This window comes from Phragmites australis, chromosome 1, assembly GCF_958298935.1.
Source record: "Phragmites australis chromosome 1, lpPhrAust1.1, whole genome shotgun sequence".
Lineage (NCBI taxonomy): Eukaryota > Viridiplantae > Streptophyta > Magnoliopsida > Poales > Poaceae > Phragmites > Phragmites australis.
In genome coordinates, this window is record NC_084921.1 from 33684069 (window position 1) to 33828247 (window position 144179).

The 144179-nt window shown below is 44.6% G+C and overlaps 5 protein-coding genes and 1 pseudogene across 13 annotated transcripts; 4 read left to right on the forward strand and 2 right to left on the reverse strand.

The window, feature by feature from the left end:
• Positions 1–12893: 12893 nt before the first annotated feature.
• On the reverse strand, positions 12894–17502 carry LOC133916035 (jasmonoyl--L-amino acid synthetase GH3.5-like). 3 transcript variants are annotated; one of them, XM_062359531.1, is made up of 6 exons: positions 17266–17502; positions 16789–16848; positions 15213–15545; positions 15014–15115; positions 14033–14850; positions 12894–13740 (listed from the first exon to the last, which is right to left on the reverse strand). In XM_062359531.1, exons 3-6 carry the CDS (start codon positions 15491–15493, stop codon positions 13193–13195), a joined length of 1749 nt encoding a protein of 582 aa, XP_062215515.1. In that variant the 5' UTR covers positions 15494–15545; positions 16789–16848; positions 17266–17502; the 3' UTR covers positions 12894–13192. The 3 variants fall into 3 exon arrangements, with proteins under 3 accessions (XP_062215515.1, XP_062215508.1, XP_062215500.1); XM_062359524.1 differs by lacking the exon at positions 16789–16848; XM_062359516.1 differs by lacking the exon at positions 17266–17502 and having other exon boundaries at positions 15213–17242.
• Positions 17503–53968: 36466 nt separating this feature from the next.
• Positions 53969–99184, reverse strand: LOC133884257 (uncharacterized; annotated as a pseudogene).
• Positions 99185–102693: 3509 nt separating this feature from the next.
• LOC133884268 (uncharacterized mitochondrial protein AtMg00820-like) lies at positions 102694–103050 on the forward strand. Its single transcript, XM_062323621.1, has one exon. The coding sequence runs from the start codon at positions 102694–102696 to the stop codon at positions 103048–103050; it is 357 nt and encodes a 118-aa protein (XP_062179605.1).
• On the forward strand, positions 103047–104114 carry LOC133884276 (uncharacterized mitochondrial protein AtMg00810-like). The gene has a single exon (XM_062323633.1). It carries the CDS (start codon positions 103047–103049, stop codon positions 104112–104114), a length of 1068 nt encoding a protein of 355 aa, XP_062179617.1.
• Positions 104115–117511: 13397 nt separating this feature from the next.
• On the forward strand, positions 117512–120178 carry LOC133916052 (uncharacterized). The gene is made up of 4 exons (XM_062359542.1): positions 117512–117819; positions 118493–118811; positions 119528–119586; positions 119899–120178. The coding sequence occupies exons 1-4, from the start codon at positions 117585–117587 to the stop codon at positions 119937–119939; spliced, it is 654 nt and encodes a 217-aa protein (XP_062215526.1). The 5' UTR covers positions 117512–117584; the 3' UTR covers positions 119940–120178.
• A 10575-nt stretch (positions 120179–130753) lies between these two features.
• Positions 130754–136139, forward strand: LOC133916061 (probable WRKY transcription factor 19). 7 transcript variants are annotated; one of them, XM_062359578.1, is made up of 4 exons: positions 130754–130968; positions 131829–131941; positions 132780–132850; positions 133709–136139. In XM_062359578.1, exon 4 carries the CDS (start codon positions 133977–133979, stop codon positions 135930–135932), a length of 1956 nt encoding a protein of 651 aa, XP_062215562.1. In that variant the 5' UTR covers positions 130754–130968; positions 131829–131941; positions 132780–132850; positions 133709–133976; the 3' UTR covers positions 135933–136139. The 7 variants fall into 7 exon arrangements, with proteins under 7 accessions (XP_062215562.1, XP_062215579.1, XP_062215555.1 ...); XM_062359595.1 differs by lacking the exon at positions 132780–132850 and having other exon boundaries at positions 133709–133892; positions 133985–136139; XM_062359602.1 differs by lacking the exon at positions 132780–132850 and having other exon boundaries at positions 130756–130968; positions 133709–134169; positions 134767–136139.
• Positions 136140–144179: the final 8040 nt, after the last annotated feature.

The following is a 144179-nucleotide window of genomic DNA, read 5'->3' on the forward strand; positions in this document are numbered from 1 at the left end:
ACTCTTGATGTTTGCTAGCACCTAGACGTTTGCGATGGCATTGTGATCTGGTGATCTTCTAAGAAAGCTTGTGAGAAGGCCTGATGTGATTGTGAGAGACTTTGTGCATGCTTTGCCGGAGTGGTAATGTGTAACTCTAGTGTAATCGAGATAGTAAGTGGTTCATTGGATTAATTCTACTCAAGATCAAGTTTCTTATGGTGAGCCTCTTCTCATGGTGAAATTGCATACTTGATAGATGAGCGGTTGAAGGCTTGAACCCACCTTAATGTGGATTAGGAGAGACCGGCAAGTCTCCGAGACCACGGTAAAAAAATCCGGTGTCTCCTTTGTTGTTGCCTACTAAGCTTATTTACTTTGAGCAATTTACATTCTTAGAATTATAATTGCTTACATGTCACCCTAGGTTGCAAACCTTGACATAGACATAGAATCGATTGCTTTCATTGAGACATATATTTTGGGGGTTTCATATGTGTTGTAGCCAATTGTTTTAAATCCGCATCTTTATCGGTTATATCTTGCTAGAATTTTTAGAACTTCCTATTCACCCCTCTCTAGTCGGCCTCCTTGATCCTACATGTGGTATTAGAGCCTGATCTCTCCTTTTAGTGGACTTAACCATCCTAAGAGAAAAATGATGACGACTTGTTATATAGAACAACTCGGTGAGACACCTTTATTTGATGGCACAAATTATACTCACTGGAGAACACATATAATTTCTTATTTTAAAGCCATGAGTCCGAAAATATGGTGGATTTTAGATGTGGGCTTTTCTCATGCTTTGGATGACCATGCTCCAACAAAAGGGCGAGACAAATGCCTATATCTCAATGCTATAGTACTAATGCTTTATTTAGTGTTTTGAGTGTAGATGTGTTATATGAGATATGCAATTTAAAGAGTGCTCATGACACATGGGTCAAATTGCAAGAAAAATATGATGGATCCAACATGACAAATGATAATTGCATTGATGAGGAGATGATTGTGGATGATTCTTCTATCTCAAGATCTAACAATGAAGATGATTATTCTCTTTATGGCAATTTAAAGAGTGCTTATGTTGATGAATCTACAACTACATCACATCACCACATTATTTTATAGCAAAAGGTAACAAGAAGGTAAAAAGTGTTGATGATGATGATAATGATAATGAATATTCTTATGATGATCTTATAGAAATGTTAGAAGGCATGGACGAATATATTGGCAAAGAGAAATCTAAAATGAGAAATTTAAAGAAGAAAAATGTTTCTTTGAAAGACTTATGTGAGGAGCTAAAGAGATCTCATGAGGATCTCAAGGAATCTCATGAGAAGCTAAAAATATCTCATGAGATTTTTAGTGAATCTCATGAGATTCCTTGAGATCCTCATTAAAAATATCTCATGAGATTTTTAGTGAAACTCATGAGATTATTAGTGAAACTTATGAGAAGCTCAAAGAAGCTTATGATTCTCTTGTTGTCAATGTATCTGAAAATGTCAAAGTAGACATAGGCATTACATGAGTATCTAGGTCATGCATTGCATAACATGCGATTTAATTGATAACATGCCATGTGTATCTAGGTCATGCATTGCATCTAAGGATGACATGTTCACTTCTTGTGATGAATTACTAGATATACCTTGTAGCTCAAATTTGGATGCTAATTCTTCCTCTATGCTTGTTGAGACTAACCTTGTAGAGGAGAACAAAGAGCTAAAAGATGAGATCAAGAAATTAAAGAAGAAACTAGAAGGATGCTACAACTTGAAGACCGCTCTTGATGATTCTTGAGTTATCAAAGAATCATAGACGATAAGAGTAAACTTGGTTTCCACACCAAGAAAAAGTAGTACAATCGAAAAAGACATAATAGAAGACATCAAAGAAATACCAAGATACAAAGAAGATGAACAAGAAAGAAGAAAAAACTCCCGCTCACATTTTGTGCTTCAATTGCAAGGAAATGGGATACTTTGCCTCAAGTTGTCCTAGCAAGCTTGATGAGAAGCCAAAGACATCAAAGAGGCAAATTGGCATGAAGCAAGACAATGTGACTAGAAGTAAAAATATAACTTGTTATAATTGCCAAGGGAAAATGGCATATTGGTAAGAACTTTCCAAATGGTAACACTCCTAAGACTATTCTTTTCAATAATCATTATTTGCTTAGGAAGACTAGAAATGGTACCATAATTGCTAAAGTTGTTAGTTCACATAAACTTCATGCAAAGGCTATTTTTGTGCCTAAATCTCTTGTGACTAACATTCAAGGACCTAACATGGTTTGGGTACCAAGGTGCTTGAATTATTTGATAGGTACTTGAAGAGGCATTAAAAGCTTGACTCATTTGTGAAGAAGTAATTTCACACTTTATGCCAAAATAGAGTCAAGTATAAGGACGGACTTTCTACATTATGAACCAATGCCATCTCGGTAACAAGTATTTACACTGAAGTATCTAATCTCTATCCTTGAGTAGGTTACATTGTTTAGTCGGGCATAATATTATTGTTTGTTGCTTTCTTATGCATCATGTTATGATTTAGCTTTTGAAGTATATTTGTTTTGGTTCAAAACACTCAAAAGTGTTCCTAGTTGAATCCTATAGTTCTTTATCCAATCTTTATGTGAATCTTAAGATTAAACATGTTTCTTTAATTGACAAATTAGATGTCATACCTCTAGTGGATTTAGATATGTTATGTCCTAATTTCATTTCTATATATATGGACAAATCTACTAATTATTATATTGATGATGCTTGTGTTTCTAACTCTATTTCTTATATAGCATCTTTGGAAGAAAGAAAATGTTGAGCTAAGGGCTCAACTTGAGAAGCCAACTAGCAAGTATGTGAAACTACAAGAAAATCATAATGAGCTTTCGTACGCTCATGGAAGTCTTGTAGCTCCTCATATCGAGTTAGAAATAGTTTATGAGGTAATTCTCACAATGGTAAAATCATATAAACCTCGTATGGACAATAACACACTTTCTTTGCATAACGTAGATTTAAAATGTGCTTGTCCTAGAATTTCAATTGATGCAAAATTTATATCCAATGATGAATTGCCTATTATTCCATGTTGTTCTAACAAAAATATCTCCTCTAGTTCTCCTTGTAAAATTAACCTTATAGAGAAAATTAAGGAGCTTAATGATGATGTCAAGAACATATATGACAAGAGGTTAATCAAATGATCTATAGGCGAAAAGGAGGGCATTGGAGATTTGGCTAATTATTTGAAGATTTATCATATTGCTAAAAGTACCAAGTCATGCGGAAAACATTAATCATCTATCCAATGTCACTCTATGGGTAACACTCTATCACAATATCTTTAAAGATATAAGTGTTCTCAAAATTCATATTTCCATATTTGTGATAGATACATAGTCCAATAGGATTTTTGAAACTTTTCACATATTGAAACTTCCAATTGAAAAATTGGAATATCCGATGGTCCAAGAAACCATTGAAGGTTTTTAACCTTTTGCATGTGTAGGTTTTATATCTATGCATGAATAAGAGTTTATGCTTTTTTGCTTATCTAGCATCACATCATTATTTACATGCTCATATTTCTATATGCTATTCATTCTCATAATCATGGCAAGTTGATGCAAAATTTCGAATTGAGGCACTCCATCTATGATTATGTTTGATTTGAGTTGCTAGTGGAGTTGTCAAGAATCATCTCATTAGAATTGTTTCTAAAATCAAAATCTTAACTCAAATTCTCTAAAAGATTTCTAGAATTTCTGCTTCTAGCGATCTGACCGCCATGATACCGGTCTGACCACAGAGTTATACAGAGAGGTTTCTGAGTCCTCTGCTTCCAGTAGTCTAACAGCACCTTTCCCCGGTCTGACCACCATAGCCTGATTTGATATTACTTGTCTTTATATTTTAATTCTATTTAGCTCTTTCAAGAAATTAATAGATTATCACATCATGGGGGAGTATTACACTTTGTGCATATTACTTACTCATGAATTGTGAATAATTGAGGAATACCACTTAGAATTGATATTATTGCTTATCTAGTATCTATGTGGTATGCCAATCTCATTTAAGACTCAATGTCTCAAAATATCCATTAATTGATCCACATTTATTTTTAATTGAAACTTGAGATTTTCATTGTGTTTATGCTTCTGTTTCAATCTCAAGATTTTAATTGGAATTCTTTTCTCATTTAGATCAAATCAAGTAATAGCATTATGAAAATTTACTTATGCTAATTGATCTTGTGAAGAATGTGACATGAAGTATGGTGCTTAATTCTAAACTTTCATCACATGCTTCATTGAAATAAAGTTGATCTATGTTATCTTGTAATTACTATTTTGAGATATCTCGATATACCAATGTATTTACTTACAATTAGTAATTATAAAAGTGGTAATATTTGTTGATCATCTTTCTTTCAACCTTTGCTTCTAATGATTGATTTATTTTGTGAAATTTGTTTAAAGAAGCTAAGGTTAATATATTGTATTGCTTGTATCATTTTTTAATATACTAGGTTGAGATAAGCTTTTGAGCATGAATGTAATTCTTTCATTTTAATTATATGCTCAATTCTATTGCTTAGTTTATTTGTTAAACTTTGTGAATGATTATTTGTTGATTTTGTGCCTTAGATGTATTTTAGACGAGCTTTCATGATTTATATGCCATTTTGCCCCAATTATGTCTTTATTAGATCTTGGAAGTGATGAGCATGCTTGCTTAATTTAATTTTTAATATCTATAGCATGTTTTAGCTTTATTTGATCCAACATATAGAGTAAGTCTCTCTCAAAAGCTCTTAATGGCTAAACAATGCATATAGACTTCAATTGATATTCAATTCATATATGATATGCACCGTTTATGATAGAATTTACTCTATATGTTGAGGTTTTTGCTAACCTTTGTAGACTCAATGAGTTTATGGACCAAATTGTATTTGAATGAGTTTTAGGTATAATGAAGATACAATGGATGATCGTGTCAAAGTAAGCGAAACAAGGATGAGTAAAAATCTACTAAATATCAATCCAATGCTTTTAGGTAACTTATTCTTAACTCATTCATTAAATGTCGAAGATTCAACCTCGTGTAGGTTGCATCTGAAAGTAACTTGCAAAAAATTGTTTTTCTTGCAAGTGTCTAAAAACTTTTTTATTGTAAATATGAGTAATTTGAAGTAGTATATTTTTGTGAGAAGTCTATAATCATGTTTATGATTCATCCAATCTTCAATATGCAAAAGAATTCATATAAAATTCTTTAGTTGCTCTTATATACAATATTGATAAAGATTGCAAAGTTTATACTTTTTCTTGAAGTTTATTGGTTTTGGTTAGAAACATCTCAACTTTTGCTTTTTAAGTTGGGTTATGTTGAACTCTTTCATCTTGATCCATTTTGAATGGTTGCATTGAACACTTAGGTTTATGAAAATGTTGGCATCTTGTGATAATCAAAATTTCATTATAAAGTCAACAACTTTTCTATGTTAAAACTTGAGCCCAATCCATTGCACTTGTGTTTTCGATATTGATTTTGAACTCATGCTTGACTTGCTTTGAATTGAATTTCTTTCAATTGCTATGTGTTGGATTTTCAATTGGCATCTCTTTACACCCCTTGAGTCTATTGAATAGTGTGATCACTTTAAATTATTCGAATTGGATAAGTGCATTTGATTTCACTCAATCTATGAGAAATGCACATTTTTTAGGGGAGCTCATTATATAAGTGCTAGTGCATTAGCTTTTGATGATTCCTTTGTGGGATATGGCTAATGAGATTTGGGAAGAATTTCTTTTTGGGCAAGTTCTCTCTATTTGATAAGTTCTCCAAAATTCTTACATTTTCGTATTGATATCAACCGGAGGAGAATTCGTAGATGTTATATTTGCAAGAGGGTTTTGCTTTGCATTGTATATTTATTTTTGATATATACATTGTTATGCTTGCTTCATATGTATAAATAAAACTCCATCTAAAATTTGAGATAGACAATAGCAATGATATTCCATATTCATTCACACATGTATAGATTGTGGGGGAGTTTGCTATATACATATGTTTAGTTCTACTAACATCAAAACCTTAGTGATGTTTGATGCTAGTAAAGTGGATTTTGGTAATCGCAAATAACTTAGTGGTGTTTGATGCTAAAAAACATGATCTTAATATACATTATATCTTTGGATTAGATGTATACCTAGAACTTCATCTTTCAAATATAACCATCAAAAGAGATTGTCATCAATTACCAAAATAGGGGAGATTGAAGGTGCATCTAGCCTCTAAGTGTAGTTTTATTAATTAATAATAATACATATGGACTAACAATTGTATTGAGAATTGTTAGTAGGTTATTCTATAGGTTATGCATGGAAGATTGAGCATGGATTCATTAAGTAAGGTCATGTGATCAAGAGAAATGCATCAAGATGAATGATCTATAGGTGATGCTAGGGTAAGTGATGATAATATCTATGGACTAAAATTATATTGAAAATTGTTAATAGGTTATTCAATAGGAGATGCATAAGTGATAAAGCATGGATTCATTGAGAAATACCATAAGATCAAAGAGATGCATCGAAGTCATTGAGCGCTATATTATGCTCATGAGATGAAGGAAGAAACTCAAGAAGATTGACAATAAGTGTGAAGGCTAAATCACTTGTAGAGATTAAGTGACTAAAGGTATAGAATTGTTAATTAAGATTTATGGACTAACCCAAGTGTTATATGCTTGAGAGCAAGTTGGGGTTAAGTTCCATATAAAGGCAAATATTCAATTGAGATATTAAATGTGCCGAATTGGAAGAGCAAGATTGAGACAAAGTTAGTGAATAACTTGTGTGCTTGATTCTTGCGGTTCATGCCTTGGTGGTGAACCGGATGAAGATGATATGAAAAGATAAATCTTTCATGCTTGGTGTATGGAAGCAATCAAGTGAACTTTATCGAGCTTGGTTAAGAGAGGATCAAGATGGTAAGCGAGGATTAACATCATCATCAATCTCAAGTGAAGAGTTGATGACAAGCCTAGAAGAAGCATCGAGACTCTGATGATGTGTTCACCAAGTCCGACAGGATGGCTAGCTCAAGGTAAATATATAAAATATAGGGCATTTTATTTTGCCGATCAATGGTGATTAGATAAGAGAAATGACCGGATTGATAGGATAAATGCCATACTATTGAGAGGGGTCTTGACGATTGCTTGAGTTTTACTATATGTTGATCAACTCAATCTTTCATGTGCATACTCTCTTTGGTAGGATGCTATAATTAGCAAATGGGTTTTGCAAATAACTCAAGTTCATGTTCCTACTCTGTATGGCATGCCACTAAGTTTGCAAAGGTGTTTTGTAATTTGTCATAGTGAATGCTTTAACCCTTGGTTGCATGCCTTTAGGTTGCAAATTTATTTTGCGAAAGTTTAAGGTTCATGTAGTTTTTATTGTTGTGGTTCTTTAGACTATGTTTTAGGTTTGATCCAATGTGTTTGAGATCAAGCAATTAGTTTGGATGTGTAGTCCTTTGAATAAGCTATCCACATAGTCTAAGATCATCTAAATTGGACATCGGGTTCAAAAGTTATCACCATTTCTCTGAGTGACGTTAGTGCTGTTTTGGGAGTGGCAGTTCGACTACCAAGAATTCTTGTCTGACCGTTAGGTTGGCTGTCTAACCGCCAAGATGGATGGTTTGACTCCTGAAATTAACAAAGAACTCGCATCTCTCTGGATTGGGTGGCGGTCCGACCACCAACAGGGCCAATCTAACCACCAGAGCTTGCAGAGAACCTCTATTTTCTTGGAGAGGATGACGGTCCAACCGCCAAGAGGGTTGGTCTCACCACTGGAAAGGTGAAAAGGCTTTAACGGCTAGTTTTAGAGTCATTGGTCCAGTGGCGGTTCGACCACCAGTGAACTGCGGTCTGACCGTCGGATGCGCAAAGAAGTCAGACTTTGGGCAACAACTATATTTTGAGTTGTGGCCTATAAATACCCCGTGTCTAGTGGCTTAGGCAAGTACCCCTTCGTCCATTGAGCATACTTAAGCAAAGTGATGTCATCCCCACACATTTGTGCATGAGTTCCACATAGAGAAGGCTATTGAGGCAAGAATCATATGCATTTGCATTAGTGATTGAGTTTTAGGCATTTGGTGAGAGTCGAGTTTGTCTTGGTTTATTACTCTTGGTGTTTGCTAACACCTAGATGGTGCGGTGGCGTTGTGATTTGGTGATATTCTCAAGGAAGCTTGTGAGAAGGTCCAAGGTGATTGTGAGAGGCTTTGTGCATATCTTTTCGGAGTGATAAAGTGTAACTCTAGGGTAATCGAGGTAGTGAGTGGTTCATTGGATTAATCCAGCTTAAGATCAAGTTGCTCACGGTGAGCCTCTTCTCGTGGTGAGAATTGCATACTTGATAGTGGAGTGGTTAAAGGTTTGAACCCACCTCAACGTGGATTAGGGGAGACCGACAAGTCTCCGAGATCATAGTAAGAAAATCAAGTGTCTCCTTTGTTGTTTTTATACTTAATCTTATTTACTTTGAGCAATTTACATTTCTAGAATTATAACTGTTTACATATTACCTTAGGTTGCAAACCTTGACATAGACATAGAATCGATCACTTTCATTGAGACAGATTTTTGGGGTTTCATATGTGTATTAACCGGTAATTTTTAATTTCGCATCTTTATCGGTTATATCTTGCTAGAATTTTTAGAACTACCTATTCACCCCCCTCTAGTCGGCCTCCTTGATCCTGCTACGTGTAGGTAGGGTTGCGCGAGGCAGGGATGCGGGGGCGGGGGCCTGCGAGATATGTGGCTGGAGCGGAGGGGTGGGGTCGGGGTGGGTATAGAATATCGTCCCCGTATGCATGTATGTATGTATGTATGTGTGTATATCTTGTAAGTCGCACAAAAAGAGTATACAACTCATTGTAATTCCCCTGTGTTTATACATAATTCCTCATACAGTGAAGATTGCGGATCGGCACTCATGGTTTTTTCTCGCGAGAGTTTTTCACGTAAAAGCCATCTGTCGTGCAATAATTATAACAAGTGGCTTCAGAGCCAGATTCAACATGAGGAACGAGAAAAAAATTTCAACATATCGATTTTGGTTTGGTACTATTCATCTATTGTTCACATGATCCCATCTTCAGCGTCATTCCCGATCCATTGTCAGCCGTCGCTACCTCTACACATGCTGGCCGCCGCCATCTGTATGCTCGCCAGGGTCACCAGCCAGATCTCACTACTCTCCGTGCACTCATCGGTCGCCATTCTTCACCTCAACGCCCGCCGCCTCGTCTCGATCGGCAGCCGTCTCACAGAAACCACCACTTGACCCATACATCGTCGTCGGGATCTAGCAGCCGCACCGTCGTGGTGCTCATCGCTTTGGGCCCCACCGTCGCAACCCTTCTCATGCGCCGCTCGGTACACTCGCCTCATCACTGGCGGTCATCTCCACTTCATCGGTCGCCATCCTCCACACTGGCCATCGCCTTCGTCACCGGTAACAGCCGCTCGCTTGTCGCTAGGACCCGACGCGATGTTCCCATCCATGAGATCTGAGCCAAGGCAACATAATCTATCGTGTCACAAAAGATCCCGACTTGCCACAGCAAATCTGACACGTGTCCTAGCTTGCTGACATCGTCCCTGACATCAATTGAACTAAATTGCTATGCATAACCAGAGATTACACACATGAAATTGTTTTCAGCTGACTTTTGTTACGCGCACCCAGCTAGCGTACTAGGAATTTTGTGTTTTGCATTTTTTGGACTGATTTTCCTCCATGCACCCAAGGATTTATTTGACATGGCTTGTTTGAAGTATGATATTTTGCTGCTATATCGTGACATAAGATTTTCTCTATGGCAAGTTAAGATGCGGACAATTTTGGTGCATACTGATCTGGATGATACGCTTGATAGCTCATATATAAAATAATATTTTGCATAAGGTTTTGTAGGAGGTAATTGTTGCTATTTTATGGCTAAAGCTAGAATCGATATGCATGTTCAAGGATCTGACCAGCATAATGCACTTGAAGATGAAGTTGTTCACGCACAAATTACAAGAGGATAGTTCGGTGTTGAATCATCTTTTGGTCTTCAAAGAGATCGTTGCTAACCTACAATCCATAGAGGTAAAATATGATGATGAGGACTTAAGTTTTTTTCTTTTGTACTTATTGCCTAGTTACTTTGCAACCATCAGAGATACCATATTATATAGTCAAGATACTTTAACCCTGAAAGAAGTTTATGGGGCTTTGCATGCTAAGGAAAAGATGAAACAGATAGTGTCTATTGAAAGCTTGATTTCCAATGGAGAAGTTCTAATTGTGCGTGGCAGGACAACGGAAATGAAATCACATAATGGCTATAGAAGCAAAAGTTCGAATGGTTACAGGGGTTGTTCGAAGCCCAGAGGCAAAGAAAAATTCTACAGGTATTGCAAGAAAGACAATCATGATATATCTGAATGTTACAAGTTGAAGAACAAACAAAAGAGGAAAGGTAAATTTGATGAAGGAGGTAAAATTTCTATTACTTCTGCCGATGGTAGTTCTGATGGTGAAACTCTTGTTGCTTTTGCTAGATGTGCAAGTAATGGTGATGAACAGATTATTGATTCTGCTACTTCTTTTCATATATGCATCCATAGAGATTGGTTTACCACTTATAATCTATTCAAGGTGTTGATTCGGTTAGAATGGGTGATGACAGACCATGTTCAATTGTTAGAATTGGATATATTATTATAAAGATGCATGATGACATTGTTAGAACCTTGATAGATGTGAGACACTCTCTAGGTATGAAAAGAAACTTTATTTCTTTGAGTAATCTTGATAATAAAAGGTATAAATGGTCCTGTGGAGATGGTGTTTTGAAGGTGAAAAAAGATTCCTTTATTGTAATGAAATGTGATTTGAGATCTGCCAATCTATATTATCTACAAGACACTACAATTATAGGTGATGCAACTGTAAGTTCACATATATTATCAAATTCTAATGCTACTAATCTTTGGTATATGTGTCTTGGGCATATGAGTGAATTTGGTTTGGCAGAATTGAGCAAAAGAGGACTTCTTGATAGATATAGCATTGGCAAGCTGAAATTTTGTGAGCATTGTGTCTTTGGCAAGCATAAGAGGGTGAGATTCAACATTTCGATTCATACAATAGAAGGTATTCTTATTATGTGCATTCTGATTTATAGGGACCATCTCGCAAGCATTCACTAGGTGATTCTCGTTATATGTTAACTATTATTGATGATTACTAGAGGAGAGTTTGACCTTATTTCTTGAAGCATAAATTAGAAGTATTTTCAATATTTAAAGAGTGGAAGGTTATGGTTGAAAAGCAAACTAAAAATAAGATAAAGATGCTTTGCACTGATAGTGTGATGGAATTCTGTTATGATGAATTTAATTCATATTGAAAGTCTGAAGGCATTGTGAGATACTACACTTGTCGATGCAATAGGTAAGAGGGTACCCTGCTAGGCGGGCGCTACGTTGCTGAATGTCAGCCGGCGGATAGATGTCCTCAAGACCACAACATCACCTTGCGACCAGGACATGGCTCCATCGACCAGCCCCTTGGTCAAGGATAAAACCCTACGGCTGGTCTCTGTTGGCCATAGGGCAGGTACCCATCTAACCAGTCAAATCACATTCGGTGAGCAAGGTCGAGGGTGGACGTGGAGATGTAGTGAAATGCTACAGGATGGCCTCACCGGCGAGCGTAACAATGTTCATCGAACAAGACAAGACCTGCAGGATGACCAGAGCAGGTTGGGCATGCCTACCCTTGTCATGATGAGCTAAGAGCAAGTCTATTATCGTCACGAATAGGCCGGCTACATGGCTTAGCCCTGTCTGTTTGTACATTCTCCTTTTCCCCTGCTATATAAAGGTGGGAGGGGAGACCGAGACAGGGATGTCTGTAACAAGTTGATCCAATTCATAAGAAAATACACAGGATGTAGTGCTATTATCTCATGGGAGGCTTGAACCTGGATAATCTCCCATATTCTGACGTTCTTTCGATCCAACCATAAGAAAAGCCGATCAACACGCCCGTCGTCTGGTACACCCTGGATTCATTGTTAGGGATATCCTACGACAATAATGTTCCTCATACTTCATAACAAAACAGTGTAGTTGAGTGTATTAACAAAACTATTTTCTCGAGGGTCCGTTGCATCTAATGCTTATTTGTTACAAGATTGAATTCATTTTAAGGTGGAGTTTGTTCAAATATGATTCAAATTCCTAATTAGGTCTCGCTTGGGATGGATGTTTGGCCCTGTTCCGAATCGTTCCGTATTAGCGTGGAGTCCCTTTTTTCTACCATATATAAAAAACATCTTGTAAGCCGCACGGGAACAGTTTGCTTATTGTAATTCCCTTATATTTGTACATAACTCCTCGTATAGTAAAGATCGTCAATTAGTGCCTGTAGTTTTTTCCCACAAGAATTTTTTACATAAAAATAATATCTCGTGTTCCATCTGTGGTGCAATATTCATATCAGCGGGAACTCTTCAGGGCGGTGGCCTCGTGGGCGATCAGGCCTGCGTTGATGTAGCTCACAGTAGTGTGGTTGAGCCAGTTGTCTCGTCACATGGCAAAGTTTGATCCGTTCTCCGAACATGTTCTTGATGTTTTTCTTTTGTTGGCCGTTGCAGTTTAAGTGTGATCGATGTATAATTGTCATACAGTTGTTCATGGAGCAACCAAATCTGGAGAAAGTGTGAGCAGGGTTTGTCTATGGATCTTTGTGTGTAGGTGCATACAAAACGTGAAGATTTTCACATGAAAAGGTTGTTGGATTGACTTGCGTGAGAACACTGGCAATATTTCTGAATTTTCTTCAGTGACAACCCTGTGGACATGTTTGCTGAATGCAATGCTAGGAATGCAGTAATAACCTTACAACACAGCTACATACATTATCACTCTGTCAAACAGCTATACTTACATAGGCAACTGACAATGTCAGTTGGGCTACCCCGAGCATAATGGACCATGCATGAAGTACTTTCACTAGACAAGATGAAGCGATCAAAGTAAAAGGAACTAAGGTAATAAGACGATTATCACATTTCAGCTACCAGTACTGGTGTAAGTATCAGAGCCCATATGCAGTGCTGAAGTAGCTCTGGGTGACATTCCTGCTCAGAATCTGCAGCACCTTGCTGTTTGATTGGCTCACGAACCGCGGTGTCTTGAACTGGCTCACCGCGCCACCAAGGCTCAGGTAGTGATCCATGACCTGCCCAAAGGTCCCCTTCCGGAGGACACGGAGCTCGAGCGCGCCAATGGTCTTGATTTTCCTCGAACCAACATACCCTGCGTCCACAAAGGAGAGGTCCATGCTGTTCGCGCAGCTGCTCAGGACTTCATCGCTGGCGTCATCAGAGCTCACCTCCCAGAAGATCACGTAGTGCCCAGGGTCGCTTGATCTGTCAACAAGGCTTGTGAAGTCCACCACCTCGAGCTTCTCCGCGGCCAAGAGCTTCTCTGCCTCTTCAACGGCTAGCTGCAGGTCTTTCTCTGTGTTCTTGTCAATATTGATGCTCAGGACTAGACTTCTGCGACAAATGAACTGGAGCTCTGGCGTCGAGTTGTGAAAGCCTGCTATCTTCACGATGTCCCCCAGTCTGTATCGATATAAACCTATGGTCCAAAAACCAAAAGGGAAAGCAAGAACATCAAACATGTATCATCTCACTGGAAAATAATTAAGTTATTGAGGGATATGACAAGGCAATATATATCAAGTCTTAAAAGAGAAACAACTCTGATGGACAAAGATAAGAAACATTACTGATGAATTTGAATCATCGAATGAAAAAAAATTGATGGATCAAACATAGTCAAAATTTAAAGACGGTCATATACTATATTTCCAATGCACAATCAAGAACTAGAACATTAGCATTTGACCACTGCTAGAGAAAGAGTGTACCTGCAAAGTTAGTTATTACAACTTCGTATATTTTCCCAATCTCAACATCAGTTAAGCCAACAGGCTCTGACTCTATATAATGAATAGAGGAACTGTTCTCCATTTCCTCCCCTTTTGGTTTCTCCAGAGGAATGAACTCAAAATAAGCAATATGCGGAAGAACAGCATATGTCACCTCCTCTGGCGGCATGGTTGGATTTATGTTAGAACCAACCCATCCTTCAGATGCACCGTAGTCAGCACTCATCAGCGGCAAGGGTCCAGCATAATGTCTTAATTTCTTTAGGTATGGCTCCATGGACCCAGTCATGATGCCATAGATGTACTTTGCATTTGGCCACAGCGTTGGGATTACCCCATACCAATTACTCAAATTCAGGCACTTATCGTAAATCGAGCTAGCGAGCTCAGGGTTGGGCCTCAAGATCTTCGAAACAGCTTGACGGATCGATGGCGTGGTGACTCGCTTCGAGAGAACACCATCTCTTATATCAGCACATAGATCTTCCCAGACCTCCTCAAGGGTATGAAATGCATGGACAAGGCTGTGCGCAAATGACGAGAAAACAAATTGAACTTCATCCGAGTAGATTAACCCGCATAGTAGGTGACAGTATAAAGACTGATGGAAGTCCGGACCAAAGATGACTTCATTGGGACTGCAGCACTGAGAAAAGATATCCTTCATTGCTTCCTTGAAATGCCAACTCCTGTACAAGTTTGTTGTAGCAGTTGTAGCAAGAATGCCCCCTTGGGTAAAAACTTGCTTGCTTCCATAAACAAACTGCAAGGTTTTTCCACTGCCAATAGGATATTCACTGCAAGTACACCGAAAGATTATTTTAAAAAACTGGATCATAACATTGAAGTGTTCTATGAACATTTTGCACACCCAAAATTACTGTATATACTAAAATCACTGTTGAACATATAAAGTGTAAAAGAAGCAGCATATCATAAATAGAAAATGAAGTTCCTTACCGGTTCCTAAATGCATGTGAGGTTCGGAATATTTGAATTGTTGTCTCAATCAATTCATCATTGAATGGTAAAAACTTGGGTTTTCCCTGCGTTGTACCAGAACTGAAGCAAGAAGACAGAAGCAATGAGGTTCAGACTTCTACTTTCACACAAGTAGATGCAACAAGAGTAAAAAAAAAAAGAAGGGTTCAACTAGAACCTAACGGAGAGGGAAGTGATGGGCTTCCCAGTTAGCACTAGTGCGTTGTCACCATCGGCTATCCTTTGGATGTAGGACTCAATGTCACTATGCACACATAAGGGAATGCAGGATTTGAAGCTCTCGGAGTCGGTTCTCTTTCCAAGATGGAAGCGCTTCAGATACTCAGCATCAGCATTCAATTCAAGTATCTTTCTCAGTGTATCCTGCTGCACGCGTCCAGAATCACGCGTTAGCATCTCAAACTCATCAATGATCTCCTCACAGCTGCAGATTGTCATTGAGACTTGTAGCGTCCAAACCTTATCACCTGCTTGTATGGAAGACAAAGCACTGCAAATATCCAAACATAAAGAAAACAACCACGTAAACCACTTGGAGAAACATTGCTCCAACGCAAATCTAAATCAAATATCAGAAAGTTAAAAAAAAACTGTCCATAGAGGATATCTAGAATTTCTTTTTACTCATTTGCATCGTTCTACATGTCTAACCAAGAGCTCAACTGGATCTAGCAGTAGAGTTGGGCTTGCTACTAGAATGGAGAGGAAGTATGTGCAACTTCATAACTGACAAAACAGGCTACATATCATGAACTTTTCCATCAAATGAGTGGAGGGGAAACAAATATGTGGATACCTAACAAAGCCAACAAAGAAAAGAAGCTAAGACACAAAAGTGGCGAGTCTTCTGTCATTCAAAACTAAAGGGAGAAAATGGATGCTGACTTTACTAAAGGGTGAGAAAGTTTTCATGTCATGATGTGCTCCTATTCAAGAAATTGATCCCAAATTTTAAAGCAGCGATGACTACATGAGAGGCTCATACTACAATAGTTTCAGTTAGGTCTGTCTTAGTGGTTATCTTAACTACCTTAACACTGAGTGCAACCCTTCGCATGATCTATAACGATATCGTTTACTTCTGGCCACCAATTTTACAAACACAAGCGACAAAAGCAAAGACAGAAACACATTTTGGGAACTGTCTAGGAAGTATTCATAAAAAATAATGAGCTACTTCTGCAAGATGCAAATTTACTGAAGCGACCATGACATGCTCATCCCAAGATAACCCACCCAAGCGTGAAACTTTTTTTCTTTGTTTCTGCCTATCTGGCAAAGTAACCACAATCATAAAACAGTGCCACTGATGGACACACAGCCACACGCTTTGACTGGATTACTCAAGAAAATGCATGCAAGGAATCATTCAAATACAAAGACTGCTACCTGGTACAGAATACTTCATGCTATGGTGCGAGTAAAATGCCAACAAAGGTACAGAGTAAGGGGGGGGGGGGGGGTGGGAACATGGTTTCTGTTTAAGGAAATGTGTCGACCTACTATTGGCCAAAAAAAAGAGGCAAATCATGGTTTCTATCTGGAAGTGAGGTTCTTGCAAGCGAGTAAATACAGAAATTTGAGCTCACTCACTAGTCACTAAGAGAATTAAATCATAAAACAATTAGTGGCTGAGAACAGGCCAACTAATGGTCAGCTTGGTTCTGATACCTTGATAGAAGTGAGCTAAAACTGCAATAATACTAATGGTCAGCTTGGTTCTGATACCTTACCTTGATAGAAGCGAGCTAAAACTGCAATAATACTAAAGGAAGCGAGACAGATAAACAACCCTGCCATACATGAGGAAACATCAGAATCCTTGCTCGGATCCAAAAGGGGAAAAAAGCTGCTTTACCAGGTATTCGTAAATTATTATCCGCACCATATTGACTAATCACTACTGTTTCGCCCAAAAAGTTGGGACAAAGGGCTAATAGACGAAACAAAATTTGCATCTTTATGCGGTATATTCCCACTAGATAGTACAGTATCACCCAAAATCAAACGCTTGTTTACCAAGTACAAATCGTCTCTGAATAGCAGATACTCCTGCAAGCTAATACTAACAGTTAGGAAGTTAAGAAGCCAAGTCCAAGAACCGTACGTTTCTCCCCCCAAATCTTTCAGGGATTAAAATTGATCCCTGAAATAGCCAGCAATCCCAACTTTTTTTTCTCACAGGGAACGACCAGTACAAACGCACTCACCGCTGGATCAACGAGCTGAGGCGGATTCCTGTTGGGGGGGGGGGGGGGCGCGGAGGGGTGACCAAGCCTCGATGTCCGGGAGTGGAGGGGACTGCAGGGAAGAAAGCCACGAGGAGCGTGTGCTTAGTTAGCAGTAGCAGTAAGCCAGTGAGCCGCCATATTAGTGGGGATTAATCCAAGAAAGATTTCGGATTTAGCAGACGCTGACGCGTGCGTGCTTGCTGCGTGGTGACCAGGAGACTGCGTTGCCGCCGCTTTTATAGCCGCTCAGCGGCAGCTGCGTTGCTCCGGATAAGTGGTGTGATTAATGTGGCTATGCTGGAGTTCTGCGCTCGGCGCCTTGCCACATGGTTTTTTTATTACATTAAAGTAGAGTAACTCATATTTTAGTTATATTATATATATTGACGTGACTTATAACACCATGTTGTGAGTTAACCATATACTTTGGTCTGATAAAAAATATTAGTTTTTGAAATTTAGTATTCCACTTGTTATTTTTAAAATATTAGTTTTGAAACGGGCGTTCAGCGCGGGCGTGTGCAGCCAGGGATTTTGTCAGGTCTAATGCTGTCTGAAAATGACGTAGCTATAAGCAAAAAGCCAAAAACGATCATTTTCTTATTGTAGAAAATAGAAATGTCTCTATGAGGGTATGACCCACGATGTATAACGGCATCCTAATTTTTTCTTCCATGATTGATGGCACCAGTGGTGGAGCAGAATTTGCTAAAAATATAGTATAAATATATTAAAAGTTTTGAACATCGTAAATTTAGTAAATAAATTTGAAATTTATAAAAACTATAATATAAATAGTCTAAATATGAAATAAAGTCTTACATAGATTAAAGGTTCAGTGTATCACCAAATCACAAGTAAAATTAAATCAAACAGTGATTCACAGTTTGACATGTTCCACATGTCATGCTTGTAAAACTTAAAAAATAAACTGTGGTAACGACAATCTGGAGTATTCCATGCGTGTTATCTCAGAAACTGTGGTTTTCAGATGCATCCAAACATGCCTAGTCATTTCTGTTATGCTCACTGTACAAAGTAATCACTAATTTAGCATAGTTCAATAACCAGATCGCTGCAATAACGCAACCATTCACTCATGTCTCACTTCCATTGGTTAAGCCTGGTGCCATGTTTGATAAATCTAATAGGTTTGTACCTTTGCATATTTGATCAGGAGAAGTTCAATAACTGAGAACTTTTTTGAAAGACCCAACAACTAAGAACTGAATACGTTAACGGAAAATATGCACGTATAATGGAAAATTTTGAGGACAAGTTCTAACGGTCACTTTCCCAACAAATATAGCTTCTGATTTGTGAAGCTCCTGTTCCACGAGGACCGATTTATCAACAGGGCCAGGGTCAATGTCCTACTCCATGTACAGTAAGTAGAGAATAGTTAGCTGTGATTAATTGATTATATATGTATGTCCAACCAAAGTGACCGCAAGTCCGCAATGACCAACAGAGGATAACTTCTCAGTTCATATTTGTAGTATTATAATTCTCTATGAGAAATATTTCTGCTGACAGATAGCTACAGGAAGGAAAACAATAGGGACTACATGCACATGAAATGGAAGAACATAATGCATGTTACTAATTACAAGAGCATCATCAGTTGATCTGTGTCCCCCGCTTTAGCTAAAAGCTCCATTTAGAAGCTAACCTGTTTCAATTTTGATGCCCCCTCCCCTAGGTGGGGATCCCGTCCGATCGCCGGTAGGTGCCCCGCCGTGACCCGCGGGTGCGTTTCTCAGAGAGATCAGTGAGCGGCAAGCACCGAACGCCGAGCACAGGTTGGCGTCTAGCGGCATCCCAGGAGGCTGGAATGTGGATGGCTGGATGGGGATTTGCTGATTTGGGGATGAGGATTTGGGACGGTCGTCCGATCGAGACTGAATTGTTGTGCGTATGAGGTGTGACCGTGTGGCGTATGACCAAACCAGGGTTAGGCTGCATGAGGGAGATGTGGGCCTTTCTTTCTTTGTTGGCTTTGGAATGTGAACTACTAAAAAGCCAAAATCACAGGTAGTCCTGGGCCTATCTGGACTACTATGTAGCTCTGCATATGGATGACACATAGCTAGAAACCATGTAACGTGATGTTTTTGGGGCACATTGGTACCCCATCCCATTTCCATTAACAAGTTAATGGAATTCACCAGTACAACCAAAGAGTTTAATAACTTTAGATTTGAAGATAAACATAACACCCTACCTAGCACCAGAATCATCTAAAGATGCGAAAGATTAACAAAGTTCATCAACCCAGAACATTACATACAACAGTTTCAAAGCCCTAATAAAACCATCCAAAAGGGCTATATCTAAAACGACTAGAGAACAAAGGGCAATCAAGGGGTTGTCAGCTTCATTAGGATCATTCTGCTTAACCTCTAGCTGCTCATCTCCAGGAAACAGCATCAACTGGCCGCCGGGTGGTGCCTGTGGAGGTTGATGTTGTGCCAGAACCTGAGAAACCAACTGCAATAGGCACCACAAATAAGATCTTCCTTGCTCATCTCCTTTAAAAGCTCCTCCCATAAATACAATGAAGAACATGCATGAAATATAATTTCACTTTGGTGACGAATCAATTTCTTTTCAAAGCAAGCTCAATTAAAAACTTTCCAAATAGCCCAACAGATCAAGGTCATTCCTATAGTATAAAAAGAATTACCACCTCTCACATGAGATTCAATCCAACCATAGTACCGAGTTATAAAAATAGGAATAGTAGCAGCCTCAATCCACATAGCCACCATACCCCATACTACTTTGGCTATGCGGCAGAGGAAGAACAAGAACAGATGCCTACAACTTTCATGTTGGGTACAAAATAGCATGAGATATCCCCAACCCATCTTCTTCTAATCATGTTATCCTTAGAGAGCATCATTTTCTAAGAGCCAGAGATAAATCTTAATTTTTTAGGAATTTTTGCTTTCCATACATGTTTGTATGAGTGGTTAGGAGAGTCTCTCACAACCAATTATACATCGATTTAACAGTGAAATTTCCTTTAGAATTGAAATTCCATACCCCTATCTTCAGAGTCTGATATATTACAGTTCAAAACCCAACTTTTAATCAACTCCCACTGATCTTGGATTTCCCCAGCTAGTCATCTTTTAAAAGCTATATGCCATTGGTTCATATAAACTTCATAGACAATAGTATTTTTGTTCAAGAAAATATTATAAAGAGTAGGATAAAGAACATCAAAAGGTTTATTTTGAACTCATGTGTCCTCCTAAAATCTGGTATTCCTACTATTCCCACATTCATTTCCTACCTTGAAGATATAGGTATATTACCTTCAATAGGTATGCCCAACAAGGAGAATCATCAAACTTATGTTGAATCAAAGTCATAGAAGTATTAGTAAGATATTTCCTCTTGACAATTTTCTACCACATCCCTACATTTTTCTCAAGTCTCCACCACCATTTACACATGAGAGTACAATTCATTCTTCTAATCTCTTTGATAGCAAGACCACCTTTTTTCTTTGGTCTATATATTATTTCCCAAGCAAATAAATGGTTTTTTTTTCTTTGTCCCTCCACCTTGCTAGAGGAATTTCCTTCTAGACATGTCAATTCTTTCTAACACCGTATTGGGTATCATGCACATAGACATGTGGTAGATAGGGATATTGGAGAGACTAGCATTGATCAAGGTAACCCTCCCTATAATTGACAATAGACCACCTTTTCGCATAACAAGTTCTTTAAAGATCTTCTCTTCAACATAGATCCAGTCCAAGACATGTAATCTGCTAGGGCTCACTGGCACCACTAAATATTTAATTGGAAAATGACATATTTGACAATGAACGAGTTTGCATATTCAGCAACAATAGAATCATCCCTACCCAAACAAATAACCTCACTTTTCTGAAAAATTGATCTTTTAAGCCTAATACCATCTCATACATATATAATAACAACTTGAGGTTATTGGCTTTACCTATGTCATGATGAATACACAATATAGTATCATCATTATATTGGAGAATAGCAATTCCACCCTAAAAAAATGGGAAGCCAGTCCAATAATATCCCCTTTAGCCTGGGCTAAGTGTTGTATCATTTTAGCTAAACAATCAGTGGCCAAATTGAACAAGAAGGGGGGATAAAAGGGTCTCCTTGTCTCACACCCTTATGACTAGTGAAGTATGCTCATGTTTGGTTATTTAGTTTAACATTTAAAGTACCACCACTGACCACAATTTTTATCCACCTTTTTCATTTATCATTAAAACCCCTCATTGACAGACATTTGAATAAGAAATCCCAACTTACTTTATCATAAGCCTTCTTAAAATCTAGCTTCAACACAATGACAGTCTGATGACATATTTTAGTCTCATGAAGTAATTCATGCAGAAACATCACTCCATCCATGATATTTCTATTTTTAATGAGAGCATTTTGGCACTTGTTTATAAGTTTCTTCATGAAAGGTTCAATTCTCAATGTCAACACCTTTGTGATCCATTTCTAAGAACTATTAAGAAGACAAATTGACATGTACTACTAGATTCTCGCATCATTAGACAGCTTGTGCAAAAGGGTAATTACACCGTAGTTCAAATGACTTATGTCTATTGCCCCCTCATAAAACTTTTGGAACAAAGTAATAAAATCATCCTTGACAATGTTCCAACAGTATTGTAAAAATTTAGCAGGAAAATCATCAGGATAAGTTGCTTTATTAGGTTCCATTTCAAACAAAATATGTTTAATTTATGCTTCCAAAAAGGGTTTATCCAGCAACTCATAACAATATCATTCAACTTTTCATGATTAGTCCACACTAGATGGTCAAACAACATGCTATTATCCACCTCTAGACCAAAAAGCCCCTTATAATAGGTTGTGGCATGTTTAAGTAACTCTTTGTCACCACAAATTTTAACCCCCTCATGTGTTAAAAAAATAGTATTCTCCCTTCTTCTACCATTAGCAAAATTGTGGAAGAATTTTGTATTATTGTCACCTTTTAAAAGCCAATTGATATGAGATCTCTTGAATCAATGAAGCTCTTTATCCAGTGCATTTTTGTAATTCTGCATTGATTAGTAGTTTTCCTAACTGCTTTATCCTCATCAAGGGAGCCTTCTTCTTATAAAGTTCAAGTTGGGTCAGCTCTTCTCTTAGAATGTTCTTTTTCTTCTTATTATGTCCATACAAATGACCACCTTAACCTTTAAGGTGGCTCCTTACCTTCTTTAACATGATAATCACCACATCTAAGATATTTTTACCATACACATTGGTTTCCCAAAATCTCCTCTCTAAACTGCTCATGTCCTAACCAAGAGTGCTCAAACTGAAATTGGGGTTTGCTTAATTTTTTGACCATGTTAGATGAAATGAGAAGTAAAATGTGATCAGGCATTCTCTACCAATTTTTTGAACTGTGACAAAAGGATATAAAGCTTCGCAATCATTGTTTATCAAAACTCTATCCAACTTCTCCAAAGTAGATGCATCTCTACTATTAGTCCAAGTATACTTCCCTTCATTCATATACAACTCTTTTAGTTCATGAATAACCTCATTAAACAAGGATGAAATCTTTGAAAGATAAGTAGGCCTATTTTCTGATTAGTGTATCTCAAAATATTAAAATCCCCACCAATCAACAAAGGCAATTGAGTATATGAGCAGAAATTGGAGAATTCACTCAAAAACTCTAACTTGTGTTCCTCCTGAGCAGGACCATATACATTAAGGAGCATCCAATCCTTCTTAAGATTTTTATCAAATATTTGTATCAAATATATTTCCAAGGTCCACTTGTTTAACATCAAAGACATCATGATTAACCCCACTCAATATCCCCCGAGACTTTCCTGAAGCAGGGATCCACTGCCAAACAAATCTATCACCAGGATCACATTTTCTAATATCAACTAAAGAAAAGTCTTTTTTTCATAGTTTCTTGGAGACAAATAAAATTCAAGTGATGAGAACTCATAAGATCTTTCAAGCAAAAGTTCATCCCTCTCTTGTTGATTCCTCTACAATTCCAAATACCCCATTTCATGAATATCTTTTAGGTTTCTTTCTTGCTTCCCTCACATGTCTCTATGATATGAGAATAGTTTCTTTTAGAGTTGCTGGACTCAGGATTCTTTTCTTCTTATTACATAAGGAAGCAATTTTTAATATGCTGTAGAATTGCTTTTCTTTTTTGAAGCTTCTCCCTTTATTTTTGCATAAACTCCTCGACTTTCATTCAAACCCAATAATTTAGGAAAATACAGCTGCTCTATTAACACAACAAATTCAACTGGGATATGATGAGGTTGAGTTTTAGTAGCTAATGCACATCTAGCATCTTCTAAGTTTTTAATCAGATTAAAAATTTCAAAATCAGAAGGTTCGATTATAACCCCATTCCATAAGCCTTAGAAACTATATCATCAGTAGAAAGAGCAACAAATGAGTTATTGCTATGATTATTGAGAGAGATATTAGAATTACCTTCTAGGTTTCTCTTTTTAGCACGTTGGAAAGCAACTTCTTCTATTATTAGACCCACCAGGTGGGCACATCTTTCAATGGTTCTTGTTGGGGCAAGAGCCTTCTATAGTTGAGCTTCTAGAATGCCTTCCTAAATTTCCTTGGATCATCCTTCCCCATATGTTCATCTTCAACTTGCTGCCTAGAATGAGAACCAGTATTCTTGCTATCCACTTTATCAGCCAGAATATAAGGCAAATCAATCTCAGTTTGTTTCTGAATATTACAATGAGAGCACCTAACCATCCCAAGGTGTTGGTACTCTTCATGATTCTGAGGCCCTTGTTTCAACATGTCAGTGGTATCCATCTCATCAGAAACTAGGTCATCTTCATCATCTGATGACTCGATATCTTGTAGAGCATCAATTTTCTCCTGTCAGTTTCAGAAGACCCACCAGTGTGTCCTTTAGGTAGAGGGATCAATTCACATGGATCTCTCCTAGATTCTGATCCACATGTTCTAAAGGATTTAACATTAGCCACTGATCTTTGCATAACAAAAAAGATATTTCGAGAAGCAAATATAGGGCTATGAGATACCAAGCTCAAAGAAGAAACACTTTTTAGATAAGTCTATCCCCCACTCTTGAACATAGAAGATGAGGAATCCCCTTTGGTGGTATCTGTCGGTGTATCAGGAACCAGGGGTCCCTGAGTCCCGAGGCCAGGCCAGCCGTCCGCCACATGTCACCATCCCACGAGGTCCCTCCTGCGGGGTGAGGAAAGTCCAAGTTCCAGGAGAAGGTGCTCGGGGCCACAGTCTCTGGTCCCCGAGCACCCCAGTTCCCCAATGACCCGCATAGTCTAAGTACCAGGAAGAAAGTGCTCAGGGGGGTGCCCGGTCACCCCCGAGCACCCTAGTCCCCCGATGATCAGAAGGGCTAAGTTCCGGGAGAGAGTGCTCGGGGACTGCGCGCAGCAGTCCCCGAGCGCACGGTTCCCCGAGGGCCAGTGCGAAAGTGTTTGGGAGAGAGTGCTCGGGGCTGCACGTGGCAGCCCCCAGGCTCTCGGTTCCCCGAAAGATCTATGCGAAAGTGCTCGGGAGAGAGTGCTCGGGGCTGCCTGTGGCAGCCCCCGGGTTCTCAGTTCCCCGAAGGTTCGTACAAGGATAAGCATTCTCGGGAGAGAGTGCTCGGGGAGGTGAACAGTACCCCCGAGCACCCGGTACCCCGAAGACAAAGATAGGCATTCCCGGGAGAGAGTGCTCGGGGAGGTGAACAGTACCCCTGAGGGGCCCCCGAGGGGCCCACCGATGAGGTGTCCACCCGTCAGAGGTCCAAGGCCGCATTAAATGAGCGCGCGTGGCCTGACATATCCAACTGCTCCCGCCGCAGCGTCAGTTCCTGCCATGCTTTGGCAGAGGGGCGTGGGGCTATTAATTGCACGGGTCCCGTCCCGTATTATCCGGTGCGTCTCGGGATAACATCGCCAGAATCAAGGCATTCCGCCTGCCGCCCTGCCGTGGCAGAGGAACAAGACAGGGCGGGCACACCGGGTGACTCTATGGCTGCCCGGTGGGCCCTCTCAACGGCACCCGTTGCCAGGGCGTTATGGTGACAAGTGACCGGACGCGCGCCGCGTTTTTCACCTCCTCGGTCACTTCGCCCAAAGGAAATGATGACGCCTTTCTCAGTCGTGGCATCTTGGAACTTGTGCCCCCTCCTTCCCGTTCGGGGCATGTCGCAGCCGGTGAGTGCATAAAAGAGTCGGCACACAGAAGAGAAGAGGCAATCAAAATCAAAAATAAAAATTAGAATCAGAAAAAAGCCCAAGCAGTCAACCGTGCCGCGACCAACGAAGAAGCGACCATAAGCTTCGAGCACAGAAGCACCAAGAACAAAAAACCGTAGTCCCTGCCCAAGAACAAGGGGTCTCCAGCTCTTGGTTAGACACAATATTCCTGTAACCAGCTATATCCTTGAGGGATCTCCCCCAGGACAGTTATTGCAACCATACAGGAGTAGGGTATTACGCCCCCCTACGGCCCGAACCTGTCTAAACTCCGGTGCATTTACTTCCCTTCGCGTTAGGTCGATCATCCCCCACCACCGGCCGTTGTGTTTACATCCACTTCCATTTATTTCTCCGATGAACTTATTCAGGATCATCCCCTCGGCCGAATCTCTAAAAAGGGGTCTCTCGGGATCCCTGCGACAGGAGTTCATCCTCCGACAGCTGGCGCGCCAGGTAGGGGGGAACATCCCTGAATCTGTTCGTTTGTTTTCTTCCGCAGGAAAAAATGGCCGGTGGACACCGCCTCCAGCGTTCCGGCTCCACTTCCAGTGAGGAAATGCTGCCTGTCGTCCAAGAGGCCCCAGTCGCTGCTGCGTCCTAGCAGCAGCCACTATCTGCACGCGCGGCTTTCCCCTCCCAAGGGGACCAGGGCGCTGGGCCCAGCAGGGCCACCGCCGCTGCCGCCGGTGCACCGTCCGACCCCGAGCAGGTGGTCGAAACCCCGGCCGCCAGGTCCGCCTCTGGACAGCACCGGGTGCCTCTGCGGCGTAGGCTCGCCTTCGGTGAGGCCGGCCCCGGAAGTGCGCTACTTGCGGCGCACGCTCTCCTCAGGCATCCGCCTGTCCAGGCAACGCCGAACACTCCAGAAGGCCGCTGGATCCAAGACGTCGCTGCCCTGGTCGGCACTGCTCGCCGCCAGGTGCTGGCCGGGAGTTCTCGCGCCACCACCTAGCGTGGCGCTGCCAGAACCGGCTCATCAACGGGCAACGTTCGCACGGGTCGGGGGGCCTCCAGGCGGAGCGCCACCCCCTTGGCGTCCGAAGCCCAGGACCTCCGCTTGCATCTCAACGAGCGGAGGGGCCATGAAGATGCGCGTGTCACCCTCGAGCGCCAGCAGGAAACCCGGCAGGAGGCCGAGACTGAGGACCAGGCTTCCTCTTTTTCGGCCCGCGATTGCCAGGAATCCCCGGCTCGCCGGCATTCACCGCCAAGGAATGCCACCCGTGCCATGGGGTACGGCACCGGCTGCCGTGCCTTCTCTAGTGAACTCCGACGGGTCAAATGGCCCTCCAAGTTCCGCCCTGAGCTACCGGAGAAGTACGACGGGTCCATCGACCCCGTCGGGTTCCTCCAAATATACACTACGGCCGTCCAAGCGGCCGGGGGCAGTGAAAAGGTGATGGAAAATTATTTCCATGTTGACTTGAGGGGCTCTGCCCGTTCTTGGCTCATGAACTTATCCCCAGGATCTATTAGCTCCTGGGATGACCTCTGCCACCAGTTTGTGGCTAACTTTCAGGGCACGTTCACGCGCCCCGGCTTAGAGTGTGACCTCCACGCCGTCAAGCAACAAGAGGGGGAGACGCTGTGACGCTTCATCCAGCGTTTCAGCCAGGTCCGCAACACCATCCCGCGGATAGCCCCCCACGCTGTCATCATCGCCTTCCGGCAGGGCATCCGCGACGAGCGGATGCTCGAAAAGCTAGGTATGCACGAAATTGAAACCACTGCGGAACTCGCCGACAAGTGCGCCAAGGCGGCAGAGCCCCACCGCCGACCAGCCAAGTTCTTCCCGCTCCGACAGGCGGGAAAAGAAGAAGAGAAGAAAGCGCGAAGCCGCTCCTGTCGAACCGGCCCAAGGCCCCGCCCATAGGCCGGCCCAAGAGCTCGACCGCCGGCAAGAGCACCGGACGGCCGCCGACAGACGGCCCACGCCCGCGAGGGCCCCTCCTCGGGCCTCGGCTCCCGCTAGGGCCCCGGCACCTGCAAGGGCACCAGCTCCCGCAAAGAGCCCCGGCTCCTGCCCAGGCTCCTGCTCCAGCGAGGGCCCCCGCTCCCGGGGGCCCGAGCCAAGCAAATGGTGCCCCATCCACCAGACCAGATGGCACGACCTCACGGAGTGTCGTACGGTCAAAGGTCTCGTCGAGCAGCGCCAAAGGGAGCGCGACGAGTTCCGCGGGGAAGGCGATGCTGAGACCGCCCCCGGCAACGCCGAGCTCGGCTTCCAGGAACCCGAGCACACCGTCGCCTTCATCGACAGAGGCGCTTACACGCCTTCCTCGCGGCGTGGCATCAAGACCATGCGGCGCGAGGTGTGCTCGGCAACCCCGAGCGAAGAGGCCGCCAGGCCCCTGAGCTAGTCGGACGCCCCGATCAAGTTCAGCATGGCCGATCACCCCGCGAGTACTGCGGCCGTGGGGCGACTACCCCTGGTGGTGTCCCCCACCGTCTGCAATGTCAAGGTCAGCAGAGTGCTAATCGATGGGGGTGCAGGCCTCAACCTCCTATCAAAGGAGGCCTTCGAGAAGTTGCAGGTGCCCTCCAGGCGCCTAAAGCCGTCGCTTCCATTCTGCGGAGTGACACCCGGGCACTCCCTGCCTCTTGGGCAGGCCGAGCTACCCGTGACCTTCGGGAGTCGGGACAACTTACGCACGGAGAACGTCCTCTTCGACGTCGCGGAGCTCCCCCTCCCCTACAACGCCATCCTCGGGCGCCCGGCGCTCGCCAAATTCATGATGGCCGCGCATTATGCGTATCTCACGGTTACGATGCCGGGCCCAGCAGGCCCCATCTCCATGACGGCCGACTCCGGCGGCGCCGTTTCCTGCGCTGAGCAGTCGTACATGGCTTTGGTCTCAGCCCAGGCCGAGGTCGAAGGCTGCACAGGGGGCCCGAGACCCTCTTCATCCAAACCCCGACTCACTGCCGACGCCTCTGTTCCCACGAAGGAGGTCGTGGTGGGTGAAGGCGCTTCCCAGGTCGTCCGAATCGGCGGTGACCTGGGCAGCAAATAGGAAAGCGCGCTTGTCACCTTCCTCCGGGCTAACGCCGACGTGTTTGCATGGCAACCGTCCGACATGCCCGGGATCCCTAGGGAGGTGATTGAGCACCACCTGGCTGTGCGTCCGGACGCCCACCCGGTGAAGCAGAAAGTCCGACGGCAGGCGCCCGAGCGCCAAGAATTCATCCGGGAGCAGGTCAGCAAGCTCCTCGACGCCGGATTTATTCGAGAAGTCCACCACCCCGACTGGCTGGCAAATCCAGTCATCGTCCCGAAGGCCAACGGCAAGTTCCGCATGTCTGTGGACTACACCGACCTAAATGAGGCTTGCCCTAAAGATCCTTTTCCCTTGCCCCGCATAGATCAAATTGTAGATGCAACCACGGGATGCGATCTTTTATGTTTTTTAGATGCAAACTCTGGGTATCACCAGATCCGCATGGCCGTAGAGGATGAAGAAAAAACTGCCTTTACCACCTCGGTGGGGACTTATTGTTATATTTCAATGCCTTTTGGTTTGCGCAATGCTGGGTCTTCTTTCCAGTGCGCCATTCGCATTACCCTTGATTCGCAGGTTGGCCGCAATGTCGAGGCCTACATCGATGATCTCGTGGTCAAGTCCCGAGACCGCGCCACCCTGCTCGTGGACCTTGTCGATACTTTCAACAGTCTCCGCACCACCCGCCTCAAGCTCAACCCCGAGAAGTGTGTCTTCGGGGTGTTGGCGGGCAAGCTCCTCGGTTTCTTGGTTTCCGACCGAGGAATCGAGGCCAATCCAGAGAAGATCCGGGCCATCGAGCCGATGCGACCCCCGGCTCGACTCAAAGAGGTCCAGCGTCTCACCGGCTGCATGGCAGCCCTCGTGCACTTCATCTCCAAACTTGGAGAGCGGGGGCTCCCCCTCTTCAAACTCCTGAAAAAGACCGGTCGTTTCGACTGGACACCAGAGGCCGAGCAGGCCTTCCGCGATCTGAAGAAGTACCTCACCTCACCGCCCGTGCTGGTGGCTCCCTCCGAAGACGAGCCCCTACTACTCTACGTATCGGCCACTCCTCAGGTTGTAAGCATGGTGCTGGTGGTGGAGCGCGACGAGTGCGTGGGGCCAGGTGCTGGGTCCCAGCTCCCGGCCACCCCCGGGCACTCCCCCGTCCTCGCGGCTCCCCCTGAGCAGGGGGTCGAGTCCGAGCACTCTGCTCCTCCCGACCAGGGAGTCGAGCCCGAGCACCCGGCCAGCCCCGACCACGCCGCCGAGCCTGGGGGCTGTATCAGCCCCTCGCGTGAAGCCACCGTCCGGGCCCGCCGGGTACAGCGACCGGTGTACTTCGTCAGTGAAGTCCTCCGGGAGGCCAAAACAAGGTACCCCCAGGCTCAGAAGCTGCTCTATGTCGTGCTCATCGCTTCTCGGAAGCTGCGCCATTACTTTCAAGCGCACAAGGTCTCGATGGTTACCACATATCTGCTGGGACCCATCCTCCGGAACCGAGAAGGCACCGGGCGAGTTGTCAAGTGGGCGGTGGAGCTGGCGGAATTCGACCTGCACTTTGTCAGTCGCCAGGCGATCAAAAGCTAGGCGCTCTCTAACTTCGTGGCAGAGTGGACACCCGTCCCCGAGGTCATCCTAGAAGAGATTTCTGCGTATCCCGGGCACGACGCGCCCGGGTACTGGGTCATGCACTTCGACGGTTCCCTCACGCTGAAAGGCGCGGGGGCCGGAGTGGTTCTCACCTCCCCAACGGGTGAAGAACTCCGGTACGTCGTGCAGCTGCAGTTCCGCGCATCCAACAACATGGCGGAATATGAAGGTCTCGTCGCTGGCCTCCGGGCCACGGTGGGTCTCGGGATTCGTCGCCTACTGGTCAAAGGGGACTCCCAGCTGGTGATCAACCAGGTGTCCAAAGAGTACCAGTGCGCGGATCCTCAAATAGCGGCGTACGTGGCAGCAGTCAGGAAGCTGGAGAGGCGCTTCGATGGCCTGGAGTTGCGGTACATCCCTTGCCGTGACAACGCTCTGGCCGACGAGCTCTCCCGCCTGGCCTCCTCCCGTGCGCGCGTCCCTGCCAGAGTCTTTGAAGAAAGACTCACACGGCCTTCCGTCCTGCCTGCCAAACAGGACGAATGGGAAACCTCAAACTCAATTCAGGGGACCCCGGCGGTGCCCTCAATGGGAAGCCCCGTCAGGGTGCCGCCATCCAGTGAGTGCGCTGCACTTGCTGAATGTTCTCAAGATGCCTCGTGGATGGACGACATCCGAGGGTACTTGAAGGAAAAGTTCCTTCCTGGGGATGAGGCGTCTGCCGAAAGAGTTGCTCGGCAGTCCAAGCGCTATGCCATAGTAGACGGAGATCTCTACCGGCGTAGCGCAGGAGGTGTCCTCCTGAAATGCATCTCCCGGGCAGAAGGCGGCGAGCTCCTCGCTGAGATCCACGAGGGCGAGTGCGGTGGCCATTCATCGTTCCGCACGGTGGTCGGGAAGGCCTTCCGGCAAGGTTTCTACTGGCCTACAGCCCTCCAGGATGCTTCCGAGCTGGTTCGCTGCTGCAGGGCGTGCCAGTTCCACGCAAAGCAGATTCACCAGCCAGCTCAGGCTCTTCACACCATCCCCCTGTCATGGCCTTTCACGGTCTGGGGGTTGGACATTCTGGGTCCATTCCCCCGAGCAATCGGGGGCTATGAGTACCTCTACGTCGCCATCGATAAGTTCACCAAGTGGCTGGAGGTGGTCCCAGTTATCAAGGTAACCAAGAACACGGTGCTCCAGTTTATCCGCAGCATCACCAGTCGCTTCGGTGTCCCGAACCGGATCATCACCGACAACGGCACCCAGTTCACGAGTGCCCTGTTCAGGGACTACTACGAAGACCTCGACATCAAGCTCTGATTCGCGTCCGTCGCGTATCCTCGGAGTAACGGGCAAGTTGAGCGCGCCAACACAGAGATACTGAAGGGCCTCAAAACCCGGACCTATGACGTGCTCGCAAAGCACGGGAAGGGATGGGTGGACGAGCTGCCTGCCATGCTATGGGCTAATTGGACCACGCCAAGCCGCACCACCGGGGAGACTCCATTCTTCCTCGTGTACGGCGCTGAGGCGGTCCTCCCCTCCGAGCTCACTCTAGGCTCCCCTTGGGTGCATGCATACTCTGAGGGTGAGCAAGAGCAGTAGAGGCGCGACGACGTCGACTACTTGGAAGAGCGCCGGTGGCGTGCCGCCGTCCAGGCGGCTCGGTACCAGCAAAGTTTGCGGCGCTATCACCAGCGCCATGTCCGGGCACGGTCCTTTGAGGTGGGGGATCTAGTTCTCCGACGCGTCCAGTCACGCGAAGGAAAGAATAAGCTTTCCCCTATGTGAGAGGGTCCCTTCACCGTGATCGGGGTCCCGTGAGAAGGTTCTTTCAGGTTGGCGGCAGAGGATGGGCAACCGCTTCCCAACCCATAGAACAATGAGCACCTGTGCAGGTTCTACCCGTAGATGGCCATGCTCGCGACTCAGGTCAACCAGGCCGGGGGCTTCACCCCCGCCCAAGTTGACCGGGGGCTACCACTAGACGGGTAAGTCACCCAACCTTGTAAATTTTGTCAATCCAGTGTGAATGTTAATATGCAATCGTATGTCAATTTTGCTTTTCTGGGTTTCATATGTTTAATCTGTCTGGTGACGTGCTCGGTTGTGCGAGAAAAGTTCGCTCTCTCATTTTCCCCGCTGATAAAAGAATCCCGATCGGTATGCGCGCGGGCAGCTGCCGCTGACTTACGTCCGATGTGGTAGGCTGTGGTGTTCGGTGTCGTGGCTGATCTCCGGGCACTACCGAGTCCCTGGGTGCTCTGGGTAATCCTATCGCTCGAGCCGCTCAAGTAGTCCGGAGCTCAGGCCCCAGGGGTGGGCTGTCGGTGCTCGGTCTGGTCTGTCATACCTGGGCGCCACCAAACCATAGGACCTCTCGGTTATGCCTCTGCCTGCTCTTGTCCGCCGGTCTGGGTATTCGAGAGGTCTCGGGTCAAAAACAAGAGCAGTCTATAACAAGTACCGCACTAACAGAGCGCACCAAGCAAAGAAATTCCCTATTTTCTCTTAAGTCACAGGTCGACAATCAAAGCAAAAGCAGCTCGACTGCGAGGGCCTTGATGCCTAGGTCGCTGCTCGGCCCTAAGGGACCGCGGGTGGTCCTACCGCTTAAGCATGAGCGGTCAAGATCACCCGACCCCGGGCTCCTCGCGTACCCCCTGATGCTCGGGCGCCCCGGCTACGGGAACCAAGTCCCCGGCCACCCCGAGCTCGGAGCGCACGCCCCTCCAGGATCAGTTGGCCGGAAGGCCGACAGCTGACCGGTGAGTGGTTAAATTTAGACAAATTTACATTCAAAAGTATTTTGTTCCCGAGTCGTCCTCGGGGGCCCTCGCATTCTAATCTGCCCGGCGAGATGGTCTCCTCGCGCACAAAACCCTACCGTGTGTCCGCTTTTTCCTAGAATGATAGAATGTTCCACAGAAAGGTGCACCGTGTGTGCGGTAATGTCTGATCGAAGTCTTTCATGGTGGTCGTGGTGTTCGGTCCACTTTTAAGGCCCCGAGCACTACCGAGTCCCTGGGTTCCCTGGGTAATCCTATCGCTCGAGCCACTCGAGTAGTCCGGAGCCTAGGCCTCAGGGGCGGGCTGTCGGTGCTCGGTTCGGTCCATCTTAAGCCCGGGCACCACCGAACCATGGGGACTCTTGGTCGCATCCCGCCCACACGTGTCTCCGGTCTGCTGACTGAGTGGTCGCAAGGTGAAAAAGTGTTCACCGGTCATGGCGTGTTCCGTGCTGGATCGATCCATCTCCCAAGCAAGGAAGTTCGTGTCTTTGTCTCTTGACTTAGTCGATGCAGACTCGCGAGGGCTCGGGAGCTGAACGCGCCAAGAAAGACGATCGGGATGACTTCGTTCTCAGGGACGGAAAGGTCGGGAACGGTCCGATTGAGTACTCCCCGGGGATTCAAGGCAAAACATCAGAAGAAACGCTAAGTACTCAAGAACACCGGAGTTGCGAGCCCAAAGAAAAGCTTCCATTATATTCACAAGGGGAATACAAGCATTTCTAAGGGATCACTCCCATATTTACATCCAGCCAAGACAAAAATAAAAGAAGAGGAAACTACTACAAAAGCCTAATCGGAGGCAGAGTCGGCGTCGGAGTCGTCTTGGCCATCCCCGGGGGTTGGCGGCGGCAGCAGTTCCCACCTGAAGCCAGCCGCCACCTCGGCAGCGGTGCTCCGAACCGCTTCTCGGGCGGCCTCTCCCTCGGCTTCGACTACTCCTTCCCGCGCTAGCTCCAGCGGGAAGTTCGAGTGTCTACTCCGGTAGCAGGCTAGGACGTGCTCAGCCACAGCTTGGGCCAAGCCGCGTCCTTCCCGGGCGGCAAGTTCCTGGACAGCCCAGGGCAGCGCCTCGAGGCGCTCGCAGACTTGCTGAAGTCCCAGGACATGTCATCCGAGGGCATCGCTCTTCTCGTCCGCGACGAGTCGCCCAAGGCTGGCCCTCTCCACGGCCCGCCGCATCCGCCGGAGTACGTCCTCCAACATCTGCTGCAGGTTGACCCGCGAGACAAAGGCAGCCTCGAGCTTCTCCTTCGCGGCCCGTAGCTGCTTCTCGAGACCCTGGCCCCCAGCCGCACCAGAAGCGCCGGCGCCGGGTGCGAGGCCGGCGGCTTGCTTCGCCTGCGCCACCAGTTCGGACAAAGCCCGCTCGCAGGCGGTTAGATCTGCCTCGTGTTTAGCGTTCTCCTCCTCCCTGGTGGCAACGGCCGCCGCCGCCGCGGCAGTCTCCCCCTCCCGGTGGGTCAGCGAGTCTTCCCGGGCGCCCAGATTCGCCGCAGTGATCTCATTGTCGACCTCCCGGATGGAGACGTCCTCCTTCCACCGTCGGATATCTCCTTCAATTTTCTAGAGCTCACCTTTCCAACGTTGGAGGCTCGCGCGCGTCCAATCGGCCTCACCCTCTCGACGGGTCAGCTCTGCCCGGAGGTCCTCCGCCGCCTTCTCGCGGCCCGCGACCGCCTCCTCCCGTTCCTGCGCCTGCCCCTCCCTGGCAAGGGCCTCGGCAGCTTGCTGCCGCGACGCCTAAACCAGGCGGGCGACGTCTTCTCGCTCCCGCGCGACCTCTGCGCGGGTATCCTCCAAAAGCTTTTGCTCTCGTGCAGCCGCCGCGCGGACCTCTTCCCTGGCGTTCGCAAGCTACGCCCTCTCCGAGTCCAGCCTGGCACGCTCCGCTTCAAGCTGCCCCTCCTTAGCATCCACCGCCGCGCCCAGCCGCCCGAACGCCACCTGGACGCCCTCGATCGCGGCCAGGAAGGGATCGGCAGGCCGGCCGGGCACCGGTGGAGTGCTGGCTTCCCTGCGATCCGCCTCGGGGGGGTTCGGGGTTCCCGAGGGTTGCATCACCATCATCCGCCCCGGGCTCAGCACGCCCGGGGTAGGTTCAACCGATGTCGGGCGCTTGGTCGACGGCTGCGTGGCCGCCTCGACCACCGCGTCCATTGGCTCCGTCAAGGCCACTGCTTCCGCCATCATCCGCCCCGGGCTCTGCACGCCCGGGGTAGGTTCCACTGGCGCCGAAGGTTCGGGCGACGGCTACGTCCCCGCCTCGGTCGCCGCTTCCACCGTCCTCGCCTCGGCCGCCGCGTCCGCTGGCCCCCCCACCATCGCCGCGTCTGCCTGCCTCGGCTCCGCCGGCCGGCTTGGCTCGGGCGCTGGAGCCAGCACCGACGCTCCTTCGACCTCGACGGCGCCCGTGGGTGGCCTGCAGGAGACAGACGGAGGTCAAAACTGAAGCTTAGTTCGGGCGGAGAGCGCCCAAGAAAGAGCGAAGAATGAAACTTACGCAGTCGTAGTCCCCCGGTACTGCCATTTGGCCGCCGAGAGCTTGAACTCCGGGCCCGGCAGCGTCGGCCCGGAATCCTCCCGTCTCCTCTTCCCGCCGGGGGCTCGGCGGTACCGCCGCGTGGTCTCCGGGCGCCGGGTCAGGCCCCATCCTCATGAGGCGCGGCTCCAAGACAGGGAACGCCGCCGCTGCCGATGGCGACGGCGGGGACTCCGGGGATGTAGACTCGGGGGTGCTTCCCCCGGTCTCCCGGCGCCGTCGCCACTGCACTGTCGGTGGTGCCCTCTTCTCCGGTGCGACGGCTGCTGCCCCCAGCGGCTCCACCACTGGCCTGCGGCTCGCTGCACGCGGCGCCCGGGCCACCGGCCCGCACCGGGCTTCTCGCGGCCTCCTCGCTGGCCACCTCATCCAACCCAGGGAGCTCGGGGGCCACGGGGCTCCGGCTCCTCGGCCGTTCAACGAGCCCCTGGGCGTCGAACTCCGGCAGCTTCGCCAAGATCACCGCGCGCTCGGGGTTAGCGCAGAGCGCCATTTCCGGCCACAGGAGCTCCGCGCGGCTCGTGTCCTCCATGCCAGTCACCACTCGGGTCATGCCCCTCAGCTCCGCTAGGCCCAGATCCCAGCTTGCACCGATTTGGGTCCGGGTGATATCTTCGGGCCCGGTGTAGAGCCAGCACGGCCGGGCCCGCTCCCGCAGGGGCACCAGGCGGCGGCGCAAGAAGTCAGCCACCACCATTACCGAGGTCAGCTCGGAGTCACGCAGGAATCTGATGCGCTCGAACACCGGCTCCAACCTCGCATCCTCCGGCGGTGGCACCTCCCACGTCGACTTCTGGGGCTCCACCGCCACTTCCGGTAGGGCGAGACGATCATGGGGGTCGATGTCGACGAAGAACCAGTCCCGCCGCCACTCCTCCCATTTGCTGCACAGCACCTGGGGGATGTACTGCTCCCCCAGGCCGTCTCGCAGCCGAAGATTGCAGCACCCCGCGACGTCCGCCGTGGAGTACCCCGTCTTCTTCCCGGCCGACCGCAGGACGAAGAAATGTCGAAGAAGCATCACCGAAGGCGCCACTCCCACGAACATCTCGCACAGATGCGCGAACAGCGCCAGCACTACGACGGAGTTAGGGCTCAGGTGCACCAACTGGATGCCGTAGGTGTCAAGGACTTGGAGGAAGAACGTTGAGAATGGCGGCACCAGTCCCGCCACCACGAAAGACGTGAACAAGACGATGCACCCGGGAATGGTCGTCGCCGACGGGAAGTTCGCCGGCGTCACCACCGAGGCTCCCTGCTGGCCCTTAGGGACCAGCAGCTTCCTGACTTTATCCGCCGCCTCCTCATTCTTCAAGCGAGACTCCGGCAGCACGCTGTTCGGAGTCCTGTCACGGTGGCTTCCTCCGGGTCTCAGCATCTCGACGGGAGGGGAGGTTGTCTGGTGGTGGAGAGGAAGGAAGAGAAGCGCTCTGGTCGCCTAAAGAAGTTCTAAGGGCTCCAGAGCATGAAGGAAACGAGAGCAAGATTGCAAGATAGCGTAAAGAGGGGGGCGGATCGATCCCCTCCCCCTTTTATATCTTAGAGGATTCAAACGTCTCCTGCCAACGGTGCACTCAGCGGGACAGTTTCCTCGGTCGACGCAACTGCTAGGTGAATCTCCCGCTGGTCGTGCGGCGTCAGCGGCTGCCAGGCGTATTTTCCTCGATCTGCGCGGCAGCCGCGCGTGCCGCCCGTGCCATGTCATGCCCTTCGGGAGTTGTGTGGACGCGCGTCCGCCTGTCTCCCCGCTGGGCCGTACCAGAGGCCCGGGTCTAAAGGGCCACCTCTTGAAAGCTTGCCATGTGGCGTCCACGCCAGCCTCGGCCTCGTTCGCGACGAAGGGCCCATCCGCAGTCTCCATGCCATCGCCTGCCAATGGGCCCGGGGGCTACTGTTGGTGTATCAGGAACCGGGGGTCCCTGAGTCCTGAGGCCAGGCCAGTCGTCCGCCACGTGTCACCATCCCGCGAGGTCCCTCCTGCGGGGTGAGGAAAGTCCAAGTTCCGAGAGAAGGTGCTCGGGGCCACAGTCTCTGGTCCCCGAGCACCCCAGTTCCCCGATGACCCACAGAGTCTAAGTACTGGGAAGAAAGTGCTCAGGGGGGTGCCCGGTCACCCCCGAGCACCCTAGTCCCCCGATGATCAGAAAGGCTAAGTTCTGGGAGAGAGTGCTCGGGGACTGCGCGTAGCAGTCCCCGAGTGCACGGTTCCCCGAGGGCCAGTGCGAAAGTGCTCGGGAGAGAGTGCTCGGGGCTGCACGTGGCAGCCCCCGGGCTTTCGGTTCCCCGAAAGATCTATGCGAAAGTGCTCAGGAGAGAGTGCACAGGGCTGCCTATGGCAGCCCCCGGGCTCTCGGTTCCCCGAAGGTTCGTACAAGGATAAGCATTCTCGGGAGAGAGTGCTCGGGGAGGTGAACAGTACCCTCGAGCACCCGGTACCCCGAAGACAAAGATAGGCATTCCCGGGAGAGAGTGATCGGGGAGGTGAACAGTACCCCCGAGTACTCGGTTCCCCGACGACCTAGAGAGGCCCCCGAGGGGCCCACCGATGAGGTGTCCACCCGTCAGAGGTCCAAGGTCGCATTAAATGAGCTCTCGTGGCCTGACATATCCAACTGCTCCCGCCGCAGCGTCAGTTCCTGCCATGCTTTGGCAGAGGGGCGTGGGGCTATTAATTGCACAGGTCCCGTCCCGTATTATCCGGTGCGTCTCGGGATAACATCGCCAGAATCAAGGCATTCCTCCTGCCGCCCTGCCGTGGCAGAGGAACAAGACAGGGCGGGCACGCCGGGTGGCTCTGTGGCTGCCTGGTGGGCCCTCTCAACGGCGCCCATTGCCAGGGCGTTATGGTGACAAGTGACCGGACGCGTGCCACGTTTTCCACCTCCCCGGTCACTTCGCCCAGAGGAAATGATGACGCCTTTCTCAGTCGTGGTGTCTTGGAACTTGTGCCCCCTCCTTCCCGTTTGGGGCATGTCGCAGCCGGCGAGTGCATAAAAGAGTCGGCACACAGAAGAGAAGAGGCAATCAAAATCAAAAATAAAAAATTAGAATCAGAAAAAAGCCCAAGCAGTCAACCGTGCCGCGACCAACGAAGAAGAGACCATAAGCTTCGAGCACAGAAGCACCAAGAACAAAAAACCGTAGTACCTGCCCAAGAACAAGGGGTCTCCAGCTCTTGGTTAGACACAATATTCTTGTAACCAGCTACATCCTTGAGGGATCTCCCCCAGGACAGTTATTGCAACCATACAGGAGTAGGGTATTATGCCCCCGTGCGGCCCGAACCTGTCTAAACTCCGGTGCATTTACTTCCCTTCGCGTTAGGTCGATCATCCCCCACCACCGGCCGTTGTGTTTACATCCACTTCCATTTCTTTCTCCGACGAACTTATTCAGGATCATCCCCCCGACCGAATCTCTAAAAAGGGGTCTCTCGGGATCCCTGCGACAGGAGTTCATCCTCCGACAGTATCCATTATTGCTTTCTTAGGAGATCTCTTACTAAGATCAGCTGCAGCACTATGCTTAGATTTGTCCTCACTCACAACAACAGAAAGAGGGGTTGGAATCTAAACATCAGGAATAGGTAGTTCCCTCTCAAAAAGAAAATCATAAAAGAAATAGCCATCCTGCATAGGAAGGCAGCCTTTAGCTGAAGCAGGCACCTTAGACACATCTCTACACCCAATTTTCATCCTTACAAGCTCTTGTTTATACATGCTACTCTTATCTATCTCCAGAGTTAGGCCCACCAAGGATCCCACATAAGCAAGAACGTGTCCAAAACGACTCTCATGAGGAATACAATCTTACCCTAAACCAAGCAGATTGAAAAGATCCCTTGGCTCCCATAGCCGGGTCCCATTGTGACACTCTAATCTTAGCTTTAGCTCTATGCATCCCTATAGTAGTAAAATGAGCACATTCTTCAATCTTGAGAGAATTGGGAAATCTCATACTAAATTGAGTCTCAGATCACTACTCTACATGACATCTCCAAACAAAGCCAAATAGGTCCTAAAACTCCTACTCAATCTGTTGCACAGTGGCTGCTCCTTTTACTATTGTTATCATTGCTAAACTAGCTCTCTCTTTCACAGGGACATTTTCAATGAAGAAAAAAGAATGACCTTCACTCTGAGCACCACACATTAGGGCAACAAACTCCCAAATTTTGTTCTCCAGACATAAGCGAGAACCATGACCTTCTCAGCCAAACTTAACATATATAACCACAACCACAGAAGGATAATCCCCAACATGATGATCGAAAGATCCGCACCCATAGCAAGCACCCACATCAAAATTCCCATCAGCATCACACCCAATAGAAGAGGGAGGACAATTGACCATATTCAAATCCACCCCTAGGAGTAGTTGAACCAGTAAAATTTTATTCTCCAGACATAAGCGAGAACCATGACCTTCTCAGCCAAACTTAACATATATAACCACAACCACAGAAGGACAATCCCCAACATGATGATCGAAAGATCCGCACCCATAGCAAGCACCCACATCAAAATTCCCATCAGCATCACACCCAATAGAAGAGGGAGGACAATTGACCGTATTCAAATCCACCCCTAGGAGTAGTTGAACCAGTAAAATTTTGTTCTCCAGACATAAGCAAGAGCCATGACCTTCTCAGCCAAACTTAACATATATAACCACAACCACAGAAGGACAATCCCCAATATGATGATCGAAAGATCCGCACCCATAGCAAGCACCCACATCAAAATTCCCATCAGCATCACACCCAATAGAAGAGGGAGGACAATTGACCATATTCAAATCCACTCCTAGGAGTAGTTGAACCAGTAAGCGCAAGCAGTTGGAATCGACGGAGAAGAGGCCAGAGAAGGTGGTCTCTCCCTCCATGACTCCTCTTCACCTTACCCTATGTTGGAATGATGTTCCTGTCTCATCTCATCTCTATGATCTAGACGACTCCTACTAGATTTAGTCGCCGCTACAACTGTCCATGGATCGAGGGATTGCACTTGAGGATTTTGTTGATCTTGAGAAGGCAGATCAGATCTAGTGCCTCCCACACCAATCTCTTGCTAGGACCTTTGCGGGCCTCCCATACCCTGCCCGAAACCACTTCTCACCGGAGTTCGACCACTCCACCGACCAAAGCGACCAGATCCAAACCTAGGGCGATGAGGACCTCCCCATCCATTACGCCCAACTATGAAGTTAGGAGCACTCCTACTACCAGAAGGATTTTGCGAGGAAATCATTGGCGCGAACAATCTCGTATTGCCTTGAACGGTTCCTTTCCACTCTGGATTCAAAGAAGAAGAGGTGGTTTTGGTAAACCAGAGATGGTGGAGGACTTTGTGAAGAGAAGAACAAGGAGCCACTGGCACAACTGGAGGTCCATTTCTAGGGTTATATATCAAGTGGCCTGAAGAGATAACATGGTGAAAGTTTTGAACTGCCCTCCCTGAAACTGCCCACGGCTCTATCTGCCATGTCGGAACCCCCCCCCCTCAGATCATGCATCGTCTCTCTCCTCTCAATCCCCCTCAAAATATGCCCGAGAATACCAGGGAATGTGCGTGCATTGACCCACACAACCTCCCATGCCTGGCGATCACGCAAGAACAAGCGCGCGAATGGAAGAAAGGAGCGCACCTCAGGTGGAATGTTAGGAAGACGAGCAAAGTTTTCTCTCATCGTCGCCGTCATGGGAATCACCATCATCGGAGGGGATCTGGTGGAGGGATGCGCTCTCGTCATCCCATACCGTTATTGAGTTCGGCCAAACCAAAACCGATCCCATGCAACGTGATGTGATGCCGCATAACCTAACCTCGCATGGATGAAATCGGATAGCGACCTTATTTTTGTGAGAAGCTACTGTTCTTCAGAGAAAATAGATCATCTTGTGTGCCTCCCCCTCCCCCCATATATCGGTTGAAACAGACTTAGATTATCTTTTGAAATAACAAAAAGGGTGGAAGAAAGTCTGTGCCAGTCTTCTCGTGCGGATAAAAAAAAAGATAATTTCTTGGATGCTTCTGCATTTTGTGAATACTCTATGTATATGCGACTAAAGTGGTGAGTAAGGCCTACTAATCACTAGTCATTAAGACAATGGATAGAGAGATAAGGAAAAATTTGTAGTGGTATACGAAAAGTTGTCCAAAAAAGGTAACTTTTCTAGATTAGAAAAAAAAAAATCATATTTTGTTGAGATGACCGGCTAGCACCATATACATGACAAAATTCTAAAAAAAGCAAAATTCACTTTGGACCAAGTTTTGTGTTGGTCGGCACAATTTGAATTAGGTTTACAAAGAAGTGGCACTTAATTTGAACCAGCTATTTGCATAATCTTTCATTTTGCATGATGTTTAAGCCTTTGACCATACATTTTTGGGAAGGTGTGAATATATTCATATGGAGAATGGAGCAGTCCAACGCGATACAAACGATGGAGGCGGATACACTTCCGAGTTTTTTTTTTCCTCATAAACCTCCAGCAAAGGTAGAGCAAGATGCGGCCTTGACTTGAGGTGACAGCGTCAAGGAAGGCTTGGCCGAGAAGGAAGAAGACGTCAGTAGAGGAGCTCGTCTAGCCTGAAGCGGACTTGTTCTAACTACATTAGGCTCTAAGTTACTGGAGCATCACACAAGAGCAAACACAACGGCTTAAAGATGGTGCGAAGTATAAATTTTTGTGCAAACTATATCAAACAGTTTAAAATTTCTCGGTTAAATCTGATTCAAACCGCACCGTCATAATACTTAATCCTAAGTGAAATTTTCTCTTTCGACACAAAATGGTTGATGAAATGGATTTGAGAGGTTCACTTGTGAGATTCAACAAAACCAGTAAAATTACTTTTGCAAATAACCAACATCTATATAGCCTGTTGGGTACATGCATGATCCCGACTTCTACCTTATTTTGGAGCATGTCCAGACCGAGGCTTTCTATGTCAAATGTTCGAGAATGTCACATAAGGCCACTAACGTACATTTCAGGACATGAATATGCGGTTCAAAATCACCCATGTTTTCTTTTCCGAAAAGGCAACCCTGAGTGCAGTCTTTCGTGTTAGAGAAAAAGCGTGGCTTGGCAGTTGAAATCGAAACGGCAAGGCCAAACCTAAGAATTGTCAGTGCCTTCCCGGTGCAAATCCGAATCATTCTGAACTTTGCCAGTGGACAACAGCTAAGGGCATGCAAACGGGGCGTCTGATTGGTGCCATAGGCTCCTGATGTTTCATGTTTCACTTAATGCTTCTCCTGTACTGTCTTTGTTGTTTACATGCGCCTACTGAAACTTTATGCCCAATAGTCCTCAAAGAACTTTATGCAAAATTACTATGTGCACAAACTACTTTTTGCCAAGTTTTACCAGATGTTGCCGACAGAGTGTGTCGATTCATATTCGACTATCCTATTGATTTCCTCAATGGACAAATTTTAAAATGGATTCCCTCAAGGCCATAGACAAACATAGTGAGATGAATGGATGTAACAGCTGGTCTTATGATTTCCAAAGAAAATAAATAATAAGCTGGTTCATTGTTAAAATTTCCAAAGAAAATAAATAATAAGCTGGCCTTATGAGCTTGATGTCCCTTTAATATAGTCTTTCAAATAATTAATTTGTTGTGCAGAAGGCTATTAGAAAAGAAGATAAATGAAGCATAATAGAAAAGAATAGGAAATATAGAATAAAACTCTCTTCGGGCCAAAATTCCCCCTCTCCTCTCTCTAGACCCATCTCCCCTTCCTGCCACGGGCCAACTCTTCTCCCGACCCTTTTCTTTTTCTCTTTCCGCCGGACTGACTTACTGGACCGAAACCCAACATCGCAGCCCATCTCCATCTGTCCTCGCATGTGCCCCGTCTCCCTTCGTGTTGGGCTGACACCGTCACTAAGTCAGTGGCTTGCCCGCCCGCACCGCCTCCCTCTTTCTGTTTGCTCGTTGCTGCCTCAAGCCCATGTGTCACACCTCCCATCTACTTCCTGATCCCCTTCCTTCACCACCGGCACCTTCCCAAATCCCATCGACTCTGCCCCCTCATTTAAGAAATTAAATTGCAAGGTAAAAGTCATATGGAAACTGACGAGCCAAGCAATCATATCCTGACCGATTTCGCATCGATTATGGGCGAGAGACATGGAAACCATTGAGAAGACGCGCACCGTCGTAAATCCTAGTTGGCCTCAACCCCACCCGCAACCCTATATGATGAAGCCACCCCAAGACCTCCTTGAGCATCCCCGCACCTCACCACTGCCTTGGAGATTGCCATCCAGGAGCCTTTACATCGAGCTTGCATTGCCGCCGGAGAACTTTGTCACTACCGAGCCTCTACAAGCCACCTCATCAACTTTTGACTCTTTAAACGAGTTTAACATCACCTAGGAACCAAGTTCCGCCGAACACCAGAGATCCCTAATCATCGTGACAACGGTTTCATCTTCTCTGGACGTACCCCACCACGAGCTGCAAGTTGTTGCTACCTTCTCTAACCGGAGCTAGACCAAGTAAGCCTTGACTGTCCGATCGTGTAGTAGCGGCTAGGATTAGATCACCGTACCCCTTCAGTTCAATTATATCTCGGCCATTAGATTCTGGATGAACGAGCTAGATTTAATGAACTGATCCAGTCAACTCAGTCACATGTCAGCTGCAACCTCATCACCTAGTCAGGGCCACCTTAGCCCTTTGTCTGACGTGTTAGCCCAGTCAGAGCCTAGTCAGCGCGTTCTTTTCAGCTGATGACATCAGCGGATGCAATAAACATCTTTTTCAGTGAAAAAGCAATTCAAATAATTTGGTTAACGTTAGAATAAGGTTTTCCTTAATAGTGATAATTCTAGAAATTGTTAGATAATTCTGTTAGTGCAGTAAATAGGTTTTCTTCAGTATTATTAAAATATGCGAATAAGTGTTTAATTCTTTTGATGCTCTTTTAATTACTTTTAATTCTTAATAAATGCCAGTAATTCTAGGAAAATCCTAGAACCCTCTGAAAAAATCTAGAACATTTCCCATCCTTTGTAATCACATGCCTTTGATTCTTTTACCATGTTTCATCTAGACCATGATTGCGTGAAATCTGTTGGGCAAGAAGGCAAGTTGTCCATGATGCATTTTGTACTTGTTTTTGCAAATGATTTGTTTTCAAAACTGCATACGAATAATCTTGCTGGGAATTCCAAGATAGGCTCTATCCTTAACTTTTCATATTTCCTTGTCGCCTTGGTTTTGATGGGATTATGGAAAGTGTAGAACTACTTAGCCTCGCCTTGAGAGTTTTTGGGAAAATATAATCATCTAACGAAATGTGATAATGGTACTATACAACTAAGATAAAAATTGGTGATAATATTTTAGCATCATGAACTAGAAATTGAGCAAGAGGATGGTTGAGACCAGTGCACGTTGCATGGATCTGGATGGTGGTAGTCTTGCTCAATTCTAAGGATCAATTCGTGGAGCAATCATTCCGAATTTACAGTATAACCACAGGCCAAGTTATGGGTGTGGCCTAGCCGATTAATTTGTTTCTTTCCAATATAGTGTAGGCCAGATGATGGTAAAGGGATGTAAGTGTGTACTTCTCAAAACTATCTGGCGCAAGCGGGGGCCTCTGGCATGGAGGGTGTACTCCCATATGAGTGAAACCTTAGCAGGCATGCATATGTTGGGAGGTATTTGTAAAGACATTATAGTGTATTCCTAGATGTACACTCAGAAGTGTGTAAGTGTTGGCAAACACGAGCAAAACGGAAATGCATGAAGTACGTTATGTACTCACACTTGTTATAAAACACATGTTGTTCAGTTGGGAATGAGTTTGATGAGTTTTCGAGAGATGAAACAATTTAGGTGGAGCTCTCTATCGACCGCCTCTGGAGTCACCCGAAATAATTGAAAACTACGCTAGCTGGAAGTTTTTTTTTTACCCTCAAAGGTTCCTTCTTATAACAATGAATTTATGTTAAGTTAATGACATTATTTTTGTTATCATCAATGAAGTCTCCTTATATTGGGAATGTTTACTAGCTCAATATGTGGTAAGAGATCAAGCTTTACTTAGTTCGGTCTTGACAATGGAGCGTATGTTTTGCTAGCACTACTACAGAATAGGCATTCACTGCTGGTTTCAAACAGGTTTTCACTGTCGGTTTTTGAATCGGCAGTACGCGATGGGTAGTGATAGTCGTATTGATAGCATTGTAGGCTGTTGTCCACCACTAGTGAAGCCTTTTTCTAGAAAACAAAAAAAAAAGAAAAAGAAAAGAAAAAGGTAGTACCCAGGGCCTCTTCGTGCTCGCTGTTGTGGATCCCACCACCACATGCCCTACACACAGAAATGCGGTGGCATGAAGGCCACCACCACAGCACAGCAACACCCACCCGTCGCCGCAGCCAACCCACCCAAGCACGGAGATCCCCGAGCCCTCCTCCGCCATGCCCTACACCGCCGCTCCGATGCACCCGTGTCGTCGCTGTTGACCCACCCACGTGTGGAGCACCTCGAGCCCTCCTCTTTCAAGCCCTCCTCCGTCGTGCCATGCACTTCCGCTCTGCTGTGCCCCGTGCCGTCGCTGCTGACCCACCCACGTGCGGATCTCCTCAAGCCCTCCTCTGCCGTGCTCCACACGCGCCACTCCGCCGTTATATCCCAGGCACCGCTGATTTCTCAACTATTCATGGCCGACAAGAGCTTGTGGACGATGAACATGCCGAGCGCGAACCCGGTTTTGGCTACGGTGACCATCTGCCCTTTGCCACCGACCGCCTCCATCGTCTTGAACCCGGCCTCCTCTCGCACTGCCACGAAGTCTTCCATAGCCTTTGCCTTGACCATCGTCGCTACCACCATATCTGACCCGGTAACCAGCACCTTGGGCACGGTGAGGGACAGCACGCTGCCATCGAATTGGCCAGTGACTCGAGCACGGTGAAGCAGGGCATGGGGCGTGGTAGAGGTCAGGCAGAGATCCAGCGGCATGATAGGATAAGGAAGGGAGAGAGAGGGGACGATGGGAGAGAGAAAGGATAAGGGAGACGAGTGGACGTGAGGCTTTGATCGGATTGGACTTAGATTTTTTAGGCCGGGACGGGCGAGCAGACGTGAGGCTTTGATCGGATTGGACTTAGATTTTTTAGGCCGGGACAGGCGAGCAGACGTGAACGACGATGACTAAACTGGGTTCAATGTCAAATTCGGGTCCGGCTCTTGGTTCACTGCCAGTTCATAACAAAACTGATAGTAATAGTCATGATACTATCACTGCAGGTTTTTGTTATGAACCAGCAGTGATAATACCATATCGCTGCCAGTTGTTTTCTAAAACCGACAGTGATACTTTTTTTTCTTACGAACCGGCAGCGAAAAACATATCACTATTGGTTTTAATTGATCCGACAGTGATGAGGCGGCAAAAAAGATCATTTTTTAGTAGTGTAGTTACATGATTTCGTATATAGATGATTATATTGTATATACTCTGTATATTATTCTACATGGTAGAACCTTGTTTTATCAGGTTGTTATCCACTTGGCAGCTAGCTAGATTGTCATGCCACCGTGCTGGTGCGTGCTTTCGCTTTCGCCACGTGTTATTGGTGCTCAAGAGCTTGAAGATGGGGGTGCAAGTTCGGCCGGTTGTTGGTATTGCCTACTTGATTTTTTTTAGACTACGGCCCACTTGATTTGTATCATCATACATAACACGCTTGGTTTTCTTTTTTATAGTAGGTTCAGATCAATTGTCATTGTATTGCCAAGCAGATATTGCCGTGTCTATACTTTGTGTGGTCTCCAAAACACAGGTGTGACTAGGGCTGCAAAAAAGCTCGCGGCTCACGAGCTAGCTCGGGTTCGTGGAGGCTCAGCTCAGCTCGGCTCAATTCGTTACCCAAATGCGCCGAGCTCGAGCCACACCGCTGGCTCGTTTTGTGAATTGAGCCGAGCCGAGCTAGCTCGCGAGCCACTCGTGAGCCAAATCGAGCCATGGAACCTTGGCATGCCCGGCCCAGTAGTTCAGCACTCCAGCATGAGTCCGTTTATTTGTAGACAATGCGTGTGTGCATATTTTTTCTCCATTGATTTGCTACCCTGCTTATTCATAGCTAGGTCTCGTGATGGATGCAGTGCAGAGCTATATAGGCATATAGCTAAGCGTGGTGATGAAGACTGCAAAGCCGCAGCAACTCTGAGGCTATCTTGTGTGAGCTTGAGCTGTGTTTTATGACTCATGCATGAATGTATATAAATAAATCTAGTAGTTGTTGTTGTTGTGTGCTCATTGTTTGCGTGTGAGGTGTTTTCGAGCTTCTGGTCTGCACTGATGCCTGATGGTCTGGTAGGCTCGTGAGCCAGCTCGAGCTGGCTCATGCCAGCAACCGAGTCGAGCCGAGCCATTATTTTAGCTCGGTTCGCAAACCAAGCCGAACTGAACCGAGCCTACACTTCACCGAGCTTCTACGAGCCGACTCGAGCGAAACTCTGCTCGGCTCGTTTCTAGCCCTAGGTGTGGCCATTCCTAGTGATGAGTTAAGCTCTAAATATTCATACTATGAGATATAAACTTTAAAATGGAAGATCATTAATTAAGAAAATAGCTGGATTTCGTAAATTTACATTACCTTCTTCTGAATTTGTTTTTCCATTATATTCTCTTTCCCAACAAAAAAAGGATGAAGGATATGGTTAACTATCTTTAAAAGAATCTTTCTATAGTACTTTGCATTGGTATGTAACACTGCAAGTAAGTGAAAATCACAAAAATTTGTAGGACCTGGCGCCCGCAATTTTGTGTCATTGCTTGAAAGAAAACGAAGAATTGAGGTAGCCAGAGATAGGAGGAGATGAAACGGATCCTGTTTAGTATTAGGTCAAAGATATAAAGGTGTGAAAAAGGGTTAAAACATTACATAAAGATAGCTTTGCTATTTTTCCATTCACCTAAAAATAAGGCAAATTAGGTGAATACCATTGCAAAAGTGCCCGTAATGAAAACAACAGTGATAATAGGTTATTATTGTTGGTTTAAGCTACGAACTGGCAATACTATCACTGCTGGTTTGAGCCACGAACCGGCATTGTTGCCTCCACTATCATTGCCGGTTTGTGGCTCAAATCGGTAATGAAAGTAGTGATATCACTGCTGGTTCTTGGCTCAAATCGATCGTGATAATTTAAAAAAAAACAGTGCATATGATTCACATATAGTTTATCATCACATATGGTTCAATACAAGTAGTCATCACTTATCACATATGGTTGATATGCAGTCTATCATTCGCATATGGTTTTATCGTTTATTTATATAGAAATTAAAAACTAGGCATTAATATATAAAATTACATACCTTAGCATCATTTAGGAGGACTTCGTCTTTGTCATCATAGAATACGTGCTAGTAGGTAAAAAGTAGCAAGCCCTGAAATCTGTCCTGCTATGATCTCTCATAATTTGGTGGCTAATCCTAGCAGAGGAAGAAGAGAGGTGGCACCAAACCTAATGCATCTTCCTCTCCCTTGCCTAGATGTAATATGTCCGGATATGATCTCTCAACAGTGGCTATCAAATCAACTTCAAAACATCATTAGTAAAACCCTGCATAATATAAAAGCAGCATAAGATACGACATCTCAATGTTAAGTATCATCATTGGCAACTGTTGCCATCATTGACTCGCGTAAAAAAGGCCTCAGCTCAGGGGCAACAGTTATAAAAGCAGCAACATATGGACTGTAATAATTACACACCTTCTTGTTTCACACCTCGTAGAATATGAGAGAGATTGAATAAAAAGATGTGTAATTGTGATAGTCAAGCTACTGACCCTTAACCATATAAGTGAATAATCACCATATGCCCATATAAGCTATTGTGTACTTTAGTCATAAAAAATAAGAACAAGCTATTGCGCCAAGGAATGACAGCAAAAATTATTCATTTGTCTCTCAGTTGTGTGACTCAAAATTAGAATGTGACGTTATGGGTAGCAGTGTTTAGTTAATTTGCCCGACCTAAATCCTGATACAACACAACATTATATTCAAACTTAATTCGACACGGTATTATCATTGACAAATTGTATCAAGTCTCATATCATTATCCTGTTTCATCATTGAGAGGATAAACATAGCTAAAATTCAAATAATTTTATATAAAAGAAAACTAATCCATTGAAAACATAATATACACCTAAAATTATTCTATAATTAACCTAAAATTATCTAAAATATAACTAAAATTACCTTATTATGGGGGAGGAGGCCAACGTTTGTATCATAGAGATCAACCAAATATCTTGGTGTGTGGCATTTTTTTTGTTGTATGGCTGAAACAACCACACTTATGACAAATGTCATATTTGTCTTTGTTATTCCTAAAAATGTCCTTCCTCTTATTGTGTATATGGAATTTCTGCTTCTTGTTGCAATTCTTCTAGCCTTTTTAGTTCTTTGGGCGACATTTGTTGCTGTTGCACTTCTTGGTATTCTGAATATTAGAATTAACTTCAGGTGAAGGAGCAGTGCCTGTAGGGCGTTGGTGATGATTCTTAAAAAAAAGTTCATCGTGTTTTTAGGCCTGAAGTAAAGTGTGAATTAATTCAGAATAGTGCTGATAATTCCTAGCGCAGTTTTGTTGTTGCAAGACCCTATGGGCAGGAAGCATTGTAGACAAAGTTTTTTAATTTCTCCGCATCTGTGGGAGCTTTGTCATAAAATAGAAACCAAATGCAGATCTTGTAAACAACATGATTGTATTCTTCAATGGACTTAAAGTCCTGGATGTGAATGTTGGACCACTCGCGTTGTGCTTCAGGCTGTATGACTGCCTTTTGCTGTTCATATCGCTCTTTGAGCGAGTTCTATAGATCATATGAATTTTTATCCATCAAATATTCAGATTTTAAATCTAGATGAAGATGTTACCTTATATAGTATAAAGCCCCATACATAATTTGATCTTCATGTGGTAGATCTCTCTCTTGAGGAGGATTAATCACCGTTATGAGTCTGAGGGACGATAGACTTATCTTTATATCTATTGCCTAAGTTAGATAGTTATTGCCATCAAACTCGAGTCTGTCGAACTCGACGTTGGACATTTTTTCCTACAAAATGACCAATGATTGAATGAATTTACACCATGGATAAATTGAAGAATCATGGTATTGTTGTAATTAATGCAAAATTTATAAAGTCAAGTTGAAACTTTAATTACATAGTGTAGACCTCAAATTATATTGCAAACACGTTGAAGGTATAAATAGTGTAGACCTCTCAGTAGTGGGGGCACAATTTGTGGGGGCACAATTTGTAACTATGCAGTAGATGCCATGAATCTCACTGCCTTGTGTTATTCAAATTTGTGTTAACACTTTGAAGGTAATTATTAAAATGGTGTAGACCTTGTTTAATTCATAATCAAATTGGGTACGCATATTGAAGATAGTCACTATGTAGTAAACATAGTGTAGATCTAGCAGTAGTACTTGGGGTACTAACTTGTGTATGGCCAATATGAGAAATGGATTAAGGTAATCATCTGAAAAGGTGTAGACCTTTGTTCCAAATTTGACATTAGGTATGCACATTGAGGATAGTGATTATGTGTTGGACATAGTATAGACCCCGCAGTAGTATTAGGGTACTAACTTGTGTATGTCCAATATGCAAATATTTGAAACATTGTGTTATATCAAGTTGATGAGGTTATCACTTATTTTGCATTATTTAATTCTACTTGAATTAATAAGTAAATTTTTTTTGCAAGAAATAGAATTTCAATTGCAAAAACAAAGTTGTCAACATAATGGTATATTAGAGGGAATGCACTAGGGCGAACACATGAGATATTACAAATTTCCAGATAAAACAGGGTCTGGAACATTAATTTACAATATGAAACAACACTGAACACAATTATAGTTAAAGACAAAGGCTCAAACATAAATTGATAGTACTAGAAAACATTTAATATTGGATGTGGCTATAATTATGAAGAAATCCATGGGTTTTTTGGTAAAAGAGCCATTTTATTGGAGATCTTAGCCTTTGGACTGAAACAACTTAGGCTCCAGCCTGTAGGCCTTTTGGCCCAAGGCCCAGGCGGGCTCCCCCCTCCCCGCTCCATATAAGAAGGAGAGAGGGCGACGGTTAGGGTTGCCCCATTATAGCCGTTGCTGCCGTTGTTTATGGGCCGGAGCTGAGCTGACCATGTGTGTGGTGGTCTTTGTGGACCACCATGGTGTCGATGCCGCCTCCTACTAGGGTGGAGGCCACGCCACCAGAGAGCCGGCGAGGCAGACCGTGCCTTTAGGTGTTATCGTGTCGTGCGCTGGGTGCCATCGCATCGTCATGCCGCGGGTGGGTCGTCGACATTGGGTGTGCGCCACCCCCATCCCCCCTCACACGCGCGCATCAAGGGGCCTGAAAACTCCTTCCCCAAGCATGTGTGCGCGCCCAGGCATGCTTAGGCACCTTCGGAGGGGAAGTCGAGGGCCACGGAGGCCCACGACCCCGGGCGAAGACCCAAGCGGCGGTTAGCCACCGCTGTCGCGAAGCGGCGAAGGATGCAGCGGGCTAGAGCACTAGCGACGGCCTCTGTGTTGCCGTGAGCAGATCCGACGGTCAAGGTTGGAGAACCACGTCGTGTTGCCGACTAAGGTGGATGGCGCGGCGTCGATGGAGGTTGAGGTAGAGGACTCGTCGGAGAGCACCTCCTCGACATCGAGGCTAGAGTCAATGAAGGCCGACGCGAATGAAGATGACCTGGCTGGCATGTTGAGTTCAATGTCGCGAGAAGAAGAAGCAGGGCCGTAGTCCGCCATGGTTCTAGGGAGTCTCCTGCTGTGACAGATCCTGAAGATCCAGTTGCGGCGGGTGATCATTGCATCGGAGGGCACCGGAACCAGTGCTACAATCTCAGAGGAGGGAGGAGTGGGTGTTGGTGAAGGCTAGATAGTATCCACTGGAGTGGTGCGTGCGACATCCTCTAGATCCTCCTCCTCCTCCGAGGACACCATCGCCGATGGAGCATTGAAGAAAGGAACAACACCTCGACAGGTTGCCATAGTGGGTGGTGGTTCGGAGCCCATCACCGTTGTGGTGGTAGCCGCCGCCGTGAAGGACCCCACGCCGGTGGCCGACGCTGTAAGCGCCCGAACACCAAAAGAGAAGGGCGGCAACGGTAGCAAGGTTGGTGGCGGTGAGGGCGGTGGCCAGACCGCCCAAGAGGCTGTCGTAGGGGGTGTGGCACTTGCAGGGCCACTGTGGCGGCCAAAATGGCGTTGAGCAGTATCACGGCGCGAACGATGGTGGGAGCGGCAACGACGTGGACGATGTGGCAGGACGATCACGTGGAAGAAGCAGGTATGACGTGTATTGGACAGTGAGGGCAAGCCATCGTGCTTACCCTAGATGGATCTTGAGGCCGATTGGCCTCTGTTCTTCTGTGAGTACTCAGTGGAGAATAGGTGCTTGATAATATATTGCGGTAGAAATGGGTCAAGAAACAGGAAGTAGAGAGAATGGAAATCTTGTATACATCAATGAACAATGTTTACATATATATCCTGGATGAAGAGATGGGAAGTCACCCGTTGAGGAGGTCTGTTTTCCAACGGGTGCCTCTTCATAATGTAACTGCTAAACATGCTTATCAAACTAAAGTATGTCTGTTCGTAACAGACATGTACAGAATGTTCAGGGGCAAGGGAGCATCGATCTAATCACTTTTGACCTGGCAAACCAACGAATGAACTGGTAAAGTGGCCTAAACCTGTTTAGACTACTAGATAGCGTGCCGTACTTCTGCGCTTAAGGTGCCTCAACTATTGGACTACACATGTTACGGCGACTGTTCTAATCTTTTTTTTTCACTACAAAGATGATTCATGCACACACTACACTAGCACCAAGCACTCACATGCGTATAAATTATGATCCTCAACTCATCATAGTTTAGAACCTAGTTGGCATAGGTATAAATCGTGATTATCGTAATAAGAAACCTAGTAAATGGAGTCGTACTGTCACACCTTCAACATTCCTACCAAATGGTTGTTCCCAATTTAGATACCCCACAAGACCGAGTATAGAAACTATAGAGGTGAGGGATTGAGATTCAAATGTAAAGTATTTAGTTCAATATAGATGAATGCTAAAGAAATGCCCGAGCAATCTACTCGTCCAAATAAACCATTAATCTGAGACTAGGTCTCGTAGTATTATTTTCCGTCGTCCCATGCCTTTACCACTTCCGACAATCAAATCAAACATCTTCTTATGTATATGCAGTTTTTCCACTTCAAAATCGTCGAGTGAAAAACCTCCGCAAATGCAAGAGTCTAACAAAGATTCTATGGAGCCAACCAATCAAGCAACGCAAAAAAAAAAAAAAAAGACTTTTTCACCAGAGCGAGCTGGAATGCACACCATTCCACGGCCGCGCAAACATGCCAACTTATCACTTCGTCAGTTATGCAGGCAAAAACGTCCTCCATCGTCAAAGCACTCCATCCATCTCACCAAAACTACTTTGCAAGCTCGTTCCTGCGCCGCTGACTCCTAGTCCGAGGCGTGCCCGGACGTCAGCCGTCGCGCCGGAAGCTCGGGCTTCACGCCGGTTTCACCTTCTGCCAGGGTCCTGCAGAGAATTGAAGGTGCCCGTTTAATCCTTACACTGCGCTTGCTATGATACAATCAAGTTTCGAAAATGTGACGAGAACGCGGCGCACCTGCTTGCCCGGGCGCCCTGCCGCCCGCCTTCTTCGCCGGCGTCTTCATGCCGTCTCTGCTGTCCGGCCGCGACAGCACGGGGCCGCTCGACATTGAGGACGCGTCGTCTGGCGACACTATCCCGACCCAGACCCCGTTCTCGTCGCCGCAAAGTGAGTTCCCCTCGCTACCCGAGCTCGAGGCCCTGTCCCTGGCGTGCGCGCCGGCGGTCTTCTCCCTCTCCACGGCCCTGTACGCGAACACCTGGAACGGCACGTCCGAGATGCGCGCAACGCCTTCGCTCCGCTGCCATGCCGGGATCCGCATCAGCAGCTGCGCCTCGATGTCGAGGTAATCGGCGGGGTGCGTGGGCGGTGCGTCGGCCTGGCCTTGCTGCTGGTCCGGCCGGGTTCATGACCAGGAACCGCTTCACGTACCAGAGGACCCGGCAGACGGAGGTGAACGCGGTGGTGGTTTGTTATATATAGATTGGATCTGCAGGTAGAGTTTAATAAAATTAAAAGTCTATTATGATTTAGAGTTAGGATGGGTTTTAATATAATTGAAGTTCTATTACTGTATTATATATAAGAGCAGGCAGGAGTCGTGAACGCATGAGTTAATTTTCGTTATCAAAACTCTGGCCACCATCTCTTCCCGAACTCCCTGTGAAACTCTGATCAGGCGCGCGGTGCTAGCACACGGGTGTACGGCATTCCATCCTTATACGTGTGGATATCGTGAAGGCACTGCTACGATTGTTGCGGTGCTGATCAGCGATAAGCACTAGGTAAGAAACTAGCAAATGAGACACCACATTAATGCTGGCTACTCAACACGCGTCCCTAATGTCCTATAGTGATAGATCCAATAAGGACATGTCACTAATACGTCTTCTGATCAGGACTAGATATAGACTCATCACTAATGAGTGATCACTAGTGACGAGTCGTAACATGACCCATCACTGATGATACAGTGATGAGTCAAGTTGTGATCCATCACTAATGACTAGATCATCAGTGACGGGTCATCCTATGGCAGTTATTAGTGACGGATCAAGTTATGATCCGGCACTCCTGTCACTAATAACTAGGCCATCAGGGACGGGTCATTCTAGACCAGTCATTAATGACAAGTCAACTTGTAGTCCGTCATTAATGACTAACTCCAGTCACTAATGACGGTATTCGCAAATATTTTTTATTTTTATTTTATGTTTCTCTTATTTTTTTTCTCACCTCAGCAGCATAGAATACAAAATTTGGCAAAATTAGTCATTAGTGATGGATTATAGTTATGATGCATTACTAATGACTTTTAGCAAAGAAGTTAAAAGAATAAAATATCTGGTTTATATCATAACTACATGATAGCAGGGGTGGTAAGGTGGCTACACGTGTGAGGAGGAGGTCGCGTGTTCAATTCTCATTGAATGCAAACTTGAAAACAATGTGAAAAAAGCGTGGCTTGTGAGGCATATAGGATGAGCCTGTGTTGGGATGGCTCTGGTGAATTTTTTTACTTTTTTTGTCAAAAAATACAAAAAATATTCATCGATCATTAGTGACGGGTTAAGATTACAACTCGTCACTAATATTCAGTTAATAGTGACGAGTCACGGTTACGACCCACCACTAATGACTGAACACTAGTGACGGGTTACAGTTATAACCCGTCACTAATAACCTCAATAATGACGGATCATCACCTGTCACTAATGACTTATCATTAATGACATGATAAGAGTGACGGGTACAGGACCCATCACTAATGTCTGTCATCACCCGTCACTAATGACTTTTTTCACGTAGTGAAGGATACTACGATGAGTTCGACTACTTCCTCATCACGATCGAGGACGTGGTCGAGGCTTCCTATTCGTTGCCGACGAGGTAGTCAATGTGATCAACTACTTCCTCTATGTGGAAACGGAGGTGACCGACTACATCCACTCTGTGGTCAAGGAACACACAGTGCAACTCGAAGCTGGTCAAGAACACGATCCACCTGCTCGGAGCTAGTCAAGGACACGATCCACCTACTCGAGAGTTGGTCGAGGAGTATGGCCACCTACGCGGGACTAGTTGTGGATCTGATCAAGAAACTGTTCGAGGAGTTTGACACGGATGACGTTGGATCGGTCTACTCTAACTCTTCTTTCGCTGCACTGCGCGTCAAGTGGTAATAATCTATGGTCTTCTACTTGCACAATTTCCTGAGTGAGTACGGTAGAAAATTTTTGTTTTAGGTTAGCGTAGCCTACCCGTTCCCCAATAATGGTATCAGAGCCTACATGCGTAGCTTTTGATCGGGATCGGTCACATATATATGATACGTAGTAATAATAGATTGTATATATTATTGTTCTTGTGATTGGTTCATATGATGGATCAGTCGATGCACGGTTTGGTGAAATAGGGGTCAGATGAGATGTGAGTCAATGAAACTATATGGCCAAATGATTAGCTCGATCTCCCACTTGGCCGCGCGTGTGATTTGCTCCTACCGACTAATCACCATCGGGGCTAACAACACGCGATGTTGCATAGTTGGAAGAACAACATATCGAGGTTGTGTGTATAGTCATTGTTTCCAAAAAATCCCACGTGATGATCAACATGATTGATCTAGTGGAAATTGAGGTATTGTGAATAACTCATAATCAACTTGATGTGATCGATTCAATGAAATTTACATAGCAATTTCATAGATATGATCTATGTATTTCTAGAGGTTTATGTGTATATGGGACCGTCGTGCTGTTCGAGCCTAGAGCTTTTAAGGATAACGTTTTCACATCGTGCCATTAGAATTCGATTATGCGCTTAACTTATTTTTGCAGGGAATGATGTGAATAATATAGCCTTTATGTGTATATGATGCATGCGTATAATTTTCATGGCCTGCGTGTTATGGTTAATTGTAGTCAAAGATTGTCATGTTATTGTATAATGGCCTGCGTGCCGACCTGTGATGCTTTATTTTCTCATGTAATTTGACTAGTGCTATTAGGTGTAATAGACTAGTATATTGTCACGTTCCAAATTTTGTAATCGCGTGATTAACATAATCATGCATCATTAGCGTCATAATTAAATTCGTGGTAAATTATTTTGGCACACTAGAGCAATTTGTTTCGAGTTAATCGGATGGGAGAAAGAAATTTAGGAGAAGAAAGAATAAAATTCGCAGTTGCAGCAGCCCCTCCCCTCACTCCCTCTCACTCCCATGCTCCCTCTCCCAACCGGCCAAGCACCAATGGAGCTCTCTCTCTCTCTCTCTCTCTCTCTCTCTCTCTCTCTCTCTCTCTCTCTCTCTCTCTCTCTCTCTCTCTCTCAAGCTCTCTCACTCTCCCTCAGATTCCTCTCTCTAGGAGCAAAATCGAGGTAAGCATGTGGTACCATAGTGATCCCTAGCTCATAAGCTTCTCATCCATCCAATTCGTTTTCGTTTTCGTTTTCTTGGAGGATTTGAGCTGGATTTGACGTCTTTTGGTGTTTAGGGTTGAAACACGAGGAACACCGGGTTTCTTCCTCTCCCGGGCGATTTCCTCTGTTTCCTTCATCACCCGGCGGTCACCCAACTCTACAAGCACAGTGGGTAAGTCTCTTAAGCTTCCATCAGCAACAATTTGTCATTTGGTTGATCGATTTCGAGTTTGAGTGAAGTTCATGAGTTCTTGTGGTTTTGGATCTAATTGAGGTTTGTGGATGAAATTGAATTAGGAATCAAGTTGCTAGGTTGATGAGTGAACTCTAGACTCTCTAAACTATCCCAAACATGTCTCCCTTTAGATTGGAGAAACTCGCAAATTAAATTGGCCATTTTTCCCCACAAAGAACAGCTATTCTGGAAAGTCCGGAGACTTTGAAAATTTTTCTGGAGACTCCGCAAAAATGCGGAGTCTCCATAGGAATTCGTGGAGGCTCCGTAGGTACTATTCATCAGGTGAATTGAGGCTTGTAAAATTCATAGTAAATTATCCGTACTCCAAAAATTATGAAACTAATTTTGTTGGTTTCATAATAACCTCCTCTACCTATTAAAAATATCCCTATCTATTAAATGATTATTAACGTTTTAAGATGAATTAATTAGGTTAAGGCTTCATTAATTTACTATTAATTCTTTACAAGTCCAAAATTAGTGAATCCAATTTTGCTTGTCTTCTTATGACTTTCTCTAGCTAAGAGAAAGGTTTTCATGCATTATAACGCATAATTTCATGGCATTTCATCATATGCTTATTGCGGTGTATTCTTTTCTTTAGTGATCATCGTACCGGAGAGTGACAGGTTTCCGTGGGAAGGTTTTGTGGTTGTTTGGTATGTTGGGTTATTGGTTCCAGTCACAGTTAGGTTCTAGATGTTGTCTATAGGATAGTTTTGGTTTAGGCACTCTAGAGTAGATGCTCACAGGTTTATGTCAAAAGGTTGCATTTCGCATATGTAAATTACTTAACCTTGTGGCCTTTTTTCTTGCTAATGGCTCAATGCATAATCCTTAGAGTCAGTCTATTTATATGTGACCTATATGGATTAAGTCTTACGAGTACCTTTGTACTTAACTGCTCTACATGTTTTGCAGGTGAGGAGGAGTCGTGTTTGGCTACTTCGTGTTCGCTGATGTCGGTGATAGGTAAGAGTAGTGCATCCTACTCTCTTGTGGCGTGCTTTTGGGTGGAGCCTAAGGACATATGGCTCCGCCTAGTTTTTGTGTTGATAGGTTTTCTTTCGTTGTGTAGTTGTCTCTTTTGTTGTAAATTGTTGAAAATAGTTGAATGCTTAAGAACGTGTAATATAATGTTAATTACCTGCTCTCTCTTAAGCTTTGTTGTGATGTGTAAGTTGGAAAGTCATGTGTTACAATCTTGGGCACAAAACACGTGTCGGGACTACCGGGATGGTATTCTGGTTAATCATTGAGGTTGTGATTATGTTTATTGATCCTCCTAATGATTAATTAGAATACTGTTTGGACGGTTCCCCATATATATGATCATGAAAACTTGAAGTGTGATGACCTAGAGGACAGGGGCCATGGCAATGGAGATCACCATATGAAGGGGCCATACTATGTCACAGCCAATATGATTATCAGTGATGTTTTTTGTTCCTATCATACTATTCTTTCATGTTTTATATGCGGTGGATATGATTACCATGATAGAATAGATTCCCTCAGAAAAATTAAGAGTAATTGATGTCCTTTCAATAGCTGCGCCTACAAAGGTTTTGATCATTTTTTGTAGGTCTGCCAAAGTAGGGTGCCATAATTTATCTTAACCCATTAGGGTGGATGTTGGACATCTGCACGTATAGTGTTGGTTTACTTAACAAACCTATCAAAATGGTTTTGGGCTTTAGGGTATGGAGTTGGGCGCCGGGACATTCAATGTCATCCAACAAACAAGAGTCACATAGAGATGTGAAAGTCACATAGAGATGTGATTAGCAATATGTTGCTTACTTATGTCACCTAGGTTTCTAGCAGTGATGCCAAAGCTCACTAGAATCTAGTTGAATATGGATCTTGTCCCATTGTATGGCGTTAGAAGGAAACAATTTCAAAACATACAGTGAGAGTATCTTCTGATAATTTTTTTATTGGAGGATACACAGAAACATAGTGTTGAAGCGTTACTTATATTTTTGTTGTAGGTTTTGAAGTAGTTCCCTTTACAATTCCAGATTAAATTGTGACCATTGATTCTCACTCAATGATGCAAAGGATGTGTTCTAGAGGTTCTTGTTCTGATGAACTAGCTCAAAGTTGCTACCTTGTAACTCATGGAGTTTATGGTAAACGCCATGATTACTCAATTTATGTTCATTACCTCACATTGAATATGACTTCAATATGATTGAAGGGCATATTGTTTTGTTGAGAACCAAGCTTGGTTAAAAGATACTTGATCATGAATGCCTCACTTGTGTACATGTTCAGAAAGTGGGGCATAGCACTTAAAGAGCCGTAATCATATGATGATAGTTCAAAGAAAAACCGGGAATACTTGGAAGTTCTCGAGAAAAGGAAAGGAAGTATGACTTCTGGCTCTAGATTGCAATGATATAGACTTGGATCTTGCCATTTTCTCTTGTAACTCTTGGATAGTTGATACTAGAATCAAACTGGAGTTTTTGGCAAGATGTGAAGTTGATATGTGCATTGGCAATATAGCAAATGGTTGTTGTGTTGGTCGATTGGCACTATATCTTCAGTATTATCCTCGGAGTTTTGAATGGGATAATTTTTATTCCGATCTAACTTGACTATGACCATAAAATCTGCTTTGGAAATAGATAATTGTGGATAAATTTTGTTTAGCTTTCTAGCAACTTGGTCTAGTCATGATCCATTTGTGAATGGATTTTGAGGATATGTGAGTCTATAACATTGATTGGCCCCACTTTTATTTGGTGTTGTTGCTTGTAAAAGATGCATGGAGAAGCTCCATAGAGATGGTTTTTAAGATTAATTTGATTTTGAATAATTTGACATGTGCGAATCTTGTTTACTTGGCAAGATGACTAAGTTACCTTTCACTGATCTAGGAGAAAGGGCGAGTGAGTTATTAGCTCCTGTACATACAGATGTATGTGGGATGAGGAGCTCTATAGCTAAAAGTGGTTCTCAGTACAAGGAGCTTTTGAATGAGGTACGAAATCATACGGGCAAGCTAATTACATTCCAGCTATTGGACCGTGGAGATGAATACTTAAGCCATGATTTGATGGTCATCTAAAACAATGTGGAATGGTTTCACAGTTGACTCCGTATGACATGGCTCCATGAAATTGATGTCTAAACGGACGAACCGTACTTTGTTGGATATTGTTCGATGTATGATGAGCCAATCTGATCTTCCGTTGTCTTCCTAGGGTATGCTCTAGAAATTGATGTTTTCACATTAAAAAGGAGTTTCACATATGTCTATGGAGGAGACGTCATATGAGATATGGACCGGGAAGCGTCATGTATTGTGTTTCCTTAAAGGATGGGGTTGTGAGGCCTATGTAAAACGTTTGACGTCTGATAAGCTCACTCCCAAATTAGATAAATGATTCTTTGTGGGGTATCTTAGGAAACCAAAGGATATTATTTCTATAACCAAGAAGAAGGCAAAGTGTTTGTCATCCAAAATAGTATTTTTCTAGAGAAAAAGTTTCTCCCAAAGGAAGTTAGTGGGAGCACGATGCAACTCAAAGAGATTCGGGAACCATCAGAAAATATTTCAGCTCCTATTGAACTACAACTAGATGTTGCAGAACATGTTGTGCAGACACCAGCCGCACATCAGTCGAAAAGGGTCAGTCGTGCACCTAATATGCTTATGTTCCTAACCATGGAGCAGGACGATATATTATTATTGGATAATAATGATCCCAAGTACTATACAGAAGCAATGGTGGGACCAGACTCTGAGAAATGGCTTGATATCCGAATTAGAATCCATGCGAGAAAACTAAGTTTGAAACTTTGTCGATCTACCCAATGGCGTAAAAACTATTGAGTGTAAATGGATTTGAAGAAAAATGGGTAAACATTGATGGAAATATTCGCGTCTGCATAGCATGATTGGTGGTGAGAAGTTTCATGGTAATTCAAAGTATTGATTAAGATGAAACATATTACTCGTTGCAGTACTAAAAGTCTAAGTGTACCGGGATCCTTCTAGTGATTGCTGCATATTGTGATATGGCAAATGGACGTCAAAACGGCTTTCCTTTATAGAAACCTAAGTTAAGGCATGTATGTGATACAACCTAATGGTTTTGATGATCCTGAAATATGTTAGGAAGCTATGCAAGTTTTGATAGTCCATTTGTGGATTGAGACAAGCATATCAGAGTTGGAATTTTCACTTTGATGTGGTGGTCAAAGGAGTTCATCTGCCGATTTACATTTAGCCTTTGAAAGGATGCGTCGATATAGTCTGAAAATGAATCCACTCAAATGTGCTTTTGGCGTGTCAGCTGGGAAGTTTTTAGGCTTTATTATATATGAGAAAGGCATAGAGATAGATCTTAATAAAATAGAAGCTATACAAAAGGTTCAGGTGCCTACTTGTAAAAGGGATATGCAGAAATTTCTGGACAAGGTGAATTATTTGAGAAGATTTATATCAAACTTGCTCGGGAAAATCAATGCTTTTTCACCTATACTTCAGGTAAAAAATTAGACCGAATTTACTTGGGGGGCAGAGCAGCGTCATGCATTTGATGGGATTAAGAAATATTTGTCTACTCATCCGGTGTTTTGGGCTCCTAAAGCCGGATTACCTTTTCAGCTATATATTGCTGCGGGAGATAATGTGATTGGTGATTTTTTGGTACAAGAAGTTGATGGTAAAGAGCATGCAATCGCTTATTTGAGTCGATGTCTTTCGGAAGCAGAAACAAGGTATATCTTTATTGAAAAATTATACTCATCGCTATATTATGCTTGCATAAAGTTAAAGCATTATTTGCTATCCAGTACTTCTGTAGTAGCATGTCAAGCCGATGTGATTAAGTATATGTTGCAAAAGCCAATTTTGAGATGTGATTAAGTATATGTTGTAAAAGCCAATTTTGAGTGGTAGAATTGGTAAATGGGCTTATGCGCTTATATAATATGATTTCGCTTATGAATCTTTGAAATCTATGAAAGGTCAAATTATAGCTAATTTTGTTGTTGACCATCGGATTGATGATAAGCATGATTTAGATGTCGGTTTTATATCTGTTAAAACATGAAAGCTTTATTTTGATGGTTCGGTTTGTGGGGTTGGACAAGGTGTTGGTATTATTTTTGTGTCACCTAGAGGTGGTGAAACATCTTGTCGTCTAGAATATTTTTTTACCAATAATCAAGCCGAATATGAAGCTCTCTTGTTACGATTAGAAATTTTGAGCTCCATGGATGTGAAGAACATAGAGGCTTTTGGTGATTCGTTGCTAATTGTGCAACAAGTTTCCAGTAATTATCAATGTTTCGATGGATCACTAAATAGTTATCTTGATAAGTGTCTAGACATTATTGTTGTTTTGGATGATTTTACTATGAATCATGTATCTAGAGGTAATAATTTTAGAGCTAATGATTTAGCACAACAAGCATCCGGTTATCAAGTTGGTAGATGTAAATTCTTTGTGATTGAAAAATTGATGCTTGAAAGTGTTGATCTTTGTATAGCCGAACATGAATTTTTGGGTTCAGTTGTATCTTCTTCATTGGGAGAGAATGTTGAAGTTGTTGAAATTGAAGATTGGAGAAATCATCTCATTGATTCCTTGAAAGATCCAAGCAAGAGTGTTGATAGAAAGACTCGGCAGCAAGTTTTGAAATATACATTGTTGAATGATGATTTATATCGCCGAACTGTTGATGGTGTGCTTCTCAAATGCTTGGATTCTGATGAAGCTAGAATTGCAATGGGCGAAGTGCATGAAGGCATATGAGGCACAACCCGCAAGATGAAGTGGTTATTGAAGAGACCTGGTTTTTATTGGCCTACTATGCTTAATAATTGCTTCAGGTATTATAAAGGATGCGAGGTATGTCAAAAGTTTGGTGATATCCAATTAGTTCCTGCTGCTATAATGCATCCTATTATCAAACCATGGCCATTCTGAGGTTAGGGTTTGGATTTGATCGACCAAATACATCCTTCATCATTTAAAGGTCATCGCTTTATTTTGGTGGCTACTGATTATTTTACTAAGTGAATTGAAGTTGTTCCTCTCAAGAACATGACACATAAGGAGATAATTGACTTTATTTTGGAACATATTGATCATTGATTCGGCATTCCATAGACTTTAACTACTAATCAAGGTACTCACTTATGTCGCACCAGGTACGTGAATTTGCCGAATCATTGAAAATTAAGCTTTGTAATTCATCTCCTTATTATGCTCAGGCCGAGTCTAGTAATAAAATTTTGATTAAGCTTGTCAAGAAGAAAATAGAGGAACATCCCAGAAGATGGCATGAAGTTCTATCAGAGGCTTTGTGGGCACATAGTATATCTAGACATGGTGCCACTAAAGTAACGCCGTATGAACTTGTTTATGGACAAGAAGTCATTTTACCTGTTGAAGTGAATCTTAATGCTTTGAGATTGGTCGAGCAGAATAACCTGTCGGCTATGGATTATTATGATCTAATGATGGACAAGATTGATGAAGTTATAGATGAAAGGTTGAAGGCGTTGAGAGAGATCGAGAAAGACAAGTTCAGGGTAGCAGAAGCCTACAACAGGAAGATAAAAGCAACACCATTTCAGATTAGTGATCTTGTATGGAAGACTATTTTGCCTGTAGGATCGAAGGACAAAAAATTTGGCAAATGATCTCCGAGTTGGGCAGGTCCATACAAAAATTGTAAGTATCGTCCCTGAAATTTCGTATCTGCTATAAAGCTTGCAAGAAGAGAAGCTGCCTAAAACTATTAATGGATGATACTTAAAGAAATTTTATCCTAGTATATGGCAAGATGCTTAGGAGAAAAATGACCGATGTATTTGTTACCATCATCTTAAGGGGTATTCATGGATGATGTCTTGATCATCTTTCTAAGAAAGGTAGAAGGGAGATTATATGTTTTTCAGTGAGCAAGCTTAAAAAAAATAGGGGGGCATATGTTGATGACAAGATTATGCATTTATAGTAGCCATTGCAGTGATGACTGGTTTAATGGGTGACCAGATGAACAGTACTACGACCAAATGAATTGTACCGCGACTAGATGAACAGTACCACAATCGGATGAAGAGTGGCCAACCATGCAAATAGTGCTCGACCAGGTGAACAGTGATTTCCGCCCAATGCACAGTATCTTTCGACTAATAAACAGTGATTTCTGACCAGTGTACAGTAACATTCGACAAGTGAACAGTGATTTAGTGATCATGACTAATGACAAGGCGATCAGTGTTCATAGTTTGTTCTTGCAGTTGGTCTCTAGACAAACGAAAGAGTTGGTTGAATCTAAGAAGGTCGAACTACATTAAAGCGTATTCGAGTAGATATATGGAAGTTTTACGTGTTCAAATAGGAAATATATATTTGTTATAGAAAGTTTGGAGATCAGGTAAGCATAGTTAAATCATATATGTAAGTGTTTTTCGGTTTGAATTAGGAGTCATGATCTCTTACGAGTAAGACCTGCTGCCCTTTAAATATAAGAGGGTCATGGCTGATTGAGGACATCAACCAATCAATCAAACACTATTTACATTATCTTTCATCTTTTGCCTAGCTCCTGTAGTCTCGTTCTCTTTTCCCATCTATATTGCTTCATGTTCTTAATCTCGACAACCAAAGACAAGCCGCCGGTCACCCGCACTCCGATGGAGTCCCTCTTGAGCGTGGGTGACGACGAATGCCCGACGACACAGCACCATGACCAGGGCATCCTGGGTGCTGCTCATCGGATATTGCACACGAGGTGCTCGGTGTGTTGGCGTGCCACATTTTTCGTCAACACATACCAATATCGTAAACATATTTTTGAAATGTCAAAGTTGGTAATGACTTTGTGAATAAATCTGCAAGATTATCACAAGATTTAATTTATAAGATGTTTATCTCCCCACTTTGTTGTAACTCCTGAGGATAGAACAATTTAGGGGCAATATCCTTAGTGATATTGCTCTTTGTGTAACATGTTTGCATCTAAGCAACACAAGCAGCATTATCTTAGTAGATAATGGTAGGTGATTCAATGGAACTAATATCACATGACTGTTGTATGTGGTTTATCATTATGCAAAGCCACACGCATTCATGTGATGCCTCAAATAATGCAATTATTTCAGAATGATTGGTGGATGTAGCCACTAGAGTCTGTTTGGAAAACTTCTATGAAATAGTTGTCCCACCATCTATCTGTGATCTGGCATTGTGGGGATCTGATAAGTAGGTAGCATCAGTGTATCCAATCATATTTGAATCTTGGTTTCTTTGAAACTGAAAGAATAGACCAAGATCTTTGGTGCCTTGGAGATATCGAAAGATATTCTTGACTCCCACCCAATGGCGTTTAGTTGGAGCAGCACTATGCCTAGCTAGTAAGTTCACTGCAAATGTGATATTGGGCCTGGTGCAATTTGCAAGATACATAAGTGCTCCAATGGCACTAAGATATGGAACCTCAGATCCCAGTATCTCTTCTCCATCTTCCCGTGATCTAAATGGATCTTTCTCCATGTCTAGAGATCGAACAACCATAGGGGTTTTAAATGGATACGATTTGTCCATATTGAATTTCTCTAATATATTTTGGATATAGATAGCTTGATGTACCATAATTCCCGAGGGAAGGTGCTCGAGTTGTAGACCAAAAAAAAAATGGTTTTACCCAAATCCTTCATCTCGAATTCCGTCTTTAGATGATCACGTGCTTCATCGATATCTTGTGAGTTGCCAATGATGTTTAGGTCATCAACATACATAGAGATAATAAAAAATCATGTTAAGGACTTCTTGATGAACACGCAAGGACAGTCATCATTGTTGGATTAACCCTTCTACAGAAGGTACTCACTAAGTCGGTTGTACCACATTCGTCCTGACTGCTTTAAGACATATAGTGACTTATTAAGATTTACACAATATATGTTGCGATTTGTGTTTGGATTCAGAATTGAACCTTCATGTATATGTCCAAATCAAGTGACCCATATAGATATGCGGTCACTACTTGCATCAACTGCATAGATAGATGATTTTGAACAGCCAATGAGATAAGATATCAGAATGTGATTCCACTCATGACTGGAGAATGGGTTTCATTGAAATAAATACCAAGACTGCATGAACCTCTATGCTACAAGCCTTGCTTTGCATCTCACCACCTTATTGTTCTCATTCTGTTTCTAGACGAAAACCCATTTGAATCCCACAGGAAAAATATTTGGAGGTGTAGGTATTACTTTCGTAAATACCTCTCTTTTTGTGAGCGAGACTATCTCTGTTTGGATTGCATCCTTCCATTGAGTCTAGTCTGAGCGTTGTTTACACTCTGCCATGGTCTTGGGATCTAGATCATTTTGGAGGTTCTTTGCAATTGTAGTGGAGAAGTATGTGTCGACAATTGTAGTCTTTCAGTCATATGATTCTCCAGAATCTAGATAGTTGGTGAAAATATCTTGTACCCTTGTTGACTGTTAGTGATTTCTCAATACGATTGAGTCGGGGTATTCCCATATCCTAGCATCATTAATTAAGTGCACTATTGAGCTGGGTTGTGGATGTTGCCCATCCACTAGGTGTATACTAACCATTAGATGTCTGTCAACTTGAGGTTGACTTGCACTTACTGTTTCAGAGGGTTTCTTCCTCGTTTCCTTTGGCCCTTGCAAAAGTTGTATCCTCCTTTGTAGCCATACTTGTCCCCATTTTTTTATGAATAGGGAGTTGAGTGGTTTTTATTGGTACCTTCACTCTTTCGGGCACATTTTTGGCAGGATTATAGGATTTTGTGACACCTTTACAGTCAATAAATGCATATGGCAGGTTATTTGCAATATATTGCAAATTGATGATTTTCTGAACTTGGAGTTCAGATTCTTGAGTGTTCCGCTCATTCAAAATCTGTTTTGCAGATTCGAAATTCAACTTCGAATTGTATATTGCATAAACTTGTAACATTTGCGAGCATGCCAGTATACCATCGTATACAAAAGAACATCAAAGCAATGTAATAGAAACACTGAACTTTATTCATTCATTATTGAACTCATAAAGTACAAGTTTCATTGATTACAATATTTTTTCCACACACATATGCACACGCTATCTGACTAGCTGACAATCTAGTGACTACTTCATCCTAGTTCCCGTGGCCTCGTGAAGCCTCCAGTTAATTACGTCCGTCTCTCGGGCAACCTCTGATTAAGCTGCTGGTGGTTGTCACATAGATGTTGTCTCTGTGTCTGCAAGGCTGTAGTCACACGCATCAAAATAGAATAAAGTAAGTGTTATAAATAAATAAAAACAGAAATAGGATAACAATCTAGCATGAGCTTTATGGACTATTTATATATATCGGATCATCATCGGCTTAACAACCTCATAATATAGAAAAGTGGAGGGAGAAGAGTCTAGGTGCACGGTAGTTCACCAGCTACAACCTAACGGGAGACAGTTCACCCGCTACAACCTAATGGGAGCCCGATGAACTGCACAATGTTTCTAGACTCCTATCTACCACCTCCTGACCTCAACAACATCCCATAGGCAATAATATCAGCGTCATCAGCCATATCCGCAGGCAACAAGTCACAAAGGCTAACGCCACATAGGCAAAAGGTAAAAATAGTGCATCAAAGAGTAGGCAAACAACAAGCCACAGCTAGTCATCAGCCAAGTCTCAAAGGCAGCAGGCAACAACTTGACTTTCTGGTCATCACTGGTGATAACAGTGCGAAGGCAATAACGGGCATCGTACCAACAAGAACTTGAGCCACTACACCCACAAGTCAATTAGCAGCATGATTGAACCATCAAGCCGTAAGTCAAAGAATATCATAATACATCAGCCCTGTAAAATCTTAGGGCCATAACATCCTCAAATCAATGACAGCTTCACCCTGCTCGGCCATATTATTTTAAATGTTAACAGGACAGAAGAAAACATCTGTCAACAAGCGATTATCAACAATGCTAAATCACCAACAATATGCAGCAATCACCTAAAATCATGAATTGACTAGCCAAGGGGCAAAGCTATCAAGCCCACAGTTCCAACCGGCAGTTGAACAAAGCAAAAATAAGGAACAGAAATAAAACACCCAGCCGATAATCCTTAAGCCGAGCCTATGCCAAGAAACCCCAAGCATCAACCAGTGGCATCAAATTAGCACGGCTGATTAGCATCAACAGTGACAATATAGAACCATCAACAGTAACAAGTAACTGGCCACTATATAAAACAACATGCTTCACCAGTAACTGGGGCTAAACATAAGCCACAGTTCATCAGATGAATACCATAGCAGCACATAGCATTGGCAGGCTGTTCGGGGCAGCAACTCAATAGAGCACACAGCATGCACCATAGATCGACGGTGACTAGGCTGGATCATCAAGCACAGCAACACTCAAATCACCCAGCCACCAACACACGCACGGTGGCAGCACATGCACACCAACACAGTGAACCTGGTGATAACAGAGATCAAAGGGCTGACAGCGGGTCTCTAGAACACGGTGAGCCATAGATCACCAAGCCAGCCAACACAGAAAGAAAGGGGTGTGGGAAAAGCTCCAATCGACAGCACCAAAGCATGGCACGACGGCGCTCAGGTTCCCAGCCGGTGGGAATGCTCGACGGCACTGACTCCTGCCTGACAAGACACATGCATGCTCCCACGGCCACGGCACAAAACCGACTGAAGCTAACCCCAAATCAAAAGCACCGGAAATCAGCAAAAAAACAATAGGGGGCCGCATGGACACGGGCACACACATCTCACGCGGCCACAACGTAAGCGCCGGCCTGAGGTCACCAGAGATCAGAAAAACCAACAGCGGGCCACACGGACGCGGGCACACGCATCTCACCAACAATGGCACACGGCTCGATGGCAACGTGTGCAGAAGCATAGCCCAAACACCGGCATGGCTAAAAAAACACCTCTGCAACTCACACGACCACGGCGCAAGCACCAGCCAAAGAACCTCTCAACGGTCATGGCACGAAGGCTAGTCGAAACACAAATCAAAAGAAACCGACGGCCACGGCACGAAGGCTGGCATATCTCCGCTCACATAGCCATGGCACAAAGGCTGGAATAACACCTACATCTCGCACGGTCACGGTGCAAGCGCCGACCGAAGAACACCTGTACGGCAACAAGGCTAGTGGCATTGCCCATATGTAGCAGAGAAGATGAAGAAGGGGAAATGGGTCACAGCAAGGACCCACTAGCACGGGCATCAATGACAACAACCATTGGCGGCAGTGGGTGGACCTGTGCAGCAAAGTTTTTTCTATGGCTTCCCTCTCTGGATCTCTCCCTTCTCCTCTCTCTCTTCTCTCTCTCTAGCTCTCTCTCTTCTTCACCGCCTCTTCCTTTACTTCTTCCCCTGTGGGCACCCCCTTCCCGGCCCTTTATAGCGGTGGCTAGGGCTCCCTTGCAGAGGAATCGGATCAAGGCATTTGGGTTTGGTGGAAGAGATAAGAACGGGGAAGAGATAAGCATGAGCGAGCGTGGCGGCGGCCCACCGGCCAGAGTAGAGGGGAAACGGGGTGCGCGTGGCCAGGCGGCTTGGATTGAGGTGAGTTGGAGACGAGGAGAGGCGACTCGGCGGGATGGGGCTAGGGAGCAGGGGCACGGGAGTAGCGTGACATGGGGAGCAGGTGGAGGTGGCAGGCATGCGGGACGATCGAGCCAGCTGTTGATGAAGGTAGTGCAGCGTGGCCGAGCCCAGGCTCTGGGGAAAGGTGGCACCGGGTGAGAGAGGAGAAGAAAGGGGCGAGCGGATAAGAGCGAGGGGGAAAGAAGAAGAACAGTGGAGGTGTGCCTTAGGGCTAACCAGGTGAAGGAGAGGATAACGAAGGGGGTGACTTGGGCAAGTTGACCTAGTGCAGAGGAGAGGGAGAAGGGAGCTCGGACTCGGGCTGAGCCAGCCTAGCCAGGTAAAGGAGAGGGGCTGAGCTGGCCAAGAGGAGTTGGGCCAGCAGGTTTCCCTCTCCTCTATTTTCTCTCTTTTCTTTCTTTTTTTCTTTTTTTATGTACACTGGTGCAAATATATTACAAAATGGCATCATATAATGCCCCTCACCAAGTTGAGCTCATGCGAGGGAAAGGAGCGAGGGCTTGACTTGGTGCTCATACACTTGAAGTAATAAAACAGTTGTCGAGTATCGCCCGGGAGCTTTTCACTGCATCCGCTTTGCGGAGCTAGCCAGCGATGATCATCTTTGACTTGTGGCGAAAAGACACATCACTCCTCAAAAGAAACATATCAACTCTACTACGACCTTAGGAGATGCCTGCACAGTATCATTGAAAAGGGTTTGAATCCACTGTGACCTTGGGAGGTGCCAGCCAGTGTTGTCATAAAAAGATGGAGGACTCTACTGCGACCTTGGGAGGTGCCAGCCAGTGAAGACCTCTTAGGAGAGATTTTATCAACTCTATTGCGACCATGTAGCAGCCATGGTGCCAGCCAATAGGGTTGAAAGGTTTCACAGCTCCACGTGAACCGCGCTAGCACGCTTCACTGCTCTAGATAATTCTTGGTTGCAGCAAAACTCGACACCACTTCAGAGGGGATTCTCAATTCCACTGCGACCTTGGGAGGTGCCAGCCAGTGAATGTGTAATATGAACAAAAGACTCCACTGCGACCTTGGGAGGTGCTAGCCAGTGAAGGCATAGAATAAATAAAGACTCCACTGCGACCTTGGGATGTGCCAACTAGTGAAGGTAGAGAATGATTAAAGATTCAACTGTGACCTTGGGAGGTGTCAGCTAGTGAAATTGAAGACTTCATAGATCTGTAAATGCAAAGATGGCATACTTCTCTGCTTCATCAAGCTGTAATAGCTATGAGAAAATGTTTAACTAATAATAAAAAGGGAACTGCTTTCTAATAGTCCTTTTTGATGCATTTGATGTTTAAAATATGGGCTTTTCTTGTGTCACCGAGCTATGAGGTGACCCCAAAATATGACCACAATAGACTCTTTCCTTTGAAGATGACGAAGAGTCATGACAGTTGCTTTTAGTTGTATGATGTTTGGTGTTCGTGTGTGAAGAACACATGTCTGAATGTACTTATGAAAATGGTGGGGGCTCCCAAAACTACCTCCTCAGCTAGAGCATGCTGACAATCTCGTACTCCCTAGGGGTTGTATTTGTAAGCTGCAGCATTGTTGCCTCCATTTTCTACGAGGGTGGTGAACGATGGTCACCCTCCGGCATTCGCAGTCTTCATGCCACCTATTGATGGTGACTTTCTTGCACATTTATTTGCACTTCTCCCTTAATCTTGGGAGGGCTTTGACTTGGTGACACCTTCGATTGGGTGTTTTGAACTTGATTGACCTTCATCAGGTCTCTGAATTCACTTGAACTTGAGCTTCATCTTGGGATCACAAATGCCTTTGAGACTCCACCATCCACGCTCTATGGTACTAAATCTCGTGGGCAACTTTTGTGTAACAAGGCTCTTGCTTCTATCACGTCGGGGTGGCAAGAAGCTGCACACATACCCATGACTTGTGTTAGGAAGGTAGCCCTCTCTTGCTCTTTTCCTATAGTCATCCCTCGGTGAACTAATGATGGGGTGGCAGAGTATAGGATTGCCGAATGGTTGGTCGCTTCGGAGGTAGAACGAGTCAGCCTCGACGCCCAAGCGTAGACAGAGGAACATGTGTCTTCTATGTAGTGTGTGTTTATTATCACAACTAAAAACTGCCACGACACCTCATGCATCTCTGGAGATGAGTCCTGTAACCATACCCTGAGTCACAACTCGGCGATGGGTAGAAAAGCCATGATCGTTGTTGGGTGGATTGACACCCTTTATTTATGAAAAACATGCAATGAGCTTCGGAGTTCTCCCTTTTCAATGTTGATCCAAGGGGAATGGAGGACGGCTTTAAGCGAAATATTTTTTGAGAAAGCGACCATTAGTAAGGGGCATTGGACGAATGCCCTCCTGGTTGATGAGTTGATAGGCGCCTCCATCATTGACCTGTTCTAAAACGTAGGGGCCCTCCCACTTCGGCTCAAATTTGCCTTTGCTTTTGCCGGTGAGTATGATCAGGGCCTCAAAACAAGTACTAATTCGCCCTTCCTAAATACATGAGGTTTGACAAGCTTGTCATATGCTCGGATCATGTTTTGTCGATAGAATTGAAGATTTTGGAGGGTGTTGTGGTGTTCTTCTTCAAGGGCATCCAATTCTTGGACCCATAGACAAACTCTTTTGTCTTGTGTGATCTCATTAAGTATGGCAATCCGAAGCGCAGGAAGCTCTAGCTCAAGTGGTAAAACGGCTTCTATGTCGAAGACAAGCGAGTAGGGCATTGACTGTGTGGGAGTATGCACAGTGACCTGATAGGCCCATAATGCTTCAAAGAGATTGTCATGCCAGTCTCTCTTGTGCTTTGTGACTGTCTTTTTCAAAATGCCCACAAGGGTCTTATTAAAAGCATCAACTAATCTGTTGGGTTGAGGGTAGTACTCTTTGGAGTAGTTCCACTGAATTTTGTACTTTTCAACGAACTTGTAGATCTTACTTGATTTGAAAGATAGTCCATTATTAGAGGTGATACAGTGAGGAACTCTGAAATAGTAGATGATGTCACGCTCGAGGAAGTTGATGATGTTGTCATATTTCACCTCCCTCAAAGGGATTGCTTCCACCCACCTGGAGAAATAGTTAGTGGCGACGAGAATGAACTGCTTCCCTTTAGAAGAGGGTGGATCAATTTTGCCAATTATGTCGATACCGTAGGCGTCGAAGGGGCAAGAGGGTATAGTAGGGTGCAACGAAACTGGGGGACGATGCTTGAAGTCCACGTGTATTTGGCAGCCATAGCAAGACCGTGCCACTTGAATGCAATCGATCATCATATCGGGCCAATAACCTCCTGAAAGCTTTATGCTATGGTACATCTTTGGCCCACTCTGATGACCACCGCAAACCCCTGCGTGTACTTCTTTCAGGGCTTTATCAACCTCTCTTCGGTACAGGCGTTGAAGCGGCATCTCATGCCCATAAGATCGTCGATACAGGAATCTTGCTTTGGTATATGTATGAGGGGAGTCGCCTCTACAACTTGTGTCTTGCAATGGGGTCACTTGGCAGACCATCGTGCTTGAAATAATCTAAGAAAGATTTGTGTCAATCTTGTTCATCAACATCAGTAGTCACCACCGTGTTCACTTTGTGGTCTTCGGGGATGAGCTCGAGTACGGCGGGCAGAAGCCATCTCTCATCAATTTTCACTTCTGCTTTCCCATCGGGTTGTAGCTAGCTTTGCAAGAGCGTCCGCTGAAGCATTCTTGCTTTGAGGGACGTGCCTGACGTGTACGAGTTCAAATTTCTTGCTTTGAGCAAGTGGCTTCCCAATATGGAACCAACTCCGGCTTGCGCACTTCATAAACTCTATTAACCTATCTCACAATGAGTTGAGAATCTTTGTACGCATGAAGAATACGTATTTCCATGGCGAGTGGGAGAAGTAGCCCAAAGATGAGGGCCTCATACTCAGCCTCATTGTTGGAACATTCCTCCTTAAGCAAGGAAAAGGAATGGTATTGGCATTGCTCATCCCAACTGAATAGCGCGCCTTTCTTCATGAGCTTGGAGAAGGGCTGAATTCACCTAGACAAATTGGAAATGAAGCATTTGATGTATGCTAACTTTCCTTGCAAAGACTTGAGCTCTTTTAAATTCTCCGACAGAGGCATCTTGAGGATCACCTTTATCTTCTTAGGCTTGATCTCAATGCCTTGGTAGCGCACGATGAAGCCTAGGAAGATGCCAGATTGGATGGTGAAGGCACACTTGAGCAAGTTCATCATGATCTGGTACCTGCGTAGTCTCTCGAATATGACACGCAAATCCTCTTGATGATGCTCTAGCTCTTGGGTCTTAACCACCAAGTCATCAATGTAGCATTCTACAGACTGATAGATGAGGTCATCAAAGATGACCGTCATGGCGCGCTGGTATGTAGCACCTACAATTTTCAAACCAAAGGGCATTACTGTATAGTAAAAATAACCCTTCGGAGTCCTGAAGGCCGTGTCAACGGCATCCTATGGATCCATCTTAATTTGGTTATAGTTGGAGAACCCGTCCATCAAAGAGAGGGCTCCAAAACCTGTAGTAGCATCAATCACTAACTCGATGATCGGAATAGGGAAGTCGTCTTTTGGGCAAGTGCGATTCAGGTCATGAAAGTCTACATAGACCTAGACTTGCTCGTTCTTTTTCATTACCAGAATGATATTAGCGAGCCATCGAGGATATTGCACCTATTTGATGAACCCCGCTTTAATCAACTTATCAACCTCGGCAATGATGTCATCTTGTAACTTCGGGCAGAAGCGTCGTGGATGCTGCTTAATAGGATGAAACTAAGCATCAGTCACTAACTTGTGAGCAGCAACACGTGGATCAAGACCTAGTATTTCTTTGTATGACCATGCAAAACAATCTCGATATTTTGTTAATTTTTTTTTATAATCTTCACGCTCTTCAGGTGAGAGCATAGCACTTACAAAAAGTGGGGCGAGGATCATCCTCACTCCCAAGATTAATCTCTACAAACTCTTCTAAAGTCTGTTGCCCGCCAACCTCCAACTGATAAGGAGCCGGGGCAGCATTGATGATTTATCCATGACAAACTAGGGTCGCTTCATGTATCTTGGCCAAGAGATATTTCTCATCTCTCAAGCCATGTCGTTTGTTAGCAGCAGCGCAGAACGATCAAGGATGATGAGGGACTTTATATATCTCGATCGAGTCATCTTCATCAGATGACATTTCCTCATCATCCACGTGCCCCCAGTCTTCGCCTAGTACAAGGGAGATGACCCTTCTTTATGAGTCATTCTAACTGGCTCCACCATTCTTCACACACGTTAGGCAGATATGGCAATTGCTGGTTCCTTTGCAACTTGATTACAGGCTTCTCGAGTAAGAGGACCATGTTTGGTGCAACCCTCAAAGTCCCGATGATTTCCTTTTTATCCACTTCAGAATCTTCTCTATCTTGGCGACTATATTCTTCACTCTCCCTTCTTTATGCTCAGGGGGTGTAGAGGCAGCCGCTTCACTAGGCACCTAGAGTGTTTGCGCGGTGACTGGAGGAGCACCTGTTGGGCCCTCATGCGCTATCACAAGAGGTTTTTTTTGTATTAGCATTATAATCAAAAAGTATCAAGGAACGTTTGTTCCCTTCAACTTTAGTAGAAGGCACCTCTATCAAGGGCCTAGCTTTTGACATCGTCATAGTAGTAGTCATTGATGATGTTGACGAAGAGGCCTCCAAGTTCACAACAATTAGGGGCATCATGGAGGGATGCAACGCGGAGTTCCAACTCAAGAACATGCCTGAATTGTCTTCTTTGATTGCCCCCTCCTTGTTGTCATTGAGACACAGGAGCGTGCAATCGAGGCCTTCATCGGTCCCTACTATCACGAACGTGATGGGAAGAGCCTCGTTGTCTTGAGCATGGTGTGATTAGAAATTCCATCTCAGAACTGGAGGACGTCAGCTCGGGTGTAATCACAATATCCACTGCTGGGGTGGAGCGACCCAAACGTTCTTTTCCACTGGCACTTAGGAAGAATACTTGGCATCTGTATGGTGCGCCTCTTGCACCGTATACGAGAAGAGGTCACCGATGATTCGGTGTTGATCTCCCTTGTTATCCATAAACTTGAAGCACTGATGCAACGTAGAGGTGACAACCTGGTATTTGTGTATCTAGGGTCTACCCAATAGCGCCGAGTAGGATGTCACAAACTCAATGACGAAGAACTTCACCATAAAGCTGAAAGTGGACATTTGTAATTTCATGGTGATGGAGCCCAACACCTTGCTCCCATTACTGTCGTAACCACATATGACCACACTGGTCGGCTCAAGATCATCCATCGTATAACCGGCTCATGTCAAACTGCTAATAGGTAGAAGGTTGACTGTTTAGCCAGGGTCTATGAGCACACGATGGAGATGTAATCTCCCAATGTTGCCTTTGATGTAAAGTGGTCGATTATGATTATTGGTTTCGACCATTTTGTCTTCCTCGGAGAATGAAATCTCATTAGCTTTAGCAAGGGTGCTGAGGAGCCGGTGTTGGCCATAGCCATCTCATATACGTGAGGAGCTTGAAGGGCCTTGATTAAGGCCTCTCGCAAGTCTAGCATGAGTATCAATGCATCATAGATGCTCAATAGTGCTAGAATGCGCTTCAAATGAGCAATGACATTGTACTCCATGTCATCATCTTCTTTAGCTTGCGCCTTTGATGATGAAGGCTTGAGTTCTTGAATAGGGAGCTTCGAGCATTGTAACCCCTCGGTCTTCTTAACCCAAGACTATCGATGCTTTGCTGGTCCTGGAAGTTCTTTCCCGTTTCTCAAATGCATATGTACTTCTTCAATTTCTCCCTCTTTAGCAGATGTAGCTTCCGCTTCTAGGGCCTCACGCTCTTCAGGAGTAATCGCAACTCCTGAGTTTGAGTCATCATCATCTTCACTTGCAGTGATGGCATTACGTGGCGCCACCTCGGAAGATGGATTAGCACCAAGAGAATGTTTATCACTTGGTGTTGTTGGCTACCCCCAGGTCTTAAGAAAGAACTGACCTACTGTAGGCAACACAGTTATTCTCCGCAGTGAAGCTTCATCTCCCTCTGACTCAGGAACGAATCGAGGTGACATACGTCATCAACTTGGATCATGCCGTGCAACCTACACTGGTGTTGGAGAAGGACTGGCTTGATAGCTTGATTATAGGGCTCTTAGAGGGTGCCTTTGTGGCACCTGCTGCCACTGTTTCCCCCTCACTTGATGAGTGACGAGCGTGAGTCAGATCCTCTCGAACTGATCTTCTACTTGAGCAAATGGCACCCAATACTCTTCTTCTTCATTTATATGAATGGATGATGAACCATCATGTCTCACCATTACCACATTAGCGGTACGTTAATATGGATTCATTGCTTCAGTCTTGAGGGCCAACCTCTTCTCGTCGACCGCTCTTTGCAACCACTCTTTAAAAGTGATGCAATCTTCAATAACATGCCCTACGTACCAATGGTACGGACAATATAAAGGATTGTGAGTCATGGTGACCTACTCGGGTCTTGCCAGAGTAGATAGATTCACAAGCTTTTGCTCGTTCATCTATTCGAAGAGACTTTTGATGAGGTTCCATCAGAAGACATATTGCTTATTCAATATCTCTTGGGCATTAGGTTGCATAGTTGATCTTGGCCACTCACTCTTCGGGCCAAAAACTGGAATGGCACTCGTAGTGTTTGACTCAACAGGTGCCTTTGCCTTGTTGCCATTTCCGATCGATGTACTTGAAGACCCAAATCATCTGGTATTGTCGACAGAGCCGTTGTTCTTCTACATCTCCATGATGTCTAGTACTTTTCTCAAATCAAGTTTGGTAGCTACAACGGCATCGCCAAGTGAACTGAATGTTTTGGGGTCACATCTTGATACACTAACCAACAAATGTTGTAGATGCCGTGGATGCACATTTTCACGACGTCTTCCGGGTGCATCTCCCTTGCAAGACGGACATAGTTGTTTATAAAGGGGATGATGTAATCTTCAATCCTCTCATCTCGCCTTTGTTTGATTTGAGACAACTCTAGAATCGAGATGTCTTTCTTCATGGTGATGAAATGTGACTTGAATAGTTCCTTCATAGCAACCCAACTGGGTACCGAACCCACAGGTACACGGCTATACCGGTGGAAGGCAACTCATGTCAAGGAAGTCGAGAACTGGCATAGCAATAGTGATGGGTTGTTCGTGGTGTCTCTACAACCAACTCAAAGTAGACGAGGTGCTTAGTGGCGTCATCGGTTCCATCAAACAAACAGAACTTCGGTGGATGCCAACCCACGGGGAATGCGACTTGATCATGCCATGCTTCATATGGCTTGTCAAGCTCACTCTCTAATGGTCTTGGGGACTGCTTGGCCACCAGTTGACACATTCTTCTGTTAACCACATCTTTTGCAATACTGTGGTAATCTCTTAATGTTACGGTCGGCGCAGGATGTGTTACTGAATTTGCCAGCACAGCAACGACGTGTGGACGAGTGGCGCCCTTTTGATGGCTAGGCATGCCTCCTTCCCCCATCAAAAAAGGATTCAACAACTGCGATGCAACTTCAATTTCTGCAAACTGCAGATCAACTTGAGAAGCCCATAGTACATTAGGTGGTGGTGGATGTGCGCCTCCTGATGTGATGTGCATCATCATGGCGCAAAGTTGGACCACTCATGCAGACAGCTCGCTCACTTGTTTTCCAAGGGCACTATTATGCTCATCTCGAATGCCCGGATGCGGAGGTAACTGCTGGTGTTGACTACTCATACCCACTAGAGGCATGGTAGATGGTACTGTACCCGTCCTTGCATGTGGTTCTTCGTGAACGCCTTCATTTTTGTTGGCCATATTCACAAGCGCAATGTTTGTGCCTTCTAGATCTCCTTCATCTCCGGACAAAGCTGAAGGTGCTAGCTAAGAGTAGTGTGGTGATTGAAACCATGTTTCAAGAGAGTCTGATGTATGAGCCCCAGGACTATATTGTCCCTCATCTTTGAATATGATGAGGCTACTCTCTATTCGTTGTTGAGGAGTCATCTTCAAGCGTGTATCAGGGCCAGAATTTGTGGCCACCGTGTTTAGCTGCTCTTTATCTTATGGCAAATGTGAGGGAATACTCCTGTAAGTGTCGCGGTGGTCATACAAAGAGGACCCCCCCCCCCCGGTCAAGTGACTTGCATCATCCGAATACGGGAAAGCACGGGGCAACTATGGCCTCCTTCTATAGTTTTGCAGCAAGTTGTGAGGACCTGCTGAAACAAGAATTTGGATTTGGCACAATCTCTTCCTCGGAGTAGTACTTTAGCTCATGTGTGATGGGAAGAGGTTCTCAGTCAGAATCTGATTCTTTAGGGTTTAAGACCCCGATGGTGCCGCACATCATAACGTCTCCGTCATTGGACTTTTTTTATCCTTCGGATGTGGTGTCATAGTTTGATGAAGCGACCGAGCCAAGCTCTATAGGCTGTTGTGGGGCATCAGTAGCAGATGGTGGTGCCACTTCCTTGGGGGCAGTTGTAGATTTCTCCTCTATTGCTGGCTTTTCACTTCCTTTGGTAAAGATGATAGGCGAGGGTGGAGGTGGCTTGACCCTTTGCTGTTGCACGACAGGCCCTGTTAAAACAAAGGTAGTGCCAGTGTCTGGTACTTGGCACGGCTTTGGAGCCAAACGTTCCAAGAGGAAATTGTACCTAGGGTTCTGCAAAAGGTTCGGTGTTACCCGAACACTAACCCTTCCGTCCTCTAGGTGGACTTGGTCTTCTGTCCGAACACGGACCTATACGTGGCGTAGCACAAGGTCATGTAGTTCTCTGAACTAGGCTTACCAGTTTCTCTTTCTTCATTCACACCTTCGTTGATTCTCATTGAGAGTAGACGGGGCTAAATATTTGTTAGGTGAAGCAGGATGATGCGCCGATTGAGCAGGAGCCTCGCGCCACCTCATAGAGGGGCCTCCAGTCGTGCCCAAAAGGCCTTCTTGCATAGTCTTGATGCCGTGATTCATGGTCCCATCCAGTAAGCGACCACATTTGGCATAGCCGATAGGATGAAGATGGAGGACCACTTTGCCGAGGAGCCTCTGTGCTTGATTTTCATGAAGGTTCGTGGGACAAGGATTGCCCCCAGCCCATGGAGTCTCTGTCACAGTAGCACTACGAAGCTATCTCTCGAGACCTTTCATCTGGTCTCTAAGCTGTTGAAGCTATCTTTGCAGCTCATCTAGGCGAGGTGACGACACTTCGCTTGGAAGCACAACAAACTAGTTTGTGTCCTTAGCCAAAGATGGGTGGGATGCCACACCAACGTGAAAGCAAGGCACCCTGTGATGATAGCCAGCTAGACTGGGGTTGTAGAGCATGCACCTCCTTCCAAGGCATTGAAACATAAATTCTTCCACTATGGCTTCCCGAGTGGGGAGCCTGGCTCGTGACGCATGGTGAGTCCATGCGCAAGGAATGGCCTCACTTGCATCCACTTCTTCTTCAGTGGTGCAAACTAGAGTGAGATGAGAGGCGATCCACTATCGGAGCCTCTGGCTTTGATGATCTTCTGTTGGCAGTTCTGGTGTAAATGTAGTCTTCTGTTTGGACGGGCAAGGGTGATGCTTCAATGCAAGTTCTTGCAAACCGTGTCTAATGACACGGCCAACTCAGCTTTTGTCTTCTCAACAAGGGGGCAATCCCTCCAACATAGCATTGGCCTCAGTGATGACATTGTGGCATTCATCCTTGACTTGTGAGGAAGCTCTCTTCTGAGACCTGTTCATTGCAGGTGCTTTAGCTAGCACATGCGTCATCCTTGAGTAAACTGTGCCCTCGTGTTGGAAGATGACCACAGGAGGGAGTGTTCTAAACTGTAGGATCGTCGAAATCGAGTCACGGGCATGGACGAATTGACCTACAACAGCAACATCTCTTGGTTAGTACTTTCCCGATGACCTCTTTGCAGGCAGCACTTGTAGACTCGGGAGACCATCTTGACGATCAGCACAGCGCAGCAAAGAAGGGAGGAGAACCACATCCCATCGGGCATGCCAATCTATTTTGCTCATTCGAAATCTATTTCACGGATTTGAAACTCGACTTCAAATTGTGTATTGTATAAACTTGTAACATTTACGGGCATGCCAGCATACCATCATATACAAAAGAACATCAGAGCAATGTATTAGAAACACTGAACTTTATTCATTCATTATTGAACTCATAAAGTACAAGTTTCATTGATTACAATATTTGGTCCGCACACATATGCACATGCTATCTGACTGGCTGACGATCTGGTGACTGCTTTGTCCTAGTTCTTGTGTCCTCATGAAGCCTCCGGTTAATTACATCGTCTCCCAAGCAACCTTTGATTAAGCTATTGGCAGTCGTCATATAGATGTCATCTTTAAGTTTGTAAGGTTGTAGTCACACGCATAAAAACAGAACAAAGTAGGCGTTATAGATAAATAAAAGCAAAAATAGGATAAGAGTCTAACATGAGCTTTATGGATTGTTTATGTATCCCGGGTCATCATCGGCTTAACAGCCTCAAAATATAGAAAAGTGGAGGGAGAGAGAGTCTAGGCGCACGACAGTTCACCAGCGGGAGGCAATTCACCAGCTACAACAAAGCGGGAGCCCGGCGAACTGTATAGTGTTTCTAGACTCCTATCTACCGCTTCCTGACCCCAGCAGCATCCCATAGGCCACAATATCAGAGCATCGGCCATATCCGCAGGTAACCAGCCACAAAGGCTAATGCCACACAGGCAAAGGGTAATAACAGTGCATCAGAGAGCAGGCAAACAGCAAGCCACAACTGGTCATCAGCCAAGTCTCAAAGACAGTAGGCAGCAACTTAACTTTCTGGTCGTCACTGGTGATAACAGTGCAAAGGCAATAATAGGCATCATACCAACAAGAACTTCAGGCATTGCACCCAAGTCAATTAGCAACATGATTGAACCATCAAGCCACAAGTCAAAGAATATCATAATGCAGCAGCCCTATAAAATCTCAGGGCCATAACATCCTTAGATCAATGACAGCTTCACCCCGTTTGGCCATATTATCAAATGACAACAGGACAAAAGAAACCCTCTATCAACAAGCAATTATCAACAATGCTAAATCACCAACAATAGGCAGCAATCACCTAAAATCATGAATTGACCAGCCAAGGGTCAAAGCTATCAAGCCCACAGTTCCAACCGGCAATAGAACAGAGCAAAAGTAGGGAACGGCAATAGAACACCCAGGTGATAATCCTTAAGTCGAGCCTATGCCAAGAAACCCCAAGCATCAACCAGCAGCATCAAATTAGCACAGTTGATTAGCATCAACCGCGACAATATAGAACCATCAACAGTAACAAGTAACTGGCCACTATGTAAAACAACATGCTTCACCAATAACCGAGGCTTCACATAAGCCAATGTTCATTAGATGAATACCATAGTAGCACATAGCATTGGCAGGCTGTTCGGGGCAGCAACTCAATAGAGCACACGGCCTGCACCACAGATCGATGGTGACTAGGCCGGATCAACAAGCACAGCAACACACAAATCACCCAGCCACCAACACACGCACGGTAGCAGCACATGCACGCCAACACAAGGAACCCAGTGATAACAAAGATCAAAGGGCTGATGGTCGATCTCTAGAACACAGTGAGCCACAGATCACCAAGCCAGCCAACATAGAAGGAAAGGGGTGTGGGAAAAGCTCCAATCAACAGCACCAAAGCGTGGCACAGTAGCGTTCAGGTTCCCAGCCAGTGGCAACGCATAGTGGCATTGACTTCCAATCGGCAAGACACACGCACACTCCCATGGCCATGGCACAAAACCGGCCAGAGCTCACCCCAAATCAAGAGCACCAAAAATCAGCAAAAACCAATAGCGGGTCGCACGGACACTGGCACACACATCTCACACTGCCATGACATAAGCGCTAGCTAGAGTTCGCCAGAGATCAGAAAAAACAACAGCGGGCCACACAGACACAGGCACATGCCTCTCACTAACAATGACACATGGCTCGACGGTGACATATGCGGAAGCACAACCCAAACACCAGCGTGGCCAAAAACATCTCTACAACTCACACGACCATGGCACAAGCGTAGATCGGAGAACCTCTCGATGGCCATGGCACGAAGGCTGACCGGAACACAAAACAAAAGAAACCGACGACCATAGCACGAAGGCCGGCATATCTCTGCTCACACAGCCACATTACAAAGGTCGGAATAACACCTGCATCTTGCATGGCCACAGCGCAAGCGGTGGCTGAAGAATACCTGTACGGAAACAAGGCCGGAGAACACATGTACGGCAACAAGGCTAGCTGCATAGCCCATCTGTAACAGAGAAGAATAAGAAGGAGAGATGGGTCACAGCAAGGACCCACCAGCACGAGCATCAACAATGATGGCCATTAGCAGCGGCGGGCGGACATGTGCAGCAGCGCTTTTTGCTGGGGCTTCCCTCTCTAGAGCTCTCCCTTCTCCTCTCTCTCTTCTTCATCGGCCTCTTCCTCTGCTTCTTCCCTCACGGGCACCCCCTTCCCGGCCCTTTATAGCGGTGGCTAGGGCTCCCTCATGGAGGAATCAGATCGAGGCATTTGGGTTTAGGGAAAGAGATATGAACGGGGAAGATATAAGCATGGGTAAGCATGGTGGTGGCCCACTGGATAGAGGAGAGGGGAAAGGGGGCACGCGCGGCCGGGTGTCTCGGCTTGAGGTGAATTGGATATAGGGAAAGGTGGCATGGGCCCAGGGAGCAGGGGCACGGGAGCAGCACAGCATGGGGAGCAAGTGGAGGTGGAAGGCGTGCGGGACAACTGATCTAGCTGGAGATGAAGGCGATGTGGCATGGCCGAGCCCGGGCTTAGGGGCAAGGCAACGCCAGGTGAGAGAGGAGAAGAAAGGGGTGAGCAAATAAGAGAGAGGGGAAGATAAGAAGAACAATGGCGACATGCCCTAGGGCTAACCTGGTGACAGAGAGGATAAGGGAGGGGGCGACTTGGGCCATCGGACCTAGTGTGGAGGAGAGGCAGAAGGGAGCTAGGCCTCGAGCGGGGCCAGCCTAGCCACAGAAAGGAGAGGGTTCGGGCTGGCCAAGAGGAGTTGGGCCAGGCGGTTTCCCTCTCCTTTGTTTTCTCTCTTTTCTTTATTTTTTCTATGTTTTTATATATTGTATGTACACGGGTACAAATATACGATAAAATGGCATCATACATTGAGTACGTGGATATGAGGCGGAAATGCCTTGGACATTCCAATTGATTTCCTGGCATTCTTTCTGATACTTGAAATATCGCCCTAATGCCGAGAAATGGTCCTCATTGAATATACAATTAGCATATCGGGCCGTGAATAGGTCCCCTGTGAGGGGCTCGAGGTATTTAATGATTGACGGAGATTGATACCCCACGTAGATCCCTAATTTCATGTGTGGGCCCATGGATGTACGCTACCGTAGTGAGATCAATACGTATGTAGCGCAACTGAATTTACTCAAATGGGAAATACTTGGTGGGTTTCCACATACTAATTATAGAGGGGAAGTACTATGATATGCAGTAGGTCGCAATTGAATTAAGTTAGCAGCGTGTAAAACTACATGACCCTAACAAGAAGTTGGTAATTTGCAATTCTGTAATAAGGGCCGTGCAATGAGCTTAATTCTCTTGATAAGGGATTTTTCCAAACTATTTTGAGTATGGACATATAGGACAGAATATTGAACTTGAATTCCTAGGGTCATACAATAGTCATTGAAGGCACATGAAGAGAATTATGCAGCATTTTCTATTTGAATTGATTGAATTCAATTTTTAGGATAATGTGCTCATAATTTAATAGTTAGAGCCATTATTTTGGCAAATGTATGATTTCATATGGACAAGAGATAGATGCATCTATTAGAACCATGAAACACCTGAATGGTCCAGATAATAGTTGGATTGAACCACATATATCACATTGAATGCATTCAAGGAATTTGAGTGGTCCTGCTTGAATTTTAAGGTAAGATGGCCTTAAAATTAGCTTCCCTATAGCACATGCAATGCACATAAAATCTGAAGAGTGAGGGAATTTAGCATCACATAAATCATAATCAATAGAATTACTGATAATTTTTCTCATCATCCCTATGCTGGGATGACCAAGGCAATCATGCCAAATTTCAAATGCATTGACATTCTAAAAAATTACCTTGTACGCAGCATTTGCTATGGGTTTTATGTTTGTGTAGTACAATCCTGACAATAAAGAGTGAATTTTCTCAAATACTTGTTTGCCATATATGTTGTTTTTCGTTAAGAGGAGACATTCCTCTTTGTTGTCATCATAGGTTTCAATATAGAAACCATTATTATGGATATATCTATAACTTAGTAAGGTACGAGTTGAATCAGGATACAATAAAGCATCCTCGATTATAACTTGAATATCCATAGGGAGAGTAATTATGACACGACCTGAGCCAACAATTATTGTATCGCATTCAGTGATTGTCAAAACATTTCCTCGTCTCTTAGTAAGAGTTTGGAGATATTTTGTTTCCCTATGTATAGAATTTGTGGTGCAATTGTCTACAAGACACATTTCCTCCTCCATCGGATTGACTCCCACAGAAATCTATATATAGAATTAAAGAATTTAATATGAAATTCTTTATCAGAAATATAGCATACATACAAACTTTATTTAGTATCATAAGTGATGATACAATATTGTGACCTACAATACATAATGATGACAACTTATTATTACAACAACTAATAGACGTGGATAACATAGTATCTTCGGAATTAGGAGACTAAATAAGGTCTCCAAACGTGTCATACGAAGCAAATTTGACGATCATGTTTTCCGTGCTCATGGGATCTTCTGGCAGCTGAACAGTTTGGTTGTTACTTGGTTCTTGTGAAACTTTTTGTGAACAACTAGCCTCCTTGGTGGTGTCAGCTTGAAGATTAAAGTGTGCTTCACATCTCTATCCTTGAGCAGGTCGGTTACGTCCCATGGATTGTAAGTAGAGATCAATTAAATATCTCAGGATTCAACATTTCTTAGTAGTGTGCTTATAGCAGCCACATTTGCAACAAACATTTGATTTGTCAAATTTGGGTTTAGATATGCCTTTCTCCTTTTCTGATGCACGTGGCTTCTGCTTCTTGTTGCGTCTGCATTTACCTTTAATGTTCGTTGGTTGGCTTCTAGAAGAGCCATCAAACTTATTGATATTCTGGACATTAGAATGTACTTCAGGTAAAGGAGCAGCGGCTATTGGACACTGATGATGATTCCTTAGAAGGAGTTCATCATGCTTTTCAGCTTGAAGTAATACATGTATCAAGTTAGAATAAACTTGGTATTCTCTTGCACGATATTATTGTTGTAAGATCCTATCAGCGGGAAGCATAGTAGATAAAATTTTCTCTATCTTTTTTGCTTTTGTAGGTTCTTTTTTGCAAATGCAATTTATGACATATTTTATGAACAACATGATTGTAATCTCCAATGGATTTGAAATCCTGGAGTCGGAGATGAGTCCATTCATTACTTGCATCAGGCAGAATGACTGTCTTCTGTTGTTCATATCTTGTTTTGAGAGCTAGCCATAATATGTCCGGATTTTCTTCCATCAGATACTTAGATTTGAGATCCGGATGGACATGATGACTTATTATGTATAATACATCATATTTAACTTGATATGTGAGCGACAGATCTCTCTTTTAGGGAGGTTGGAGTGCCGCTACCATTCTGTGGGACGCGAGGCTGACCTTAGCACCCGTTGCCCATGTCAGGTAGTTGTGACCATCGAGTGCGAGTATGTCAAACTATTTGTTGGTCATCTTGACCTACATGGATTTAAACCATAGATTTGATTAATTTACTATTGGTAAATTAAAAATCATCATAGTATTGTTGTAATAATGATGAAAATTATGTAAAATCAAGTTGAGACTTGAATTACATAGTGTAAACCTCAAATTATGAAGCTAACACGTTGAAGATAATCACCAAATATGGTGTAGATCTCGCAGTAGTAGAAGGCATAATCTAACATTTGTCAGTAGATGTCAATGTTTCTATTACCATTGTGTTATGTTAAGTATAATATTTGGAAGAGCACATTGAAGGTAGTCATGTTGTCAAGATGAAAAAATAAAGACCTCACAGAAATGGACAATCTGCAAATATGCAGTGGATCCATATCTCCATTACCTTGTATTTCACAAATATTAAGTCGAGGTAATCACTTAATTTTATTTTGTATTGTAATTCTACTTGAATTAAGCACGTGCGGAAAGGAGGCGGCCGTAACTTAGGCCTGGGCCATGGCGACCTTTCGTCTGGCTCAGAGAGTGGGAGCGCTTGTGCGGAGTATAAGACCGGTGCGGCGCGGCAGTTAAGGTTACGCCCCCACCAGCCCACAATGCCACGATGCCTCGCTAGCTCCACCGCGGCTGTGACGTCACACCGCCACGCTGTTTAGCGCGGCATGTACTCCTTCCCGTTGGAGGAGGAGTCGGGTCACCTATGACGCCATCGATGTGGGCCCTGAAGTGGAAGCCCAAGGATGGCAGGGTCCAAGATCCCGAGCAAAGGCAAGGCCGGTAGTTCACCACCGCAGTCACGAAGTGACGGAGGACTCGGCCAGCTGGAGTAGAGGGTGTCGTTGAGGTCCCTTCGCATGCGGGGTTGATGGAGCCAGCACCTCGTCGAGGAGAGGTGCCTCTCAAGGACTATCCGGCCACCACAGAGGTGTTGAAGTAGGGGGAAGTCCTCGGCGAGCCACCATCATGCCTTCAGGGTTAACTGAGAGTGTGGACGTGAAGTCACGGGTTGTTGGTGGGAATCGCGCCACTGCTGATGCAGCGTACCATAGTGGAGACGCTACGGCCAGGGCAACTCAGTCCTGGCACCATCGGAGTGGTCGGTGTAGGTGTCAAGGATGGTGGCATCAAGACGACATCGACGAAGATGTCAACCTCCGGCTAAGATAGGGTGGCCGTACTCACGGTTGGTCAGAAGGAGAATGGCGCAAGGCTGTGAATTGGGAAAAAGCTGAGGGTGCGAGGAGGAGCGAGGTTGCCACCGTTGGTTGTGATCGGAGTCAAAGATGGGTGGGCCAGGCTGGCGTGGTGCCTCACCATCGGAGAACAGCGAGGCATGTGTGGGACATGGCCACCACGTCCGTGGGAGCGGCAGCCACAGCGGCTGCGATCCAGAGGAGCGCAGTGGTGACGCCATCGATCACCCATGTGAGGGCCACGATGGCAACGACCGAAGAAGGGGCGGCCTTGGTGCAGGACACGAAGAATTGCATAAGCAATCGAAGGTAAAGTCCATCTTGCCATTGCTCTCACCTGTGATGGAGGCCTCCATGCCTCTGGTGCTTCTTCGTTGATCACTTAGTGGAGAACAAGTGGCTGATAACGTGTTGAGAGTAATTTGAATTGCAAAATAGATAGTGAACAAATACAGATTCGAACTCTAATATTTCATTGATGATTGTTATAAATATATACATGTTGATGAGGTGTCCGTTCGGGGGGGATTGTTAGTGATTTGTCCTAGAGGCGATTGCATATGCAGATTGGATCTGCAAGTGAAATTTCATGTGATTAAAGGTCCATTAGGGTTTAGAGTTATGATGGGTTTTAATGTGATTAAGGTCCATTAGTGTACTTTATATAAGAAGAGGCAGGAGTCGTGGGTGCATGAGTTAATTTTCGCCACCAAAACCCTGATCGCCACCTCTTCCTGAACTCCTTGCGAAACCCTAGTCGAGCGCGATGCTAGCACACTAGCGTACGGCGTTCCATCCCTGTACATGTGGATACCGTGAAGGCACTGGTGCAGTTGCCGTAGTGCTGATCAGCGACATCTCTGTACATGTGGATACCGTGGAGGCACTGGTGCGATTGCCGTAGTGCTGATCGGTAATAAGAATACTAAGATGAGTCCGATTACTTCCTCATCACGATCAAGGATGTAATCGAGACTTCCTGTTTGTGGTCGATGAGGTGGTCAATGTGATCGACTACTTCCTCTACGTGGTCGCGGAGATGATTGACTATATCCACTTCGTGATCATGAAAGTGGTCGAGGAACACACGATACAACTCGGAGCTAGTCGAGGACGCGGTGCAGCTGCTCGGAGCTAGTCGAGGACGCAGTGCGCTTGCTCGGGAGTTGGTCAAGAAACGTGACCACCTACGCCCAGGGTAGGTTGCAGATCTAATCAAGAAGTTGTTTGAGGAGTTTGGCATGTACGATGTTGGATCGATCTACTCTAACTCTTTTTTTCGTTACATTACGCGTCAAGTAGTAACGATGTCTGATCTTCTATTTATATGATTACTGAATGAAGACAGTAAAAAATTTATTTTAGATCAGCGTAACCTACCTATTCCCTAACAGAACTACGGATGCTGCGCCCCAGCACCGCTTCGTGAGGGCGATGAGGTACTTGGGCGCCTGGAACGGGAACAGCGACCGCTCACCGGCGCGGATGTTCTTGCTCGTCTTGTCACCCTGCAGGTGGTTATCCTTGAACGGTACCTTATGTTGTGTTTTCTTGAAATTTTAATATTCTTTTTCATGGGCTCATTTTGCTTTGACCGGCGGGCCTCTTTCTTCTATTTGGGCCGAGCCCTTTGGCTGGCCTGTGATCGGGGCAGCTTAGGTCTTCTAGTGCATATGGGATACCTGGAAGAGATGGCTTCGAGGGAAAGGGGGCTGGCGGCGGCTGGGCATGGTGGCGGACGGCGCAACTGCCTCCGCTTCCTTCGGGAACGGGGGCTGGAGGGCGCCGTGGCTGCTGCTGCTATATGGGGCGCCGACCTCCTCTCCTCAGAATGGTTTTTTTCCCCTCCATTCTCTTGTTCTTTCTCACTGGTTTTCTTCTTTGGTCCTGGGAATCATCTCCTGAGCACAATCCGAGTGGAGCTTGGGCTGTGTGTTGGTGATTTTGATACTGGAAGGAATCGGTGGGGGAGTTCTGTGTTTGGTGCTCTTTGGTGCTACGATTGTCAAGGCTCGCCCGCACGCGCTGTCCGCGGTGCGGTGAGAATTTGTACCTCCGTCTTCCACGTCGGCGTCAACGACGGCGAATTGGATTTCTGGGGCAGTGGCTTCCTCGCCGTGCTTATCCTCTGTGACTGATTCGCTTGCATCACTCTCTCTGTGAGTTTTTCTCTCTGATCTGAACTGTTGAATGCTCATGTACCATGCTCTGTGATGATCCAATTTAATGAGATTAAATTAGGTTGTTGAGTACAATAGATGTATTCTTGATGCTGTGATTAGTTATAGACAGTGACTTGATTTTGAGTTTGTTTGTCAAGATTACTCTCTGTCTATCGATCTTGAATTACCATCATTTGTTGTCACTGTCTTGAGAGCTGCACTTGGGCAGGAACATTAAACTGTGATCTGTACTGTGATATGTGCTTTGGTGACCTTGCTTTAGTCCACAGCATACTATGTAATTATCTCTGTCACTTGTATGTTCCATGCGCCTATGGGTTGTGCTGTTGAGAGACCTTTTGGTTAAGCTACTGTCCTGTCATCAGTTTATTCTGGTACTGTTCTTTTGCCCAAGTGTATGCTATTTTCAGAGCTCAGTAGATCAAGAATACTATCTAGGTGTGATCTCATGTTCTAGTTTAATTGGTGAAATGTTGATTAGATCAGTTATGGTACAAGTCTTTAAAGATTTTAGGCCACCTGATAATAATGATCTAAGAGCCATTTCAATAATACATCAAGTTCGGTTCAGATTCAGATACATATTTATTATGTTATGTTATTTCATTATGACAGTCATTGTTACTATATTCATGTATTTATTATGTGGTTCCTTCTGCTCTTATTATATATCATCTGGAATATGTATATATATGTTCCTTATATCGCAAATATTACAACAATCCAGAAATGCAATTATTGCTTCTGAGATGGCTAGCTCTAGCTCCCCTGCACTCCCACCGTCGTCCTCGGACGCGATTAAGCCTGAGTGCTTTGATGGGACCGGCTTTAAGCGCTGGCAGGCCCGGACGAGGCTGTGGTTGATGGAGCTCAGTTTATTCTGGGTCCTCACCGAAGAGCCGCCCGCCCCTCAGGGGGAAGCCGTGCTAGACGAGGTCGAAAGAACGCGTCTTGACGCGTTAAGGGCCCGTTGGGAGAAGGCAAATGCATCTGCCTTGGCACGTCTCTTGGCCGTTCTGTCGAACAGGCTCTTCGACGTCTACGTGAGCTTCAGGGAAGCGCGGACGGTGTGAACGGAGCTGAATGACAAGTATGCTGAAAGCGACAACGGCAACGAGTCCTTCATGGTGGCAAGCTACCTGAACTTTCGCATGGGAGATGGCAGATCAGTCATGGAACAAATCCATGAGCTACAACTGATCGTACGGGACTTAGGCCAGTATGGCTGTGTCCTCCCGGAGAACTTTCAGGTTAATGCCATTCTAGCCAAGCTGCCTACTTCTTGGCATGACTTTGTCACTGCATGTCGGCATTTAAAGCAGCGATTGACTCTTAATGAGCTCATTGCTGCGATAAATGTCGAGGAGAAGTCCAAGGCAGGCTATGGTGGGGGGAAGGCGCCCGCTCAAGCAAACCTTGTCGAGCATAAGAACCATCCTGGTAAGAATGCGAAGAAAGAGAAGACCAAGCCTGGTTTTTCGGGACCGAAGGCTAATGCAATGAAGAAGAAGAAAAAAACCCGAGATTGTCTGCTATGTCTGCGGCGAGTCGGATCACAAAGCCAACAGATGCCGCAATCGTAAGGGCAAGGGGCCAACACCTGAGCAGCAGAAGGCAGCCAAAGCCCAAGTGCATGTGGCGGTTGCAATGGCCAATGATACCGGCAAAGGCGACTCCACTAGTGGGTATATACCTGAGGCCTATATGGCAAATTCACCAGTAAATTGGTGGATTGATACAGGTGCTACAAGGCATATTTGTGCTGATCAGACGTGTTTTACTTCTCTTCAGGGCGCAGATGGTGGATCCGTACTGATGGGGAACGGGGTCTCGGCAGCAGTGCGCGGAGTAGGACAAGTGAGCCTGAAGTTGACTTCTGGCAAGACTCTTGTCCTGAAGGACGTACTATTTGTGCCTGCCATGACCCGCAATCTACTCAGTGGATCGATGATGTGCCGGCAAGGAATAAAATTAGTCTTCGAGTCGAATAAAGTAGTGATGACCAGGTGTGGGTCGTTTGTAGGGAAAGGCTATGATTGCGGAGGCATGTTCGGCATTTCTATTCTTGATAGCTCTGCAAACAATATTCTAATAAGAACATTGATATTTGGCATTCTCGCTTGTGTCATGTTAATAATGAAGCAATTATGCGTTTGAGCAAAATGGATCTTATTCCTTCATATAACTATGATAAGAGCCACAAGTGCGAGGTGTGTGTGCAAGCAAAGTAGCCCCGCAAACTGTTTAACTCGGTCGAGGGGAGAAGCACCTCGCCGCTTGAGTTGATCCATTCTGATCTGTGTGAGATGAATGGAATATTAACAAAAGGTGGCAAGAGATACTTCTTTACTCTTATAGATGATGCTACCAGGTTCTGCTATATCTATTTGCTCAGAACAAAGGATGAAGCATTAGAATACTTCAAGATCTATAAGGCTGAGGTGGAAAACCCGCTGGGGAAGACAATAAAGAGACTGAGGTCTGACAGAGGTGGGGAATATATTCCTAGGGATTTCTCCGAGTTCTGTGAAGAAAGTGGCATAATACATGAATTTACGCCACCATACTCACCTCAGGCCAACGGAGTAGCCGAGAGAAAGAATCGAACAATTTGTGACCTGGTTAACGCCTTGTTACAAAGTTCTAGTATGGCTAACTCATGGTGGGGTGAGGCTGTTCTCACAGTTAACTATGTCCTGAACAGGGTCGCTCCTCGGAATCGCGAGGTAACCCCTTATGAAGGATGGAAGGAGAGGAAACCGAATATATCCTTTCTTCGTACCTGGGGCTGTTTAGCTAAAGTACATGTTCCCCTGCCGAAGAAAAGGAAATTAGGACCAAAGACTGTCGACTGTGTCTTCTTAGGGTATGCACACCAGAGTACAGCCTATAGATTCCTAGTGGTCCATTCTGAGGTCTCAGACATTGCCGTTAACTCGATAATGGAGTCTCGGGATGCGACATTCTTTGAGCACATCTTTCCTATGCGAGCGAAGGAGACTGTTTCCCATGATCTTTTAGTTGATAACCATGTTCCTCAGAGTGTTGATGACACGGTTCCTGATCTGGAACTTAGGAGGAGCAAGAGGCAAAGAACTGGAAAATCACTGGGAGATGACTTTGTCACCTATGTCATGGATGATGAACCATGAAATCTTTCAGAGGCATACGCTTCACCAGAAGCGGAGTACTGGAAGGAAGCAGTCCGTAGTGAGATGGATTCGATCATCACTAACGGAACCTGGGAGTTAGCAGACCTCCCAGTTGGATGCAAGCCGGTCGGCTGCAAATGGATCTTCAAGAGAAAGCGGAGACCCGATGGTACTATAGAAAAGTACAAGGCCCGATTAGTGGCTAAGGGTTTTACGCAAAAGGAAGGAGAGGACTACTTCGATACTTATTCTCCTGTAGCCAGATTACCTACTATCCGCGTGCTCTTAGCACTGGCAGCTTCGCATAATCTCCTTGTGCATCAGATGGATGTCAAGACCGCTTTCCTTAATGGAGAGCTGGATGAGGAGATTTATATGCAGCAGCCAGATGGATTCATGGTAACAGGACATGAGCATAAAGTATGCAGGCTAATCAAATCCATGTATGGTCTCAAACAGGCCCCTAAGCAATGGCATGAAAAATTTGATACTACACTGACTTCGGTCGGCTTCTGTGTTAATGAAGCCGATAAGTGCGTGTATTATCGCTATGGTGGGGGTCGAGGTGTCATTCTGTGTTTATACGTGGATGACATATTGCTGTTTGGGACAGATATGGAAATGATTAACCAGACTAAGTCTTTTCTATCTCAGAACTTCGATATGAAGGATCTGGGAGAAGCTGATGTAATTCTAAACATCAAGCTCCTAAAGGGCGAGAATGGGATAACTCTCAGTCAATCCCATTATGTGGACAAGGTGCTTACACGTTTTGGTATGATAGACTGTAAGCCTGTAGCCACGCCCTATGATCCAAATGCTAAGCTGAAGAAGAATGTAGGTCATGGAAAAGACCAGTTAAAGTATTCGCAGGTGATAGGTTCTCTTATGTACTTGGCCAGTGCAACTAGGCCTGACATCTCATATGCAGTATGCAGGTTGAGTCGTTATACGTCCAACCCAGGAGATGATCATTGGATAGCACTGGAGAGGATTCTCAAGTATCTGAAGGGGACAAAGAACCTTGCGATTCACTATTCTGGCCATCCTGCAGTCATAGAGGGATTCAGTGATTCCAACTGGATCAGTGACTCGGATGACATGAAGGCTACGAGTGGATATGTTTTCACTCTAGCAGGCGGAGCAGTGTCTTGGAGGTCATCTAAGCAGACCATCCTTACTCGCTCCACGATGGACGCTGAACTAGTAGCGCTAGAATCAGCAGCTGTAGAGGCAGAATGGATTAGAGAACTCCTTTCTGACCTGCCGATATTGGATAAGCCAATTCCGGCTGTTCTCACCTACTGCGATAATCAAACCGTTCTGGTTAAGGTAAAGAGTAGGAAGGACAATATGAAGTCTTCGAAGCATATAAAACGGCGACTTAAGTCGCTAAGGCATGCATTAGAGACGGGTATAATCACTGTGGATTATATTCAGTCTGAAAGGAATCTAGCTAATCCTTTCACAAAAGGAATGGCTAGAACAGTCATTCAAGCGGCGTCAAGAGGAATGGGATTATTACCCACTGATAAGGTTCACACCGGCAGTAACCTATCCTAGAAGATCGGAGATCCCGTGAACTAGGCTCTAGGAAAACAAGCTGTGTGGATATAAGAGCAAATCGATCCTATTTGCTGTTATGCTCTTCTGTAGGAGAGGCTGAGCTACTAGCTCTTAATGAATTCAGTGCCGAATGGCTATAGATGTTGTCCTACAGGACATCTAGGAGAATTCACCTATGTGAGTGTGGTTGTGTGGTCGCAATCACAGAGAAGCCAGGTACTTCTCTAAGGGACACTCATGAATCAAAGGTGCTCGGACATGACCATAACGTCCAACCCGAGAGCTAAAGGATAAGCAACCTAGTACAGGGTGTTATATGGATGGAAGCTCTTACACCAAGATAGAGGATCAAGGTGTAATCCTCCTCTGTCTGTTTGAGCCAAAGTCTATATGACTAGGTATAGTGTTCAAACCCGAAAGGTACACTTTACTCAAATCTTGTATATAAAATCGGGTGCTACCAACATTAAAATTTGGTGGGGATTGTTGTGTTTTCTTAAAATTTTAATATTCTTTTTCATGGGCTCAATTTGCTTTGACCGGCGGGCCTCTTTCTTCTATTTGGGTTGAGCCCTTTGGCTGGCCTGTGATCGGGGCAGCTTAGGTCTTCTAGTGCATACGGGATACCTGGAAGAGATGGCTTCGAGGGAAAGGGGGTTGGCGGCGGCTGGGCATGGTGGCGGACGGCGCAACTGCCTCCGCTTCCTTCGGGAACGGGGGCTGGAGGGCGTCGTGGCTGCTGCTGCTATATGGGCGCCGACCTCCTCTCCTCAGAATTGTTTTTTCCCCCTCCATTCTCTTGTTCTTTCTCACTGGTTTTCTTCTTTGGTCCTGGGAATCATCTCCTGAGCACAATCCGAGTGGAGCTTGGGCTGTGTGTTGGTGATTTTGATACTGGAAGGAATCGGTGGGGGAGTTCTTTGTTTGGTGCTCTTTGGTGCTACGATTGTCAAGGCTCGCCCGCACGCGCCGTCCGCGGTGTGGTGAGGATTTGTACCTCCGTCTTCCACGTCGGCGTCAACGACGGCGAATTGGATTTCTGGGGCAGCGGCTTCCTCGCCGTGCTTATCCTCTGTGACTGATTCGCTTGCATCACTCTCTCTGTGAGTTTTTCTCTCTGATCTGAACTGTTGAATGCTCATGTACCATGCTCTGTGATGATCCAATTTAATGAGATTAAATTAGGATGTTGAGTACAATAGATGTATTCTTGATGCTCTGATTAGTTATAGACAGTGACTTGATTTTGAGTTTGTTTGTCAAGATTACTCTCTGTCTATCGATCTTGAATTACCATCATTTGTTGTCACTGTCTTGAGAGCTGCACTTGGGCAGGAACATTAAATTGTGATCTGTACTGTGATATGTGCTTTGGTGACCTTGCTTTAGTCCACAGCATACTATGGAATTATCTCTGTCACTTGTATGTTCCATGCGCCTATGGGTTGTGCTGTTGAGAGACCTTTTGGTTAAGCTACTGTCATGTCATCAGTTTATTCTGGTACTGTTCTTTTGCCCAAGTGTATGCTATTTTCAGAGCTCAGTAGATCAAAAATACTATCTATGTGTGATCTCATGTTCTAATTTAATGAGTGAAATGTTGATTAGATCAGTTATGGTACAAGTCTTTAAAGATTTTAGGCTACCTGATAATAATGATCTGAGAGCTATTTCAATAATACATCAAGTTCGGTTCAGATTCAGATACATATTTATTATGTTCTGTTATTTCATTATGACAGTCATTGTTACTATATTCATGTATTTGTTATGTGATTCCTTCTACTCTTATTATATGTCATCTGGAATATGTATATATATGTTCCTTATATCGCAAATATTACAACACCTTACCCGTCAGCAGCTGGAACCAGATCCAAGAGAAGCTGTACCAGATGCAGGTGTTGTCGCTGCCATTTACGCTGGCATTGGCATTTCCGTTGGCAGACGCCTTCGCGCCGGCTGTGACGGAGCTCGGCGACCTTGACGTGCACGTAGCCGTCGGGCTGCCGCGGCTTGACGAGCACGTTGGACAGGTTGAGCTCGCCCTGGGAGATCTTCTTGGCGTGCAGGTACTCCATCCCGCGCGCGATCTGCAGCATGATGTCAACGGCGACGACGAGCGGGAATGGTATCCGCCGCCGCGGGCAGCTCACCTCCTTGACGTAGCTACCGAGGTCCTTGGCCATGAGCTGGTCCATGACCACGAAGTACTCTTTCCTCTCCTCGTCGTGGAAGCAGTACGAGGCGTTCGCCACGGACAAAAGCAGCGCGACCTCGTCCTCGGCGTCGCCGATGATGTGCTTCACGGCGAAGCTCTCCCCCATCCACTGCACCTCCTTGAGGCGGCCGCCGGACACTGTAGTCGCTGAGAAGGATGGACGCAGGGTGCAGCCCCCCCCCCCCCCCGCGGCGCGGTCAGGACGTCGACGAGCCGGTGCTCGCTCTTCGTCAGAGACTTCGGCACCGCCGAGCCCTTCATCTCGTCGAGCAGCTGAGACAGCACCCACCTGTCCTCCTTCCACGCCGTGTCCATCCGAGCGACGAGCTCTTGGGACACCAAGTATAGCTTGCCGTGCGCGTGCTGGAACAGCCTGGGCTCGACCATGTCCCTCTGGGCTAGCACCAGCCGCCTCCGCGCGAGCTCGTCCGTGTCGGAGGCTCGGAGCCGGCAATCTCGGCGGCGGTCTCGACAGCCTCGATCGCGACGGCGACGCACCAGAGGATGCCGTGCAGGTATTGCTCCACGCACTCGGTGCCGTGCGCCATCGCCGCGGCGCGCCCACCAGCTCCCGCTCGGGTCGAGGCACTGCCGGACGTAGCATTCGGCGTCGCGGAACGCGCGGTGGAGCTCGCGGAGCGGGGGCTCGAGGGCGCGCCACTTGGCGCCGCGCTCCTCGAAGCGGAGGTGCGCGCGCACCTCGCCCGTGACGGCGGCAAGCGCGTGCGCGCACGTGTCGGCGAGGAGGAGGCACTGGCGCGGGTTGATGCGGAGGTCGGCTCGAACGCCATGAGCGCGTTGATGCTGCCCATCGCCTCAACGAGCTAGCTGCTCCATCCCGGTCGGCGGGATGAGCACGGACCAAGTGTTTGCGTGCTGCCGGATTGCTCATTTGCTCTGTTTCTCAAGATTTCACATGCCTCAGTTTCTGTCGATCCAAAATAAGATGGTAATATTTAAATACTAAAATGCTTGCGTTTCCATTGGAAATGTTAGAATGGCACGTATGAACAGAGATTTCTCTACTTTCTTTTATTTCCGTTTCGAGAATACAGCATGGATCCCATTGCTACTTGCTTGATGTGGTAAAAATATACAGTTGGTAAATGCTGGAAACTGATATTGTAAGATTTTCTGAAGATCATACAGTTGTTGTTTTTTCACCTATCTGATTCTTTCTCTTTTTGCTCTCCCTCGTTTTGTTGATTAATTATTGATTGTGAACCGAAAGCTATCGAATCTAGAATACAAATTTTATAGGATTACACGAGTGTTAGACTATATTTGGCTAGTCCTCTTTTCACGGCTCTCCTTCCTTATCCCCTGATCCTGCTTCTATAAATCGGTTGTGTGGATATGGAAGGATATAGCCTATATATGTACCTCTCCGTGATCAATACGATTTGCGTCGAGTTTATCCTCTTAACATGGTATCAGGCGTCCGATCCCCCACTTCCGCTCCCTAGCCGGCGCAGCCTCTCCCCTCCGCGCCGCTCCGTTCCAGCCGACCGACGCCATGTCGTCCGCCTCCTCTACACCTCTCTCTCCTCATGCAGCCGCCCTCGACACGGCTGCCAACGCCGTCGCGGACGCCGTCCGTGCAGCGTTCGCGCCTCCTACCGGCATGCACATCGATCCAACATCAACGAATGCCGTCGCCGAGTCCGCAGCGGCAAAGGCCTCTAACGCCACGCGTGAGGCCCTCTCCACCATCCTTGCCTCGCTGCTGGCCCTGGCTTCGGACACCGGCCTTCCTGGCACGACCCCTCTCCCTGCATCGGCCACCGTCCCCACGACCGTCACCGTGCCGCCCATGCCGGTCGATCTTGCGACGCTCTTCGCCTCCATGCGCTTCTCCCCGGCCGGTCCGTCGCCTCCCTCCCATTGGCCGACCCCGCCGTCGCTATCCGGCTACAGGCTCTATACCGGCCACGACACCAGGACGCCACCTCTTGCGCCTGCAGGCGGCACACCTCACTCGGCCGCTCCTCCCCTCGACGATGACTCCCTGGCTGCTCTCCATGCCCAGGCAGTCGGCATCCTCAACGTCAAGGCCCTCGTGCCCGTGACGCTCGATGTCACAGCCGCCAACTCCACTCGATGGCGCGGCCTTCTTCTCGTGGCCCTCGGCAAGTATGCCTTGACGGACCACGTCCTCTCCGACGACTGCCACCCTGATCGCGCCAGCTGGGTTCAGATGGACTGCGTCGTCCTCGGATGACTTTACAGCACTATCTCCGCCGATCTTCTCCAAGAGGTCCTCGCATAGCACACCACGGCTCGTCACGTCTGGAAGAGCCTCGAACATCAATTCCTCGGCAACCGCGAGCACCGCACCCTCAACCTGACAGCGGAGTTTCACACCTTCCATCAGGGCGACCTTCCCGTCGCCGACTACTGCCGCAAACTGAAGGCGATGGCCGACACACTCGGTGATCTCGGCGAGCCCGTCGCCGACCGCACCCTCGTCCTCACCCTTCTCAACGGTTTGTGCGAAAAATTCAGTCACCTGAAAACCATAATTCCCATGTAACGACCTTCCCGTCATTCGCCGAGGTGCGGTCCCAACTCCACCTAGAAGAACTCTACGCCACGCCGCGCTCCTCCAACACCTCCTCTGTCTTCCTCGACGGCACTGGCGGCAGCAGTGGCAGCAGCTCCAAGCTCTCTGGCAGCTCCATCCTGGCACACTCCACCGGCTACGGTGCAGGGCATCGGGGCGGCAACTTCTCCGGGACTCAAGGCGGCGGCAACAGCATGTCCCGCAACCGCCGCCGTCGTGGCAGCAGCAACGGCAACCACACTAAGCACGTCTCTGCCGGAGGCGGCGGCACCGGCAGCCAGGCCCAAGCGTGGTCATCCCCTCAAAATCCTTGGGCCGGCACGATTCACATGTGGCCGGGCCCATTGGGTCGTGGCCTCCTCGGTCTGCGCCCAGTGGCCCCTATCCCCTTCGCTGGAGCAACTCTCGCCAACCCGCCTGGCGGCCTGCCTCCCATGGGCCTCCAGCCACAGCAGCAGCAGCCCCTGGTGGGCTACTATCCGACGCCGGGCGACATGGGCCTCCCAGCCCAGGCGCAGCACCCATAGGCCCCGACGACGGCTGGGCCTCCACAGCAGCTGGGCTGGTTCAGTGGTTCTCCATCACAGTGGGATCAAGCCTCTCTCGCCAGCTCCTTCAACACCACGACATTGCCTCAACCTGCTGCACATGAATGGTACATGGATACTGGTGCCACTGCACATATGACCTCCGACACCGGTACCCTCTCCTCTACCCACCCTCCCAACTCTCAATCTCCCTCGCACATTGTCGTTGGTAATGGCTCCACTATTCCCATATCATTCATAGGGCACTCCCATATTCAGCATCAAAACCGTTCATTTGCTCTTTGAGACATCCTTTGTTCCCCTCACATCATTAAGAATTTGATTTCTGTTCGCCGTTTTGTCATACACAATTGGTGTACGGTTGAATTTGACCCCTTTGGTTTCTCTATGAAGGATCTTCGCACCAGGACCGTGACCGCCAGATTCAATAGCTCCGGTCCCCTCTACCCCCTCCACCATGCCTTGCCTTCACCTCTGTCCGCGACTGCTCTCGCCACCAGCACCACCGACATCATTTGGCACCAACGTCTTGGTCACCTCGGCCACGATGCGCTCGCTCGCCTCGCCCCAGTCGTGCCTATGTCCAAAGGCAGTCTCACCGGAGTTTGCCACGCATGCCAGCTTGGTCGCCATGTCTGTCTCCCTTTTGCTAGCTCCTCCAGTCGGGCTCTAGCCAATTTTGAATTAATTCATTGTGACTTGTGGACCTCTCCTGTCGTTAGCGTATCTGGCTTCAAATATTACCTTGTCATCTTAGATGATTGCTCTCACTTTGTTTGGACCTTCCCGCTTCGCTTAAAATCAGATACTTTTTCCACTTTGTCTCATTTCTTTGCCTATGTTAAAACTCAAATTTCCACCACCATCCGCAGTGTCCAATGTGACAACGGCCGCGAATTTGATAATTCTGCCGCCCACACCTTTTTTCTCACCAATGGTGTCCACCTACGGATGTCATGCCCCTACACCTCCCCCCAAAACGGTAAAGCCGAGCGCATCCTTCGTTCCCTTAACAACATAATCCGCTCCTTACTGTTTCAGGCCAGTCTTCCCAGTTCCTTTTGGGTTGAGGCTCTCCACACCACTACTTATCTCATCAACAGACACCCCACTAAAACCCTCGCTCACCACACACCCTTTTTTGCCCTATATGGAGTCCACCCCACTTACGCACACCTCCGTGTTTTTGGCTGCAAATGTTATCCCAACCTCTCTGCTACCACCCCACATAAACTCGCGCCCCGCCCTATGATGTGTGTGTTTCTTGGCTACCCCCTACACCATAAAGGGTACCGGTGTTTCGATCCCGTGTCTAACAGGGTTATTATTTCGAGGCATGTTGAGTTTGATGAGCAGTCGTTTCCCTTTGCCGAGATCACCACCAACACTCCCAGTGCTACTGATCTCGAATTTTTGGAAGATTTTTTGGCACCCATGCAGGCACCCATCGGCGCATCCCGAAGGCAGGAGCCGGCTCCCCCGTCCAGGCCGCAGGAGCCTCACCCCAGGAGCCATCTGCTGGGCCGGCTTCCCATAGGCCACCGCCCACCGAGGCCGCCTCCACTCTGGGCCTGCCCCCGGTCCCCTCGTCGCCAGCCGCCCATCCTCCTGGGCCCTCGTCAATGTCTGCCCTCTCCAGTGGCGGTCCTGGGCTGCCTCGGTCATCACCTCGCGACCCAGCACTACCCCCACACGCAGTTGTGCCGACGCGCCCGCGCTCAGCTCGCCTACCTGGCGCACCCGCCCCGCCTCCTCAGCTCGGTGCCTCTCCGGTCATCAACGAGCACGCCATGACAACTCGTGGAAAATCAAGCATCCACAAGAGTGTCACTCGGCTAAATCTTCATGCCACTCCTCTCTCGCCTGTTCCACGGACTTACCGGGCCGCTCTGGCCGATCCAAACTGGAGGACCGCCATGGAAGATGAGTTCAATGCCCTTCTCGCCAACCGCATGTGGGATCTCGTTATGCGTCCCGCCGGTGCCAATGTGGTCACAGGAAAGTGGATCTTCAAGCACAAGTTTCACTCTGATGGTACTCTTGATCGCTACAAGGCTCGCTGGGTTTTGCGCGGCTTCACACAACATTCTAGTATTGACTACGATGAGACATTTAGTCCTGTTGTGAAGCCTGCCACCGTTCGCACCGTTCTGAGTTTGGCAGTGTCCCGTGATTGGCCGGTCCATCAACTTGATGTCAAGAACGCCTTCCTACATAGACAGTGTACTGCATTCATCCTCCTAGTTTTGTTGACTCCTCTCGCCCCGACATGATGTGCCACCTCAACAAGTCCTTGTATGGTCTCAAGCAGGCACCCCGAGCCTGGCACAGCAGGCTCGCCTCCTTCCTGTTGTCCCTTGGATTCACTGAGGCTCAATCGGACAACTCCCTTTTCATTCTCCGCCGTGGCACCGACACTGTCTACCTCTTACTCTATGTTGATGACATCGTACTGACTGCATCCTCTAGCAGGCTTCTTCAGTGGATCATTTCAGCACTGCAGTCTGAGTTTCCGATGACGGATCTTGGGGCTCTCCATCACTTCCTCAGCATCAGTGTATCTCGGCACTCCTCCGGTCTCCTGCTAAGTCAACGACAATATTGCATCGACATCCTGGAACGTGCAGGCATGACTAACTGCAAGCCCTGCAACACTCCCGTTGATACCTGTGCCAAGCTATCTAGCATTGAGGGCGCCCCGGTTGCTGACCCGACGGATTTTTGCAGTCTCGCTGGTGCACTACAGTACCTCACCTTCACTCGTCCTGACATCTCTTATGCTGTACAGCAAGTCTGCCTTCACATGCATGACCCTCGTGAACCCCATCTCAGTGCGCTCAAACGGATTCTGCGCTATATTCGAGGTACTTTGGACTTGGGCCTCCACATCCAACGCTCTGCCAAAGACGACCTCGTCGTATATTCTGATGCAGACTGGGCAGGTTGTCCCAACACCCGGAAGTCCACTTCCGGTTATGCCGTCTTCCTTGGTGACAACTTGGTGTCCTGGTCCTCCAAACGCCAGAACACGGTCTCCCGCTCCAGTGCCGAGGCCACCTGGCTCCGCCAACTACTCCATGAGCTCCACTCCCCTCCGTCCAAGGCCACTATGGTGTATTGCGACAATGTCAGTGCGGTCTACCTTTTGTCCAATCCCGTGCAACATCAACGGACAAAGCATGTTGAGATTGATCTCCACTTCGTCCGTGAAAAGGTCGCCGTCGGTGCTATTCGTGTCCTCCACGTGCCCATGACGTCTCAATACGCTGACATCTTCACCAAGGGACTTCCTTCACCGGTCTTCACCGAGTTTGGTTCCAATCTCAACGTCCGCTAGCTCGACGTTATGACTGCGGGGGGTGTTAGACTATATTTGGCTAGTCCTCTTTTCACGGCTCTCCTTCCTTATCCCCCGATCCTGCTTCTATAAATCGGTTATGTGGATATAGAAGGATATAGCCTATATATGTACCTCTCCGTGATCAATACGATTTGCGTCGAGTTTATCCTCCTAACAACGAGCAATGATGGATAAACACATGCTTTAGCACCAGATTAGTATGCGAAATCGAGTTGAATCAATAGAGAGAGAGCACTTACAGCTTCTTGGAGCGCGGCAGGAAGAACTCGAGGACGATCGCCGCACCAGGGGGCAAGAACGGGTAGCCTTGCCTCCAACCTCCTTGGACTTGGAAGAAGAGAAAGCAGTCGAGAACCCCCAAAAGGAAAAAAAAACACTTGGAAAACTTTATCTGAACAAGGACGTATATGTTGCTTGAAGAAGCGGTCAAAATGCAAGCTTCCAAAGGATGCAACCTTTGACGAAGAGATCCCAGCTAAAAGGGACAAGAAGAAAGAGACGGAGTCCCCAAGGCGAAAGAGCAAGAAGACGAGGAAGTGAGCTGGGAGAAGAAGAGACGAGTGTTGTATTCCGGAGGCCTCGACGGTTTGTTTCTCTCACGTCTCCTGGCTGTTGGTTTCCTTAACCGCTGGGAGTTACGGGAGCACGCTCCGTTTGCCGAGCCTGAACGTAACTGCGAGATGGTTTTTCAGGTCCACGGTAATCAAGTGGCCATCCAGGTTGCAGCTTTTTTCCCCTTCAATACGTTGGTTTTATGCAAGATTTTTCCTAAATTCAGAATTAAACTGTTCCTATACAAAAGCTCCATGTGTTGCTCTCTCGTCACTTAGATGTTGTCTTGGTGTTGTCATGCAGTACACCTACCACCTGAATATTGCATGCCTTTTGGCGGCAGGAGGGACACCTGCCCTGCCCTGTGACTAGAGTTAGGATTTTGAGTCGTGCTTTTTGTCCAGCCTAAGCACGGTACGTTCCGATCTAATCTAAGTTAACCTAGCACAAGTATTGATGGGTTGGATTGGTCCGACATAAATTATGGGTCAGACCGAGCCTTGATATAGGGCTCAATGGGTGGTCCGGCCCGGTACGAAAAATGAGTCGTGTCTAGGTCGGCTCAGCATGAAAAAGCCCGATGCACGGTGACCCAGTTCGTCATATACAATCTGTAAGCTGAGTTGCGATATGGTGATGTCAAATGAAAGAAAGAAAATTAACTCTGCTCGGTCACATCTCTTAGGCCATTTTCCTGCATGTCAGAAGAAAATGGTTATGGACTTATGGTGTACTAAACATTGCAGCAAATGAGAATATGTAAGGTTCAGTACCATGGATTTGAATTAGATTTATGCTTTCAACAAAACAAGGCCAAGCCTTTGATCATATTTGAACTGGATTTAACCTGACAGAGTCAGGGTCTCACTTAACCTAAAATTACAGAAACATTAACAACAGGATAAAGTAGACCAAAATTCGATGAAATCAGATACCAGGACAGAAACACAAACACACAACAGGTATTGAAGAGCACATATAAAGATCAAATACATTGCCAACGACAATTAACATCAAACACTGCAGCAGACCAGAGCACCACAACAACAGTAAGATCTAGGAAACTTTTATTGCACATCTCCATGACGCAACACAAACTACATGACTAACACATCTCTAGACTTCCCGATCATCTGAACATAGCACAAATTAGAAAATGCAATGGTTCAAGACTTAGCAGGACATCCTAGAGGCTGTAAGTTAAGAAGCTAAACAGTTTGTGATTATACACAAGAATTGTGGTGATTTTTCCCTGTGTTGTCACATTTTGCACGAGACATTCTCCTAGTTCTAGTGCCGGCCGTCTCATCGGAAGCGACGTTCAGCATGGTGGGGAGAATTATTGAAGAGCGGAGATCATCGCTCACTCATGAAATGGTAGAGGTAATCACCTGCCTCAAAAACTGGGAGAGGGCGAACGCTAGCACACAACATCAGCTTGAGGATCTGGAAATCGTGGGGGTATTAGCGGACCTCGAGAACCTTGATCTAGATGATAATAAGTAAATTATGTGTGTAACGATGTACTGTGCTCTTTTCCTTACCAGGGGAACTCCATACTAGGGTGTAAGGTTTTTAACGAGGCAGTCGCATTGTAACACATTATTTTATAAGAAAATTTCTTTTTTTTCCTTCAATAATATTTGATGCATCTATTTTATGTATTATATTCTTCGCGTCGTATTGCACCGTTTCGCGCCGATGTAAGAAAATTTTGCGCCATTTCGCATCGCTCGCGTCGTATTGCACTGTTCCCGCGCCAGCGCCCTCTTGCACCGTCCCGCGCCATGCGCGCCCACGCCAACACGCGGCACCAGCGCCAACGCCCTCCTGTGTCATCCCGTGCCACTCCCGTGCCTGGGCCGACATGCGGCGCCAACACCAATGCCCTCCCGCGCCACGCCCGCTCCCGCGCCGTCACGCGGCACCAGCGCCCGCGCCCGTGCCGGTGCGCCCTCACGCGCGGCGGAAAAGAGTGGTGCTGGGCCCATGTCAGCCCGGCCCGATGAGGCCCATCGTGCCTTCGTGCCGAGCCTGGGTCTAACTGAAGGTGGTTTGGACCAGCCCGGTCCAGCACGAACAGTTTCTCGAACCGTCCTAGCATGGCCCGAAAGGCCTAAGCCCGAAGGAGCCGGGCCAACCCTGATCCGGCCCGATCTGGCCCAAGTCCCACCTCTACCTGAGACTAAACAAGAGACGGCACGGCGCTAACCATGTCCCACAAGTGTACCTACTTATGTCAATCAATGGAGTGCTCCTGTAGTAAATCGAATGAACAATCTGATATAGTAGCAGCTTAGCCAGCTTGGACACATTTCCCCCAACTACTCTCCTCTCACTAACAGATTGTTACATTCATAACAAAAATCCATTCTTGGTGACATTTCACAGTTCATTCAGGTTTTTTGAGCTGCCATTTTTGGGGCTGCTTCGCCATGCCCATGCGCCAGCTCGCTCCAAGCGGGAGAACGCAGGTTGCTTGCAACTGCCAGCTCTGCTGAGCCTCCGCTTTGTGGGAAGTGGGGGCCGGTGAGTTTTCGCGCCAGAGCCGGTGAGTTCGATTCGTTACGGTGGTTGATACGTTGGTCGGTTGCCGTCCCAATTGTGTCAGACCAGGGTTTACGTTACCGACCGGAGCTCGGTTACCGAGCTCCGGCGGTAACCGAAAATGCGCGATAACCGCGATTATCGGTCAAAAATTTAAAAAAATTCGGAGAAAATTCGTTTGGCAAAATTTGAATTTTGCAAAAAAAAATCGCGATTTTAGCTGTTCGGTAACAGCTCGATTTTGGTCGATTACCGAGCGGTTTGGGTCGGTTACCGAGCGATTTTCTCGTATTTTTGAATTGATCGGTTACCGAGCGGTTTGGGTCGGTAACCGCTCGGTTTTCTCGATTTATCGAGCGGTTTTATCGAATTTCAGCGCAGTTCAACAAAAAACCCAAAAAAGGGCTCAACCTTATAAAATCAATAACTAATTCATCTGAGCTTCAAATCAAGTGAAACAAATTTTGTTGGTTTTCTTGTAACATGATCTACATGATAAAAGTATTTATGCTCATACAAAAGTTCAAAATTTTCTGTGAGAAATTGTATTTTTTAAACCAAGTTAAATGCATAGTTTACTCTTTGCTAATCCAAAAATCATGAAACTAATTTTGTTAGTCTTATTACATGATCCTATGTCTTTTAAAAATACATGAACTCATGAATTAGTTATTGTAACATGTATGATTGTGTAAATATGTTGTGACTAGATTAATTCATAACTGACCCATCACACCTCAAAAATTAGTGAAACCACTTTTATTAGCTTATTTATACTATGATTTATGTACAAAAAATAATAGTAGACATGAAAAAGTTAATTACAGTGTTGTTTCTTAACATATTCACTTTATCCTTGTGAACTTTGTAAAAATCATAGAGAATTTAATAAAACTCTAAATAAAGTGAAATCAATTTTAAAGATTCTCTTAAAATACGTTTTACACAAGAAAAATATGTGTTTGCATGTTACAGTTTTCCTTAACGTGAGTTAATAACTGAGCCGCACGCTTCAATTTTTTTCAAACTTTCTCCCTATAGAATATGATGCAAACGACATTATTTTTGAAAAAAAAAATCACATAAGGTCTTAGAATTGTGTCTAGTTTTTTTAAGATTTTTTTTGAATTTTTTATTTTTTGAATTCAAATTTCGGTTACCGTTCGGTTTCTGAAACCGGACCGGACTGAGAAGGTCGGTAATGGTGATTTTTGGGCGGTTACCGACGTATTTGTGAACCCTGTGTCAGACTACCTTTGCGTGGCAACCGAACCAAATCCACCCACGGATTCACTAGAAAAAGGTAGCGCGTCAGAGTTCTGATTGTTGGGGAAAAAACACTTTCAGATTTAATTTAATTTAATTCTTAAATATAATACAAACAGGAACATGTGTAAACAACGTGCTCTGACAAACTCCGATGAGTACCAACAAGACCCAACTAGCTTTTCGAGAAAGATTCTGACAAGATCCGACAACCTTTGCTAAGATATCTAATATATAATGGATCATAATATACGTACCTGACGATAGCGTGAGGTGCAGGTATCCTCGTGATGGTAATGTAGCAAACAACGATGAAGAGGACTTAGAGAAAGCAGACCATGATGATATACAGATCGTAAGCAGTCGCATCAAGCACTTTTTAAAACCTTATTCGTTATCTCCTAGTATAGGACCTAAGAGCGACAAGTTCTAGAAACATGATCTCTCATTCGCCGGTGCACGCTGGTGCAGCAAGATGGAGTAGACTACATGCGACAGCGCAGCAGAGAGAAAATAAGCAAAACCCTAATTGTTTATATGCTTTGTGACGACAGCTTGCAGATATATATAGATAGAACCATGTGGTTGAGATGTGGCACGATCAGACTTTGTTACGTGCCACGATCAGATTCTTAACCTCCTCAATTTACATATATATTTGTTTACCTAAGCAATAAAAAGAATAAAACTATAAAAGGATGTCGCACATGTGCAAGCTATTGGACCCAATTTCGGTGGATCATTCACGCAGATACCGTGCGCCCGCGCCCTTTGCCCTGCCTCGGCCATGGCCACGACACAACCTAGCGAGGCGAACGAGCGCACACGTGTGTTATGTTAGTCCTCTCATTCAAACATGCAAAATGGTTGGAGGAGGCGATTACTTATAAGTTGATCTCCCTTCACTACCACTAGCAAGGTGGAACTAAAAGATACACATCCACCTCCACTTAGTTAGGCCTTTGAGATTTATTTGAAATTAAAAAAATATAATGAGTCAAACTCATGTATTCTAACAATCCCCCACTAGATCTTAAAGTCTCATGATGATTTGCCTTTTCTCAATATTGTTTAATATACCAGTGTTTCAGCGGAGATATGCTAAGGTTGAACATCTACCTAGAGAATTAAGCTACACTTATTCACAACTTGGATAATGGACTATGCCTTAAATTGTAAATTTTGTGCAAACAAGTTTCAATTAAAGTCATAACTCATACTTGGCTTCCAGTCGGCTACTTCTCGGGTGGAGTATATAAGCCATACTCCTTAGTCTCTTCATGAGTTTATTAGAGACAAGAGGTACACAGTTGGATCACTCCTCGATCCACTCTCTAGGCAGCAATCACCTAGCAACTCACTCTCTATGCAGCAATCACCTAACAACTCACTTTCTAGGCCTATAAACACTAATCACTCACTAATCTTGTGCTTAATCACCTTGGATGATCACTTTAAGCACTTTGGTGGCTTGGATGTCTTCTCAGGTGTATATGAACTTCTATGGACTCCAGCATGCTCAAATGACTGAGTGGATGGGTATTTATAAGCTCAAACTTGCGCACTAATCGTTAACTCAATGGCTCTAAAAAGCTATTAACACTAGATGATCCGATGAGAACAGTAGTACAAACACCGGATCATCCGGTGATTACACTCTCACAAACTAGCCGTTGGAACCCTACTCAAACCTCTGTGAACACCAGATACTTTGGTGTATACTCTATCTTCATCACTAGACTTTTCGGTGAGTATACCTTAACCATCTAAGCCAACATCTTCTCTGTGTAAATTGCTCCAGTGTATTCTCTGGTGCACAAAACTTCATCACCGGACCATCCGATGCATTATCCTCAGCCAGCCGAGCCAATACAACCCTCTTTGGAAAATATGCTTCGGTGTACAAAACTTCAGAGCACTGGACCTTCCGGTGAGGTCACTGCATTCTCCCCTTTGTCAACAATGCTCCGATGCATTCCTTTAGTGTGTTCACATCAATCACCGGACTATCCGGTGGGGTCTTCTTCTTCTTCATCTTTGCACTGTTCATTGTTCGGTGTATTGTACGGTGTACTTCTCTTCATCACCGGACCTTCCGGAATGTTGACCTTTGATCTTCAACAGCTACAACCTTTTCTGGTGAAACTGCTCCGATATGTATCCTCCTCTGAGAACCATCCGATGAGGTCAAATGCCTCTGGACATAATGTTCTGGTGTGTTCAACCATGTGAACACCGGACCATCCGATGAAGTCATTTCTCCTAGGTCTTCTTCCAATTCAACCAAACTTTATCCCAGCTTCGGTGGCTTCTTCATGTATTGCATCCATAAGACCTACTAACATATATTCTTGACAAATATGTTAGTCTCATTGACTATATTGTTATTAATCACCAAAATCACAATCATGACCTAATAGGATCATTTTCGCTACAATCTCCCCCTTTTTGTGATTGATGACAACACAACCAAAGCAAGTGGCAAATAAAAAATTATTTCAAAAGTAAAGATCATAAATGAGCATAAAGTCTTACCACTGGCAAATCCATCAAGAGCTCACGTAGCCATTCTGCCTCAACAGTGGTTGTGTCTAATGTTGTGAGTTTTGTTTCCATGGCTGATCTCTTAAATATGGTCTGTTTGCAAGACTTCCATGAGACAGCACCACCGTCAAGAGTGAATACATATTCACTTGTGGCCTTGATCTCATCAACATCGGATATCAAGTTTAAATCACTAGAACCCTTCAATATTGATGGATATCCAGTATGGTGAAGTCAATAATTCATAATATCTAGTAGGTAGCGTATGACTCATTCAAGTGCACGCCAATGATCATCACCCGGGTTAGAAGTAGACCAATTTAATTTTCTCATAACAAATAAGATATCAGACCTTATAGCACTAGCTAGGAACATGGGTGATCCAATTATCTAAGAGTATATCAGTTGATACCTAGCAATACTTTTATTCTTGTGAAGTATTAATCTATAATCATAATGTGTCGGAGTGATCTTATTATCCATGTAACAAAAATGGTCCAAGATCTTCTCCACATAATAGGATTGCGAAAGTGTATTCTCATTCTCACCCCTAACCAGCTTGATGTTTAAGATCACATCGGCCTCTCCCAAATCTTTCATATCAAAATTTTGAGACAAAAATGGCTTAGCCTCACTAATTATATCAAGATTTGTCCTAAAAATCGGTATCTCATAGATATAAAAGCACAAAATAACTCTCTCATCCCCACCATGACGATAATACACATACCTATCGGCTTCATTAACTGCAAAGCCCACGGATGTTAAAGTTATATCGAACTTTGCATGCCATTGCTTAGGAGCTTTTTAAGACCATACAAAGATTTTAATAGCTTACATACATTGTCCCCATGACCTTCTACTACAAACACATTGGGCTGATACATATAAATTTTCTAATCCAACTCTCCATTAAGGGAAGTTGTCATAACGTTCATCTGATGAACGAGAAGACCATGTGTGACATCCAAAGAAAGTAATACTCTTATTGTGGTTAGTTTAGCGATATAAGTATCAAATAAATATTCACCTTCTTTTTGGTATAACCCTTGGCCACAAGCCGAGCCTTATACTTTTTAATAGTACCATCAGACCTAATCTACTTTTTGAACACCCACTTGCAACCTAATGTTTTACAACCATAAAGTCAATTTGTGACTTTCCAATTCCCGTCGGCGAGAATGGAATCCATCTCGCTACGAACTGGCTCATTCTAGTAGTCTGTATCTAAAGATACATATATTTTTGAAATAGACTTGGAAGTGTCATCTACAAGGTATATAATGAAGTTATCACCAAAGGATTTTATTGTTCTTTATCTCTTACTCCTCTTTGGAGCCTCGCTGTTATCTTCCTCGGGAACTAGCTCATGTGTTTGTTCAGAATGTTCAAGTGGTGTGACAGATTCAGGAGTTATCTCAAAGGTTTAACTAGAAATGTTATGTATATCCTTCATGGAAAAAATATTTTTAAAGAAAGTATCATCTCTAGACTCCATAATTATATCATCAGGCATGTTAGGTACATCAGATTTAACCACTAAAAACTTATAGGCAATACTCCAATGAGCATATCCTAGATTGATATAATCCACTGTTTTAGGTCCTAACTTTCACTTTTTAGTTATTGGTACATTGACTTTTGCTGAGTATCCCCAATTGTGCAAATAAAAAAGTATTGGTTTTCTCCATTCCTATTTTTTATATGGGGTTTTCTCCTTATTATTGGTAGAAACTCTATTTGGAACATGACACAAAGTTAACAAAGCCTCCCCTACCATGCCTTAGATAATCCGCAGTGTCTAACATAATATTAACCAAGTTAGTCAAGGTATAGTTCTTCCATTCGGATACCCCATTTGACAGCGGCGAATAGGAAGACATCCGCTTATGAATAATTTCATGTTCCATACAAAATAAGTCAAAATCACTAGAGAAATACTCTCCAGCACAATCTAACTTAAGTCTTTTGATTTTTCTTTCCAATTGATTTTCAACTTCTGACTTATAGATTTTAAAGTAGTCTAGAGCATCATCTTTTATTTTCAACAGATACACATAACAGAATCTTGACGCATCATCAATTAAGGTCATAAAATATCTTTTTTCACCTTTGGTCAGCACACCATTAATTTTGCAAAGATCTAAATGTATGAGTTTTAGTGGTGCCAAATTTATGTCTCTGCGGTCTTATGAGGCTTACGAGGTTACTTAGATTGCACACAACTTTGGTATTTAGAATCTTTGATAATTGAAAATTTTGGAATTAAATTGAAGCTCAAAAACCGAGATATACAACCAAATTTACGTGACATAATCATGAGTGCTAACCACCAGCCTTATCTCCATTAATATTGCCACAAATATGGTTCATCGATTTATTACAGAAATAAAAAAGGAAAAAACAGAACAAGCCTCTCAACTCATAGACTTTACTAATAAAAAGTCAATATTTTGACACAACTACTTTATTGGACTTAAATATCATCTTAAACATGTTTCTACAGAGAAGAGAACTGCTAACTATATTCTTATTTATTGAAGCGACATGCTGCGCGTTCCTCAGCTGCACGATCTTTCTTGAAGTAAACTTCAGATGTACCATGCCAACACCATAAACAGAAGCATGAGACACATTCTTTATTAAGATGGAAGAATCCTGATCAACCTGATAAGAAGAGAACATTGAAATATCGGCACACACGTGTACATTAGCCCCAGTATCAATCCACCAACTGGTAGATTGATTCACTGGAAGAATAATAGGTAAATTACCATACCCAATAGCTCCATCTTTAGTGTTGCTAATGGTCATATTGACAGACTTAATGTTCTTTCCTTGATTAATCTTTTTCCCTTTGAGGTGTTAGCAATATTAAGCCCAATGGCTAACCTCGCCAGACATGAAACAATATTTATCATCTTTGTTCATCTTCTTATTCTTGAAGTTGGTGGTTTATTGGCCTTGTTATTTTTCCTTTTAAACTTGCAATTAGAGAGCACACCACATTTGCGATAGACTATCCATCGTCTCATTTGTCATGCACATCCTTAGCCCGAGCTTTCTTCTCAATATCAAGAGACGCGATCAGACTCTCAACAGAGATTTTTTACCTCTTGTGTTTTAGAGCAGCGGCAAAACTCCTCCACGAGGGAGGCAATTTGGCAATGATGTCCTCAGCCACAAACTTCTCGAGTAATACACACTTTAGGAGTTCAAGTTCCTTTACAATTCACTGAATCTCATGAGCCTGCTCAACTACCAACCGATTATCTGCCATCTTGTAGTCATGATACTGCTCCATAACAAATAGTTCACTACCTGCATCTAACCCACCAAATTTTGTATCTAATACGTCCCACAACTCCTTTGCATCGTATATGTATATGTACATATCACAGGTATGATTGACAAAAGTGCTAATAATGCATCCTACAAAGAGCGTGTTAGCTTCCTCGAACTTATTCTCCTCCTCAGAGGAAAGAGTTCCTACAGGCCTACCAAACGTAACCTAGTAGCAGTTCATACGCGTAAGCCACAGAGTGGATTTGACCTGCCATCTCTTAAAGTGCACACTAGTAAACTTATCTAGCCTTAGTGCATCAGCAAAATTAGCCATTGCTAAATCAAAGTGCCTATAATAAGGTTTTTAAATTGTTGAAAAAAATAACACTTCCAGCTTTAATTTAATTCAATTCCTAAATATAACATCAATAGGAACAGATGCAAACAACAAGGTCTTACGAGCCCCGAGAAGATTCAACTAGCTTTCCGAGAAGGATTCTAACAAGATCTGACAAGCCTCGATAAGATCTCGAATATATAATGGATCGCAGTGTACGTATCCAAAGGCAACATGAGATGAAGAGGCCCCCGTTATGGTGATGCACTGGACGATGATGAAGAGAACGTAGAGGAAGCATATCGTGATGATGTAGAGGAAGTAGATTGTGAGCAGTCCCACCAAATTTTTCCCAAAAAAAAACCCTTATTTGTCATCTCTTGGTGCAAGATCCCAAAAGCGATGGGTTCCAGAGACCTGCTCTCCCGTTCATCGGTGCACACCAGCGTAACGGGATAGAGTAGACTACGTGTGTCGACGCAGCGGAGAGAAAATAGGTAAAATCCTAATTGTGTATATGCTTTGTGGCAGCGGCTGTCAGATATATAGAGAGAATCGCGTGGTTGAAACATGTTACGATCGGACAGATTACACGATCGGATTCTTAACTGACACGATTTATATATATATATATATATATATATATATATATATATATATATATATATATATATATATATATTTGCACACACAGCAAAAAGAATAAAACTACAAAAGGATGTTGCACCTGCGTAAGCTACTAAACCCAATTTTAATAGATCATTCGCGCAGGTGCCATACGCCCTTCGTCACAGCCCGACAAGACGAGCGAGTGCACGCGTGTGTTCTCCTGATCATCTCATCCACACATACTAAATGGGTGGAGAAAATAATTCATTGCAAAGTAAAACTAAAAAGTACATACTCACATCTATTTAGTTAGACCTTTAAATTTTATTTAGAATTACATAAATATAATGGCCAAGCCTATATATTCTAACACAAATTTCGTCAGATGCTTGCTGATATCTGAGTCGTGTCATCGTGTGTGACTGTGTCCTTGCTTTTTTTTTTTCTTTTGCCTTGCAAGAAGATGTGTGCTCTAGCATTTGGCATCGCCATACGTCTCAGTAACAAACAGGGGCTTGGTTTTGTAACAAAAATCAAACGAGAAGGCAATCAACTAAAAACTGAACCCAAAAGCTTCAGTTGAAAAGTTTGTATCGTCAAGGAACTCAAGTCAACAAAAACCGACCTTGACAATCTCATTGCAGAGACTGAAATAGTTGATGGCCCAAAATTGTTGGGTTCTACTCTACTTCAGGTTCTATTTGGCAGGATTTAGATTCTCTTAAAAATATTTTGGATTTGGTTTCTTCTTGAAAACATTTCTATGGTAAATCAAAATCAATTTATACAATAGTTTGTGTAGTTAGGTAGATTCAGATTCTTGAATATTGTATGTGAGAGGGAAGATGATTCCCCTGTGAAACTCGGTTTTGGCCGACTCTCGTGCAAGCAAAAGTTGTGAAATGCTTCTCCCCATTTCTCCCTCGGATGGATATATGGTAGTGTGCTTGGCACAAATTGAGTGACTCTGGTGAGAAACATGTCGTACCCAAACAGGGCTTTAAAGCATCTCCAAGAGATGCCAAAAACACACTCCCAATATCACCATAAAGGGAGCATTTCTAATAAAATTCATTCTCTAAATCTCCTTCCTCTCCAGCAGACTCTTAATACACATTCCCTATATTTCAACAGACCTGAGTCTCTTCCCTCTCTTGTATCACCGACGAGTGAACCCTAGCTGTCATATCTCACCGTGCGCTCGGTTGGGGAGGAGAGGGCTTGAGGACACCTGGTGACAGTGAGGTCGTCCGACGGAAGTGGCTCTCATCGACGGCATGCTCTTGAGTTTTTAGGCTAAAATCAACCAAGGAAGAATGATTAGAAGGTCCTGGAGGTGGCACATGCGCAAGCAATCAAAGTTTGGCTCACCATGTGAGGCTATCCACAGTGATCGTCGATAGCGGAAAAGGGGGCATCGACAGCGGGACTCCTCGTTGTTCCTCTGCGGAATTCAAGTAGGGAAAATATTCATTGGTCTCTCAGGAGTGTCCAGGTGTGAAGATTCGGAGGATAAATCACTGAGATGGGAGAGCGGCTCTACGCGGCGGCGACAGGTTGTTTTGGCCAGACGCGAAGATGACAGTGGCATAGGTGTTCGTCCAGCGCCAACTACTGGAATGGTGGGAGAAAAGAGGTTAGAGGGGGTAGGGGATGATGATGGAGAGGTCAGTTGAGGCGAGGCTCACCAAGAGTGGCATGATCGCAGTCGAACACTCATCGGTGCTGAGGACGGCACCTTCTTCCACGATGAACTAGGGAGCGATGAGCTCAAGTTCAAGCAGAGGAAGTTCGAGTAGCACAGATGGAACAGGATGGGGCAGTGTGTCAGGGGAGGTTTGATGAGGCCAACGGAGGAGTGATGGTGAGAGATTTGGTCGGGAAGCGTAGGAGTCTCATACCAACAACAACGAACGAACAGAGCAGCAGCCAAAAGAGAAGCAGGAGGCACGGTGGGAGCAACTAGGTGGGCCCAGGTGAAATTGAGAGTCTGGCTGGTTCTTCACTTTTAGCTAGAATAGAGGAGAATATTGGAAACATCTGAATATTAGGATCCTTATAGAGTATCTGGTAGAAAGAGTTTTTAAGAATAAAAAATCCTACAATTTAACTATAGAGAGTTATATTGGGCTCTTACTTAGCTGCCAATGCAACTGCAACCATCCCACCCCACCCAAAAAAAATAGGCATTTGAGGCCCACACAATTCATCAACCCGAAGCCTACAGGCCCAATCGCAGCCCTCCTCTGTCGAGTCTTGCCATTTCGCGTCTCCATCAAATTTCTCCAACTCGCTCGCCGACGCGGATGGATCGGTTCCGGCCGCTCAGGCGGATCCAGGTGGAGCCCGAGCCAGCGGACTCGCCGGCGCCGGCGGCTGGCGCCGGCGGGGATGCGGAGGGGGACGAGTCTCCGGCGCCCGCGGCGGGGCTGCTCATGGGGGCGAAGGTGAGGCGGCGCGCCGCGGTGTACCGCGACTGCAAGGGCGACTACATCGGCGTCCCCAACGACCCCTGCCTCACCAAGATCCTCTCCAAGCAAGGTGCCGTTCGCGAACCCGCGTCTCTATCTTATTGGATGGAAAATGGACGTGATCTTATTAGAGGCAAATTGGTTCGGTAGTTCTCGGACATGGATCTGATGCGTTTACTAGTGGTAAAGATGTCCTTTGTTTCTCTGCAATTGTGGCAGTTTGGATGGTGAAGTGCGTCTGGAATTGCAGTAACTCCAAGTTTCCACCATTTTAGACCTCAAAGCGGGGTGATTGGGTCGTGCGATTTTGGTGTTACTCGTGAACGTTCCCTACGCAGCATTGACCAGTTCAACAAAAATACCGCAATGACACATCCTTGTCTGATGTACTAGTGGTAAAGACGTCGTTTGTTTCTCTGCAATATGTACTAGTGGTAAATATGCATTGACAGCCTGATCTCGTGGTGCTATCTAGCGATGCCTTATTATGCATGCATGAATCATGAATGTGAAGAGTGGCAATACTGAATGTGACAGGGCATAATCCTATATGTATAGGGGACCATGGACCCTAATGTGGCATGAATACACTTCTCCAACGCAATAAAATGTTGTGTGCCGTGGTCGGGTGGCTATAATTGGATGACATTCCCAGATGCCCTGTCATTGTTTACAAACTTGTGTCCATTTGGTTTTCAAACTACATTCTAGAAGTCTCTAAGTAGATTCTTATTATGTTGCAGGGGACAACAAAGTTCTTTTTGCAGACAAGGTATTGAAGTTCACTCAATCAGGAAAGATGAAAAGGCGCATCCTGGTGATCACAGACTTTGCTCTATACCTTGTTGATCCCGATGCCGATATATTGAAGAGGAGGATAGCGCTTGCAGCCGTTGATAAGCTATGCATTAGCAACCTCAGTGATAACTTCTTCGGAATCATTGTGCCAACAGAGTATGATTGTTTAATGGCCAGCACTAGAAAGAAGGAAATTGTTGATGTTATAGTTAAGGCTATTAAGAGCACATCCGAGTATGAACCTGAGGTGTCTTCCTCTAACAGGTATATTGTTTCTGATGAACCTTTGATATGCCCTTATAATAACAATATAATCTACTCTGAACAATTGTTTCTCACACTTGCCTAGTTTTTGGGAGTTGCAACTGCAATGCAAGAATTTTAGACCCTTAAAAACTGTAGAAGTATCGTTGACAGGTGATCCATTTTCCCATCAACATGGCAGCATTCTCACAGTAAGAAAGAACTAATATCTAAGTTAAGATGTGTGAAACGAGAACTAGCCTTAAAGTTGGAGAATGAGAACTGTAACCTGATCCATGGGGTTGCATCTATATATTCACATGAACCACCATAATCCAAGTGCATTTTTCCAAAGACAATCCTGAATTGTTCTACTATACTCTTACCCTCTTCCACCTTCTAATGATTTGGATAGTCCACATTATTCTCCACCATTTAAAGTCAGACCTAGAGCAAAGACTGTAGTCAGTCCTGATTCTTCTATTTCAAGTTTTGAACAGCAGTTAGTACCTATGCAATACCCTGCCAAGTTTAATTAGGTTTATCGATCTTCACTGTTTATACAGAATTTTATTAGCTTCTGAACTTTCTCACCACTGTGTTGTATACTTGTATATCAAGATCTGTATTAGCACTTGATTCAACACTCTGATTTAACACCTTTGATGCCTGAAAATATCTACTGCTTTGTATTGCCGATGTTTGCTAGTCCAATAACCAGCCTCTACATTCTGCAGGTTTGAGTATCACGCAGCTGCTGAAGTGATTAAGGAGGTTGAATTTGAGGAAGTTGATGGTACGTTTAATAACGATATTACACAATGTAGTATGTAGATGCTATGAGCTATCCTTAAGCCATTTACTTGGTTACTTGAAACAAGCTAATATATTGCTTTTCGTGAGCTAACGGACAATCCCGTCCATTTTCCTGTTGATCTATTTCTACATGTTCGATTAGCCTAATTTGCAAATGACCAACTGTTCCTTTTCTACTACGAGAAGGATGTAAACATGCAGTGCATTTGTATTTGCCATTGGTTCGTACTGGCACTTGATTTGAAACGTTTTTCTGTGTATGTGCGCTAATATTTGCTAATTTTCCATACAGGAGGCATTAAAACCAGGATTACGAACAAGGAGAAGTCATGATTCAGAATTCATGTATGGTAGTTCCCGGTAAACTGTATATCTCTTTCGATTTCAAAGGGGTATTATCTTCACTGTGTAATATGTACCCCAAAGGACACGTACCCGTAATTCTTTTGTTGTACTTTGTATTTTATTTTCTTGCTGTCATACCTGGAAGAAGTGACATGTTATTGTGACTACTATCCAGTGTGTAGAGTTTTGATGTTTGTTATACGATTCATTATCATGTCATTTTATGCTATTGGGGATAGCTCATTTTCAGAACAGGGTCAAGCGGCACATTAAAAAGGGCCGGCCCATTGAAAGTTTTGTTTCATGTCACATTTCGGAGAATCACTACAATAAATCAAGTCATCTGTACCGGGTCATCAGTACCTGTTAAATTAGAACTGGCACTGATAAAGTATTAGTACCGGTTTGTAACATCTCGCGCTCAATTATTAATTAAGCCGGGTTGAACCGACATTGATACTCAGTATTAGTGTCTGCTCGAATTATGAGCCGATATTAATAGTATCAGTGCCGGTTAATAATTTGAGCCAGTACTGATATTGAATGCAAACCTACAATTTTGATGCCCTCTGGATTTTGGCTCGTGCCCTTCGGATTTTGTCCTCTGGATTTTGGCGGTTAATGATTCCACTGTAAGATTTTGTCCCTTGGATTTAGGCGGTTAATAGCTCAAGGGGTGGTTAATAATTCCACTGCAAGATTCTATCCTTTGGATTTTGGCTAGTGCCCTCAAGTTTTGCTCAATCTCTCTCCCTTATCTCTTCAAGCTGGCCGCATGATCGCACTCCATCATCGGCCTCTCTCTCTCTCTCTCTCTCTCTCTCTCTCTCTCTCTCTCTCTCTCTCTCTCTCTCTCGCCCCTCATCGGCCCCTCTCTCTCCCCCCTCACTGGCCTCTCCCACTAGCAACTCCGCCCCTTGCGAGATCTACGGAGGGATCCGACGGATTCAACCATGGATCTTGCTAGGGGCGGAGATCCACGGTTGGATCTCGGCGGTGCAGCCAGAGGAGCACGGCAGACCCAAAGCCAACATTTTGTGCTCGACAGTAGTTCGGCGGCATCGAGGTCCACTACTTCATAGTCGTCGTCGCCCTTGGTGACTTTTTGGGGATGCTCTTGGGCAGAGATGGCCGCGACAGGGAGCTCTCGGACAGGGGCTAGGGTAGCGACAGGAGGAGGTGGGGCCGAGAAGGGGATGGAGGAAGCGAGGAGCAAGGTAGCATTAAGGACAACGAGTAGATCTTGGAGAAGACGGAGTGGATGTCGTATGAGGATAAGGGCTTGTACCCTCCCGAGAGGGAGGTGGCGAGGCGGCGCCAAATAGCGGCCATGCGGTCCCTGAGGGTAGCCAGCCGGAGGAGGGCGGTGTGGGGGTTTGACCCCCTGTCTCTAGGTCCTCTCTCTCTCCCCCTCTCTCTCTCCTCTCTCTCCGTAGTAGCAGTTGTGCCACTTGACTGTCGTACGCCATCGCCGCATAGGGATGAGTCACCGAGGCCCGAGCGGGTCTGGCTCGATGGGGTTAGAGCAGAGGCTAGCTCGATTTTTTTTTTTCACTGGAAATGGCTTCAGTGCCAGTTGTGAACTCGGTAGTGATAGTGTTCGACTATCACTGCTGCTTATGCAACGACGGTTCTAAAACCGACACTAATATCGATTTAGAACCGGCACCGATCATGCTTTTTATAGTAGTGAATGGAATAAGTTTAGAGTAGTATCTATATACACATTAAAAATGGAATATGGCGAGCTGTTGAGCTATCTCACAGGCGGAGTTGGCGCACTGCCTTTGATTTGGACACAGACACGCCTCAATAAAAATATGTACAAAAGCCAGAGGTCCGTTTAGCAATGGCTGTATGCCTGTGTCATTATACTTGCCTGACAAGATCAGGGGAGAAGTTCGTTTAGAACATTACTTCTGTTATTATATTAAAGATGTATAAAAATTTGCCCGTGCTATAACCCTAATTTTTAGGTCTAGATCAATCACCCTACCTCTGTCACAAGTATAGTAGTCCCCTTGCAATCTTACCTGCCTATAATCAAATCAGTGTGCTTCATCTTGTTGAAGCGGAGTTAAAACCTTGGTGTTTACATTCAAAGATGAAGATACTTTATAGAGTTCAAGATATTTAAATCTTCGAAGGAAAAAAAAACTGAAACGGTCTTTGTCTAGGAGGCGGCGACGACCACATGATCGCTCAAAACATCACTTTTATCTCCATCACCTTTCTATCCTCAGAGAGAAAGAGTGGAGGATATGGGGAACACATCATGCACAGGCCCTACCAACCACACTGCCCAGGGAGCCATGTGTGTGAGAGAGAGAGATTCTGTGCTCGTTCAAGATCACATTGACAGGGATGGCCACTGGCAAACACAACATGTCGTATCTGATGCTAACGTGTGATCTCTGCTTTGGAAATTTGCCTACCCCACCTTTACGTTCGATAATGTATACATTGGGGATAACTAGCCGACCGGCTTGCAGTGGGAAATTAGATCCTTGCACTGCATGTAAAATTGTGAACATAGACATATTGCAGTGACGTATACAAATGTTTTGTACCATGAAAAGAGCGTTGTACTATTATTTAAAGATACTACAATGCTAGCCATGCTGGGAGCGATGTATGCGATGCTCGATGCAAATAGGGGCTTGTGCCTGCCACACCACCAAAAACAGACAGGGGCCCTGACATGGAACCTTCACATTTCCATCTATAAAGAACAGCAAAATTTTCTGTGCCACCCCAAAATCTTTTTTGACAAAGCTAAGACCCTGGCTAAACACCACCTGTTATTCCCACCCTAAACCAACTTTCCGAACACGACAAGATTAGGTGTATGCCCTTTTCATCCAACAGACTAGATTATTCGCTTTGCCATTTCGTTTTTATTCCCCTCTCTCATGCATAATCACTCGGCATCTAAATGCAGAGGCCACACGGCTTCTGTATTCATCTTTTGGGCTTTGGCCTATCATCCCTTATCCAGGACAGGAGTCAGGAGATATCCCTGAGCATATTCCCTGGAGATTGGATCTGCAGACAAAAAGCAGCAGTGTGCTTTTCAGTAATGCCAATGGGCACGCGTCTCAAATGCAAATTAGCGGAGTATTTTTATTTATATATACTCATAAGCACGTCGCTATGCAATCTAGGCCTGTATCTGCTCATCTTTTGAGAAGTTGGCCTGAAGTTCCCAGAAAAAGATAGGGGGGGAAAACAAGAATGAGCGTGAGAAACAACAACAACGTTGGACTGTTCGGTGTGCATGCTGTTTCTTCGGATATATAGTAACCATCATAAATCATCTTCTTCTTCTCCAACGAGCGGAAGATTCCTGGCATCACCACCTAACAAACATGACAGCAATGTCAAAGGGAAAAGAAAATGCAAGCCCATGAACAAAAGCAATACTTCATTGCTCCTGACCCCCCAGGCAACAATCTCTGTACCAGGAAAAAAATATTGGTTGAGTAATGTTTGACGTGAGATCTCACATCTCAGGATGTCTTATTAAAAGGATGTCGAACTTCGAACTCGGATCAGCTTAGTGAAATCGTGTTCGATGAACCGTGAGAGGCTTGACGTTCATCGCCACTCCTTTACTAATAAGTATATATACATATAATATAAATACGGAGAATTATGTGATCTCATCAGGATCATGAGCAGTGCGGAGGCAGGTGAGTTTCTGGTATGAGTGTACTCCAGTATACTCATACACATCTAATAAAAATTCTGTAAATCCGTTACTGATCACGAAATGTCCTATGATAGACCATTTTATCGCATCAAACACACCCTAAGTCATGTCATGGGTAAACTACTCACCCAATCAGAGCTCGCTTAGACATTTATTTGAAGAGAGAAGAGGCATCGAAGAAGAATATGCGCTCCAGGAACCACTTCCTTTGTCTCCGACTTCTCCACATTGCACTTGAATTTTGGGTACACATATAATGGACTCTTCTGATTTGGACGTGCCAGAAGCTGCATGCGCGTCAAGAAAAAGGCAGCATCGATCGATCCATCGGTCTGGCAGGAACAGGATGATGATTCTCCCCTCTCATCGTCAATCACACTGTCATGCCGATTGTGACAACTAAGTTCGGTCGATCGACGATGCCAAAGAAAGGGCGGCCCTCGGTGCGTCGCGTCATCCAATCAGGACGAAGGGACGCGGCGGACATGCTGAGCCGGTCCAGTTGCAGTTGATAGGCAGGGATCGGAGTAGCGAACGCGTCTGTCCGTTCGCTGGTGCGCGAAGGACCCGTCGGGAGTTTGATCCCGGTATTGCACCGCAGATTTTCCACAGGAGCGTCCGGGTTAGTCTGAGTTAGTCTAAGTTATATACGTGTATGTTTAGCAGTATTATATGTTCTCACATACTGAAAGTCTCGTATTTTTTAATTCCTCCTAATACATATATAGATACGTATGTTTATATATATATGATGTGAATATAAAGTGCATATGTAGTAAAATATGTTGCAGCCACGACCAAGCGTCATCTTTTCCGACGTGGTGGATGTGCAATGATGTTTTGTGATCCTAAATTAGTTTCGTGCGCAAAATTTTAAAGGATAAAACTGCTCCAGATGGATACATAAGATGTGATATATCGAGGGCACGTACTCCTTGAAGATATCATCGAATATCAAGTGCCCGTGAAATGTACTTAAATATATAATACAGTATACAAACATACATGATGGGCCGAAAACATACAGTAATACAACATGTGCCGAAAATATAAATGAGCTCTGAACTTAATTATTTGCCTAGCCCTTTTAGACAGGACGATTTCCGAAACAATTTTCAACGACTCACTAAGTTTCTCCCAATAAAATAAATGCTGAAACTCAATAATAAACTCTACGATTGTTGGTTATCAGTAGCAAACTTCCACAGACTGGTGCTGATTGAAGTACTATATTTTCCCTGCGAGGCACGAGGCCGTGTCCGCCAATCGAGAGGCACGGCGCACAAGACTAACAGTGGACAAACGTGCAGCTTTGAGTGCACGTCCTCGAGAACGAAACAAAATACGCCACGAGCGCCAGGTGGGCCCCCACGGCCACGGCGCGCACCGGCACCGCACCACGGACGGTGGCGAGGCGCTGCCGCCGCCCACCCGACCCGACCCGACCCGACCCGACGCGGCGTGTCGTGGCCCCCTGCCCGACTGGCCACGTGGGCCCGCCGTGGACCGGGGTGACGTACGCGCGTGTGTGTGGAGGATGCTCTACCCTCGGCACAAGCGGCTGCTCGGCGCTTTTGTCTCTGGGGGGCACTTAAAATGCTAGAGTCACCCGGCCACCCTACCAAGCCCCGCGTGCCGCTGCGGCCGTAGCGCCACGTACAGTGGACCTGGATGGTTGGGTGACGATCATGGAGTATGGGAACACGGACAGGTTCGATGGATCTTGGATTGCTCGTGCCGCCGCCTTGCAGTGCAATTTGCAGGTCATCTCCTAGAGGTTAGATATGACAAGTGTGATTTTAAACAGCTGGAGGGAGAAACTCCGTCAGCAATAATTTCCTTTTTAATTAGCTCTTTGCCAAGTTTGTTCAAAAAACATCTATTACTGCCACAAAAGTATAAGTTAAAGTTTTAGCCAATCGGGTTTAAACTTTCGCAAATTTTGCTATGGACACCGTGATTTTATGGTTTTTTTTCTCTTGGATACAAATTTTTTCGATCTTTGGAGGAAAACATTACTCCCTCTATTTAGAAAGGGTAAGCCTATTTCTTTTAGCTCATCTTCGAAGTTAGATTTTAATTAAAAAAATATAAAATATATCATTTATAGCTAAAAAACTTATATAGTGTTAAATTATTTTAAATTATAAACTTAACTGTATAATTTGTATACACTATATTCTTATAATTTAATTCAATATTAGTTGAAACACACAAAAATATTTTCTTTAAAATAAAATATGCGTACTATTTGTAACAGATGGAGTACTAAATAGTGAGTCGCTGATGGAAACTGCCCTATTAAAATAATTATTTCTGATTGAAAAGAGAGACACGGTAAATAGTCTGTTTTACCCTCGAGCCCACTTGTCATATCCTTGTTCTAACTCCTAACAGAGCAGACTCCTCTCTCTCGGGTGAGTAGGCTCTCCGTCTCTCTCGTGAATCACTCCTTCTTTTCCCCACGCAAGAGCACGCCTCCGCCATTCACGCTGCCACCCGCACCTTCCATTTCTGTACCTTCCTGAAGCACGGTGTTTTGATGACATAAAAAACCTGAGTGAACTCAATGAACATACAAGACACTACTTGGTGCCCATGTTGTAACTTGCAATTTGCATCAATTTACACTATTGCTGGGTGCTCGATTTGCATTTCATTTTACATGGCATAGTGACTGTTGGAGTTCAATTTGCAAAAAAATTGGCAAATCAACGAAGAAGGACATGATGTAGTTCGGTCCATATGTTATTGCACCGCTGTATCAACCGTCGCTGCTTTCTCAGTCACAAGCACTGGATTTGTGCCACCGCCGTCGCGAGCTCCAGGTCTGCACAACCACCAATCGTGTCCACCGTGCCCCAGTCCTCCACATCGCGTGAGCAAATCTAGGGGCAGCAACCCTCCTCCCACCGCCCACAATGTGGACCGAGACGGAGAAGGAGGGGGAGGAGGCCAGCGATGGGAAGGGCAACGAGCTAGCACAGGATTTGACCATAAATGAAGTAGGAGAGGCCATCGCTAGCTAAGAAACTCGCCGGAGTAGTCGACGGGAGGAAAGAAAGAGAGAGAGGAGTGCGGGGGAAGAGCAGAAAGAGAGAGAGGAGTGCGGGGGAAGAGCGATGAAGGGAGAAGAAAGGGACATTTTAATCATTTAAAACTATTTCTCTCTCTCTCTTATTCAACAAAGTATGTCACTTTCGAGGTAGAATATGAGTCTATGATCTATACCTTGGTAAGTAAACCCACCAAAACATAAACACATTAGAGTAGCCTAACAGAAAAATACTATAATGGATCCATACACAATAAAAATCAATACTTAATGTAACTTCAGGAAGTATCATTAAGTAAAAAACCAATGTTTTGCTAAAATCCAAGTTCCATGTCTTGAATGGGGGTCAAGTTATCCTCCTAACTAATTATTAGTCTTTAGATGTGCTCCTGATATCCTTCTTCAAGTATGGGAACATCGTACTAGAGTCCTCCTCCATCTTGTCCTTCAACTGCTTATGCATAGAAGGTTTCTTCGTTGTTTTCAGTAAACTTAGAACCTAAGTCTATCTCTAGCACATCTGTATATCAAGGAGGTTTAAAGGCATGATTACGAAGATACTCAATAAGTTCTATAATACAAAACACACTCAACATGACAAGGCTCTCAATGCTCCCATTAAATTCTTAAGGTTGTCCAAATGATAATATGAATGCAGGTTTTCGAAAAAAGTGTGATTAAGAAATAGTAAAGTTCTAACTCCAAAACTCTACTGGTCAAGGCAACACATGATAGAATCATATATTGGTTCCCTTTCCTACCACAAGCAAGTTTCTTAACCCAGAAGTAGGGAGTGATAGTCACATTCTAGATTCTAGCCAGATGTGTATTATTGTAACCACATAATGATAGTTGATTCTCTATGTCTCACATACCCGGATATACCTAATATGATCAATGCCAACATGATCTTTCTCATACTATTAGTAGGTTTCTCTAGGACTAAACTGGCTAAACCAAGGAAAGGACAGATCAATGACAATACCCTCTCGTCACTCAAAGACAGGGAGAGTAAGTGCACTGACCACCAACCCATGAATTGATAAACATTTCTCAATATTACTAAGCGGCAATATATATCTATAACTTCACTTGGAGCCCCCTCGTGATGCTAGTCTCATGGAGACTGCCAATATGTGGTACAGGGTTAAGGCTGACTCGATCTGTGATTAATACGGAACATTACAATGCTTGCAAGTTTTAACATAGGGGATTGGTTACTTAACTTGCAACCAAGTAGTTACCAGTGAGACATTCAGGGTAGACAGGGCAAGCATTATCTCACCAGTACTCATTTTAGATCCAAAAATCTCATGTTTCATAGTCATTACATATTCAATGCAATGTTCATTTGCTTGTAAAGAACGGTTTTGATCATGTAGGTGATGACATATAAATAGATTCAAGTATCATTTTGAAAATATTTATATAATATGAGTAGGGATTAGAACTTGCCTGAGCCAGCAAAGCTAAAGGAGTGCTAGACATCAAACAAAATATGATACTCTTGTGACATTTCCGATGCCTGGTTGCTTGATCTAAATGATTTAGAAATCAAATCAAGGGGAAAAGGCATCGAATACAATTTTGAATAATGTATAGGCATCATATTCCCACTACAAAAAATATTTTTAAAACATATCAAAATATGGAAATAGAAAACATGCAAGAACCTAGAAATATGTAGGAATACACACTGCTACAGAACTAGTTATAAGTGTCGGCTCATCAGTGCCGGTTCGATCAAAACCGACACTGATAGAGTATCACTGTCGGTTCGTAGCAAAACTACACATCTACTCATGCATTCAGACAGAAACCAGCACTGATAAGTAGTATCAGTATCGGTTTTTAATACTAACTAGCACTGATAGTATCAGTGCTGGTTTTTAATAATAACCAGCACTGATAGTATCAGTGCTGGTTTTTAATAATAACCGGCACTGATACTAGCTTTTGTACCCGAAATAAAATTACACTATCGTTTTGGCTCATATTCACGCCCGCCGGCTCTCTCTCTCTCTCCCTTATCTCTTCCTCTCCGCCGGCTCTCTCCATTCTCTTCCTCTCCGCCAGCCGAGCGGGAGCGAGCTTGTCTTGTCTTCTCCTTCTTCCGTCTGGTTGTCCCCTCCCCTTCTCTTTCGTGTTCTTGCCAGGTCATCCTCCCCAATGATTTGATCGTTGGGTGATCCTCCTTACCGTCCCTTTTCGTTTCTTTTCCTCATTCCTTCGATTGGTGATGAGTGCTCCTGTGGTGGGGGGCTCGTGCTCTTGCCATTCTTCATTTTGGTTGGATTCATTTGGTTTGTTCTTCCTTCAATCTGTTCATTGCGGCTCGCGTTGGTGTGTCTTGTGCCTTTGATCCTGATGGCGGGTATGTGGATCGCATTCCTGATATCTCCTGCCGATTTTGAGCAATGGATTTAGGGATTTTTTGTTTGGTTTGAGTTCTGGCGCTGGTGGTTGTGGCTGGAGGGGATTGGGTGCGATTCCTTTGCTTCCGATCTTGTTTCATCCTTGTACATGCCCATGTTGTGCTCTTGGAAGCGGTGGCCGAGCGGAAGCATTATCTTGTGCATGTGTTGTGGCAGCGGCCTTCGAGCCGCCACGTTTGCAGGTGTGCCCGGTAGTGCGGTGTTTGCGGTAGCCGAGTGGCAACGGGAGGGGTGGCCAGAGTAGCATTTGAGCCAGCTCGGATGCCGCTCCCGCCGATAATTCTCCTTTTTTTATTCTCTAAAAATGGCATTATGTTGGGTGGTCAACCGGCACTGATAGTTACCAACTATCGGTGCCGAGTAAAGAGTGCTGGTTGAAAAAACAGCAGTGAAGCTATTTTTCAACCGGCACTGATACGCCTTTTTGTCGTGGTGGTGAAACAGTTACACGTGTAAAAAAAGGTTTGAAGATAAAGGAAAATTTCAGAAAATATGTTCTTACAAAGTAACGTAAAGCATGAGTTACGGGGTGAATAATAATAGCATATCTTAGACTAACTTAATGTTTTTTTTCTTCATTTGTGAGCCATTAACAGATGGTCCCACTAGACCGAGAGCCATGCTTGTCAATCAAGGTCGCAATAGATTTTATATCCTTGGGTTAGCTATATTTTTATGTCTTGAGTTCCTATATTTTCCTATAATGCATACAAACATTTTTTTAAAACTTTTATGCACTATGAATTCATGTAGAATTTCAAGTGACTTGGCATTTCATTTATGTGTTTTTCATCTAATTTCCTACCTTCCAAATGTGGCCTTACAAATTTTCACATTTTCTTTGGATTCCATTGAGCTCAATTCTAGGTCCCAAACATCTCTGCTATCTAAAGGCACGATTTATTTTTGGTGTCACCTCTTTCCTTATTTTCCTCTCATCTAATAAAAACTTCTAAAATACAGTATCGTTCCACACGTATTCGTTCGATGACGCATCCACATTTCATACATTAAATTTATAATTAATGTTACCACAATCAATATTTGTATTTTTATTGTAATATATAAATACTTAGCTAGCCCTGTGTGTGGGGGTGTAGGGGTGAGGTAGGGGAGATGAATGCCAACCCTGAGAAAAAACACGATTCCGAGTAACTTGAAAACTAAGTTATGAGCACTATACACAACAGGTCGCATCTAGACAATATGCCAATCCAGGTGGCAAAAGCATCAGCAGATACATTAGGGCTGTTTGATTCTTGGCCCTAGCAGACCAAGCAAAAATTTGAGAGAGGCAAAATTAAGGTAGTGTTAAATTTTAGCCGTCAAATAGCGTTTGGTTTAAAATAAATTAAAATTTGATCGGTCAAAAATTTTTACGGATGATTTGGTCGCTCGAGATTTGCGTAAAAATATTATAGAAATTTTAACTAAATAATTTTTTAAAACATAATCAAATTTCAACCTCAAACCAAATTAAGACTATATTTTTAAGACAACCAAAATTTAGCTTGACTACTTTAGCCTCTAACCAAACAGGCCCAATAATTGCCTTTTCCCCCTCTTTTCACGTGGCTCAGTAGAGGTGGCCGCAGCGATTTGGCGCGCCTCATCTCTTTTATTGCGCCCCGTATGCGTTCTCGGTTTTTCACCGCTTCTCCCTCTCTCCTTCTCGCCACCTCCTACGAGACGTGGGCTCTGTTCGCTGCGGCGGGTCTCTCGCGCGCGCAACCACCTCAAAGCCCTAGCTGCCCTCGCGACTCGGCCGGCGCTCGGTTTGGGTCGTGCCCGTGGCAGCTTGGTTCTTTCGTCCAGGTGCGTCGGCTGTCGAATTCTCGCTTCTTCGTGGCCTGTCCGCTGTCGATATGTTGTTCCGGCCATTCGGTGTGGCGCTGGGTCGGCGAGGTCTGGGGGTTCACGACGATTTCTGTCTCAAATCTGCGTTTAGGTTCCTTGTGGGGTGCTTCTGTGTTCGTTCCATGCCGATTCTTGTTTGATCTGTAGAATTATTATTGTTGCGGGCCATATGTTCCCTGCAAAAGGAAGTAAACTTTTCGATTTCTGTTCTTGTTGTCGTGATTTGTGATTAGCAAACTCGCGCAAATCTCTTGGGCTTGATTGGAAAGGATATATTTTTTTTAAAAAAAATAGTGGCGCTGCTTTATTTGAATACTAGTTTGTAGGGTATGCACTCCCCTTTGGCATGCAGCCTTTTGCCCCTTTTATGTTAGTCTTGTTCAGGGTGGAAAATTTAGTGATAGGAAGTATCACCTTTTAATTTGTTGGTTTGCTCTTTTTATCATTGTCGGTTAAGGTTCTTTTTCTTGGATCCTTCGGCACAGGATGCCTGAATTCATTTGATTTGTGAACAGCTTTGCTTCAAATTTATCTTTTTGTTTATTTTTGTTAAGTTGATGACGAAAATAGAAGACCATTTCACGGATGATTTCACTCACTGTCGGTTTATTTAACTTCCTCGTTCGCTCAATTACTCATTTGACATACAACGATAGAACCTATAGCACCCTTGGTAGTTATTAGACCATCTCCAATCGATTCCTGTCAGGGTCCAGAATCTTTTTACGAAAGGATTTTCGTTCATTTTAGGGTTTCAACGGTTTTTCTTCACGGTTTCCGTCACAAAGGAATTTCTAATGTCATTCCCATCAGGACAGGATTCTCTCTCATTTCACTTCACGAATCCCTTCGAAGGAATGAGAACAGAGAAGAAAATCGAGAAGAGAACGAAATAAAGGGAATATGGTTGAAAATGGTCTTACCGAATAAAGTGAGCATTTATGTTTTCGTATATGGCAATTTCCTTGGCTATGTAATCCCTTTTAGGGTGTATGCATTTATATTTCTCTCATGCGAAAAGTAATGATTCAATAGTGTTCTTATCTTAAATTTTAGTGTAATCTTATATGGATTTTGTGCTACCGTACGGTCTAGAGTACATACTGTCACTATCGGGGTTTGAGTAGCTCAATTGTACTGGATAATCCATTGGTTAGTTCCTGATTAACTATCTTATAATATAAATACTTAATTTATGTTGAACTGCAAGCAATTCTTACTTATTTTATGAATTTAGTGTAATCTTAGGGATGACATTTTTAATAACTTGTCAACATAGCATATATTAGAATCAATGATATAATGTTCTAGATATAAAAAATAATATACAATATCACCCAAGAGTCATCTAGTGCTAAGGTGTAGTGGTGTACTGACTACTGAGTATATCAAAACCCTCATTAGAATTATTTTGAAGACTAATTTTCTATTTCTATAGTACCAAGCATTTACTGGAAAAAAATTAATATATATTAAATTGAAAATAAATATGGTTGATCAAGTATAACTAAATGGAGTCTCTAAGACTTCGGTATTCTTGTAATTAGCAATTACCTGGTTAGTATACAAAATATGGCTTCGATATTTGCTGCTTTGTTGAGCTATTTTTTGTGTGCCTTTTAATTACTATATGTCACTGGGTCAGGAAGTTAGCCAATTTAACCCTTCATATTCACTACAAATAGATAATCAAGTAAATTTTTATACTTAATATGATCCATTATGTATTTTATATTGGAAATCTTATAAAGACTTCTATGTTTTTTAAGGACATTGTTGATATTGGCATTCTTCTATTGTTTGAAGTCAATTATACCTGTAGAGATCCTTGCTTTATTTGGTACCATTCGTAAACTTTGATATCTTTAATTTTAATTACTTAAAGCCCTATTTGGCAGCCTTTTCGTCTTACTACTGTACATTATGAGATGTATTCTTCCTTAATCATGATTTCTAATTATACACACATCTAAGATTTGTGGTTGTTTGCACCTGCTCAGTGCAGAGGCTAGAACCTTTTTTCAATTGGAATGAATCTTTCTTTATCTAAAAACACGAATCTAAGATTTATGCGGAAAATTTGGTCCAGAAAAAAGGAGATGGTTGCCCAAAATCGTAGCTCTTAAGCTAAGGTCTAGCTCCTAACTTGAATTTGGCATGTTCATCAACAAGCTGAACTTCATCATCTCCTCATTTGACATAATATATATGCTATTCATCTTTCCAACTTTAATATTGTCTGAAAATGGTACCAATAGACTTGCCAAGTTGATCATATTGATTTATTCTCATATTCTTATGTTTACTAGCATTAGTTTGCAATGTTCAATCACATTGATTTTTTTAGTACTAGCATTAGTTTGTTTTTTGATTTATCTGTGGAGAGAGAGAGAGAGAGAGAGAGAGAGAGAGAGAGAGAGGCATATTCATATGTTTTTGGAGATTACTGGAAATGGATTTGACTTTTTATTGAATTATAATGGACAAGCATCATTCTAGGATCTATCAATCATGGTAGAAATACATAGCTTATAATTTGACTAGATTCTCTGTTCGGGCAGGGTGGTCTCCTTTTCCTTCTTTGTAACTTTTATCATTCTTGATGTTAACTGGCTAGTTGGAGATGTCATACTTCTAGTGTTTTTACTGCATGAGCTTAGTAATTGTGACTTACTGAATATTGCTTATTGACATGCAGGATTATTACAGTTTATTTGGCCTGAATGGCACAACTGGATATTTGCACCTAGAAACTGAGGCTAAGTTCAGAACTTCATCATACCCTTTCATACACAGAAAGTGGCGAGACATGGATCGTGATGATATATCTGGTTTCGTGAGTGGAGGTTGCTATGAGTCCTGACATTCTAACCCAATAGATGGTAGTAAAGCTATGGTATTCGGAAGGCAGGCAATTGGTTCTTTTCATTTTCTATATGGTTGGTGTTTGATGCTTCTCATTTGGAATGGACAGAAACTCTCGTAACCTTGGGTTTGGTGGTAGTATCAACTCCTTGAAGACTTCTTATTATTGGAGCACAGCTCAAAACACGACCGGGTACAAAGAAAATACATCCGACTCCCCATCGTATTCCACCTTCTCCATTTCCATCTCAAAAGCATTGAAAAGGAAGCGAGGTGCTATGGCTGGAGCGAAAGGTAATGGAAACCCTTTACTCACTTTGGGTTTAGGCTGCTCACCAAGTTCATCTGATACTAGCAAGCTAAGCTCTGGCACTGCTTGTGCAACATCTTCATCTTTGTTAAAAGAGATTGATGAGGAGTCATCAGTAGATCTTGGTCTGAACCTTGGGTTTTATATTGGTAATGATATTGCACACTGTCAGCAAAAATCCCATGATGGTGTTGAAAATGTGCTATTGGCAAACTCTCCTAAACTAGATCTTCAATTGAGTTTATCTACCGGTTCACCTGAATCAGCTGTCATTGATGCAAATATGATGTCACCAGATGGCTTGCAGATGTCAATGACCAACTCGTCCCCTGCCATTATAGGAGAAGGATCAGTATCCCATAATAGGATTTTTGAGCATTCTACTGTTTCATCATCACATGCTTCTGGAGCAACATATGTCTTTCCAATTCCAAAGATAACCAATGAAGTCAATGCCTCTACGGCTTCTCTAGTTATATCGTCAACTATATTTACAAGTGTGAAAAGCCAAGTTGCATGTACTTCTAAGGCAACTAGCCCCCAACAACGCAGCAATAACACTAAAAGCTGTCAATTCCCAGGATGTATGAAACGAGCAAGAGGAGCGTCAGGGCATTGCATAGCCCATGGTGGTGGTAGGCGTTGCCAGAAGCCTGGTTGTCAGAAGGGTGCTGAAGGGAGGACGATCTATTGCAAGGCCCACGGTGGAGGCAGGAGATGCCAATATCTTGGATGTACAAAGAGTGCTGAAGGGCGCACAGACCACTGCATAGCTCATGGTGGTGGTCGCCGCTGCAGTCATGAAGGTTGCTCCCGAGCTGCACGTGGGAAATCTGGCTTGTGCATCAAGCATGGTGGTGGCAAAAGGTGTCAGAAGGAGAATTGCACCAAAAGTGCAGAAGGTCATTCTGGCCTCTGCATCGCCCATGGTGGCGGAAGGCGTTGCCAATTTTTCGATTGCACAAAGGGTGCGCAGGGAAGCACAAAGTTCTGCAAGGCACATGGTGGAGGAAAGCGTTGCACATTCTTGGGCTGCACCAGAGGGGCTGAAGGTAGCACTGCATTTTGCAAGGGTCACGGTGGAGGCAAGCGCTGCTCGTTTCAGGGTGCTGGTGTGTGTCCAAAGAGTGTGCATGGTGGGACTCAATATTGTGTTGCGCATGGCGGTGGCAAGAGGTGTGCTATTTCTGGCTGCACCAAGAGCGCTAGAGGGCGGACAGAGTATTGTGTTCGTCATGGCGGTGGCAAGAGGTGCAAGTTTGAGGGCTGCTGCAAGAGTGCACAGGGGGGTACCGATTTCTGTAAGGCACATGGAGGAGGCAAACACTTCTCATGGGCCCAGGCGGACTCGAGCTTTGGTGATGGCACACAGCAATGCGATAAGTCTGCTCAGAGCAAGGCTGGTCTCTGTTCAGCTCATAGTGTTTTAGTCCAGGACTACTGTGTTCATGGTGGTGGTAGCTTAGGCCTTGCAATCGACCAGTTGGTGTTGGATGTCAAACCCAACGCGATGAAAGTTGCTGAAGTGAATAGGGGCGATGCGCACGAGAAAATGAACAACGATAACAAATATTTGTTGGGTATGGGTAGCTCTGTTCCAGATGGGGTTGTTCGTCCTCCTGTCCTGACTCCATCTATGACCGATCCGCTTCCGGAGGGCAGAGTTCATGGTGGCGGGCTATTGGCTTTACTTTCGTGGGGTGAAAGCTTGGAGAATGGTGCTTCTGGCACGAAGGCGTGGATGTAAAGAAAGTGGTTGCTTGTAGTTTTGATCAGTTTCCAGAGCTTGTCATATGACGGGATAAAGTCAGTCTTTCAGATTTATCCAATTGTTCTCCACTTTCTAGGGTTTGATAGACCTCCCCCGCTTATGTACTAAGAAAAATAAGGGGTAGCTCTTGGGGCATGCGCTTAACGTAGTGTCTTTTATTGTAATTATTATTATACTTATTATACTATCCTTGTTTTTTGGTTCAGATTATGTAATCTTCTACTTCCATGTTCTTGTTGGACTAGTATTGTTTTCAGCAATTTGTTCGCCTCAATATATTATGCTATTACGATGAAGTTACTTTCACATTATCCACCGAGAGAAGCTCATCAAGTGTAGATGGTCATTATGGAGTAAAACAGCATATTCCCATGTGATGTACCTCAAAATGGTAAGGAGCTATTCGAGATGGCCAACTACTGTGCTGCAGCGACAGAAGTGGTCGAGTGGAGTTTTTACTTTGATAAGTGAGACAAGTCCAACAAGCGTGGGGTTAAGAAGAAGATAGATAAAGCCAAAAAAAATCTTGTGTTCAAGGGTACCAACAGGTTCTGTGCCTGACGGGTTTGGGTTTGGGTGCGATTTTCTGCCCATAGGGCTAGCGGGACTGATTATGTAGTTTATCTCGGGAACTTTTATGTGGAAAATTTTTCCATATTTTCCCCACTACCCAATTCCAGGACGTCTTCCTTCATTGGCCATCCCAACTCGACGCCTCCCGTCGACGCCCTCCGCCAGCTGACGCCTACCATCGACACTCGTCGTTTCCCAATGCCTGCTGTTATTTCCATAACATAGACCGAGCGAGGAGGGTCATCTGGGTGGCCACAACATGCTCCCAGATCCGGCCTTCTACCATGTAGCTTCAGCTCGCCGAAGCGGCCACGACACGACGCGACCATCTCCCGCTGGCTACCAGCTCTGGGACTCTAGGCTCGTTTCCTACTTGTCTTGGTTTTGGGGTCCCTTTGGTGTTTGTTTGATTCCAATCAGGGGATGTCTCATTCGAGGAGCGAATTAGCGGTTTGAAGGGTTATAGTGTCCAATTCGTGCACTGTGAGTGGATTCAGGTTGGGATGAAGGTGAGGATACAAGATTAGGAAAGGTAGCATCTTGTCGCCTACAACCTAGGGTTTTGCATCCTCCCTGGCGGTGCCAAGGAGTACACCAACAAAAAATTCACAATTTGATCCAAGTTATTTCATGGATCTGAGTGAGAATCAAACCCACGTTAGTATAAATCACATGGCTCTATTCTTGTGAGTCACATCAGTCCCAATTGAAGTCATGGCGAGTTATTCATCTGTGGCAACAGGTGCTTCAGCAAGAGGAAGGAACTCGACAATGGATAAGTCGGGAATCAACGGTGACAGATCGTCCAAAGTGAAATCAATTGATGAGTTGCTGCAAAATATAGATCTTCGAGAAGATGAAGAGGAGGATGTCGTCCTTGAAAAAAGATTTAGAGGAGATTGAGGCCAATGCACATTGGCTAGCCCTAGCTAGGGTTCATACATCCAAGAAGTTTATCCATGGTGCTCTGTTTGGCAATGTGAGATTTGCATGGAACTGTGCAAAGGATGTTGAATTAAAGGCCATGGAAGACAATCTCTTCTCGATGCAATTTCACTTCCTTAGTGATTGGGAGTGTGATGCGCGTTTGCCCGATCTTCCAAAGGTAATATGATAAGTTGATTAGTGGAGTTTCGACGTTGATCGTAAGGCTTTGTCACAAATTCATCTTCATTTATCAAACAATATTTTGCAGGAGGTTTTGCAGGAGAAAACCGCTGCTGCTTTATAGCTAAAGCTGGAATCGATCTGCATGTCTAACGATCTAACCAGTAAAATGCATTTGAAAATGAAGTTGTTCACGCACAAATTACAGGAGGGTAGTTCTGTGTTGAATCATCTTTCGGTCTTTAAGGAGATTGTTGCTGACCTACAATCTATGGAGGTAAAATATGATGATAAGGATTTAAGTCTTATTCTTTTGTGCTCATTACCCAGTTCTTTTGCAAACTTCAGAGATACCATATTATACAGTCATGATACACTAACTTTGAAAGAAGTTTATGAGGCCTTGCATGCCAAGGAAAAGATGAAACAAATGGTGTCTACTGATGGCTCTACTTCCAATGGAGAATGTTTGATTGTACGTGGTAGGAAAAAGGAGAAGAATTCGCATAATAGCCAAAGAGATAAAAGTTCGAATGGTTACAAGGGTCGTTCAAAGTCCAGAGGCAAAGAAAAAATTATGCAGGTATTGCAAAAAAAATAATCATGACATATCTGAATGTTACAAGTTGAAGAATAAAGAAAAGAGGAAAGGTAAATCTAATGAAGAAGGTGAAGCATCTGTTGCTGCTTCCGATAATAGTTCTGATGGAGAGACTCTCGTAGCTTTTGCTGGATGTGCTAATAGTGGTGATGAATGGATTATTGACTCTGATGCGTCTTTCCATATATACATACATAGATATTGGTTCACCACTTATAATTCTGTTCAAGATGCTGGTTCTGTTAGGATGGGTGATGACAACCCACGTCCAATTGTTGAAATTAGATCAATTATGATAAAGATGCATGATGGCATTGTTAGAACCTTGACAGATGTGAGGCACATTCCAGGTATCAAAAGGAATCTTATATCTTTGAGTACTCTTGATAATAAAGGGTATGATTGGTCAGGTGAAGATGGTATTTTGAAGGTGAAAAAAGTTACCTTATTGTAATGAAAGGTGATTTAAAGTTTGCCAATTTATATCATCTCTGAGGCACTACGATCACAAGTGATGCCACTGTAAGTTCACATTCATTATCAGATTCTGATGCTACTAATCTTTGGCATATGCATCTTGGGCATATGAGTGAACTTGGTTTGGAAGAATTGAGCAAGAGAGGTCTTCTTGATGGACATAGTATCGGCAAGCTAAAATTTTGTGAGCATTGTATTTTTGGCAAGCTTAAGAGGGTGAAATTCAACACTTCGGTTCATACAACAGAAGGTATTCTTGATTATGTACATTCTGATTTATGGGGACTATCTCGTAGGTCTTCACTAAGTGGTTCTCGTTATATGTTAACTATTATTGATGATTACTCGAGAAGAGTTTGACCTTATTTCTTGAAGCATAAATCAAAAGCATTTAAAGAGTGGAAGGTTATGGTTGAAAGATAAACCAAAAAGAAGGTAAAGAAGCTTCACACTGATAATAGGATGGAATTCTATTCTGATGAATTTGATTCATATTGTAAGTCTAAAGTCATTGTGAGGCACTACACTGTTCCTGGGACTCCACAACAAAATAGTGTAACTGAGCGTATGAACAGAACTATCATCTCGAAGGCCCGTTGCATGTTGTCTAATGCAGGTATGCATAGGCGTTTTTGGGCTGAAGCCGTTTCCACTGCTTGCTATCTTATTAATTGATCACCCAACATTGCCATTGATAAAAAAAAAACTCCAATTGAGGTATGATCTGGTTCTCCAGCTGATTATTCAGAATTGAGAGTTTTTGATTATCTTGTTTATGCTCACATTGATAATGGTAAATTGAAGCCTAGAGCCACTAAGTGCATCTTTCTTGGTTATAAATCTGACGTTAAAGGTTATAAATTGTAGAATTCTGCAACACAAAAGGTGGTGATTAGCAGGAATGTTGTCTTTAATGAATCTACTATGTTGCCAAATGCTACTGTTCAGAGTCAGCAGAGTTCTAGAGTGCAGGTGGAGTATTTTATTAATGCAGAAAGTATATCAGATACCGTTGTCCAAGATACACCTATTTCTGAAAATTTATTTATTGATCATGATTCATCTAGTGCTCCCCATTTTTCATCCGTTGTGTAGCCTACACAACATTCTATTGTAGTTGATAGGCCTAGAAGGCAAATTAATCTACCCAAGAGGTTAATTGAAGAGTGTAATATTGTTGCTTATGCTCTAAGTTGTGCAGAAGAAGTTGAAGTTAATGTAGAACCTTCTAATTACAATGAGGATGTCTTCTCCCCTATTGTGAAACATAGTTCTATTCGTACTTTACTCAGTATTGTTGCTATGCGTGATTATGAACTTGAGCAATTAGATGTTAAAACTGCATTTTTACATGGGAAGTTAGATGAAGATATTTATATGGATCAACCTGAAGGTTTTGTTATTCCTGGAAAAGAAGACTTTGTCTGTAAATTAAAGAAATCTTTTTATGGTTTGAAGCAGTCTCCTAGACAATGGTACAAAAGGTTTGACTCCTTTATACTCTCTAATGGTTTTAAGTATTCTAATTATAATAGATGTGTCTATTTGAAGACTGTTAATGATTCAGCTATTTATTTATTTTTCTATGTCGATGATATGTTGATTGCTGCAAAGGATAAATCAGAAATAGCCAAATTGAAATCACAGTTGAGTAATGAATTTGAGATGAATGATTTAGTTGCAGCAAAAAAAAAATTCTTGGTATGGAGATTATTAGAGATAGGAAAGCTGATAAGTTATATCTTAGTCAGCAAAGTTATATTGAGAAGGTCCTTCGTCGTTTCAATATGTATGATGCAAAACCAGTGAGTACTCCATTAGCTGCTCATTTCAAGTTATCTTCAGCACTATGTCCTGAGTCAGAGTATGATATTGAGTATATGTCTAGAGTTCCATATTCTAGTACAGTTGGTTCACTTATATATACCATTGTCTGTTCTTATCCTGATTTATCTCATGCACTAAGTGTTGTTAGTAGATTCATGGCTAATCCTGGCAAAGAGCATTGGCAAGCTGTTCAGTGGATTTTCAGATATCTATGTGGTACTTCTAATGCTTGTTTGTAGTTTGAGAAATTTGGAGATGGATTTGTTGGTTATGTTGACTCAGATTATGCTGGTGATTTGGATAAGAGGATATCTCTCACAGGTTATATTTTCATCGTTGGTGGTTGTGCTGTTAGTTGGAAAGCATGTTTGCAGGCTACTGTTGCTTTATCAACTACTGAAGCTAAATATATGGCTATTTCTGAAGCATGCAAAGAAGCTGTTTGGCTAAGAGGTTTGTACAATGGGCTTTATGGAGATAATTCTTGCATTAATAAATTATGTGATAGTCAGAGTGCTATTTGTCTTACAAAGGATCAGATGTTTCATGAAAGAACAAAGCACATTAATATGAGGTATCATTATATTCGAGATGTCATTGCTCAAGGTGATATTAAAATATGCAAGATAAGCACTCATGATAATCCTGCTGATATGATGACAAAGTCAGTTCCAGCTACTAAATTTGAGCTATGCTCAAGTTTAGTTGGTGTTACAGTTTGAGTCCTACAGACTTTTTATGTCGGTGATATTTATTATTGAAGGGAGTTTATTGATGATTCTTTATTTGCTACAAGATGGAATTCGTCTCAAGGTGAAGTTTGTTAGATTATGATCCGAATTCTTGTTGGGCCATACAAGGGACGTCTTCAGCCTATATTCTGGAACAGTCCGTATTAGACTCGAGTCATATGTGTCCACCTCTATAAATATATCTTGTAAGCTGCAATGAGAGCTGGGAGGCTCATTGTAATCCACTGCATTATACACATCCCTGATATAGTGAAGATCATCGATTGGCGTCCGTGTTTTTTCCCGCAAGGATTTTCTACGTAAAAATCGTGTCTCGTGTTCGATATTATCGTGCTTTATCCCTAACAGTGATCGATAGTGCAATATGTATATTGATTGTGTTGAATTAGAGAGTAATCGAGAGAGATTGGAGAGTAGAACTTGAGTATTGATTGAATTGATTGATTATTCATTGCATTTTAAATTGTACAATATATAAGTACATGCTCAACAGGTGCCGTTGGGAGACATACCTCCAGTTGTTGCAACTGATCAATTCGCAAGATTGGACAAGAGTTCCTATCAACAAACACATTAACTAAGATGCTTCACAAGGCTTACTGGCAGATGCTTATTCTGCAGCTAGAGGCTAAGCACATAAAAGCTCTCCATTCTCATAGTCATCTAATGCTCCGTTTAAAACGAAGGAATGTAAAACAGAGAAATGACAAAAAATCTAGAAAATGGATAAAGTGAAAAGTGAAAAACTATGTAATCTAAAATATAGGAATGAAAAGTTTGGCTTGTTGGAACGAGAGAAAACAACTGTTAGAGGAAGGGAGCGACGGTCCTACCCATGTTATCGAAATTGAACGCCATCGCATCACCACAGGCTGCAACGTTTGCCTGGGCTTACGCGAAGGAAGAAAAAACCAGAGGTGAGAGTAGATTTTTTTTTCCGTTCTTGTGAAATCGCACTGTGGCTACAGTATTACAGAGGAAAGGGATTGTTCGGTTCCTATGTTCCAAATGCTCTGCTCGCCTTACTTTCCATTGTTTTGGTTTCCTTCATTTTTCCAATGACAATCCTTTGATCCAAACGGGGCTTAATATTTGTCATGTCGACATAGCTTACATTAATTTCGCACTAATCTCCGTTTTGAGCTTGTTTGAGTAATTTTGAGAGAGTTTGAGAGAGTAAGTAGTGTTCTTTGATTGATGGCTGTTTACACATATATATATACATGTTTAAAGGGCATGAACATGTCCATTCAATAGTGAATGGTTGCCCTTTGGATAATAACTGAAAAACAGTTATATTTGCTAATGACTTAATTGATCACATGCATAATTAAAGAAGTATCAGTTTGTAACACTCTCTCTTGATCAATTATCTTGTGTGTAAACTTCTTGTTGAAAACTCCTCTAAAAACCCTGTGGGAAAAATATGAGGTGAAATAATATGCTATATATTGATATACCATTAAAACTCCTTTAAACCCAATGGAAAAATATAAGGAGAAAATGATATGGTATATATCAGTTACTACCTCATTGTAAGTTCAAATGAGAAAACTCATTGATGAGCTTAGAGAGCAATGATTATGATCTTTAAACCATATTTAAAACCTCCGAAAATCATTTAGGAAAATGGGAGGAACAAAGTAGATATTGCCTCATTAAAAACCTTATATGAGAAACCATAAAGGAAAAACTCATAAAGGAAAAGAGTGCAATAGAACAGGTTATTTATTCAGGGATCAATCTCCCCCTTAACCTTACAAATCCTGTAGTCATCGCATACCAATTCCATTAACATAATTTTGGAATGTAGAAGTCGGTAAGGACTTGGTGAACAAATCAGCGAGGTTATCACATGATTTGACTTGCAAGATTTCTATTTTCCCATTATTTTGTAATTCATTAGGATAGAACATTTTAGGAGCAATATGTTTAGTTATATTGCTCTTTATGTAACCTGTTTGCATTTAAGCAATGCATGCAGAATTATCTTCATAGATAATTGTTGGTGATTGAATAGAACCAATACCACATGATTGTTGTATGTGATTAATCATTCTGCGAAGTCATAAGTATTCACGTGATGCTTCATATAATGCGATTATTTCAGAATGATTAGTGGATGTAACCACTAGAATCTGTTTTGAAGACTTCCATGAAATGGTTGTTCCACCATTTAAGAACACAAAGCCTGTTTGTGACCTGACATTATGAGGATCTGATAAGTAACTAGCGTCAGTGTATCCAATCATATTCATATCTTGATTTCTTTTAAAGAAAAAACCAAGATCTATAGTGCCTTGGAGATATCGTAAGATATTCTTGAGTCCTGTCCAATGACGTTTAGTTAGAGTAACGCTATGCCTAGCTAGTAAGCTCACTGCAAATGCGACATCAGGCTTGGTGCAATTTGCAAGATACATAAGCGCTCCAATGACACTGAAATAAGGAACTTCGGGTTCCAGTATCTCTTCTCCTTCCTCCCTTGGTCTAAATGGATCTTTTCCATATCAAGAGATCAAACAACCATGGGAGTCTTTGAAGGATATGATTTTTCCATATTGAATTTCTCCAATATTTTCTGGGTATATGCGGCTTGGTGTAGTAGAATACCTGAAGGATAATGCTCGAGTTGTATTCCCAAGAAAAATTTGGTTTTAACCAAATCCTTCATTTCAAATTCCATCTTTAGATGACTTCGTGCTTCATCTATATCTTCTGTATTTCCCAATGATATTTAGATCATCAACATATACAGAGATAATACAAAATCCTGTTGAGGATTTCTTTATGAAGACACATGGGCAATCATCATTGTTAGAATAACCTTTTTGTAAAAGGAATTATTTTAGTTGGTTGTACCACATTCTCCTCGACTATTTTAAA

What these genes read in the sequence shown, in the direction of transcription:
- LOC133884268 (XM_062323621.1), top strand. Translation starts at nt 102,694, where the DNA reads ATGGAAGATGAGTTCAATGCCCTTCTCGCCAACCGCATGTGGGATCTC.
- LOC133884276 (XM_062323633.1), top strand. Translation starts at nt 103,047, where the DNA reads ATGATGTGCCACCTCAACAAGTCCTTGTATGGTCTCAAGCAGGCACCC.
- LOC133916061 (XM_062359571.1), top strand. Translation starts at nt 133,977, where the DNA reads ATGGACAGAAACTCTCGTAACCTTGGGTTTGGTGGTAGTATCAACTCC.
- LOC133916052 (XM_062359542.1), top strand. Translation starts at nt 117,585, where the DNA reads ATGGATCGGTTCCGGCCGCTCAGGCGGATCCAGGTGGAGCCCGAGCCA. An exon ending in CAAGATCCTCTCCAAGCAAG is followed by an intron (nt 117,820 to 118,492) that starts GTGCCGTTCGCG and finishes ATTATGTTGCAG; the next exon opens with GGGACAACAAAGTTCTTTTT. An exon ending in TGAATTTGAGGAAGTTGATG is followed by an intron (nt 119,587 to 119,898) that starts GTACGTTTAATA and finishes TTTTCCATACAG; the next exon opens with GAGGCATTAAAACCAGGATT.
- LOC133916035 (XM_062359524.1), bottom strand. Translation starts at nt 15,493, where the DNA reads ATGACAATCTGCAGCTGTGAGGAGATCATTGATGAGTTTGAGATGCTA. An exon ending in ATCACTTCCCTCTCCGTTAG is followed by an intron (nt 15,116 to 15,212) that starts GTTCTAGTTGAA and finishes TTCTTGCTTCAG; the next exon opens with TTCTGGTACAACGCAGGGAA. An exon ending in TGTAATAACTAACTTTGCAG is followed by an intron (nt 13,741 to 14,032) that starts GTACACTCTTTC and finishes TTTGGACCATAG; the next exon opens with GTTTATATCGATACAGACTG.